The 117,830-nt window shown below is 53.5% G+C and overlaps 2 protein-coding genes and 1 non-coding gene across 9 annotated transcripts; 1 reads left to right on the forward strand and 2 right to left on the reverse strand.

Annotated features, from left to right (window-relative positions):
- The first annotated feature begins 576 nt into the window (after positions 1 to 576).
- Positions 577 to 93,194, forward strand: DIP2A (disco interacting protein 2 homolog A). 7 transcript variants are annotated; one of them, XM_072807279.1, is made up of 39 exons: positions 577 to 728; positions 23,878 to 23,949; positions 26,112 to 26,231; positions 27,454 to 27,573; positions 28,864 to 29,097; positions 32,792 to 32,923; positions 43,090 to 43,209; positions 44,486 to 44,683; positions 52,534 to 52,625; positions 55,568 to 55,678; positions 56,867 to 56,990; positions 57,338 to 57,447; positions 57,816 to 57,918; positions 59,128 to 59,192; positions 59,419 to 59,512; positions 60,365 to 60,484; positions 61,670 to 61,784; positions 63,073 to 63,212; positions 64,691 to 64,827; positions 65,130 to 65,210; positions 65,437 to 65,564; positions 68,258 to 68,372; positions 74,128 to 74,329; positions 75,124 to 75,233; positions 75,306 to 75,386; positions 77,317 to 77,440; positions 81,497 to 81,618; positions 81,749 to 81,860; positions 82,920 to 83,029; positions 83,496 to 83,626; positions 84,584 to 84,752; positions 85,292 to 85,462; positions 86,346 to 86,375; positions 87,021 to 87,082; positions 87,547 to 87,604; positions 88,697 to 88,771; positions 89,859 to 90,033; positions 90,613 to 90,736; positions 91,221 to 93,194. In XM_072807279.1, exons 1-39 carry the CDS (start codon positions 638 to 640, stop codon positions 91,471 to 91,473), a joined length of 4,731 nt encoding a protein of 1,576 aa, XP_072663380.1. In that variant the 5' UTR covers positions 577 to 637; the 3' UTR covers positions 91,474 to 93,194. The 7 variants fall into 7 exon arrangements, with proteins under 7 accessions (XP_072663380.1, XP_072663381.1, XP_072663383.1 ...); XM_072807280.1 differs by having other exon boundaries at positions 32,795 to 32,923; XM_072807282.1 differs by lacking the exon at positions 86,346 to 86,375.
- A 5,462-nt stretch (positions 93,195 to 98,656) lies between these two features.
- On the reverse strand, positions 98,657 to 102,963 carry S100B (S100 calcium binding protein B). The gene is made up of 3 exons (XM_072807287.1): positions 102,803 to 102,963; positions 101,197 to 101,335; positions 98,657 to 99,722 (listed from the first exon to the last, which is right to left on the reverse strand). Exons 1-3 carry the CDS (start codon positions 102,838 to 102,840, stop codon positions 99,582 to 99,584), a joined length of 318 nt encoding a protein of 105 aa, XP_072663388.1. The 5' UTR covers positions 102,841 to 102,963; the 3' UTR covers positions 98,657 to 99,581.
- An 8,454-nt stretch (positions 102,964 to 111,417) lies between these two features.
- On the reverse strand, positions 111,418 to 111,559 carry LOC140621853 (U4 spliceosomal RNA). Its single transcript, XR_012021577.1, has one exon. It is a non-coding gene; the product is annotated as a U4 spliceosomal RNA (small nuclear RNA).
- Between the last annotated feature and the right edge of the window lie 6,271 nt (positions 111,560 to 117,830).

The raw sequence follows: 117,830 nt of genomic DNA on the forward strand, positions 1-117,830 counted from the left end.
GCGGTGAGGCCGAGGTCAGGCCGAGGTCAGGCCGCGGTGAGGCCGAGGTCAGGCGGAGGTGAGGCCGAGGTCAGGCCGCGGGCGGGAGCGAGCTGACCCGGGAGGACCTGGGCGGGGTCCCCGCGGGGCGCCTGCTCCTGCCCGGCCTGGCCTCCGCCCGTCCCTGCGGCTCTCGCCGACGAATACATAAAATCTTAAAAACAGGAGAAATAAGCTGAAAGCCTGGGACCGAGGCCGCAGCCCCGCCGCGCGCCCGCCCGCCCGCCTCCCCAGCCGGCCCCGCCCCGCGGCCTCAGAGCCAATGGGCGCGAGCCTCGCTGTTGCTGGGCGGGCCGCCGCCCCGAGCCCCGCCCCCGGCCCGCGCACGCGCACTGCCCTCCCGCCCCGCCCCGCCCCGCCGCGCCCCGCCCCGCCCCGCCCCGCGCACGCGCGCTCCGCGTCGGGCCTGCCGGGCGCTCGGGGGCGCGCGGGGTGGCGGCGGGGCGGCCTCGTGCTCGCGCCCGTGCTCGCGGCCGCGCCCCACCCGCCGCCTCGGCTCCGCGGGGCCCTGCCGGGTCGGGCTGAGGGCCGCGAGGGGCCGCGCCCGGGGCCTCCGGCGCCATCCGGCCTGGTCGTCCGCGGGGCGCCGCCCGAGGCCATGGCCGCCCGCGGGTGTGCGCTGGAGGCGGTGCCGCTGCCCCCCGAGGTGCGGGAGAGCCTGGCCGAGCTGGAGCTGGAGCTGTCGGAGGGTGAGCGCGCGCCGACCCCGCCCCGACCCGGGACCCGGGGGCTGACCCGACCCTGACCCCGCCCCGCCCCGCCCCCGCCCCGGGGGCCTGACCCCGACCCCGACCCCGGGATCCTGATCTGACCTGACCCGACCCCTGGACCCGGACCCTGACCCCTGGACCTGGACCCGGACCCCAACCCAGGGTCCTGACCCAACCCTGACCCCAACCCCAGACCCATACCCAGAGTCCTGACCCCGACCCTGACCTGGACCAGGGACCCAGACCCGGGATCCCGACCTGACCCTGACCCCAACCCCAACCCCCACCCCAGGACCCAGGACCCCCGACCCTGACCCAACCCTCACTAGGGACCCGGACCCGGGATCCTGACCTGACCCTGACCCCGACCCCAGGCCCAGACCCAGGGTCCTGACCTCAGACCCGGACCCTAGACCCAGACTCAACCCCAACCCTAACCCCGGACCCCGACCACAGGATCCTGACCTGACCCCGAGATCCCAACCCCAAGACCCCAAACCCTGACCCCGGGTCCTGACCCCAGACCCGACCCTGACGCCAGACCCCAACCCTGGGATCCCGACCTCAACCCTGACCCCAGGACCCCGACCCCGGACCTCAACCCCGACCCAGACCCTGACCCTGGACCCCGACCCTCACCTGGGACCCCAGCCCTCCCCAGAGATCTGGACATGGCCCCCCCCAGCGCCAGTGCCCTGCGGGTCCGGGGTGGCTTGGCCTCCAGCTCGTGAGTCTGGGTGGGAAGGGGCGCCTCTGGGAGCTCCAAGCGGGGCCTGCTTCCTGGGGCGCGTCCCAGGGCCGGGCGCCCAGCACCCGGCACCTGCCTCTCGGCCGCGCGGTCTAAAGGAACACCTGCGGAGCCCTGAACGCTTAGAACGAGGTTGTTGCCCCATTTCCGGAATTTTAAAAAATTAAAAAAAAAGAAAAGCTGAATGAATGGTTGCTTGTTAAAGAGAGACGGGAGTGATTGCACTTCAGCGGCAGGCGGCTTCCTCTGGAATCCTCTCTCCCGGGCTTGCATCCTGATGTTCTGTTTGGATCCGCGCTCGGAGCGAGCTCTTGCCCCGCGTGGGGCAGCGGGGGCCTTTGAGGAAACGTGGCTCAATGTTTGAGTCTGGTCTTGAAACCAAAATGGATTTTCAGTTTTTAGATTCGATGGTTTCATAGCCCAGTTATTACCACGTTGGTGAGCGCGTGCATGGGCGCCCCGGTAATGTCCCCACGCTCAGGGCAGTGGGCGCACGGGTACCTGCTCTGAATTGAACATTGAAATTGTTTGGGTCTGTGGCACGTGTTCTTTAATAGAAGCGCGAGAAGGGGGTGGACTTGAGCATTCTTTGCGATGAGATGCTCTCGAGAACGGGCTTCGGGGGAGGGCCCCGGGCTGCAGGCTTCACACAGCAGGTACCTTCCGCAGAGTGCTCCTAATTTCTGCCCCTGTTTTTGTTATTCTCTCAATTTGTGGTTCATGGTTGTATGTTCGAGGGCTTTCTAGGAGCTGACAGATGAGATTGGACCCCTTCCTGAAAGAACCTTGTAATTCATGTTACTTCAGCGAAAAAAATCTCATCCGTGGACTCCGTGGGTGCCGTCCCCACTTCGGCCGAGTGCGCAGCCACCTCGATGAGTAAGGGGCGGCCGCGGGCGCTGGAAGGTGGCTTCAGCCTGGAGGGTGTGGACTGAGCGTTGACAGCGCAGGGTGCAGCGCGCCAGGGAGGCGGGAGCCCTGGCCTCGGTCCCAGCTTCTAGACTCGCCTGACACCTTTCTTTTGGCCCAAATAGGTCAGTGATTACGGGGCCCAGTCCTGCGCGGCCCTGCCCCCAGGTGTTCCCGCACCTTTGCGAGGAACCTTGTGATGTGGACGCAGGGCCTCCCCGGTGGGCGTGGAGATACCCCACGGTAGGGACGGCGGCTGGCAGCCGGTCCGCGCCCCCGGCCTCCCAAGCTTGGGTGAGGTCAACTGTGGAAGGTGCACAGCAGCCTGTGGGCATCCCATAGCCGTCGGAGAGATTGCGGCGGAGCACATGATCGTGCCCAGACCCCGGGAGGTGCCTTATTTGTATGATGAACGGGGTGTCGTTAGTGAAGCACAGTCCTTTTTTTTTTTTTTTTTTTTTTAAGATTTTATTTATGGGGGATCCCTGGGTGGCTCAGTGGTTTAGCGCCTGCCTTCGGCCCAGGGCCTGATCCTGGAGTCTCCGGATCGAGTCCCACGTCAGGCTCCCTGCATGGAGCCTGCTTCTCCCTCTGCCTGGGTCTCTGCTTCTCTCTCTCTGTATCTCTCATGAATAAATAAATACAATCTTTAAAAAAAAAAAAAGATTTTATTTATGTATTCCTGAGACACAGAGAGAGAGGCAGAGACCCAGGCAGAGGGAGAAGCGGGCTCCCTGCAGGGACCCTGACGTGGGACTCATCCCGGATTCCAGGGTCACGCCCCAGGTCAAAGGGAGATGCTCCACCCCCGAGCCCCCGAGCGCCCCATTGTGAAGCACAGTCCCACAGCAACCAAAATTCATTTTGTTGTCAACGTTTAAAACTTGGATCAAGTAGAAGTAGGAAGTGCGCCTCCCCTCCCCCATCACACAAGGGAGCGGTAGACCTCTGATCAGAATAAAGTCCTGTCGAGCAGGCTCAGGTTTGTCTGGAAGAGAATGGTGCGCACCGTCCAGGTGACGCGGAGCCGGGCAGGCTACGGGAGAGCGGAGCCCGCCAGACACGGCGCTGCCGCATGGAGGCTGGTGGGGGTAGAAACCTGGATAATCTGGAAAATCCTGCACAGCTTCCTTGGGCCTGTACACCAGTAGGGACTAGTTGAAAGTGTGGCCCTGCCTTTGTTCACTCCCGTGTGGCCTCGGTCTCGCACCCTCCCTGGGTTGTCGGCATTAGTCACTGTAATCGGGGTCAGCCCTCAGGGGCTTCGGGTCTCAGAACGCAAGGGTGCTTTCCTGTAGGGCCACTTGCTGGCTTTAGGGTATAGATTCCCAGGAGGGAAATAAGGCAGCACTGCGGTCTCCCCCTAACTTTCCAGGCTGTTGCACCCTTTTTGGGATCTCCTTCAAATTAAGATGAAGATGAAAGGTGGAGCTACAAACTCCTCACCCCTTAGACACCTCCCAGCCCCCCCCCACCTACCCTACACAAACACACACGTGGCTCCTCAAAACCTGTGAGGATGTCCATGGGTGAAAGTGACGCTATTAGAAGTGTAACTTTGACTTTAAAAAAGAATCAATTCCCAAACATTGGTGCTTTGCCTATTATAGTGTCAGATTACCTTCTAAATACCTCACAACTCATTTTGTACAGTATCTTGGGGTTATTTATGCTGAACTGCCTTAAAAACCTGGTTGGTGGGATGCCTGGGTGGCTCAGCGGTTGAGCGGCTACCTTGGGCTCACGGCGTGACCCTGGGGTCCCGGGATCGAGTCCCGCATCCAGATCCCTGCAGGGAGCCTGCTTGTCCCTCTGCCTGGGTCTCTGCCTTTCTGTGTGTGTCTCTCATGAATAAATGAATAAAATCTTAAAAAACAAAACAAAACCTGGATGGTGGTGTAAAGTGCTGCTTTGTCTGACTGGCCTGCGTGCTTTAGAAAGGAAATTCCTACACAGTCGACTACATTTGTTCCACTCCTGTTTCTTTATTCCCGTTAATAGGTCTGTTTCAAAGCTTTACCTTCAGTCTGTTTCTGGTTTTACGCGTTCTGTTAACAGGGCCTTAGCCTGGATGCGGGCAAACAAAAAGGGGAAAAGCTCTGTGGGTGTAGAGGAAGGGACTTCTTGACAAGCTCTTTTCCTCGTTAAATGTCTTTAATGTCTGTAATTTGTGATATGATTCTTAGTATTCAGAATGGGAGCCTGACCTTGCCTTTACACCATTGAGCACTGGTGGTGCTTCCTAAATACTTTGTGGCGTGTTAAAGTTCTCCCGGCCAGATTCTTTTCGTCCCTCAAAGCCCAGCCCAGGTGCCTTCTTAGTTTGAACCTTCCCTGATCATCTCCGACATGGCTACTTTCTTATCACACTTGCTCCCGCTTTTGGAATTCTTGGCACTTACTGTTTTTTGTATTTGTTATTTGCATATATCTCTGCGCTCTGCGACTGCCGAGTGCCCACTGGGTGCTGGCCGATGCTTTGGCTCTCCGGTCAGGGTTGGCTCTGTTTCTCCAGTGGTCCCCTTTGCACACTGTTTTATTAAAAAGTGATGCAGATACAGGGGCAGAGAAGTGACACAGTCCAAAGGAAATGTAGGGTAGAGTGAGTGCGTGTGAGTGCGAGTGAGCGAGTGTGAGTGCGTGTGCGTGTGAGTGTGGTGCCCTGCTCCCCTCCCAGGTGTTCTCTGGTGTCCGTTTCCTGACTGTCCTTCCAGAGAGATCTGCCAGGGGCTCCTAAATGGTGGTATAAAAGTATAAAAGACCCTTTCTGGGTGCCTGTGAAGGAAACCTTTTCATAATGACACTGAGATGTCATCTCTGCTTTCTGTGTTTGTACCGATGGTGCAGAAGCAGTGCGGGCACCTTTGCGCCAGTCGAGGCCAGGCCCCAGTGAGCAGCAAAAACAGGCGTCACTTTCACTTCAATGTATCCTCCCTTGATGAAGCAATAAAAATCAATTTTCTTAGGTCTCGACCCTTGAATGCCCATCTTTTTAATAGTCCCTGTGAGAAAATGGAAAGTGCCGCGCAGAGAGGGCAGGGCCTGTTGTGAGGAACAGCACTTGTGTATTTTGAGTGTGAAGAGGACAAGCCACTTCTGTTGCAGAATGCCGTGTTTACTTGAAAAATGGTTGTAGGACAAACCGTGTTTACCGAGACTTAGGTGTCTGGTGGACGTTTTCTGGAACATAAATGAGCGAAAACAACTGTCAGAATTTAGGGCCAATGATAATATTCGTGCTTTTGAACAAAAACTAAAATTTTATACGACTTATCTGAGCATGCCAGCTTCTTATTAAATACTTTTCTTGATGAGCTCAGTGACAATGTCAGTTTTTGAAATTATATGATGAAATATGTCAACATTAAGAAGATCTACATGATTCTGTGAACCATTATTTTAAAGATTTTATTTATTTATTCATGAGAGACAGAGAGAGAGGCAGAGACACAGGCAGAGGGAGAAGCAGGTTCCACGCAGGGAGCCCCACGTGAGACTTGATCCCGGGACCCCGGGGTCACGCCCTGAGCCAGAGGCAGACACTACTCAACCCCTGAGCCACCTGGGCACCCCGTGAACCAGTATTTTCTAAATATCAATGTATTGTATTACAAATTTGTGCACAGATTAAAGATCCAATCAAAATATAGACCATTAGGTTGTGATGTAACAGTACGAGAAGTTCCTCGAAGGTTTTAGACTCCACGTTGCAACTATTCTGTGAGAAACTACCACTGGCCTAGTTTTGATGGCGTGGCGTTGAGGAGGGCGCACAGCGATCCGTAAAGGCCCCTGAAGCCCTCCACCCTTGCCAGCACGTCTGTGTGAGGCTGCATTGGCCTTGCAGACTTCAGGCCGAGCTGCATGTCGCAACAGGTTGAGCGCTGAGGCCGGTCAGAGAATCTATCCAATCCAGTCAATCCAATCTTCCTGTTTCCTACGAAGCCAGGTATTAAAGGGACTTGTAGGGACACCCGGGGGCTTAGTGGGTTGAGCGTCTGCCTTCAGACCAGGTTGTGATCTCAGGGTCCTGCGATCGACGGGGAGCCTGCTTCTCCCTCTGTCTCATGCTCTCTCTGTCCTCAAAATCTTTAAAAAGAGAGAGAGAGACTTATAAAAGTAAACCAATACCTGCACTCACTGAATATTTTTGGCCTTGGAAATCTATTATTTTTTATTAAAAGTATATTAATGTAACATGGTTTGGTATAAACAAATTCAAGTTAATTATAAAATTTCACTATTTTAATTTCTAATATGGTAAATGTTGATTCATATAACACATACAAACATAAGCTCTTTGAGGTTTTCAGTAGTTTTTAAGTGTGTGAATGGGTCCTGAGTCCAGAACCTTTGAGAAGTGCTAGTCCATGCAACTCTTAACACAACTTTTAAGGAAATATTCAAATGCCCTTGTGTATTTCTTTATACTTTTTGTAACATTTTTTAGCTGTGTTGGTATAATAAGGATTTCTGTTTATATTTGTAAAGACAATCAGATATTTCCATTTATAAAATATGCTCTAAAGTCTCTGAAAATTATACTAATTGCTTCTATGTCCCACTTTACATGATTCAGGAGTATTCCGTTTAGAATTTCTTTTCTTTTCATAGAGAATCATCCTAGCACAATTGTCTCTTCACAAACTTTTTTTTTCCTTACAGAATTTTGCTCTATACATTTTTAAAAGAGTGTCAATACTGATCTCAGTTCTAATACCCTAAAACTTTGCACGTACTGTTCATTCCGTTCATTGCCAACTATTCTGCACTGCTGAATTCCTGCCTTTGTTTAAACTTCACTTTCTCTTTGGAGTTGGCCTTCCTCTGAGAAGCACCCCGTCCTCCGGTGCGGCGCCTGCTGCTCCGCAGCCCCGTGCTCCCCCTGGTAGCGCTGCTGTAGGGCTCATCACACGCTGTACTTCTCCGTTTGCTTGTCTTTGCTCGGCTACCTCAGAGGAGCACTTCAAGCGGCAGTTGGGATCTGTTCACTTTATGTCCTCAGCACCTGGCATGTTTTAGGCTTTTTTTTTTTTTAAAGGATTTTATTTATTCATTCATGAGAGACAGAGAGAGAGAGAGAGAGAGAGGCAGAGACATAGGCAGAGGGAGAAGCAGGCTCCATGCAGGGAGCCCAACGTGGGACTCGATCCAGGACCCCGGGGTCACGCCCTGAGCCGAAGGCAGACGCCCAACCACTGGGCCCCCCGGGCGCCCCTGAAAACACATTTTTATTTCATCTTTTCATGTGTTCTTTTACCTGACGTGATATGCAACATTTATTTAAAATAGAACTGAATTCACACAGTGTTTGGTCACTGTCCTGGGTTGTGGCTGAGGCAGGGCTGAGGCAGGGAGGCCTGAGTTCCTTATTCGGCTCTGCCAGTTCCCAGTAGAGCCTCTGAGCCTGATTGTCGCGTCGCATTTTGTTCGCAGTGAGCTTGCTTCTGCGTAAGACTGACGATCTCTGTGGATCCATCTTTATTAAAAAGCTCATCTGAGGTTTCCGATAGTGCACGTGTGTGTTCGAAGGGCTAGGAAATGACGCACCACACGGCGAGGAGACACCCGTGTCATCGGTGAAGGATCTGACACCCAAGAGGAGCTGCCTGTGCCGTTTGTTGGCCAGGGTCACTTGCGCTGGTGCAGCGGGGCCCTGCCCTCCGCGCAGGCGTGAACGGCCTCCGTCGTCAGATTCCCGGGGCTCGGAGGCCGCACCTCAGACGGTGGCGGGGCAGCTCACCAGGGCCTCCTTTCCAGCTTTGCTGCTCCTCAGCTTGTGCCCCTGGCTTGGCCCTGCCACTGTTTCCGGAAACATCGAAATCAGCATCGTTTTGAGATAACGGGTATAGAAATGAGGGGTTCTAGCCTCATGATTAGGTGCTCGTGGTGTTGTGGACTGACTTGTGTCCCCGCGATGCCCGCGGGACTGCATTAGAGGGGGTTAAGGTCACAGGAGGTCACGTGGTGCTTGGCCACTGGGGTCAGCGTCCCTGTCACGCGAGCCGCCGGGGGTGTGCGTGGGGGGTCCACGCAGCTGAGGACGGAGCCCCAGGCCTTCCTGCCCGCGGGACCGCGCCCACGTAGCTTCTGTGGTTCGAGGCCCATGTGCCCGAGCAGACGACACTGTGTCACGCCGCCCTTGAGCTGGGCCCGGCGGGGGGGGGGTGGGGGGGGTGAGGAGTTTGGGCCTCGGGCCTCGGCAAGTGAGGGGCGTGAGGGCCGAGCCAGGCCCGCCCTCGGGAGCGCAGGTCACCCCCGCCCGGCAGCCGCTCGTCCCACGCGTCCCTGAGGCGCTTGGAGCATGGCTAGCGGGCTTAGGAAATTGAAGTCAGTATAATTGACTTTTACTTAATTAAAATATAATTTTCAGTCTTAAAATTTTAAAATACTCCCACAAAATTAGAAATATAATAGAGATCTTGCCGCGTAAAGTCCTGTTGCCGTGACAGCTGGCGACGAGGAGACAGAGCTGGGGGCGCCCGTCCGCCGGCTCGGCAGGTCCCCGGGAGCCGCGAAGGACCGGAACCAGCGAGCCGCCGCGTGGCTGGGCGCGCATCCCGGGCATCGGGCGCCTCCACGCCGGGAGGAGCTGCCCTGAAAGAACCAGCCGGAAGCCCCCGTCACAATAGCAGAGCCGTATGGTGCCAGGAGTGTCCCGCTGAACCTAAGACGGGCCAGTTGTCCCGCGGAAATTCACGCAAGTTCCCGAGAACCCCCGGGGGACGGAGAGGGCCGGGCTGCGTCGTCGGCTGGGGAGGGACGCTGAATGTCACCTAGGCCTGTTGTCCCGAAATATGTGTAGATGTTGTCTGACCCTCGAGTTTTTTTAGAAATTGTATTTGCTTATTTGAGAGGGAGAACGCGTGTGGGGCTGAGGGGCGGGGGGCAGGGAGCCGCCTGACGATGACCTGGGGCTGCATCCCCGGACTGCGGCATCATGACCTGAGCCGGCGGCGGACGCTTTACCGACTGAGCCACCCAGGTGCCCCCGTGACCCTAGGATTTGTAAGAGACTAAACTGCCAAGAAGAGTTGAGACATTTTTCAAGTGGGAAGAAGAAGGTTAAGGCTCATTCCCCACCAGATAAGCAGGACTGATTTTAAACTGTGGCAGTAAATAAATAAACGTGGTGTATTGAGTTATGTGGGAACGGACAGAGCGACCGCTGGGACAAATCAGAAATGCTTCTCCGAGTCGGTGCCAGGACTCTGAGTACAGAAAGACGCTTTAACAGGTTGTGCCAGTGCAGCGACAGGCTGCAAGGGCATGTGGACGACCCGCGCGTGCGCCCTGCCCGAAGACCTGCCGTTAGAACAACGCCCCGAGGATACCCTGCACAGCTCCCCACCCTGCCCTTGGCCGGGGGGGACAACGGGGGCGATTGCGGTGTGGCACGTGTGTGCTTCCCAGAACCCAGGAGATCTTGAAAACAGATGGCCGGTTTTCTGTGTTTGAAAAAGGGCTGGAAAAAAAAAAAAAAGGGCCGGGGTGGTGGCTCTCCTGAGGCGCTCTGTTGGAAGCGGGTCTTCCTTACTGACAAATGGTGGGCACAGGCGAGCTGGTGCGGAGACGCCCCGAGGCGGAGGCGGCTCGGGTCCTCAGCCTCCTCTCTCTGGTCTGGAGCCGTGTTTTCTGGCGCATGCGGAGGCCGGGTTGGAGGAGCACAAAGGTGGACGCAGAGGAGCTACAGAGCGCGTTGCAGGGATGGGGGGCCGTGGAACGGAGAGAATGGTCTGAAAGAGAACCCATGGAACTCGGAAAGAACGTGTGCGCTTTCTACCTGTGGAGTGTGGGGCGTCCGGGGGCATTTGGAGATGTATGACTGGTACTTTCTAGAAAGGCTTGTGTAGGAGTAGAGATCGGGAGTCCTTGGGAGGAAATCATGAAGTCCTAGGACAAAATCATGGGGAACCAGACTCATGAAGGAAAGACAGAGAAAGGGCGCCACAGCAGGAGGAGTGTGGGCATCTGGGCAGGGGAGGCAGGAGAACGGGCTTCACCACAAGGTCGACGTGACCACCATCAGGTAAACATGAGTTCGTCTCCCAAATCTCATAGAAATGGTAGAAATTTTATTTATTACTTTTTAAACTTTATTTATTTAAGTAATCTCTGCCCCCAACAAGGGTTCAAAGTCAGGACCCGGGGATCAGCAAGCAGCCTTGGGCTCCTCTGACTCAGCCAGCCCGGTGCCCTGAAATAGTAAAAATTTTAAAAATTAAAAAGAAATTCATAGCAGTCTAGATTCTGGAAAGCCAGAAAGGTGGATAAGAAGAGCAAGCCCCGTCCTGCCTAGGTAGGGAAGATAGGAAATGAGGCAGAGTCATAACAAAAGGACGGTGTTCTTTGAACCAAGTCGGGGAGGGCTAGTGGTGAGAGGTGGTGGCGAGGAGGGGATGTAGTTTCCAGGGGTTCTGCGGGGCCCACATGCCACTCCCTTAGAAGGACGCACGTTGTCTGGGGGCGAGGGGCTCCGCCGGAGCAGAGTCTCCATTTGGCTCCTCAGGAGAGTTCGCCCGAATAGGAGGGTAGGAGATGCGCAGCTGAGAGGCTGGAACCGCACCCGAGTGGATGGTGTTTAGGTTCTCCTTCCAGTTGCAAGAGTATTCTGAGTTCTGATCATGAGTGTCCAATAAGAATCATACCCTAGTGGGCTTTATCTCACCAAGTAATGTTTAAAACCATTCTTGAATGACGTGTCTACTATTTTAATTTTTATTTATTTTAAAATCTTTCTTGAAAAAGCAGTCAGAGTGAGTCTTATTTTTTTAAAGATTTATTTGTTTATTCATGAGAGATACAGAGGGAGAGAAAGAGAGGCAGAGACAAGCAGAGGCAGAGACCAGGCTCCTCACAAGAGCCCCACATGAGACTCGATCCCAAATCCCGGGATCACGACCTGAGCAGACACTCAACCGCTGAGCCACCCAGGTGTCCCTATTTTAAAAAGTAATGTCTACACCCAACATGGGGCTGGAACGCACCACCCCAAGATCAGGAGCCCCACTCTCCCCTGGCTAAGCCAGCCAGGCACCCCTGGCTGCTATTTTTAAAAGGTGTGTTTTCTATTACATATGTATGTAATACAAAGTTGGTGGCCAAGAGCTGTATTTTTTAAAGCTTTTATTTATTTATCTATTTGAGAGAGAGAGTGAGATCACAATCCAAGCCAAAATCAGGAGTTGGATGCCCAACCGACTGAGCCACCCAGGTGTCCGCGACGGGCTGTATCTTTCTGGAAGAGCCTTGTTACCCTTCTCTGTGACATTGCTGTGTCTCCTTGTGTGTTCAGCGTCTTACTTCAGTGAAATGGGATAATTTAGACAAGCTCATGAGGACCCGGGAATGGAAGGCCGACATTTGCACTGACCGAGGACTCTGATCCTTGGGAAGTGCAGCCTGGCCAACTGCAAAATTCAACTTGAGAGTCTTTTAAGAGTCAAAGCTGTGGTGTGGATGATTACTTCTTGTTTAATCTTTTTTCTAATATTTGTAGTATTTCAAACATAACAGAAAAGTAGAGAGAATCATGGTATATGCACCCATGTACCTACCACCTGATTTTTCAAAAAATTAGGATTTTGGAAGGGTGGATTTTGTCATATTAGCTTCCCCCGTAGGCCACGTGGAGAAGGGTTCCCCAGGGGAGGCTTTGAGGCCTCGGTGCACACACAAGCCAGCATGGTAAGAACTCCAGAAAAGAGGAATGGAGAGCACCTTCCATCTGGGTCAGGCTCACAGGGTGGCTGCTGGTGGGAAGTAGAGGCCTCAGAGCAGGCTCAGTTTTGGACTAAGTGGACGCAGGTGGGTTGGGGCAGCTTTGGTATGAGTGTCCCGGTCAGCCGGCTCTGGCCACAGCTCCTCTGTCACCCTGTCTGTCGAGGTGCCGCTGCTAGACCAACACACAGTCAGGGTCATTCAGGTTATCGGTGCAGCCACAGCGTTGGGGTACACCTGGCTTTGTTGACCGAGACATGTTTGCCCTGCCACAGTGACTCAGGAAGTGCGGGTTCTCCCTCCTGAGAGCATAGCCATTCTGAAGACCACACGTGGTTCTTACTGGTCTCTCATTGTAATGCCCATACGGGAAGTCCCGCCAGAATCCTGTCGTGATCCCTCTGAGCCTGTGAACACTGCCATGTTTGGGAAAAGCAGTTTTGCAGATGTGATTGAGGATCTGGAGAGGGGTCGCCTGGGTTCTTTGGGTGGAACTTACGTGCCATCCAGCGTGTCTTTAGAAGACAGAGGCAGAGGGAGAGTGGACCCACACAAATGGAGGGGGTGGGGGACAGCACAGCCGACCTGGGAGTGATGTGGCCCCGGGTTGGGGGATGCTGGCAGAGTCCAGGAGCGGATTCGCCCCCGCAGGCCTCAGAGGTCACCCTGACTCTGGCTCCGTGAAACGGACTCTGGAGTTCCAGCCTCCAGAACTGTGAGTAAGGAAGTGTTCTTGTTTTAAGCCACCAAGTTTGTGGCAATTTGTTACAGCAGCTGCAGGATATGAGTCTGCTCACCTCAAGGCCTGCTGCATACATAGAGAAGATGTTTTCTTTTTTATTCTAATTACCTCTTTGTGAATTTTTAAAAATATATTTTATTATTTATTCATGAGAGACACAGAGAGGCAGAGACACAGGCAGAGGGAGAAGCAGCGTTCCCGCGGGGAGCCCGATGCGGGACTCAATTCTGGGACTCAGGGTCACGCCCTGGGCTGAAGGCAGATGCTCCACCGTTGAGCCCCCGGGTGCCCCTCTGTGTATTTTTCTTAGCTCTTCCCTCCCTTTTGGGTTAGACGATCTCCCTTGAAGTGCACTCACTCTCGCAGACCCTTTATTCCCCGTCTTCACTCTGCCATGACGACTTCCCAGGGGACATCCCATCTCCACTGTCGTGTTTTCATTTCTAATTCCCATTTCCCACTGGTTCCCACTGAACTGCCTGACATCCTCTCTCCATTCAGTCATGACAATAACCCTTTCCTTTTTTTTTTTTTTTAATTTTTATTTATTTATGATAGTCACAGAGAGAGAAAGAGAGACAGACAGAGACATAGGCAGAGGGAGAAGCAGGCTCCATGCACCGGGAGCCCAATGTGGGATTCGATCCTGGGTCTCCAGGATCGCGCCCTGGGCCAAAGGCAGGCGCCAAACCGCTGCGCCACCCAGAGATCCCACAATAACCCTTTCATTTAATTCTTTGAATGTATCCTCCTTTGACTCTTGAGACACATTTATAGTAGCTGCTCTACGGCCACCGTTTGCCCAGCCAAGTGTCCAGACCATCCCGAGTTTCATTACTGCCGATTGATTTGTTCCTTTAACTGCGCATTACATTGTCTATACCTTTTTGTTTAGTGGGTTTTTTAAAATTGTCTATTGAAATGAGTGATAATACATTCAGGAAGTCTGCATGTTCTCACTCACTGGCTACTGATGTTCGTCCTGGCAGAGAGTCCGTCACTGGGTGATCGTCTTGAAGGTGGCCAAGCCTGGCTTTACACTTTCTTCGGCTGGGTCTGTGGAGACTTCAGAGTGATTCCTAAGCTCCTTCTCTTGGTGGGACTCAGATGCCAAACTGTCTTCTCTGAAAGTGCTGTCCTGGGTTGGCTTTTTAGGGCAGGTCTGGAGCAGGCCTCACCGTAGGTATGGTTGCTGCTCCCTGGGTGTGGCTGTACGGGGTCTTAGCAGGTTGCTGGGGGGGTGCTGCATGCTCCATCCTTTTTTTTTTTTTTTTTTTAAGATTTTATTTATTCATGAGAGACTCAGAGACAGAAGCAGAGACACAGGCAGAGGGAGAAGCAGGCTCCATGCAGGGAGCCCGAAGCGGGACTTGATCCCGGGACCCTGGGATCATGCCCTGGGCCAAAGGGAGACGCTAAACCGCTGAGCTGCCCAGGGATCCCCATGTTTTTTCTTTTATGGTTAGTAATCTTCGTGTCCTATATAAGAGTTCTTTCCCTACCTCATGGTCATGGATATATTCTTTTATATTATTTTTAAAGAGATTTATTGATCTTTCACATTTAGATGCATAGTCCACCTGGAATTGAATTTTGTGAGAAAGAGTCATTTCGTTTCTGTTTCATGTGGATACCCTGTTGACCCAGCATATTTATGGAGAAGGCCATCTTTTCCCTACTGCTCTGGACTGATGCCTGGTCCCTTCCTCTCCTTGTCTCCCTTAGCATCTCACTCTGCTCTCTACTTAGCTTCACAGCACGTGTTCATGTCTGGTCAAGTCTGCCCCTTTCTGTTTCTCAAGTTTGAGTTGCTAATCTCGGCCCTTTGCATTTTTCCATGTGCATTTTAGCATCAGCTTGTCTATTTCTACACACATACACACAAAAACCCTCCAAGAGTTCTGATTATAATTACTCAGACTCTAAAGATCCATTTGGACAGAAATGATATCTTTACAGTGTTGAATATGCAGATTCACAAACATGCTGCATCCCTTCATTTCTTTAGTTCTTTTAAGCTTTACCTCAGTAGTACTTTTAGTTTATTTATTTATGAGACACAGAGAGAAAGCTAGAATGAGCGAAGAGGGGCAGAGGGAGAGGGACAAGCAGGCTCCTTGCTGAGCACAGAGCCCACGTGGTGCTCCTTCCCAGAACCCCAGGGTCGTGACCTGAGCTTAAGGCAGACACTTAACTGACCGACCTACCCAAGCACCTCTGTCTTTTTGTTTTGTTTTGTTTTTAAATCACAGTCCTACTTTTCTAATTCCTTGAACATATTGATCATGGTTATTTTAAAAGGTGGATTTCCTGTCTGTATTTTCCTGTTATCTGTTGGTTTTCATGGGTTATAGTCACAGCTTCCTGTTGCCTAGAGGCCAGACACTGTAGGTGTAGCAATGATTTGTGACTGTAGATGTTTCTGTGTGTAAAGGGTGGATGGACCGGGGGTGCATACAGTCCAAGATCACCTTAATCCATGTACAGAGAGAGTGCTTTGAAACTAGCTCTTGTCCCTGCGAGGGCTACTCTATTCCCAGTTCATGCCCGAGCTGCGATCCCTCTGGCTCTCCGATAACCTAGGCTGTCTATGGGCCGCCGCCGCCTCCTCCTCCTCCTCAGTGAGTGCTCCACCTCATGAGAGCATGGAAGCTCTGCCTAGCTCGGCTACTTAGTTGTTCCTTTTGGAATCATCAGACCCCCTCCAGTGGGAGTTCTTCACTTCTTTGTTAGTTTCTGGTATCCTCAAACAGATTTCAAAAACATTTCTTTCTTTTTTTTTTTTTTTTTAAGATTTTATTTATTTATTCATGAGACACAGAGAGAGGCAGATACCCAGGCAGAGGGAGAAGCAGGTTCCACGCAGGGAGCCCGACGTGGGACTCGATCCCGGGTCTCCAGGATCGCGCCCTGGGCTGAAGTCGGCTGAGCCACCTGGTGCTGCCCAGAATACACATTCTTCTCAAGCCCACCTGAAGCATTTGCCAAGAGAGACCACATTCTGGGCCGTAAAACATATCTTCACAAATTTAAAAGAATAGAAATCATACAATGTTTGCTCTCAAACCACAATAGAATTGAACTAGAAATCAATAACAAAGAGAACTCAAAATATGTAGATTAAACAGCATAATTCTAAATAAAACAGGTCCAAAGAGAAATCCTAAAATATTTTGAACTAAAAGAAAATAAAAGCACAACTTATTAAAATTTGTGGGATGCAGCAAAAGCAGTACTTGAAGGGAAACTTACAGCATTAAGAAGAAAGATCAAAAGTCAGTAACCTGAATGGACATTGGGGGCATTAGGCTGAGTGAAATAAGTCAGGCAGAGAAAGACAAATACCGTATGATCTCATTTATATGTGGAATCTAACATAACAAACAGAGCTCATAGATCTAGAGAACAGATTGGTGGTATTTGAAAGTTGCTAAGAGAGTAGATCTTAAAAGTTCTCATCACAAAAAAAAAATTGAACTGTGTGTGATGATGGCTAACTATACTTAATTGTGTTCATTTCACAGTACGTACAAATAACAAATCATATTGTACACCTGAAGCTAATATAATATTATACGTCAATTATATCTCAATTTAAAAGATCAATTACTTAAGGATTCTTCCTTAGGCTATAAAAGGAAGAACAAATTAAATAAAAACTAAGTAGAATAAAAGAAATAAGAATTAGAGCAGAAATCAATAGAAAAGCTGGGTCTTTGAAAATCAATAAAATTGATAGGTCTTTAGTCAAGCCGATTAAGGAAAAAAACAGAGGACACACATTAATATCAGAAATGAAAGAAATCATGCAGATCCTTTGGGCATTAAAAGGATAATAAAGGAATACTAGGAACAACTCTGCACACCGGAATTTGATAACCAAATGAAAAAGATCAACTCCTTGAAAGATAGAATCTGCCAAACTCACAAGAAGAAATAAACAATCTGAATAGGCCTATATTAATAAATTCAATCAATAATTAGCTACCTTTCAAACTAGAAATCAGACCCTAGGCCCAGATGGGTTCGTTGGGGAATTCTATCAAGCACTTAAGGAAGAGATAATACCAGGTCTCTATAGTCCCTTTCATAGACTAGGAGCAGAGGGAATGTGTCCTTCCATGAGGTCCCATTACACTGATACCAAAACCAGACAAAGATATTACAAAAAGACAAAACTACAGACCAGTATCTCTCATGAACATAGATGCAAAAATTCTCAAAATATTAGAAAATTTAGTCCAACAGTGTATAAAGAGAATTATAATTAAGGTGGGCACATGATGAGATGAGCACTGGATGTTATACTATATGTTGGCAAATTGAATTTGAATAAAAAAATTATATACTATGACTAAGCAGGATATATCCTAGGTCTTGCGAGGCTGGTTCAACATTTGAAAATCAATTCATGGAAAATCCATCACAGCAACAGGCAAAAGAAAGAAAATCACGTGATCATATTAAAGATGCAGAAAAAGCGGGATCCCTGGGTGGCGCAGCAGTTTGGCGCCTGCCTTTGGCCCAGGGCGTGATCCTGGAGACCCGGGATCGAATCCCACATCGGGCTCCCAGTGCATGGAGCCTGCTTCTCCCTCTGCCTATGTCTCTGCCTCTCTCTCCTTCTCTCTCTGTGACTGTCATAAATAAATAAAAATTAAAAAAAAAAGATGCAGAAAAAGCATTTGGCAAAATACCACACCCATTCACGATCAAAACTCTGAGTAAACTAAGACTAGAGTGGGACTTCCTCAACTTAATAAAGCAGACTATCTTATATAAGAAACCTACAACTGGGGACACCTGGGTGTCCCTGCCTTCAACTCAGGGCATTATCCTGGGGTCCTGGGATCACATCCCACATGGGGCTTCTTGTGGAGAGCTTGCTTCTTGCTCTGCCTGTGTCTCTGCCTCTCTCTCTCTCTGTGTCTCTCATGAATAAATAAAATCTTAAAATAAAATCTTAAAAAAAAAACTAACATCATACTTAATGGGTAGGAACTGAAAGCTTTCCCTGTAAGAAGATATAAGGCAAAGATGACCCCTCACCACTCATTTTCAACATTGTAGTGGAAAAGTATAGATTGGGAAGGAAGAAATAAAACTGTCTTTGTTTACAGATAACATGATTGTCTATATAGAAAATCCAAAAGAATTAACAAGTCCCCCCCCCCAAAAAAAAACCCTGAAACTAATACACAGTTATAGCAAGGTTGCATGGTACAAGGTTAATATTGCAAAGGTCAGTCACTTTGCTATATACCAGCACTGAACAAGTGGAATTTGAAATTAAAAACACAGTATCATTTACAGTAGCTCTTCTCAGATTAAATACTTAGGTATAAATAAAACAAAGTATGTACAAGATCTATATGAGGAAAACTACAAAATACTGAAGAAATCAAAGAACTAAATAAATGGAGAGATAGTCTATGTTCATGGATATGCAGACAATATTGGCAAGATGTCAGTTCTTCCCAAGTTGATCAAATAGATTCAGTGCAGTCCCAATCAAAATGTCAGCATTTTGTGGACATTGACAAACTGGTTCTAAAGTTTATAGGAAGGGGCAGAAGACCCAGAATAGAAACATAATTTTGAAGGAGGTAAAGTTGGAAGACTGACACTCTGTGAAATCAGGACTTACTGTAAAGCTGTAGTAATCAAGAGTGTGTTGTGGCGTCAACAGAAGGGACAAGTCAATGGAGCAGAATACAGAATCCAGAAGTAGACCCACATGAACATAGCCAGTTAGTCTTTGATGGAAGAGCAAAGCTTATCCAGTGGAACAAAGATGGTCTTTCCAACAAATGGTCCTGGAACAACTGGACATCCATAAGCAAAAAAATGAACCTAGGCATGGACCCCTCACAAAAAGTTAACTTAAAATGGATCTCATGCCTAAATGTAGACTATAAAACTAGAGGGTAGAGAGAAGCTAACATAGAAGAGCATGTAGATGAACTTAGTATGTGATGACTTTTTAGATACAACACCAAAGGCACAATCTGTGATATGAATAATTGATCAGATACATTCTGTTAAAAACTTGTGCTCTGGGGATCCCTGGGTGGCTCAGCGGTTTGGCACCTGCCTTTGGCCCAGGGCACGATCCTGGAGTCCCGGGATCGAGTCCCACGTCGGGCTCCCGGCATGGAGCCTGCTTCTCCCTCCTCCTGTGTCTCTGCCCCCCCCACTCTCTATCATGAATAAATAAATAAATAAATAAATAAATAAATAAATAAATAAATCTTTAAAAAAAAAAACAAAAAACGTGTGCTCTGGAAAAGACAATGTTAAGAGGAAGAGAAGACAGACCATTGGCTGGGAGAAAATATTTAAGGAAAAATACATCTGATAGAGAGGACTGTTATCCAAAATATACAAAGAACTCTTAAAACTCAACAACGAAGAAACAACCGGATTGAAAAACAGTCCAAAGACCTTAACAGACACCTCACCAGAGAAGACATATAGATGGCAAATAAGCATATAAAAAGATGCAGTACATCAGATGTTATTGGGGACATGAAACTTAAAACAACGATGACACCGCTGCAGACCTCTAGAGTGGCCACAATCCAGAATATGGACAAAAGCAAGTGCTGATGAGGATGTGGTGCAATAGGAGCGCTCATTCCCTGCTGGTGGGAACGCAGGATGGGGGAGCCACTTTGGAAGACAGTTTGGTGGTTTCTCACAGAATTACACATGCATATGACCCAGCGATCATATTCTTTGGTATTTACCCAAAGGAGTTGAAAACCTATGTCCGCACAAAAACCTGCACACGGTTGTTTACAGGAAATTTGGAAGCAACCAAGATGTCCTTCAATAGATGAACAGATACATCGGTTCATCCAGTAATGGAATATTCAACACTAAGAAGAAATGAACTGTCAAGCCTTGAAAAGACATGGAGGAAACTTAAGTTCATATCACTAAGTGAGGTCAATATGAAAAGGTTACTGTATGATCAAAGTATATGACATTTTGGAAAACTATGGAGACCGTAGAAAGATCAGTGGTTGCCAGGGATTGGGGAGTAAGGGAAGGATGAACAGCGCACAGATTTTTTAGGGCAGTGAAAATACTCTGTGTGCCATCATAATGATGGATATGTTATTAAACATTTGTCCAAACCCATAGAATGTGCAAAACGAAGAGTGAACCATAACTGTGGACTTGGGGTAATTACTGTGTGTCTGTATAGTTTATCAGTTGAAACAAATGTACCACTGTGGTGGAGGATGTCTTGGGGCAGAGGGCATATGGAAACTCTCCTATTTGTCCTTAATTTTCTATGAACCTAAAACTGGTCTTAAAAAAAAAAAAAAGCTTTAATTACGTTAAAAATATATATATGTATATAGCTTTAATTAAGTAAAATAAAACAAAACATAGAAGGGGGAAAAATATCCCCAGCTTCCTGGAAAATAAATCTGCATGCCCAGATGGTTTCACTGACAAATTATATCACTTAAAAAAGAAATAACACCAGTTTTATATAGTCTCTTCCGTGTATTTTTAACTTTTTATTTTGAAATAATTTTAGTTTCATTGGTTGCAGAAATAGTACATAGAATTCATTCAGTTTCCTGCAATAACATCTTATATAACCACATACATTATCAAACTATTTCCCATATATTCTTAATTACAGTTATTGTGCTAAAAAATGTAAAGAATTCAGAAGTGTGTGAGGTAAAAACTATTTCTCACACCTACCCAAGCTAAATAAATAAATCACTGTTAATAATTTGTTGAGCATCCATCCAGGCATTTTTGGCACACACAGAAATACATACACCTACCAGCCTGCGTAGTTCTGTTTATTGGTTGTTACCAGAATTCTACCATTCTTTATGTATATAGTTTCCAACTTGCTGCTTCTACCTACTAGTACAGCATGAATCATATAAGTAATACCCATCCCGCACCTTCCAAATAGTGGGGTGTGTTTGTCGTAATGCTGTATGGCAGCAGATTTACTCCTTCCTCTCCTTCCTCTCCCTTCTCCTCCTCCTCCTCCTCCTCCTCCTCTTCCTCCTTCTCCTCCTCCTCCTCCTCCTCCTGTTAGGAACTCTGGTGTCTGGGTTGCAACCTGGAGATGTTCCTTGCAATTTTGCATTTATAATCCGGAGTGACTTTGGTTTGCAGCAGTGGAGGTCACCGGGCGCCGGTGTTGTGGCCATGGCTGGAGGGCTGGTCAGCACAGCGAGCAGCAGCCCATGGATCCCAAGAGAAGGATGGGCCCTGGCATCTCCCCAAGCACCCCCACCCCCACCCCGCACCTGGGTGCCCGGCCAGGGACGAGCTCTGTCCTCAGTGGCTCCTCCCCCTGCCCCACGCGGGCTCCCCCAGTTGTATGCAGCCAGCTTGGGAGTTAGGCTCTGTTCTTTGTCTCCGGTGGTTACAGAACTTGGCTTCAGAGGGTTTGGATTGGGGCCCCCTTTTCTGCTAGCTTAGTGGTTCCGTGTCCGCACTCTCCTTGGAATTCCACCTTCGTCTTTATGCGGGTAGAAGTCTGCATGCGGTGCTGTGTCGGCTGAGTGTCTACGTTTGACACGAGAAATGTGGCAACTGGTTACACGTGAAAATGTGCAGCTTGGTTGTGTTCAGCTGGTTCAGTAGAAAGCGCGAGACCACTTTTGTGAGGTCACAGGCAGGAAGCAGGGAGTTAACGTTCATTTCTGAATGCCCTCTGGCACCCTCCCCGTGGAAATGTGCGTTTGGAATGAGAACCGAGGAAGGAGCCAGCTGAGGGCAATGAGCACTTAATTTTTAAATATCCTGGAAAATCAGTCCTCTGCTTTTAAATAGGGGTTTATCAGTTTTAATGTAGTGTAACAGTATTTAGTTTTCATTTAATTTTGTCTTAATCACACATTTTTGTATATTTCAAAAGAATCATTTTTTAGTAGATATTGCTTTAAAAAATACATGCGCTTTAAAGTCGTTCACAAGTTAAAAAATAATAAGCTCAATTATACAGTCCTATCCTGGCCCAGACTGGGGTCTGAGTGTCCGGGGAGCAGGTAGGCCAGGGACGGTGCACCCCGAGGGCCCGGCAGTCAGTGGCAGGTGAGGTATGCTCCTGCGTCGCGGAGCGGCTGACGTTACAGGTGGAGCGCTTGGCAGGAAAAATAGGCCGAGTGAGATTTGCAGTATGATGCTATTCGGGTGAAGTAAAAGCACACGGACACAAAGCAGTGTCCATTCTGCAGAACAAGCTCCAGTTAGATGACTGGCGTCCGGTAGGGGTGGTGAGGGAACAAGGTGGGAGCAGAGGGACGAGGACAGCCAGGGCGCCTGGGCTGCACGGAGGCCGGCGCCGAGGGAAGGCCACGGTGGGGGCCTTGTCCGCTCCCCCGCCCCAGCCTGTGGTCGGCCTGCCTGCCCTGACCTCACACCCATCTTTTGGAGGAATGTAGGACGGTCTCCCAGGAGGCGTCCAGGGGTCTGCCCCTGGATGTGAGGCCCTCGGGGGTGTCGGGCCGTGAGAGGCCCCGGGCCGTGCAGGGATGTGCTGGTGCAAAGGCGGGCCTTGGTGAATCCCCCGCAGCTGCCCCGACCCCTGACCCCTGAGCCCGCAGCCGGGCCCTGTGCTCGCCTGGGGCAGGGGCAGGGGCAGCAGGGCTCTCAGAACAGTGCGGCTTTGTCTTGCAGACGGGTAGCCCAGGCAGGCTACTCCTGGAAATCGTAAACATATATTTCAGGTCTAAATAAAGTCTCCAAAGCATGATGGGTTCACGCCGAGCGTGCCAAGTTCTCTCTAGGAAACAGAATGTGCTCGTACATTGAGAATTCTTTCCTTAAGACACCCTTCCTGCCTTGTTCCTGGGAACTTTAATTTATTTTTAGGCTGTTCTTCTTTATGATAATTTGTCGGAACAGCAGTCCCTGTTCCCGAGTCCTTGCCCGGGGACAGGCTTGGGCCTCCCACTCCTACTTCCACACAGGGAACCTATGGACCTGCCTGGGACTCACTTCGGGATCTTGATGAAATGCAGGCTCGGGCTCATTCTGCAGCGTGGCCTCAGAGTCTGCTTTTCTGTTTTTTTTTTTTTTTTTTTTTTTTTAATTTTTTTAAAAATTTATTTATGATAGTCACACGCAGAGAAAGAGAGGCAGAGACACAGGCAGAGAGAGAAGCAGGCTCCATGCACCGGGAGCCCGATGTGGGATTCGATCCCGGGTCTCCAGGATCGCGCCCTGGGCCAAAGGCAGGCGCTAAACCGCTGCGTCACCCAGGGATCCCTCTGGTTTTGTTTTTAACTTTAAACATGTTTATTAAAAAATTTTTTGAGTCTTCTTTTCTAACAGGCTCTTAGGGGATGAAGACCACAATTTTAAAAAATTAAAGTATTGGGATCCCTGGGTGGCGCAGCGGTTTGGCGCCTGCCTTTGGCCCAGGGCGCGATCCTGGAGACCCGGGATCGAATCCCACATCGGGCCCCCCGGTGCATGGAGCCTGCTTCTCCCTCTGCCTGTGTCTCTGCCTCTCTCTCTCTCTCTCTCTCTCTCTCTCTGTGACTATCATGAATAAATAAATAAAAATCTTTAAAAAAAAAAAAATTAAAGTATTATTTACATACAATAAAATTCACCCTTCCTGGGTTTTGATGAACACGTGGTCATGGGCCACCAGCACCACCAAAACAGAACGGCTTCATTACCCCCAAGAACTCCCTCGTTCCCCGTTGTAGTCACCCCCTCCCTCACCCCCATCTGCTCTGTCCCTATAGTGTCATCTTTTCCAGAATGTCATGTAAATGGAATAACTGTGTACGTAGCCCTTAGAGCCTGGCTGCTTTCACTTAGTGATACTCATGTAAGCTCCATCCAGGCTCCTGTATAGAACGAAAGTTTGTTCCCTTTTACTGCTGAATAGAGTTCCATTGTGTGGGTGCGTCACAGATATTAGTGTTTCCACTTTCTCCATTATGAATTACTTTTTCATTCAAAAACTTTGGAGGGAATATAATCATCTTTTGTCATTGTTTTAGGTGACATCACTCAAAAAGGATATGAAAAGAAACGGGCAAAGCTGCTTGCACGCTACATCCCACTTCTTCAAGGTAAGGTCGGCCACTCAGCTATTTCATAACAGCCATTTTTCTTACCAAACTTGGCCTAAAAATTGATATGTTTTGTATTTTATTAAGGAGGACTGGGCAATGTGTATAATATTAAATAATAAAAATCAAAGACCCAGGTTATAACTTACAGCTTGGAGTTGGCATAGATCTTATTTCAGATAGGATTTATCATATTTTTATGATTATACAATATAATGATTTTTTGTGATGATAGTAAGGAACATTTCCTTACGTAGGTTCAGAACAAATGCTGTAATGTTGTCAGTTCTTCCTACCTTAGGTTGATCTGTAGAGCTCACACACTTGTCATTTCAACAAAAATTTTTTTGGCGAAATTTAACAAGCTAATTCTAAAATTTATATAAGTCTAAAGGGCCAAGGGATTCAAAATGTGCTCAAAAAAGAAGAATGAGATGGGAAGATTGGAAAATCAGTATTGGGCTGTCGTCATGAAGACGGCATGGTTTGGAACACGGGCAGGCAGGTGGGTTAGCGGAGCAGCACCCAGAGCCCAGAGAGACACAGAAGGGCCCGCATGTGCAGATGTGGCTGCTGTTGGGGGCAGTGTTGCGGGACACGGTGCTGGCACAGCTCCCTGTCCGCGTGTAGGACACATCACTGGACACAACAACCAGTGTCCGATGGAGAAGGACTGAGAGGAAACGCAAAAGCTACAGCATCATAGAAGATTGTATAGGAAAATTGTCACCATCTCAAGATAGATGGGATTCCATGAGTCACTAAAGGGCCTGGGCTGTGACCTGAACTGAGAGAGCCCGGACCATGTTTAAAGTAATGTCATTTTATCCAGAGTCTCCGTAAAGAGATTAAGGACAAGTCACACAGTGGGAAGATCACTGTAACACAAATAAGTGAAAAGGAACTAGTATCCAGACCGTGTAAGGCAGCTCTGTCCCATTTATTAACTTCCGTGATAATGGAAATGTCATGTAGGGCCGTCCAGCGCTCAAAACAATGGCTAGTGTAACTGGGAGACTGAATTTTTAATTTAAGTGAAATTAATATAAACTTAAAAAGCCAGAAAGTCCCCCAACATGATTTTTTAAAAAGCCCAGTAGGAAACTGGGCTGAAGACTTGATCATGGTTTTGTAAGCGGCAAGCCTACCAGGCAAAAGCAGACAGAGATGGTTGAGCTCAGGGGGAATATGAGGGATGTGGATTAAAGCCATAAGCTGCCGGGTTGTTGGAGGAGGTTCAGACAGCAGGTATGGACAGCCGTAAGGCTGAGGCGGGGCCGCTCGCCTTCCCGTGTCCAGGCGCTCAGGCAAGCTGTTGGGTTTGCACCTGCGCTTTCTCTGGGCACAGGATGACAGCCGTCCTGCTTGCACCTGCGGGTTCCAGGTGCTGAGGGCCACGGAGCCCACAGGGTGCCCTGGCGGCCTCCGCGGGTCCCGGGGTGCAGTGGCTCCATGCCCGGCGGGGGCCGCACACAGCGCTAGGTGACCTGTCCTTGGGGAGCCCGGGCCGAGGGCCCGCTGGCCACCCTTCCAATGTGCCCCAGGCCTCGGACGGACGGAGCGGGGAAGGCTTGTCTCATGCGGGCGTCAGAGGGTAGCAGAGGAGGGTTCAGAGCCAGCACGGGGTCGGCCTCATGACTCCGGGGCCCGCGTGCTCGTGGCCGCATGCTCAGGGCTGTGTGCTCAGCCCCTGTCCTCCCTGCACCGACCCGCAGTGCTGCTGTCCCAGTGACTGCTCAGTGGGATGTCGTTGGGGGCAGTTGGCTGACCTCGTGGACAGTGCCAAGAAGAGTGACACAAGCCATTCCAGATTCAGGACGCATTTGTGATGCAGAAACACGTTTCTAAAGGGCCCTCCCCAGAACGTGCCCTAGTGGCCACGTCGCTGTGATGGTCACCCGTTGTACAGACAGCGGGCGGCGAGGCCAGGCAGGCCGGGCGCGGTCGGGAGAGGGCCGCGGAGGTGTTCATGGCAGCCCACGTCGATGCAGGGCCCTCCTGGGCTTCAGGGGCCGCCAGAGGCTGCGGGCGCTCTGCTGCTACCTGTGGGCAGCGAGCGTGGCGGAGCGACATGGGGCGATGTGTGCTGCTTTAACTGGAGTGTTCCATAATCACAAAAGCAAATTGTTTACGTAAGACAGTCCTACAAATTTGTGTCGTAGGAGTAGATCCGTCCCTACAAGCAGAGAACAGGGTTTCTGGCCCCGCGCAGACGTCAGCTGTGGCGCCTAAGCAGCAGAAGCCGCGGCCGGCCAACTCCCGAGACGAGCGCTTCCGCTCAGGTAGGGGCGCCCACTGGGGCCACGGGGGAAGTGGTTTCCACTGGAGGGATCATTTACCACATCTCTTTTTAAGAGAAAATCTGGCCTCCACACGGCCTCAGGATCCCTAACGTGACCCGTAGGGTTGGCGGTCTCTCCCCAGGAGATGCTCATAAAAATCCCTAGAGAAATCATCCTTTCTGCCGATTAGTATAATTCCTTTAAACTTTTTTGTTCATTTTTGGACCTCAAGCTTCGGGGTTGGTATTGGTAATTTTTGTATGTTGTGGAGTAGCTTTACTACGGCAGGTGTCTTTACTAGTTTTTCTTTTTCTCATTTTGGAGATTTCCTTCTAATCAGATTTCTGCCATTCTGTCAGTACTTTTATGAATATTTAAATCAGTCTGTGATATTTTATTTGAATTATCGGAATGGCCATCGAAAAGATTCATGTTTTCAGTTGTAGGCTACATGTCAGTAGCTTTTGGGCCCTCTGCTTCGTCTGCTTAACATTTCCACCCTGTGTGACATACATTTCCTTTCCATTTAAGCTCTTTTGGTAAGCTTTTTTAAATTTTTTAATTAAAAAGATTTTTTTAAGCTCTTATTTATTTATTCATGAGAGACAGAGAGAGGCAGAGACATAGGCAGAGGGAGAAGCAGGCTCCATGCAGGGAGCCCGACGTGGGACTCGATCCCGGGACCCTGAGCTGAAGGCAGACGCTCAGCCCCTGAGCCCCCAGGGGCCCCAGAGTTTCTATTTTCTGTGCCTCCTTAGTAGATACCCTCCAGGGGAGCAGGCTAAACAGTCTAACTGCACTGTTTGAAAGTCATTTGGAATACTTCAGGACAACTAGAGACACATTTAGGTTCATTTGTTTCATTTTAATTTGGGGGGTTTATTTTTTATCTAGTTTTGATTTATAACTATGAAAATATTTACATAGTCTAAATCTCCCAACAAAGGAACATTTAAAGAAATCTAGGGCCAATGTCATAGGCTATGCTTATTTTTTTAAATTTAAAATAAATAACAGATAGTATAGTATACGTTTCAGAGGTAGATTTAGTGACCCATCAGTTGCATCTAACACCCAGTGCTCATTACATCATGTGCCTCCTTTATGATAGGCCTTACTCATGTCTCTTTTACATTCAATAAAAACAAATAATATGAACTTAATTTTGTTACTTCGTAAGCAATCTTGTAGAAAGTGTATTTACTGCTGTGTTTTTACGTAGATGTTCACACGGAGGCGGTGCAAGCAGCTCTGGCCAAGTACAAGGAGAGGAAGATGCCTATGCCTTCCAAAAGACGTTCTGTTCTCGTACACTCGTCTGTGGAAACCTACACGCCTCCAGGTATTGATGGATGGCGTCAGGAGCAGCTGTGTGGTCCTTGCACGGCTCCGACCTCATAACCTTCCCTTCCCCGTCTGACCTGTAGTAAAGATTTGGAAAAACTAGAGATTAGAAATATTTGTGTACGTGCAGTGTACACAGTGTGGCTCTAACCCGAGTGGGTGCTTGCTTTCTTCCAGACTTTTGGGTACATTTTAATGCTTTTACTAAGATGCTATTTATTCTTTTTAGTAAAGAGAGGAACCCAAAGTCAATGCTTACTGGAATATTTAAGTTCTCTGATTTAAGAATCTTAAAATTATTCTCATCTTATTGATTATTTACTATATTGTTACCAGGCCTTAAATGGGAGCGGGTTATTTGGAGGATTTTAAAAATTTATTATTGTTTCGTTGTTATTACCATTAGAAATGAGAACTTTTACGTGGAGTATTGGTGATGTCTGGTGTCCTGCTGCTGCCTGTCTTGATTTTGAAGTCACGAAACTGGTGTCAGGAGTTTTTGGTTTGATGATGTAGTGAAAACCAAACACACTAGATTTAGAAGATAATTTGGGGGTTTTGGTAACACTTCCTTTCTAAAGGAAAAGAAAAAGTTTATATTGTTGAAAAAAACTTCTAGAAATAGCTGTCAAATTATTGTTCCCACTAAATATAACTACAGATACCACTCAATTTTTAAGAAAACTTTTTAATAATAAAATGCACAGTCATGGTGACTTGAAAAACCTCAGTGAACAGTTAATCTTACTGAGTGAAGCAGTTGTCTTCGGGGGTTATTCTTCCCCGGGCTCATTGCTGCCTCCCCTAAGAAGATGCAGGTGTGCAGGGGAGGCATGGGCGGGTGGGGCTGCCGCCCCTGACCACTGCGCTGCCTCGGGGGGCAGGCTGGGCCATGTGTCAAGGTCGTGTGGGGCGTTCACTCAGATGAGCACTCAGCACCTAGGGACTGCCGTGGTACTTGGGACCCCACCAAGGCATGTGCTGAAGCCACTTAGGGCTTGGGCTGCTTCCACTCCCAGCATGTGGGCTCCCCGACAGTCCTCCCGGGGAGGCTGGGCTCTGAAACTGCTTTCCCAGGTAGGGCTCCTTGGATCTTACAGCGGAGAACTTAGACCTTCTAGACCCAGGGCAGCCTTTGAGACGACCCCGTGGCCGGCTGGGCCGCAGCGGCGCAGGTGTGCACAGCTTGCCCCGGGCAGGCCTGGGAGACGCAGGTGCCGGTGTGGGAGCTCCACCCCCTCCCCGACTCATCCCTACATTATGCCTGTCATCATTATTTTAACCACAGACACGTCATCTGCCTCAGAAGATGAGGGCTCTTTACGGCGACCCGGGCGACTCACCTCCACTCCGCTCCAGAGCCATTCCAACATCGAGCCCTGGCTCGACCGGGTCATTCAGGGCTCGTCCACCTCATCCTCTGCATCCTCCACCTCATCTCACCCGGGAGGGAGACCCGCCGCCGCTCCCAGTGCCGCCGCCACCGCCACGCTCACAGGCCCCGCGGCCCACGCCCACATAGGTCAGTAACGAGCTGCCGTGGCCCCTCCAGGACAGGGGTGCCTCTGCGCCCTGTGCCCATCAAGACCCACCTCCTATTTTTCATCTGGAAATGTCTTTTTGGTAACAAGAGTAGCTCCTGCTGCGTCTGTGGTTTGGCAGTTCCAGGCATGGTGGGCCCTGGAGTGGCGGTGTTCCTTCATGTCAGGTCCCCTCCTGCTCTGGAGGCCTGGCTGGTGCAGGTGGCAGGTGTAGGGTGGACGGTCCCTCAGGCGTGGCCTTGGCTGCTCCTGATAGCCACCCACGGCCTGCTGCCTCGACGTCATCCCCACCTTTGCTCTTGGCTGCGTGTGCAGAGTTGGAGAGCCATCAGCCGTCCTGTCGCCCGGGCTGTCTGCTGGCCTGCAGTCGTGGGCTGACCTTTCTTCCTCCACGTACCAAGTCACACCACCCCTCAGCCCAAGGAGAGGCCAGGCAAAACTAAATCGCAGAGATGTGTTGATCTTTTCTAAATCGTCCAGTTCTCTAAATTACATTGATCTTAGAAAGGAAAAGTTGCAAACCTCTCATCATTTGAATGCTTTGCACTCAACAGCAAGAGTAGCATAGCATGTGTGAGCTGCGACGGGAGCTCGCGTGCGCTCTGCACTCGTGCCTGCACAGCAATGCATTTCTTGGGTGGTGCTGTCAGCGTGGCCGCAGACCCTCTGAACCCCCATGGTTCTAGACGTGGAGGGAAGACAAAAGTCAGGTTGTTCGTGACCTGCCTGAGATCACGCAGCTGTCCTAGCGGTGAAGCCAGGGCTGATGCAGTTTTCTTGGTTCCCACTCATTTCTTTGCTATTCTACTAAAACTGGAATGCGTACCAGCTGCACATCAGTGACAGGCTCCTGTTTTCAGGGAGGGGGGTCCCAGCAGGCCAGACACCCCCAGGCAGGGCGGGCTCGGGCTGAGCTGCTTTCATGTGAATGTTGGTCACTCGGCTGCACTGCTTTCATGTGAATGTTGGTCACTCGCATGAGTGCGTTGGGTGACGTCTCCGCATCCCCTATGGACACATCACGGATGCGCTTCGCTGTTTATGTGTTGAGTCAGTACAGGAACCCTGCACGCTTCTGTGGAGCCTGTGTCATCTACCATGACGTAGCCTCGCTGCCTCCAGCACGCAGAGAAGCTGTCGGTCTAGTCCTCCGGGTAGCAGGAGAGGCTGGGGCTTGAGCAGAGCCCACAGACGCTGTTCTGGCCGTCCTCCTGGGTGTCCTGGGGCGGCTCGCGGTCTCTGCCCCCCCGTCCTCAAGGACGGCTTCCAGGGAGAGCCTGAAAAACAGCTTTCACACGGATACATTTTTTTCCTCGTTTGTCACAGTGATTTGACTTATCGGAAATACACAGATGTCTCCAAAGTGAGAAAACAGTTGTTTCCGAATGTGCTGTTATCTTATTTCTGCTTCCTGAGACTCTTCTCGGTGAGATGGGGTAGGAACAAGACTGTGTTAGCCGCCCGTGGGCTCTTGCAGTCCCTGCTTCCCGTGGCTTAGAGAGGAAAGCGTATCCAGCGTGAGCGACTGGCTACAGCTTATAACTTAGCCTGACAGCGCTGGACTTTCTGGTGGCTGTGGGGCCTTTTAACGACGCACGCAGCCGCAAGGTGTGTGTCGCCCTGGCGGTGGAGGGTGACGAGGGACAGTTGTTACCGTGGTGCACGGAGGACCCCCAACTCTAGCAGGTGTGGCCGTACCCCTCTTTTCTCCCATCCCACTCGCTTGGCCTCCATATACATTGTGTGATCAAGTCTGGTAAATTCTAATAATCTTAACTGTGGATTGTGGGTTCCATATGCTAAATGTTCTCTGGGTATAGATGACTTGAGTTCCTGAATCTGAAAATGGTCACCTTCCTGCTCTGTGTTATAAAAAATCACCTTTTTAGTTTTTATCACTGGAGAATTCTTCAGTTTGGACTGAGGAAAGAAATCTAGAAAGGAGAAAATTATACTAGGTAAAAAAACCTTGAGGTTCAATATATTAGGTAAAGGTAATTTAAAAAAATATGTTGTTTTCGATTTTGGATTAAAGAAATCAAATCCATAAAACACTGGGACACAGATGTAAATACCTGTATTTAAAAGTAGTATTTCCAGGGTAGCCCGGGTGGCTGAGCAGTTTACTGCCACCTTTGGCCCAGGGCGTGATCCTGGAGACCCGGGATCGAGTCCCGCGTTGGGTTCCCTGCGTGGAGCCTGCTTCTCCCTCCGCCTGTGTCTCTGCCTCTCTCTCTCTCTCTGTTTCTCATGAATAAATAAAATCTTAAAAAAAAAAAAAAAATTAAATAAATAAATAAATAAAAGTAGTATTTCCAGTTAAAGCAGTTCATTTTTATTTTAAATATTGTTTATTTTTATTGTTTTTTTGAAGATTTTATTTATTTATTCATGAGAGACACAGAGAGAGGCAGAGGGAGAAGCAGGCTTCCTGCAGGGAGCCCAACGTGGGACTCGATCCCAGGACCCTGGGGTCACGCCCTGAGCCGGAAGCAGACGCTCAACCACTGAGCCACCCAGGTGTCCCTATTTATTTTTATATGGTGTTTTTAAAACTACTTTGTAGTTAAGATTACCATTTATGCATTTTTCATGAATACTGTTAAAATCACTTCCTCTTTTTGCTAGACTTGGAAGGTTGGGGAAATTTCTTTCTAAACTAAAAGAACCTCATGATAGGCATACTTTAAAATGCTAATTTCATCAATATCATGCTTTCTCAAGGGTTATGAAAACTCTGTCATTAAGTTAGATTTTTCCAGATGGTGTTTTCTGCTCTGTAAATAGTTGAGTTTGGGTTTTGCTTCCATATAATTTCATCTATCTACATATTTAAAAATTTTTTTTAGCTTGCACTTTGCCTGGGTTATGATGTAGTAGGTAAAGGATTGGAATTTAAAATCAGAAACAGCAGAATGGCATCTGGGGTGGCGGGAGCAGGGTCAGGACCAGGGGACTGCAGGTCTGTCCCGATGGCCCTGGTACAGATGCCCGCTCACACCCACACCTCTGCAGCTCAGAGGCGGCCGGCGTTCCAGATAGTTAACATGTGCCGTAGGATAAAGGTTAAACCCCAAAATGTGCGTTCAGACGGTGGAAGGAGTGGCTTTCAACATTTTCTGCATCTAACGCCATTGGTCTTTAACTGTGATGTTAATATCCTGTGTCGTTAGGACTTAACGGAGATCCCCCAGTAGTGACGTGTGTTGACCTGGCAGTGGGGATAATTTTTATCTGCCTAGGCTTGTTTTTGTGTATTTGTGACATCCAACATACTTTTTTGGGGAGAGAGGGATAGTTTACAGAAGCTTGCCCTTTTTTTCATAATACAATGAAAATGGTTCAGTGAACAATTGATTTAAAATGTGTCTGTGCTTCATTGAGATTTCTAACTGCAGCTCACTCGTGCCTGTCAACACACTGTCGTCGTTGGAGGTTCTGGCCGAGATCCCTTTGAGAACCAAAGAGCCCACTTGCACACGGGTATCCACAGACCGTGCCTGGGAGTTCAGAGTTCATAGGGTCTCAGTCAACCGGAAAAAGAGAATTAATTGGAGTACCACCTCCCTTGCTTAGAGCTCAGCGAGTGAGGCTTTAGTTGAATGGGGTTTATAGAGCGACTTAATCCTCTTCTGAATCAACCGCCACTCTCATTTGGGGTTTGTTTTTCCAAAGCAGATCTGCACTCTGCCCCTCCGGATGTCACCACGGGCCTCGTGGAGCTCTCCCACTGCGAACGTCCACAGCTGGCTTCTGTGAGGGGTGTCCCTCGGGGCTACAGCGGGAGCGTCCTGGAAACGGCCGGTGGTGAGCATGCCTCTCTTTGTCCTTTAGAAGCAGCAGAGCACAGCCTTTCTCTTCAGGTATTGACCATGAGCATCGTTTAGGTGCATTTGCATTAGCAGACCTGCGCCAGCCATGAGTTATCACGGTGCACGTGGGCTGAAGCCAGCGTGTGGGCTGGGCGTTATTACAGAGAGTGCCGAGGGGAGGAAGAGTCAAAAATCTCTGGAAGGGTCAGGGGGGGAACAAGGAGAGTAGGGAAGAGAAAGCCTCGACATTTAAATTGGATGCAAAAGCAGTTTGTAGCTATAGAATGGCAGGAAAAGGAGAAGCCGTGGCAGTCTTTGCTGCAGACTGTGCGTGGCCTCAGTGGGAGAGCGCTTTGCCCGTGACACCCGTCCCCACACTGTCCGCGCCCACAGCCCGAGCAGCGGGCACTGCAGCGAGAGCGTGGTTTCTCACCTGCAGGCTGGGAAGGCCAGCGTGACCTTCACAGTGTCCTCATTTAGACCATTTCCTTTTGAATCAGTTTCCAGCGTCTTTGATCAAAATCCTGTGAAGTTTTCTTTGCAGTGTTTCAGGTCTGAATTGGAGGAAAATCCAGAGGATCTTAGATCTGAGGTTTTAACATGTATTCTGATATTCCTAAGTGGTGGATCAAATTTTGTCCAGGTCCTTTAGCTCCTTGTCCAGACATAGTAGGAAAATACTGAGTCAACAAGAAGCAGGTTTTCCACTGGTTAGATTTTTTAAAATTTGATTATATAAAAAAAAACTTAAGAGCTCAGTTGAGGCATAACTGACATGTAATCAACTGCACATATTTAAAGTGTACAGTTTTACATGTTTTAAGACATGTACACCTGTGAAACCATCCCTGTGATGAAGATAGTGAACACATCCGTCTTTCCCCTCTGCTCCTCCCCCTGCACTCCCTCGCTCAAATGATGAATGAATGAATGAATGAATACATACATACATACATACATAAATGGTTAGGTGTCCAGTTCTTGTTTCAGCTCAGGTCATGGTCTCAGGGTTGTGGGATGGAGCCCTGCCTCAGGGCTGTACTCCGCAGGGAGTCTGCTTGAGATTCTCTCTCTCCCTCTGCCCCACCCCCCGCCCTCTCCCATCACCCCCATCCCTGTCTCACTCAAAAATAAATAAATCTTTCAAAGAAAGATAGTGAACACATCCAGCATTCCTAAAAGTTCCCTGGTGCACCTTGGTAATACCTCCCCTCTGCCCTTTCTGACTTCCCCCAGACTTCCTGCAGCCCTCATTTACTTCCTGACACTATGAATTAGTTTGCATTTTCTGGAATTTTGTATAAATAGAATCATGCAAGGGGAATCCCTGGGTGGCTCAGCGGTTTAGCGCCTGCCTTTGGCCCAGGGCGTGATCCTGGAGACCCAGGATTGAGTCCTGCATCAAGCTCCCTATATGGAGCCCACGTCTCCCTCTGCCTGTGCCTCTCCCTCTCTCTCCCCCTCTCTTTTTCCCTCTCTCTCTCCCTCTCTCTCTCTCCCCCTCCTTCTCCCTCTCTCTCTGTGTCTCTCATGAATAAATAAGTAAAATCTTAAAAAAAAAAATCATGCAGTATCTACTCTTAGATTGTCTGGCCTCAGCCCCTCTACATATGTACTTTGAGATTCACTCGTGGTCTTGGATGTAGTTTGTTCCTTTTGCCGGTAAGTTATATCTTGTTTTATGGATGTGGATGTGCTGTGCTGTAGTTCTCACCTGTTGAGGGGTACCTGGGTTGCCTCCAGGTTTGGGAGGCAAATACAACTAAAGCTGCCGTGAATACTCCTACAAGGTTTGGTGTAGAAGTATACTTTCATTTCTTTTGGGTCAATAGCTAGGAATAGAATGGCTGGATCACATAGTAGGTTTATGCTTAACTTTCTAAGAAATTACCAAACCGATTTCCAAAGTGGTTGTCCTATTTTACATTCCCAGGCTAGAGATGAGTGCTCACGTCCCCCCACACCCTTGCCTGCGGTTGGTGTGATCAGGCTTGTTAACGTCAACGTGGAGCTGGGTGTGTGGAGGTATCTCGCTGAGGTGTTAATTAGCGTCTCCCTAAAGACTCAGGATGGGGAGCACCTTTTTATATACTTATTTGCCATCTGTATGTCTTTTAAAGTCTGTTCAGATCTTTTGCTTTCTTTTTAATGTGCTCTTTTCTTATTAAGTTTTGAGAGTTTGTTATATATTCTGGATTCAAGTTCTTTATCAGGTGTATAATTTGGATTTTTCTCCCAGCCTGTGGCTTGTGTTTCTCTCATTCTCTTAACAGTGACTTTCAAAGAGCAGAAGTTACTGATTGTGATGAAGTCCAGTTTACTCATGTTTTCCTTTATGGTTCCTACTTCTGTGTCATATCTAAGATATATTTCCCTAACCCAAAATCATAAAGGTTTTCCATGTTTTCTCCTAGGATTTTGTAGTTTGTTTTATATGTAGATCCATTTCAAGTTAATTTTAGTGTAAGTACAGCGTATAGATGGGAGTTTGTTTTTTTTTTGCATGTGGATGTCGAGCTGTTCCAGCATCGTTTGCTCCAAGGCCCACTCTTTCCCCCACTGAATTTCTTTGGGATCTTCAATGAAACTTGGTAGACCATGTATGAGAAGGATCTGTTCCTGGCTCTTTGTGCTCCCCCATGGCTGTTTGTCCATCTTCGTGTCAGTACTACAGTGTCATGGTTACTGTGGTTTTACAGCAGATCTTGAAATTGTGTAATTTGTCTTCAAACTCTGCTTTTCATTTTGCAGTTTGCTTTGGCTCTTCCAGTTCCTTTGCATTTTAGTGTATTTTTTTATATTTTTATTTTTTAAAGATTTTTATCTATTTATTTATTCACAAGAGACAGAGAGAGAGAGAGAGAGGCAGAGACACAGGCAGAGGGAGAAGCAGGCTCCATGCAGGGAACCCGATGTGGGACTCGATCCCGGGTCTCCAGGATCAGGCCCTGGGCCAGAGGCAGACGCTCAATCACTGAGCCACCCAGGCTGCCCTAATGTATTTTTTTAAATCAGTTTGTTTCTATCAAAATTCCTACTGGATTCTTAAAATATTTTATATTTCAATTGATAAATACAGGGGATCCCTGGGTGGCTCAGTGGTTTAGTGCCTGCCTTTGGCCCAGGGTATGATCTTGGAGTCCTGGGATCGAGTCCCGCATCGGGCTCCTTGCATGGAGCCTCCATGCTTCTCCCTCTGCCTGTGTCTCTGTCTTTTTCCTCTCTCTTGTCTCTCATGAATAAATAAATAAAGTCTTTTAAAAAATTGAAAAATACAGTATATCCCTCCATGTATTTGGCTCTTACAAAAAATTTTTAGCATTGTTTTGTTAAAATTATTCCATAATAGGTTATGTTTTTGATATTATTCAATTACAATGTTATTATAAATATTAGAATTTTAAATTTTTTCCAGTTGCTTATTACTGGTCTGCAGAAATGCAATTGGTTTTTGTTTGTTGGCCTTTTATAAGTTTATTAACTTCTTTGGTAGATTCCTTAAGATTCTATATGTTTAGCCATATTGTCTAATATGGTTTTAATTTTCTTTCCAAATTGTCTTTAGGGACATTTATTTTTCTGGCCTTACTGCAATGTGTAGGACTTCCACTTGTGTCATTGAGAAGTGTTGAAAGTTGTTTCCAGCTGTAGGAGGAAAGCATCCACTTTTTCGTGTTTGAATTGTGATCTTAGCTGTGGGTTTTTCAAAGATGCTCATCATTAGGATATTATTTTCCTAATTTCCTGAAAATTTTTATCTTGGTTTTTGTTAAATGATTTTTTTTTTTAAGAGAGAGAGAGTGAGCATGCAAGGGTTGGGGAGGGGCAGAAGGAGCAAGAGAATCTTAGGCAGGCTCCAACATCTACCAGGGGACTCCATCTCACAACCGTGAGGTCATGATCTGAGTTGAAATCAAGAGTCAGGCACTTCACCAACCGAGCCACCCAGGCACCCCTGTTAAATGAATTTTTTTATCTAGTGAAGTCACATAGGGTTTTTCTTTTGTAGTTTGTTAATGTAGTAAATTTCATTGATTGATATTTGAGTGTTAAACCAAAGTTACGCTCTCAGGATAAACCCAACTTGGTTATCATGCGTAATTATTACACATAATTGTTTCTGTATTATGGATTTCATTTGCTAATACTTTCTGTTAAGGATTTTGTGCCTATGTTTAAGATACATAGTGGTCTGTAAGATTTTTTTTCTTGTAATATCTTTGTCTTGGTATCACAATAACACTCATCTCAAAACGAATTGAGAAATATTCCTTCCTCTTCTACTTTCTAATCAGAGAAAATAAATTTTCTGTTCTTGAGTCAGTTTTGTGTATTGGAGGAATTTGTTCATCTGTGCTCTCCAATTTAGGCAGAAGTTCATGATATTCCTTGATTTTCCTCTGATGTATTTGAATCAGTGGTGCTGTCCCCTCTTATATTTCTGGTATTTGTAATTAGTGTCCTCTCTCTTTTTATCTTGATAATCCTAGCTAGAAAGTTAATTGAATTTTATTTATCTTGGGCTAATAAATAGTGGTTTAGTGGTTGAGCTTCTGCCTTCAGCTCGGGGCATGATTCCAGGGTCCTGGGATCAAGTCCCTCATCAAGCTCCCTGCATGGAGCCTGCTTCTCCCTTTGCCTGTGTCTCTGCCCCTCTTCTCTGTGTCTCTCATGAATAAATAAAATCTTTTTAAAAATTAAAGAATTTATTTATCTCTGAAAGAACCAGTTTTGGTTTCTTTTTTTCTATTGTGTTTATCTCTGATCTTCTATTTATTCCTATCTTTTTTCTACTTATTTTGGATTTACTTTGTTTTTCCTTTTCTAATTTTTTGAGGTGGAATCTTAGATCATTGACTTTATTCCTTATTTATTCCTTAGTCCTTTATTCCTTCTTTCCGGATGAAAGTATTTAGGGGTACCTGGGTGGCTCAGTTGGTTAAGCATATGACTTGACTTCAGCTCAAGTCATGATTTGAGGATCATGGGATTGAGCCCTGCATCGAGTTCCATGCTAGATGTGGAACCTTCTTTTTTTTTTTTAATTTTTTTTAAAATTTTTATTTATTTATGATAGTCACACACAGAGAGAGAGAGAGAGAGAGGCAGAGACACAGGCAGAGGGAGAAGCAGGCTCCATGCACCAGGAGCCCGACGTGGGACTCGATCCCGGGTCTCCAGGATTGCGCCCTGGGCCAGAGGCAGGCGCCAAACCGCTGCGCCACCCAGGGATCCCTAGATGTGGAACCTTCTTAAGATTCTCTCTCTCCTCCTATCTCTTTCCCCCTCTCCCTCCCTCTTAAAAAGAAAAGTTGTTTAAAGCTATAAATACCCTTCTGAGAGCTGTTTTAACATCCCGCATGTTTTGATATGTTCTTTTCCTTTTTAATATTCAATTCTAGATATTTTCTCTCATGCTTTCCATTTTGACCCATGATCTATTTAGAAATGTGTTGTTTAATTTCAATAAATTTCCAAATAGTTCAGGTATATTTCTTTTAGTATATTATATAATTCAGCTCCTTCTAAATATATTCAAACTTTTTAATGACCGAACACATGATCTGTTTGGGGCATATAATGCTGTTGGGTAGTTTTCTGTGTAAATGAAAGTTATATTCAGTTGGTTGATACTTTAGTTTGAGTCTTCTCTCTCCTTACTGATTATCTACGTACTTTTTCTGTAACTTGCTGAGAGGGGTATTGAATTGCTAACTATAATTTTGGATTTTTCTTTTTGTTTAGATCTGTCAGTTTTTGTTTTGTGTATTTTGAAGTTCTATTATTAGGTGCATACATATTTAAAATTGTTCTGACTTGATGAATTGGCCACTTTATCATCATAAAATTATCTTTTGTGATGTTTCTTATCCTGAAGTCTTCTTTATCTGGTATTATTATGGCTGCCTTCAGCCATTTGATGAGTATAGTTACATGGCAAATTTTTTTTATCCGTTTACTTTTACCCTGCCTAGGTCTTTAAAATTAAAATGAGTTTCTTTTAATTAGATTTTATTCATTCTTACATGTTTCTTTAAGCAGACAATCGTTTACTTAGTTGGAGTGTTTGGACCATTTATACTGAATGCAGAACCAGATCTCACAACTCCAAGATTACCACCCCAGCTGAAACCAAGACTCAGATGTTCAACTGACTGAGCTACCCAGGCATCCCCTGCCATGGTCCATTTTAATTAGTGTTTTGGTTGGGTTTAAATCTATGATCCTGCACTATTTTCTCTCTTTCACCCATCTGCTAATTTTAGTCCTTTGTCTGCTTCCTTTTGGTTTCTCTTCTATTCTATATATACTTTTTTTTTTTAGTGGTTACTATACAATTTACTATATGCATCTTTACCTCATCACTGTATTCCTTTACATGATACTATATATACTATATGTGGCAAAGATGGTTTTTTAAAAAATGTTATTGGGACCATTGGAAAGTTTGTTGGGAAAAGTTAAACTTAGTTCCTTTTCCCATACCATTGAAAAGGCAAAACTCCAAAAGAAACAGACATCTGAATATAAGAAATGAATTGGTGAATTTTCTTTAACCTAGTTATAAGTAAAGCCTTTCTAAATTTAACTAAAAATCTACGTGCAATAAAAGTAATGTGAATTTAACTACATAAAACTAAAAAAATTCTTTAGATGGCAAAATAAAGAGAGTCACAAGAATTGACAAACTAGGAGAAACTATTCACAGCATTTGTGATAAAACTCTAATACTTCTAAAATGAAAGACTTTTTAAAAGATTTTATTTATTTATTAGAGAGAGAGTGAGAGAGAGAACACGAGCAGGGGCAGAGGGAGAGGGAGAAGCAGACTCCCTGCTGAGCAGGGAGCCTGACATAGGACTTGATCCCAGGACCCTGAGATCATTACCTGAGCTAAAGGCAGACACTTAACTGACTGAGCCACCCAGCCGCCTCTGAGTAGACTTTTAAGAATAGGAAAAGACCCAGAATCATATGGAGTGCCAATCAGCAAATTATGGTGTATGGACTGGCATCTTGCTTTTGTAAATAATGTCTTATTGGGATGAGCCTTGCCCATCCTTCCCATGTCATCTTTGCTGCTTTTGCCCCAGAATCACAGAGCAGAGTAGTTAAAACCGAGACTGTGCTCTCTGCCCAGAGCATTTCCTATCTTGCCCTTTAAGAAAAGTTTGCCAACTCTTAGTGTAGGAAAAGGGGCAAAAAATAGGAACATCTGGTTTATAAGAGTGTATAAAAGTAGCTCTTGAGCATCATGTTCAGCCTTTTTCATAATTAGAGAAATAACACACTGTTGCTGGGAATGCAAAATAGTTAAACCTCTTTGGAAGAGAAATTGGTAAAATATATAGAGGTACTTCTCTTTGGACCCAGCTGTGCCAAGGTAGGAATTTACTCTGAACATACATTTCCAAAACGAAGGAAATCCATTTGCATGAAGTAGTTCTTTGCAGCACTATGTATAATTGCAAAATATTAGAGACTCCCTAGCTCTCTAAACTTCACAAATTGGTTGACTAAACCTAGTATTTTTGCATTATGGAGTATAATGCAGCTGTCAAAAATAATGAGAAAGCTCTTTATGACTTGGAGTAAGGTGTTTTTCCAGGATGTTAAGTGGAAAAACAAAAAGTGAAAGAGCAGTTCTAGAATGCCACCTTTTGTGTGAGAGAAAAGGGGACGTGACGAAGCATTTCTGTGCACAGAAGGACCTGGGAGGGGACCAGAAAGCAGTGAGACCAGAAAGCACCTCTCCAGAGGTGGTGGGAGGAGATGAAGAGGGCGTGCTGTTTCTTTGAGCTTGTCTTTATATAGCTTTGACTTTTAGAAGCTTGTTAACGTAATAACAAAATTCAGAGCATAAACTTGAAGGATGGGAAACTGAAAACAAGTGGAAGTAAGCATGGTTGTTGTGTTCGTGAAGCACTGTAGCCACGTTTAGGGGCGATGGGGAGAAGGGTAGGGTAGGTAGGTGACGAACACAGTCCTGGGCGGGACACCACAGTCTTCGACGAGGTGGAGTGTGAACAGCGAAGAAGCTTGAGCTCAGAAGGGGTAAAGCCACTTGGAAATTCTTTTATATACACGATAGTGCTGAGCAGAGGCGTTGATGTTGTTGGGAGTCAGTGCAAACGTGAGTGGGAAGGGGAGGAGGAAACCTGGGGGAGGACTGGGATGGGAAGCACGGTGTGGACTCCTGGCTCCTAAGATCCTGCTGTGCACTGTGCGCTGGCCTGTAGGTGTGTGTGCCCGCGGCCCCTGCCTGTTACACACCTAGTCTGCGTTTTTAGCTCCGATTCCAACAGTAGCAAAGGCACTGCAGGCTCACTGGGCACACCTGGTGGCCAGAGCTTGGTCTCCGACATCCCCCCCGCCCCCCCCAGGAGGCCCCGGGCTCCTTAGAGAAAGAGTTCATGCCGGGCTGGGGCGGGACAGCCTGAACGGCTCCGAAACGTCCTAGGACAGAGTGGACGGCAGTGTAGGCAAACGATGGGGGCGTGTCACAGATCAGCTTGCATGGGATCCCACCGGCTAAATATGGGACAATTTGTCAAAATAGTTAAGACCCCAGAGGCACGGGGGCTCTGTGGGTGAGGCGTCTGCCTTCGGCTCGGGCCGCGCTCTCGGGGTCCTGGGAGCGAGCCTGTGTGCGCCGTCGGCCTCTCCCTGTGCCTCTGCCCCACCCCCTGCTCCTGCTCTGTCTCAAATAGAAATAAATAAAATCTTTAAAAAATAGTTAAGAACCATAAGAAAAGAAAAAAATCTTTTCTAAAAAGATTTATTTATTTATTTGAGACAGAGACTGAGAGTGGGGGAGGGGCCGAGGGAGAGAAAGTCTAAAGCCGGGTCCCCACTGAGAGCGGGGCGCGACCCGGGCTCAGTCCCACCCCGGATCCCGACCTGGCCCCAGTGCTCTGCAGGACTGAGCAGCCCTGAGCATCGGTAGACGGACAGACGGACGGACAACAGAATGCTGAGGGTCGACGACCGCACGGCTTCTGACACGAATGACCCCGTGGTGCTAAAAGCAGGGCAAGGCTTCTATGAGGATCAGGGTGCTTGGGCGGCCCGAGGTGCCTCCTCGCTCCCGCGTTAGTTCAGGGGGCGCGGGGCACCGTGCGGTGCGGAACCGGGCGGCGCTGTGGGTGAGGAACGGCCCGGAGCGCGGCCCGAGTGGAGTCCTGGGAAAACCTCAGGCAAACGAAGAGGAGGAGTGTTCTGCTTCATTAGACAAAAAAAAAAGAACTATTCTTTCAGAATGTCGGCGTCATAAAGGACGAAGAAGTGTGTCAGGCCCCGGAGGCTGGACAGTGCTTGCCTGGGGGCGGGTGCCACAGGCCGTGGGCGCCCCCTGCACAGCGGCCCTGCTCCCGGCCCCGCTCCCTCCCACCCGGCCGAGCCGCGCTGTGGGCCCGCCGGCTGCTCTGGGCCCCGGGCCTCTGACCTCGTCCTGCTGCTTCCCCCGGGGACGGCGAGCTGAGGGCGGACGCCGTCTGTCCGTCTGTCTGCTGCATGACGTCTCCCACAGCATTGCGACTTCATCGTTAGGACGCCAAAGAGCATTTAGTTTATGTGGCTTGAATGTCTGAGTATTTACTATGTTAGAAGGTAAAACTAAAGATTTAAAAAATATTTATTAATCCATTTAAAAATAGCAACAAGAAATGCATCACATCTTCACCTAAATAGCACATATTTAGGAAAGAATTGCTAAAACAAAGATTTGTCTTGTTTTCCACTGTTGCCCTTCTGCGGCGGAGCTGGCGTCATGGAAGCCCTGTGCCTCGTCCCTGCCCCTCCTGTTGTGGCTCACGTTGTGGGGGAGGCTCACGTGCCCTGGGAGGAGGGCGGGAAGGCCAGTGATGCCGCCAGGTGGCCATGATCGCCCGGAAGGGGCTCTGGACCACCCTGAAAATCACTAGTTTAAAAAAACAAAATTCAAACAAAAAACAAAAAACAACAACATTCTAGTTCCCAGAAGGCCTTCGGTGAATATTTGTTGAATGAATTAGTGATTCCAAAACGGCTGCCTGACAGGGCGAGTGCTGGCTTGGGTGTAGGAGTTCCGGCACGTTCGTGCGGCTGGTCCAGGACCCCGTCTGCGTCCTGTCTCCGGAGGGTCAGCGGGCTCTGGCCTCAGCGCTCCTCTTCCCGTGGCAGGTGTCCCTGTGAGCAGCAGAGTGTCCTCCAAAATCCAGCAGCTTCTCAACACCCTGAAGAGGCCCAAGCGCCCTCCGCTGAAGGAGTTCTTTGTGGATGATTTTGAGGAGCTGTTGGAAGGTGAGAGATCTCGGGCGGGCTCTCGGGTCTGTGTAGACGAGGCGGCTGTCGCGTCCAGGGTTGGGGGCAAATGTGTGTCGTGTGTGGTCACCTCGGGACATTACAGCACAATGAAGTGATCCCCCGTCTGTTTCCCGCCCCCGGGGTCGCGGCGTGTCCCGCGTGACTGCTGGCCTCACTGTGAACGGGGCGGAAGCACGATGCTCGATGCCGTAGTTCAGGGACTTCACACTCCCTGTGCCTCTGGTCCAGGCCTTAGTGCTTTACAAGAATACTCCTAAGGTTTCGTTTTACATACATTATTTCAGCTTTTTTTTTTTTTAAAGTCCCAATGTGGAGCTTGAACTCACGACCCTGAGATTGAGAGTCAAATGCTCCACCAACTGAGCCAGCCAGGCACCCCCATTATTTCAATTTTTATTTAAGCTTTAAATCTGAAATACAGTCTTACATGGTGTTAAGGTATATTTTTAGCATAGTTTTGGCCCTGGTTCATAAACTCAGTCTCTCACTTATGAATGAGATATACACTTTTAGGGAAAAAGAATGTAGGTTTATTTTTAAAAGAAAATTACCAGGAGGTAGAAGGAAGCATGAACCTGTGGAAGAGGCACAGAAATAGAGCCCAGTGCAAGGCTGGAGCGCGCCGTGTCCGCCCACCGCCCCTGCGTCTCTGGGGCAGTCTTGCTGCCCTCCCCCCCCCCACCCCCACCCCCCCGGCCTCGCTGGTGGTTAGCTGCAACCTGGAGGGCGTTGTCATCCCCTTGATCATCGGGTAATGCCCTTCACGTTCAGGGCTCAGCGGTGTGAATGCTCCCTGGGGAGGCTTTCTTACACTCGGGCCGATGCTGTTACACAGCCATTGGAAATATAATGGATTTTACTTTATTTTCTTCTTTCACCGCGGTGAGCGTTGTTTTGTGTGCCCAACCAGAAATGATGCTCCTCCTCACTTCCATCTTTCATCAGCGGGACTCATCCACTCCTTAGCTGTCAGCACTGGCCGTAACCCCAGAACGCTCCAGAATGCTGGAGCAGCACTGCTGCCCTTCTGGGGACTGTCCCGTGTGGGTACGGTCACCGTGTCTGTTACCATCCGTGATGGATCTCCACCTGTCCTTTGGTCAGTTGGTCCGTGACTGTGACATTGATAAGGGAATCTAAACAAGTTATTGTGACCTTTTTATAGTTGGCAATTTTTAAGAGAACACTTAAAAACAGAATGTATGCATGGTACTATGAAATGCTGATTTTTAAATTTCAATTTTGCTTGTAGTGCAGCAGCCAGATCCAAATCAGCCAAAGCCGGAGGGAAGCCAGATGGTGGTGCTGAAAGGGGAGCCTCTGGCCGTGGGGATTCCCTGGCCACCGTCCCTGCTGGCCGCCTTGCAGCGGTGGGGTACGACGCAGCCCAAAGCCCCCTGTCTGACCGCCTTAGACACAGCTGGGAAGGCCGTCTACACCCTCACCTATGGCAAGTGTCACCAGAAGGCATTTGGGCTCTGGTTTAGCTGTAACATGTTACCTGTCATGTCATACAACACGGCCGTACAGCTTCATGAGCATGATGGAGCGGATCCTGAGAAGCCAACACAACTGCCCACAAACCAGAACATTGCCTCAGTCCAGGTGCCCCCCCGCCCCCACCCACTGCCCCTTCCTCCAGCAGAGGGGACTACTCACCCACTGCTGGTGACCAGCCCCTGCCCTGAGGTCAAGGGTCACAGCTACATATGCATCTCTGAGCACGGGAGTTTAGTTTTGTCTAATTTTGAACTTTGTATAGATGGAATCCTACAGTATGTGTTTTTGTATTTAGCATCTTTGGTTCCACATTATATTTTTATGTAACACGAGTCATAAGCATCTGGCTTGATGCATTTTCATGGAGTGTGACTATACTCCTGTTGCTGGCACTCAGCTCCCAAGTGTTCCCCAGGCTCTTGGTCCCTACCACCACGCACATCCTCGCTGACGGTCAAACTGTCCTGATGCCTGTGAACACCTCTGGGTTTCACTGTCGCTAAGTTTTATGTGAGTGGGATCATGTGAAAGCCGTTCTGTGTCTGCATGCTTGTGCACCATTGTTTCTGAGGCTCAGACATGATGCCGTGTGAAGCTCATTGATGGAGGTGACTTTATTGTACGAATATGCTGAAAATTATTTGTGTCCTCGACCGTGAGTGTAATTTCCACTGAGGCTATTGTGTATAGTGCTGTTATGAACATTTGTAGGTGAGTCTGCTGCTGAGCGTACACTGTAGGCATTGGTGCTGGGCGCACGTGGATGTGCACAGGTCGCCGTGCTCGGCTGTAGGACATCCCAACACGGTGTTCACAGAGGCTGCCGCCACCTCCACGCCTGCCGGCAGCGTGCGCAGACTTCCAGCTGTGCCACACCCATGCCAACACTTGATATTGCCTGTTTACTTCCTTTAGCCTTTCCTATAGGCGTGTTGTGGTGTCGAGTTATGGTGCTAATTTACTTGCATGTCTCTCATAGCTAATGATGCTTTTTTGTGTGTTTATTGGCTATTTGAATATCCTCTTTTATGCACTATACAGATTTTTAGCTCATTTTTCTATTTGGTTGCTAATGCTTTCTGACTTCTTTCCATGTTCCAGGAACACATCCTTTGTCAGATATATTTCGCAGGTATCTTCTTCCACCCTGTGCCCTGTCTTTTAACACTTTTATCTGTGGCTTTAGATAAATGAGAAGTCTTCATCTAAGTAGTCTAATTTATCTACTTTTTCCCTTTATTTTAGCACTTCTTTGTTCTGTTTGCCAAACCCAAGGTCACAAAAGATATTCTCCTACTTTTTCATCTAACTTGTTTTACATAAAAAAAAAACTTGTTTTACTTTTCATATTTAGGTGTCATAATTCATCTTTAGTTTGTGTGGTGTGACATTGGAATCCTTTTCTTTCCTTACGAATGTCTAACTGGCCTGGTGCCATGGGCTGAACAGTCAGAGCTTGCCCCTAGGTCCTGCCAAGCTGCTTTGTCACAGATCAGGTGACAGTACGTGCTGTGCCCTCTGTGCCCCCTGAACTGCCGCAGCTTTAGGGGTCCTGTTGTCTGGCATAGACGCCCTTCAGCTGTGTGAATGTGCCTCACTCCTCTGGACTATTCTTGACTCTGCATTTCCGAGCCATTTTTAGAATCCGTTTGTCAATTTCCAGAAAGCTTCCTGCTGGGGCACTGCCTGACACTGCATTGATTCTGTAGTTCAATTTGAAGAGAATTGATACCATTACAATTACGGAATCTTCCAGTTCGTGACTGTGGAACAGTCATGACTGTGGAAATTTAATGTATTTCCCCTTATTTTAAGGACTCCTTTAATTTCTCTCATTAACGTTTTATACTTCTGAGTACAGAACTCTAGAGCATCTTTTGTTAGATTCATTCCTGTTGTAGTGGAATGGTTAAAAACATTTTTCTGCTCATTTATTGCTTGTATATAGAAGTGCAATTGATTTTTTTAAATGGTGATTTTAAAAAATATTTATTTATTTGAGAGAGAAAGAATGAGAGCACGAGCAGGGGGAGCGGGAGAGGGGGAAGCAGACTCCCCACTGAGCAGGTAGCCCGACGTGGGACTCAATCTCAGGACCCTGAGTTTGTGACCTGAGCCAAAGGCAGACACTTAACCAACTGAACCACCCAGGTGTCCCCAGATGGTGATTTTGTATCTAATAGTCTCATTAAATTAACTTACTGATTCTTTTTGTATTTATTAATGAGTAGTTTGTCCACATATCTTTTGGATATCCTGTGTTCAAAATCATGTCATCTATGAACAAAGATGGTTATCTTGGCCTTTCCAGTACTCACCCCTTTTATCTTCTCCTTGCCTCACTGCAAGAGCTAGAACCGTCAGTACAGTGTTGGGTAGCGAGCATTCTTGCCTCCTCCTCTGTCTTTGGTGGAAAGCTTTGGGTCATGAAGTACGATGTTTGGTGTAGTTTTGTGGTAGAAAAATTCCTTGTCAGATTAATGAAGCTCCCTTCTATTCCTAGTTTACTAGAAGTTTTTTTTTTTTTTAATCATGAATGGTTGGGCAGCCCGGGTGGCTCAACGGTTTAGCGCCGCCTTCAGTCCAGGGCCGGATCCTGGAGACCCGGGATCGAGTCCCGCGTCGGGCTCCCTGCATGGAGCCTGCTTCTCCCTCTGCCTGTGTCTCTGCCTCTCTCTCTCTGTCTCTGTCTCTCATGAATAAATAAATAAAATCTTTAAAAAAAATAAATCACGAATGGCATTGAATTTTATCAAACCCTTTTTTTTGCTCTGTCAAGATGATCATGTTTCTCTCTCCTCCCCACTTAATTTGATGAATTAAATTGATTAATTCTCAGGTGTTAAAGCAGCCCTTGCATTCCTAGAATAAAGCCCAGTTAGCCATGATATCTCTTCAACAGATGTCTGAATTTGATTTAGCCAATATGTTGTTTAGGATCTTTGCATCTGTATTCATTAGAGACGGGTCTGTAATTCTTTACAAAAGGAGCTCCCTACCCACTGTGAGGAGTGTGGTTTGCTCACTGCCTCCACCGGTTGATTTCAGCTGTCTTATGTACCCTTAATGTTCTTTTTTATATTTTGTATTTTTTTCTGTATATTTGGTTGACCCTTGAACAATGCAGGGGGTTAGGAGTACTGACCCCTGCACACTTGAAAACCCAAGTGTAAGTTTTAACTCCCCAAAACCTTAACTGTTACTGGTCTGCTGTCAACCAGAAGGCGAACTGAGAACAGTTGGTTGACATTTATATGTTTTTATTATGTGCTGTATTCATACAGTAAAGTAAGGTAGAGAAAAGAGAATGTTATTGAGAAAATCAGAAGGAAGAAAAAAAATAACACTTATAGTACTGTATTTATAAAAAAAAATCCACAGGTAGGTGGCCCTGTGTTGTTCAAGACTCATCTGTACTTTAGTATGGAGACATTTAAATTTTCCCTTTTTTTTTTTAAGATTTTATTTACTCATGAGAGACACAGAGAGAGGCAGAGACACAGGCAGAGGGAGAAGCAGGATCATGGCCTGAGCCAAAGGCAGATGCTTAACCACTGGGCCACCCAAGTGTCCCTAAATTTTCCTTTATTCAAATTCTCTAATCCCGTCTTCTGAAATTTTTATTTTATTATGAAATTCCTGATGAGTTCTTAATTTTGATATTGTCCTTTTAGTTTAAAATTTTCACTTCTGTATTCTAAATTCTTTATCATTCCATGCATTGTCTTCGTCTTTTCCTTTATTTCCTAGCATCCATGTATTCCTTACCACAACTGGAAGTTTCTCTCCACCTGCTCCAGGGTCAGGTCACCTCTCGGCCTGTTGATCTCATCTGTACTTTCTCTTGGTTTTAGTTTGGATAATTTATCTTTGGGGTGCCTAGGACCTTTCTGATTGAGTGTTGGACATTGTGTATAAAAAATTATGGAGGCTCCAGAGATGTCCCCTTCTATGAGAGAACATCCTCCTTCCCTCCATTTGGCAGGTAGCATGGTGGCCGGTCACTACAGTCCCGTCACGGCTGGCGCAGCCCTCTCTGAGCACCTGTCTGTCCTCCTCTGGGGTTCCCCAGCCGTGGCTTCTGTCTTGTGCGCTATGTTAAGGACTCCACTTTGCTTCTCAGAGATTTTCCTCGTGGGCGTTCGGCACCCAGTTGCTCATGGCCCCAGGACTCCGTAGACTTCCTAGAGGGAGGCTGGCTGTGCAATCATGGCTCCCAGCCTCTGCCAGAAGTTCTGCTGTTTTCTTTGTGCCTCGGTGCCAGTGTTCCATGAAATACTCTGTCTCTCGTGGGTGCCAGGGCCCTCCCTAATAACCGCCGGCTGTGCACGATCAGCTCACCTCCCCAAGGGTTTTCCCTCTGCAGCCTTAACTCCCCTGGTTGTCTTTGTAGATGATTTCTGTATTTTATCCAGTTTTTAAGTTGTTTTGGGTGGGAGCCTGGTCTGCCACCAGTACTCTGTCGCATTAGGAAGCAGAGTCTTTTACCATTACGCTTTTATGATTCATGTTACTGTGTATAGTTGTAGCTCATTTATATCTAAGAATGTACATGTTGGAATTGACATATTGGTTATAATGTTGGTATCCACTTTTGGCTATTACAGACAGTGCTGCTAGGAACATTCTGGGGTACGTGTTTTTGTGGGGTATGTACTTTGAAGTGGAAGTGTTGGGTCTGGGATTATGCACATCTTCGCATTTAGGCCCACCTGTTCCCCATCATTGTCAGGCTTATCGTAGCTACTCTGGTGAGATTATGGCAATGGTACTTCATTTTGGTGTTAATTTGCATTTTCTTGATGACAAAGTAGATTGAGAGCTTTTCCTGTTTTGTTTTTTTTAAATCATTTGGGTTGATTGAGAGGTTTTCCTGTTTTGTTTTTTTAAAATCATTTGGATTTTCTCTTTTGTTAAGTGCTATTGAATCTTCTGCACATTTTTTTAATATAAGGTTATTTGGGAATTTTTAGTGTGTTCTGGATGCCAGTCCTTGTCAGTGACATGTGCTACGAGTGTCTGCCACCGTGTCCCTTCACCTTTTACTCCTGACTGGTACCTTAGTGAGCAGAAGCTCTGCCCAACCTCACCTTTTCTTTTTTTAAGATTCTATTTATTTATTCATGAGAGACACAGAGAGAGAGAGAAAGAGAGAGGCAGAGACACAGGCAGAGGGAGAAGCATGGAGGCTCCATGCAGGGAGCCCGATGCGGGACTCGATCCTGGGACCCCAGGATCACACCCTGGGCCAAAGGCAGGCGCTGAACCGCTGAGCCCCCCAGGCATCCTTCAACCTCACCTTTTTGCTCATGGTGAGCTCTTTGGTGGCGGTGCTCCTCCGCCAAGATCATAAAGCCGTTCTGTTATCTTGTAACAGCTTTGCTGTTTGCCGTGCACATCTAGATCCACCCAGTCTGCTGGGAATGAGTTTTGTGTACAGGGTAGAGGATGGGTCCCAGGGTCCGTTTATCAGGCTGGGTAACCATCTTCCCCATTCTCGTTCCCACCGGGCTGCCCCTCCTCTCCAGGGCGCCTGGTCAGAGATGGAATTGTCTGCATGTGGAGGGTCTCTTGGGGTCTTTATTTTATCCACTGTGTTATATACTATCCTTATGCCAGCACCGACTTCCTAAATTACTGTGGCTTTCTGAGAAGTCTTGACATCCACGGAGAAGTCTCCCATCTCGCTTCCTTCTGCAAGAGTGTCTCGGCTCTTCTTGTATCTCATGTTTCCGTGTCTGTTTTAGGGTCGGCTTGTCCAGTGCACGGACATTCCTGCTGAGATTCCTGTTATCACTGCTCTCAGCAGTTTGTAAATGAGCACTCCTGCATTGCATGGACCTAATATGTCCCCCTGTCATTCAGATCTTCTGCACTTCAGCTCGATGCTGTTTTATACTTTCTTGTTGTGAGACTGCATATCTTCCATAACACTCACTCTTAGGTATTTGGCATGTTTGTTTTAATCTTAATGTGAGTATTGTCATTAAAATTTTTTTCTTAATGTTTATTGCTGGTATACAGAAGTCAGATAGTCTTTGTATACTGTTGTTACGTCTGGCAGCCTTGCTGGTTTCAGTTATGAGAACCATGATGTACGTAGTCCCGTCATCTGCAAGTCATGACAGTTTAGTTTCCAGCTGTGTGCCTCCTCTCTCCACCCCTCCCCTTCCTGCATTGGCTAAGACTTTCCATAAAAAAAGGCAGATGTTCTTGGCTTTCAATATGTGACCTCGGGGAAAGCTTTCAATATGTGACCATTAATTATGATATTTTCTATAGGACTTTTAAAGATGGGCTTTATCGCTTGAAAGAAATTTCCTTTCATTCTGAATCTAAGAAGGATTTTTAAAAACTCATTTAAAATCCTGATTGATTGTAAATTGTTTTTACCTTTTTTCATCTTTGTTAGTGTGACAAATTATGTTGATTTTTGTTAAAACTTTTCGCATTCTTCTTTTTTAAAGATTTATTTATTCATTTTAGAGACAGAGAGTATGTGAGAGTGGGGCAAGGGGCAGAGGAAGCGAGGGAGAGAGTCTCCAGGAGATTCCTCCCTGAGCACAGAGCCAGATGCAGGGCTCTGTTTTATGACCCCTGGATCATGACCTGAGCCAAAACCAAGAGTCGGACACTCAACCAACTGAGCCACGCGGATGCCCCAAAGCTTTTTGCTTTCTTGAGAGAACCTGTTTTGATCATGATGCATTATTCTCCTTATATACAGCTGGATTCAGTTTGAAAAACTGGGTGTATTACAGTTATCAACATCTTGAATTGACCTTTGAATATAGGCAGAGGCAACGGTGTTTTGAGTACTTTTTTTTTTCTCACCTATTTCTCTGGTCCTGCAGTTCACGTATTTCATAATGTTGCACCCAAGTTTAGTTTTATTTATGATGAAGTCTGAGCACTTATTCAGAGGGTGCGGCTGCTCAAACTGCATGTGGTTATTCCCCGGGAATTTGGAAGGGGCTAAGTCATGACTCTCGGGTCACTTGTCTGGTACTGCAAAGGGTGAGTGTTGAGGCTGCTTTGGGTGTTGAGCATGGCCTCAGGTTTCTCTGTCGTCCATCTTCCTTACCTTCCCGTTGTTTCATCTTCCATCTTCCTCAGTGGAGCTCTGCTTTGTTGAGCATTCGCTGCTGGGCTCTCCTCCGTGAGGCTGTGTGCCGGGGGGAAGTGTGCCCAGTGGAACCTGCTGGGGCTCGTGGCTGGGTCCTGGAGGGCCAGATGCACCACGCCAGCAGCCAGCGGCTCTGGGCAGCCTACTGGCCCCTCCTGGATGGTCTTCCCTTGAGTCAAGACTGGAGATGGGGATACGACCCACCCTGTGAATTATAAAGGTTAAATGAAGCCACTCCTATAAGGGATGTAGTTGAGAGATATTGAATGACATGAAAATACATTCAAAATGCAATGTTGGCTGAAAAAGGCAGAGTGAAGTATGGTCCCATTTCTTGAAAATTGCACATATGTGTATATATGCTTGTGTGTGTGTGTGTGTACATACATAACCGAGAGAATGCTGACTTTTCTGTTAGCTTTTCTATGTTCTAAATTTTCTATAATAAATTCCTATTCTATATTTGTATTAAGGAAAATATATTTGTAAGTTATTTTTAAGAGAAAACTATGATGTTCATTACAGCATTGTGCAAAATAGTTATCAGTTGGAAATTACCTGAATTTCCAGTAATAGAGTGTTGGTACATTATGGGGTATTATGATTGCTACATTAAAATGTTAATTATTAGTTTCTTAAATTTTACATTGCTTAGTATTTTTATTTTATTTTAGGCAAACTATGGAGTCGGAGTTTAAAACTAGCTTATACTCTACTTAATAAACTGACTAGTAAGAATGAACCACTACTTAACCCTGGAGACAGAGTAAGTAACTAGAATATAACTTCCTGGAGTGAGCAAAAACAGACTCTAAAAATATGTCTCATTGGAATCAGTATTCCATCCGTCGGTTAGACTTGCAGCATTAATACAAGGGATTTAAAGTCAGCAAAGAAGAAATATTAAATATGGAAAAGGTTGACTATGATGTACGTAAGATAATGGTTCTTTTCATGCTTCTTCGTTGCCCATCCAGTGGCTCTGCAACATGTTTCCTCTTGGACTTCATATCTACTGCTTTTAATAAAAATATTGAAGTTAATAAATCTTAGGTCCCCAAAGCTGACGTTTGATGAGAAAATGTTGCCCTTACTAGAAAATTCATGTCTTCCTCTCGTCCATGTGGCCAGGCAGCCTTCCTTCCTCGCGGTGGGGGTAGAGCATGGAGGAGGCTCGAGGCTTCTTTGTTCCTTGTATTGACCACGCTGCCCAGCGTTGTTGGCAGTCGCCACACAGGGCTACAGAAATTAACCAAAATTAAGTAAAATGAAGAGTGTAGCTCCTCAGTCACCCCAGCCCCACAGGAAGTTCCGCTGGTGAGCATGGCCGTGGGCAGACTGAAGGCAGGTGTTCCTGAACGTCCAGGATGGAGCACAGGACCGTCGCAGTGAAACCCCTAGTGAGAGAGGCTGCCTGTGGTCAGATGGCCTCACAGGGACTCTCTTCAGATAGAGCCAGTCACCAAGGACATTTGAAGAATGCGAAGGAAAACAACCAACGGGGAAAGGAAAGGAAAAGAAGAAAGGGGGAACATAGGGGGAAGGAGGGAGGAGGAGGAAACAAATGTGAGAGAAAGTCATATACAGAAAATAAAGTTTTAAAAACTTAGTCTTAATATCCCTGGAGAACTAAGGGAAGACATTGCTCCATAAATCAAGAAAAAGATGCCTGTGGGGAAGACCAAGAGCTAGAAAGTGGGGAGGACAGTGCAAAGCCGAGCCCTCGTCCAGGAGGTCCAGCACCAGCTGGTAGGAGTTCCGGACGGGAGGGGTGCAGAGCAGAGGATTCTGAGTGGTGGCCACTGCCCCTCAGCATCCCGGAGCTGGAGAGAGTCTGCCTCAAAGGGACGGGGCCCGCAGGGGACGCAGTGGGCCCACAGCGACGTCCTTGGCACTAACCGAGCAGGACCGGGGGGCGAAAGGGAGCCTGGGAGCCTCCGGGGTGGGGGCAGGAGCGAGCTGCAGCGCAGGGCAGCCGAGGGTCGGAGGGCTGTGCGCTGGGCAGCCGGGAGACTGGTTGGTCACTTAGAACACACTTCCCAAAGGTACCGGGCACATCAGGCGGAGCGTGTTAGGACAGCTTGGCCAGCGGCTACGCAGGAGGCAAAGCATGTCAGGGTGGTGGTACCATTACCGGCGGCAGATGGGTACTTGGCTGTAAGAACATGCACAGTCCGAGAACGGTCCTTGATACGTTGTGCTTTAGAGCGAACCTGTGAGAATTCCTGATTCATGTTGTGCTTTAAAATGACTCACAGAATCACTCGTTTATTTTTCTTGGCAAAGATTCCTGCAAGGACAGAGACTTCCAGATACCGTTCTTGTCGCATGAGGGAATCCACATCTTAGGTTAATATGAAAGATCAGCAGGATCCCAGTGAATGAGCTGATTATCAGGTGTGCTGGAGAGTTCATCGTCCTGTGATGAACAGTCTATAAATGTGAACACACACAGCTCTTTGTAACAAAATCTCTAAGAGTGTTCTTATACCAAACATCTAGTCTCGAAGTCGTGGGTCACAGTTCTCGTACAACCACTGTTAACATCAGCTGTTAAAAGAGAGCTTTGCCCTTTCCAACACAGCAGCTTGTTAGAAACTGGATTTCCAGGCCTCCGGGAGGGAGTTTAGGTGTAGCTTAAATTTTGTCTTATCAAGTAGTTGTTAGTAGCCGTTGTTTGGGCTTCTCCAGGGCCCAGTGTTAACCATCCTGACTTAGCATTCATGCTTTCAATTACACTGATTACAATATTTGGGGCTTATAAAACGTTGTTCCGTAAATAGCTTTTAATTTTACCCAATGTAAGAAATGACACCTGGGAGGATGGGGGAAGAGAAAGAGACGGACTGGAGGGGGCTGGGTGTTCATCTACAATCACAGGAAATAAAATTGACACTGCGACATTTTCAAAAAATGAAAATATAGCAGTGTAAGTATAGTATTTAAAAATAAGAGAGTAAATGGCAAAAGGAAGATGTGAGATACTTTTAGAGGGGTCCCTCGGGCAGTGGGGAAGGGTGGAACAGGGGTTTTGTATGGGGTACTTTTTTCATCTTAAATTCTGTGTTTTTAAAATGTCTTTAATAAAAGCGAAAGTGTGAGATGAATAAAATGGAGCGCATAACTTAAACGGTGGCAGCCTGGGGACCAGCCTGGGGGCCACCGAGGGGCTCCCCGGGAGGAGCGGTTGTGGGGGTCTCAGCGGAGGTGTCCGGTGCCCGCCCCCCACTTCCCTGTCGTGAGTGAGGATCTGTTGGATTAAAACTTTGGTCTCAGGATCGTATCTTCTGGAAGATATTTTGGGTATAATTTGATTCCGTGCCCACGCTTGTTGGTGCACGTTTCTCTCCTGGCCTGACAGATGGGGGAGCTGTGCGCCGCTGGGGAGCCTCAGCTGCAGCTGCCAGACGGGGAGCGCCCGGAGCCAGTTCTCCATCCCGCCAGCCGTGCTGGACTGCCTTCAGGCACAGACACTTGAAATTATTGGGTCGCTTGTAGAATAAAGACCGCAGCCTTAAAAAAAACTATTTAAGACGAGGAAATTTAAGGACCAAGAATTAACCTCCAAATGACATTTTCTGAACTCAATTTGAAAAGCTGTTAGATCGTCTAAAATGTCCAAATCCCTCTACTCAGTAAAGATTGTGAACGTTGCGATGACTGCATCATCCGCGAGGGGTTTCATGGTTTTCCTTTGTACTGTTGCAGGTGGCCCTGGTGTTTCCAAACAGTGACCCCGTGATGTTCATGGTGGCATTTTATGGGTGTCTGCTGGCAGAGCTGGTTCCTGTCCCCATAGAGGTGCCGTTAACGAGAAAGGTAGCTCGCTCGCTTGCTCGGGGCCGCGGGGTTCCCTTCCAAAGCCGACACACAGACTCGTCGTCGGGTCTCATTTTGCCTTCCTGGCGGACAGGAGCGGCCCTGAGAGAGGAGGGGCTGCCGGCAGGCCAGGGCGTCGGGGGCGTGCCGTGCTGTGCCGTGGCCGGCAGCTCCTCTGCCTCGCGTGTCTCGTTGGCGTGGGTCTCCCGCAGCTCTACAGAGAGCTGTTCCGTCACCTCTGAGAACGTCTCAGCGCACGTGGTGGCCCTTTGTCCTTGAGTAATAGAATTTATCATTTGAAAAGATTTTGTTAAACTGTCTCTCAAAACCACAGCTTATCAATAATGATTTTTGTTTCTTGGGGATGAATAAATGGCACCGGGATGGACTGTAGCTCACTTCTCGGTGACAGTTCTGAACGTGCAGTTCTGAACGTTGCCTTTCTATCCACCTGCTGTTCTTATTACTGACAAAGGACGAGTGCAGGTGTTTCAGGTATAAATGTCAGTAATCTGATGATTGAAAAAAATTATTATTTTAGGAGTAGACAAGGCATGTACTTTAGAGGATTAGAGTTTGTATCCTATCAGGTGGTTAAAGTGAGCGTTATCAGCAACAAATACTCAAGAATCCCCAAAGTGAAGTTGGAAATAAACCAGTAAATCTGAAAGGATAATACACGATGAGCAAATATTTGACTATAGAGATTCTCAAGAAAAAAGCAAGAGATTTGTCCAACTTGCAAGAAAAAAGTGACAAACGTTACTGGGGAGCACGTATGAAAGAGGCATTGACTGAAAGGAAATGTGCGTTCCGTGGGAAATAAGTAATCGTGTCAAAGGTCGGGCCCCTCCACGTTAATCTGTAAATTCTAAACATGATTTAAGTGGAAATTTCCATGCCATTACTTTTGGAGTTTCTTAAAATGCTGCTAAATGTCATTTGCAAGAAAACACTGAGAAATTGGCCCATCATCCAGAACTTTATATCTCATTACAAAAATATACCATTTCAATTTAAAAATGATTATATTTTATTTTCATGAAAATGCAGTCTATCCGCATGTGGGATTCAGTCGTAGAAGCTTAGGAGGGCGAATGATGACGAGGCTCGCCCTCCTGGGTGTGCGGGGGTCCGGGAGGGGGGGTGCCTGACGGCCCCACGAGCGCCTCCCTGTGTTTTCTGTAGGACGCTGGCAGCCAGCAGGTTGGCTTTCTGCTGGGCAGCTGCGGCGTCACCCTGGCCCTGACCACGGACGCTTGTCAGAAGGGCCTGCCCAAGGCACAGACCGGAGAGGTGGCGACTTTCAAAGGTAGGCCCCCGAGCGCAGGGGAGTCGGCCCGTGATGCCCAGGCACCCGCTCAGGGCAGGTGGACCTTGCAGGGGTGAGGGGTCTCCAGCAGGAGTGAGGTCCTCCTCCAGGGGCTGCCCATCTGGCTGCCCTGCACGTCCCCGGGTTCAGAGTGTAGACCCGTGCCGTGCAGTTTGGTCGTCACTGTCAGAGGCACCGACTGAATTAATAGAAGCTGATACAGAGTGAGCGGCACAGAGACGTTCGCCCCCTGGGTGTGCAGGAGCCAGTGACCCTGTGGTGGGTGGCTCAGCTCGGAGGCCGCTGACCAGTCTCCTGGGCCGGGTGCCCTGTCTGCGCCCTCCCAGGATGGCCCCCGCTCGCCTGGCTAGTGATCGACGGGAAGCATCTGACCAAGCCCCCCAAAGATTGGCACCCGCAGGCACAGGACGCAGGGGCCGGGACGGCCTACATCGAGGTAATGACTTCCTCTCGCTGGGGCGCAGCCCTTGTTTCTCTGAAGGCTTCAAACTGCCACTTACTTTGATCCCAGGCTTAAACGGACCTTCTGTTGTATCTTCACCCCAGAAACAGAAAGGTCGTGGGGGAGCTCAGTCAGACGTGGTTCACTCCTCTGATGGTGCCCTGCTGGCTGCCGGGGGTGGGTGGCAGCGGTTACGGGGGAGCCTGCACGCACAGCTCGAGCAGACCCGGGGAGCCCCCGACTCCTCTGGGTGTAACGCGTGCTCCGCTCCGCCGGGGCGCTTAGTGAGGGCTGGCGGCTGCCCTCTGTCTTCCGTGACCTCCAGAAATCACATAGTGGATTCTTTCCTTGAAATCTTTTAGTATAAAACCAGCAAAGAAGGCAGCACTGTGGGGGTCACGGTGTCCCATGCATCGCTGCTGGCACAGTGCCGGGCTCTGACGCAGGCTTGCGGCTACTCAGAAGGTAAGGGCGTGGGGCGGCTCCTCCAGCTGCACACAGGCCCCCGGGGACCCCGGGGTGGGGGCGGCGGGGCTCAGGGCGCCCTTTGCTTGTGCTGGATGCGTGGCTTTTAGGTCACGGGAGCCCCACTCAGGGTCATTTCTGGTAAATTCATGTGTGTGTTGATTTTTATGGAGCATGAAATTCATACACTAGCACTTATTTATGCCTGGTGGGTGGTGCAGTCTGTGCTGTAGCTGAGACACCGTGTATTTTGCATTTAAATAAAAGGAAAACTATCCTAGGGGACCCACTTTCATATCACTGTTGTCTGTGACTGTGGTTTTGACTAAACTGTTGTGCATGCAAGTACACAAACGGAATCTGAAAGGTCATAGATTTTCCGCTGGTAACATGTAGGTGGCTGTCCCCTCTGTACACTGTTCAATATCATATTTAACTTAGAGAATTATTATTTTAAAAACAAAAAAAAATGGATACATGGTCATTTCCCTGCTATAATGATATTAGAATCCAGTAAAACTAGAAAGTAAGCTGGATGGTGTATTTGTGTGAAAGTCAGGAGGAGATCTGGAGGACGATTTTAGGTATACTCAAGGGCGTGAAATGATTTTTTGAAAATCAGATCTATTAAATCAAGTCACATGGTTTCCTCCTCTTGCCACGTGTGCGTCCTGCGTCACTGGGCCTCCCTGGCAGAGGGAGCGAGCGAGCAGAGATGCGGGCTGAGAGCGCAGCAGCCGTGTGTTCACGTCGGAGTCTATCCTGTGGGTGCTCCTGGGTTGCTGTGCTTTGGGGGGGCTGGAGCCAGGTCCTGCAGAGCACAGGCTCACACCCGCCCCCCATCCTGGAGGAGAGCAGGGGGGAGGAGCAGCTTCCTTGACGAGGCCCCACGGCGCGCCCCAGCCGCGAGCCTCCAGCCTCCAGTGGCTGCTCGGGGACACTCAGGGGCCTTCTCATGTTTTCAGATTAGTGATCAGCGCGGCTCTGTCTTCATCCAAAATTGTATGACCTGCCTCTGAGAGTTTCTGCTAATTTGAATAGAAAACCAAGACAATCGATTAACTGGTGCATGGTGTTTGGAAATGCTGTGAATGTTTCCTAGAGCTCTTCGTGTCGATCAGTCGTGTATTCATCTCAGAGTATCTTTGAAAATGCACATGACTTGTGAAGAGGGTCACAAGCGGTTTAACCATCTTTGTCCACTTTCAGCTGAGACATTAACAAATGTGCTGGATTTCAAAAGGGATGCTGGTCTGTGGCATGGAGTGTTAACAGTGAGTGTTGTATGTTAAATGACCTAATTGTTGGAATTGAGGGATCCTAAGGCTTCGTATCAATAGATGACACCAAACCCCAATTTAGGTGACGTAATTAATCCTTACCTGGAGTGTCATCATGAGAAGGGCGCTGGTGTTATCTTTGCCTTCTCTGGCGCGGTGTGGCCCCTGCTGTCTGCACCCGAGCGGGCCTGTCCCTTGAGCACTTCCGTTTCTTCCACAGAGCGTCATGAACAGGATGCACGTCATCAGCATCCCCTACGCACTGATGAAGGTCAACCCGCTGTCCTGGATTCAGAAAGTGTGTTCGTACAAAGGTAACAGGAAACAGCACCGTCGTTTGACTCATCCTTCATCAGGTGTCCGCCGATGTGCAGACCTGTGCTGAGGAGCCCCGACTGCCCGCGCGCCTGCCCACGTGCCCTGCGACCGGTCGTGGACGCTGCCTGACGCGCACACGCGGCCCGGGCATCCTCTGTGGAGGGCGGCACCGTGGCAGCTCTCTTCTGCAAGGGCCACAGGCTGCTGATCTTATTCTCTTGAAATGTTCTTTACAGTTACGTCAGTACTCCCAGTTCTTAGCGTGGAGATGGTTTTAATCTGAAGCTCTGGCTGGTTAAGCCACCAGTAGCAGAGCTGTTGATTCCAAGGACAGTGTAGACGGGCCATGGGGCTGCCTCGGCCGGCTACGGTGCCATTACCGCGCGCGGACGGTGGGCTGCTGCCTCTCGGACGCGGCCTTGGGTGCTGGCTGGCTCCGTTGACTCTGTCTTACGGAGGGCAGCTGGAGCAGGTGCGCCCGCTGATTTGGGCACTGCCAGGACCGGGGGCCAGGGCTGTGTGCTCACATGCTGGCGTCCTCCCAGTGCCCGGCTGCGTGAGTCGGCCCTCGGAGGGGCGGGAGGGGCAGGGGAGCTGCTGTTGGGCAGGACAGAGCTTCCCCAGGAAGTTCTGGTTGGAAGCAGGCCTGAGTTTTCTGTGTCGGAATCAGAACTCGGAGCTGGTTCTTAAGTACAGCAGGTGCGGGCGCCTTGAGTGCCAGGCCGAGGCTGCCGAGCGCGTGTGGCTGGGGCACACGCCTGCACATCTGCCCTTGGTGCGCCGGCTGGTGGGAGGCGCGGGGTGCCGCTGGCCGTGACACCGGGCGCATCTGTGCTCCCTCTCTGCAGCCCGGGCTGCGCTGGTGAAGTCCCGCGACATGCACTGGTCTCTCCTAGCTCAGCGGGGTCAGAGGGACGTCAGCCTCAGCTCCCTGCGCATGCTGATCGTGGCCGACGGCGCTAACCCCTGTGAGTAAGCCCAGCTGAGCACGGCGAGGCCGTGGCAGCGTCCTGCAGGCCTGACGTGGGAGGGACAAGGTGGGAGCAGAACGTGCTGAGACAGCGCTGCGTGTCCCGTGCCCGCACGTGTGCTGCACTGGGCCGTGGCACGCACCCTCTCCCGGGAGCTCACAGAGCTCGTGCGTGTCTGTCAGGCACTGAACTTACACGCAGACTTAACACTATGGACAGAAGATACCCTGAGAAACGGCCAGGTTGGAGACACGGGCTGGGAGCCTGTCCCAGCCTCCGTCCTTGGCCCCTGTGGCTTCAGAGACCCGCTCGACCTCCTGGGGGGTCTCCCTGGTGTGCCGCTGTGCACCCTGGGCTGTGTGCACGGGGTCTGAGCGTGGCTGCACGTTGGCGGCTGGCTGAAGCCTGCCACAGGTGTCTCTGGGGAGACTCAGTGACCTTTGCAGGGGCTTCTGTGCAGCACAAAGGCCTTGACTGGGTAGGAGGCTTTAACAGCTGTGAGCCACTGTTTTTTCTTTGAAGCCGCCTGCACCTGGTCCCCTGTCCGGGAGGCCCTAACAGCCCTGCCCCTACGTCCCCCACCCCTAGGAGGGCACCCTGCCATCCTCCACCCACCCCTGGCCCAGCAGGGCCCTGCCTCCTGCTTCCAAGACACCCCCACGTGGCCCCCGCTCTGCCCGCCACCAGCACCTCCTCACCTGGCCCGCCTCACTCCCCGCGGGAAGCCCTCCCCAGGCCTGAGAGCCTGCCAGTCCGTGTGCCCTCCAGGCCCCTTGGCCCCGAGTGAGCTGGGCTGTCCTGCGTGTCCCCTGCCACCGCCGGTGCCCAGCTTGAGCTTTCCCCTGGCCTCGCTGCGGCAGGGTGCTTGGGGTCTGGGGGAGCCGCAGGGGGCAGCCTGGGGACAGCGGGGGGCAGGTGGGGTGACCATGTGCCCCTGGGCCTTGCGATGAGTGAGTTGACCCCGTAAGTGCTCCTCAGGCGGCTCCCGCTCAGCGGCCCCGTGAGGAGCTGGGGCGAGGGCAGGGCGCAGGGCTTCCACGTAGGCCTTCCCTGAGAATTGCCGGCTCTTAAGTGCTGGTGGTTTCAAAGCGCATCATGTTTTCCATGGCAACAGCCCTCCTCCAAGACTCCCGCGTGCCCCCGCCGGCCCTGCACTTACCCACGACTCTCTGTCCGACGCAGGGTCCATATCCTCCTGTGACGCGTTCCTCAATGTCTTCCAGTCCAGAGGCCTGAGGCCAGAGGTCATTTGTCCCTGCGCCACTTCTCCTGAGGCGCTGACAGTTGCCATCCGCAGGTAAGGTGGTCGTCGTCCTTGACAGCTGGACCCCTGGGCCCAGACCCGGTCAGTCTGTGTCTTGAGCAGCAGAGTTCCCCGAGCAGCGCTCCATCGGGCCGCTTCCCCAGGCGGGTGAGCGTGGTTATGGGGCAGCCCATATGGGTTATCCCCGTGCCCCGCGTCCCGTGCTGGCCGCCTGTCCCACGCCAGCCTGGATTCATGCCACACGTGGGGGCAAGCGGCTCCCGGGGCCGTGCCCCTGGTTCTCGCCGTCCACGGGCTTGTTCGCCCTGAGTGCTCCTCTTCCTCCCTGACCTTCGTGAGCAGAGCCGGGCCGCCCGGAGCTCCTCCCGGCCCCGAGGGACCCCTGGCACCCGCCGCGCCTGCAGGCCCTGGTTGGTGCTCTGTGCCTGCTGGGCCAACCGTCCTGGAGAAGCATCTTGGCCTCGAGGGTGCCGCCAGGCGCTTCCTCCCTCTCCAGGCCGCCTTCCCCTTCCCACCACCGCTCGCCTGCCCTGGGGCTCTTGTCCACAGTGGCCTCGCCCTGTGCCCCCGGCTGAGTCTCTGCATGAATTTTCTACCCTCCACTCAGCTGTTAGAAAATTAGCGCAGGTTGTCGTCTTGTGTTACAGTAGCGTGTTCGTGGGCAGCCTGTGCTTTCATATGTGCAACTATTCAATAATCCTAAGGTTTTATTAGCAAGAAAAGTAACATCTTGATCCTTCGTGAACCGTGAGGTATTTCTCATTCCTTTGCTCAACAGTCTGCTTTTTCTTACTGGAGAAAATACTGACCTCTGTTTCTCAGTGTCCCAGCTCCGGCCGTGTGACCCGTCTCCGCCCCCCCGCCTGCTGGCAGCAGCCACTGTATTTCTGCTGCATTCCGCATCGGGTTTAGGAAGGGCTCCCGGGGCAGGGCCGGCTTGCGGCTAGATGGCGTCTGGACTAGACGAGTGGGCGGCCCCAGATTCCCTCGAGCGTGTCATTCCGCGCACCGGGCTGCCCAGGGCCCCCGGCAGCTGGAGGCTCAGTCACCTCTATGACCAGGGAAGTCACCTGGTGTCACTTAGACTGTTGCCACAGGCCCCCCAGATGCAGGAAGGGACTCCAGCCTGCCTCCGGGTGGGAGGAGCATGCAGGTCCCCCGGCAGAGTGGCACGTGGGGCGGACATGCCGCAGCATCCTTGGTCGTGCGGCCAGTGTCCTCGCAGGGTGAGGCTGCAGAGCAGGGGCTTTGGTGCAGCGTCGTTCTGCAGGCAAGGCGGGCATGGCTGTCCCCTGTCAGCTACTCTGCTTTTGTCTTCCAGGCCGCCGGACCTGGGAGGACCTCCACCCAGGAAAGCTGTCCTCTCCATGAACGGTCTCAGTTTTGGTGTGATCAGAGTTGATACTGAAGAAAAGTTGTCGGTTCTTACCGTTCAGGACGTTGGCCAGGTGCTCCCTGGAGGTGAGAGAGGCAGCTGGAGCGTGTCCGGCCCTGCAGCTGGTCGAGGTACCAGGTGTCATAAATGCTCCAGGCTTCGTACGAGTGCTCTGCAAGCGCTCAAGCACAAAGCTTCTTAACAGTGCTTTTCTATGTAAATTGAGGATTTAATTTAATTTTTTTTTTCAGTTTTTTGCCTGCCTTTGTATTAAATTTAAGGTTGAGCAAAATTACAAGGGTACGTTCATGCCCTCTGACCCTGATTGGTGGTTCTCCAGGGTCTGGGAAATGGAGCGCTGACTGCACGCAGGCAAGGCTTCATGCTGTGGGCACGGAGGCGTTCACACCTCGCAGTGCACGGGTGTTTGCAGCCTGATGGTGGGGTCTGTCCTCAGGCTACGGCATATGTGTCACGTCAGCAGCATGAGCCTGGAGGCTCCAAGAAGTTCCTGTGGGTTCCAGGAGAGGCCTGCAAGGACCCTCCTGCCCCCGGAGCCACATGGGCCATGCCACTGGGAGGGGGTGATGGAGCAGCCTGCCTGCAGCTCTGTGTGCAGTGTCCCAGAGGGAAACTGAGACCTGAGCCTAGCCCAGGAGGCCCAGTGACAGTTGTGACTGGGGGATATTCTGATCACGCTCCTCTCAGGGTGCCCCTCCCTGTGGTGACCACAGCTTCCAGCATCTTCCTTGCCATGCGGGCCCTCCTGAGATTCGTGGACAGCTGTCTTGACCCACCCTATGCATGTGTTTCAGGGCGTTCCCCTAGACCTCAGTGTGTGTGCAAGTGCTCCGCCGGGTGTGGTGTGTGTGCATGTGTGCGAGTGTGAGTGTGCACCCCGCTCTCACGGCATCTGTGAGCTGTGACCGCTGCAGAGCCGCCTGGTGTGTCCTGTGTGCGTGTGCCCCAGGGTCTGTGTCCCCTGGCATGTAGCCCAGGGGTGGTGGCTCTGTGCCGTGGGCCGTGCGTGTCTGCCGTGCGCCCAGGGCTCCGTCATGGGGACGTGCACACGCGCAGCCCCTCCACCTGAACGTGTGCCCCTCGTGTGGTGTCTGCCTGTGGCCTGTGGTGTGCGTGAGCGCCCCTCCTGTCCGCTTGCTTACCGCCTCTGGAGGTGGGAGTGTGTCTGAGAAAACTCGAGAGTCCGGGGGAGGCAGTGCCAGGTGAGCACAGGCTCCCTGAGTCTGACGGGTGCTTCTGGCCCACGCCCGCTCCTGGAGGCTGAGCGTGGACCCCCGGGCAGGGCCGTCCAGCAGGGCTGCCCCTTGACCCCGGCGCTGCGGGTGTGGGGCTGCGGCGTGCTCTGGTCACGCACCACACGGAAGCAGAGACCCACCCGTGGCCACAGCGTGGGCCCCGCGTGTCCTGCGACTCGGAGGAGCGTGTCGCATGTGTGGCGCATCATTTCCGAAGCTGCAGGTGTAGCAGCAGGTGATCTTTGTGAGTCACCCGTGTGACTATATCTCTCATTTATGATTTTGAGGGTTTTTTTTTCTCTCTTTAGCGGACGTTTGTGTTGTGAAGGTAGAAGGTGCCCCTTATCTCTGTAAGACCGACGAAGTTGGAGAAATATGTGTCCATTCCAGCGCCACGGGCACGGCGTACTACGGGCTGCTCGGCATCACTAAGAGTGTCTTTGAGGTCCGCACCTTCCCGACCGTGGTGTTGAGGTTGCGCTCCGTGAGCGTCCCCGCGGCGTGGGCCTGTGCCCTTGTCCGCAGCCTGCTGGGCGTAGTGTCAGCCCGGGAGCTCTGGGCGGTGGGGAGGAGTCCGGGGAGCGCCCGGGGCTGGGGGGTGGCAGGAGATCGCAGGCCGCCCGGGCACAGGGCCCGAGAGACGCCAGCTGTGGGGTGGCCTGTTCCCCACCAGGGATCCCTGACTCTCCTGGCCGGTGGTTAATTGTCCACACGCCGCCGCCTAACTGTCCCCTCCCTGCTCTGCAGACCGTCCCGCTCACGGCAGGAGGGGCGCCCGTGTCTGAGCGGCCTTTCACCAGGACGGGGCTGCTGGGCTTCGTCGGGCCGGTGAGTCTGTTCTGCTGCCAGGACCCGGGCCTCCCAACAGGCGACCCCCAGCCCAGGGAGGGGCCCGGTGCCCTCCACGTCTCGCCTACATGAGGCGGCACCCACGACACAGGGCTGGCGGCCCGAACACCCCCGGGTGCCCTCTGACCCTGATTCCCATCAGTGGTCATGCGTGTGCTGTGCGTGCCGTCGGCGCCCGAGTCCTGACCCGTGTCCTTGCTTCCAGGACGACCTGGTGTTTGTCGTGGGCAAGCTGGACGGGCTGATGGTGGTTGGAGTTCGTCGACACAACGCTGACGACGTCGTGGCCACCGCGCTGGCCGTGGAGCCCATGAAGTTTGTCTACAGAGGCAGGTGATGCGCTGCGGGCCCCTGTGCTGTGGCTCTAGGTCCCTTCTCTGTCGAAGTTCGAGCATCTGTCTGCGGTAGAAGGAAAGCCGGGTGATTGGAATACACACAGCCTTAAAAATCCCTGTTCATCAGGAAATCTCCACGGAGGAAAGAACGATATTTGCAGCCAGGAGCCCCTTAGTGTCCTCACTGCCCACGGGCCGCAGGTTCTCTGAGGACGGGGCCCAAGCAGCACTCGCGTCGGCTCCTAGACGCTCAGACATGCAGACAGAAACAGCCAAGGGCCATTTCTCTGGAACCGCCGAAGGTCCATGCTCTTTCCCGCTGAGGTTCAGTGAGACGTACGCAGGGGCCGCGTCGCTGCAGGGTGGGCATCGGCCCCGTGTTTCTGAATGTGTTAGGCTGGCACCTCCCGTCGTGGCCTCAACCCTGGGGGGCTGGGGGTGCGGGGGAGCCGCGGCTGGCCCTGTCCTCGCTGGCCTGCTCGGCTGGCTGCGTGTGTCACCATCTTCTCGGGCCTGTGCCCCTGTTGCTCAGGCCAGGGCCCCAGAGCCTGGCCCGACACCGCCTGTGAACCTTCCCAAGGAAGCCACAGGGAATGCGCACCCTGGGGGTCGGCAGGGTGTGGGGCGCTGGCACGGGGAGGCAGCAGGGCGGGCCTGGCGGTGCCGGGGGAGCTGCCAACGCGTGACCTGGGAGGCGTCCACGGGGCAGTGCCTCTGGGTGGGCTGGGGCCCAGGGCCTGACAGGGCCGAGGGGAAGCCCAGCCCGAGCGGCCACGCCCTGAGCGGCGGCGCCGGGTGAGTGACGTGGGCTGTGAGGGATGGTCCCTGCCGCTTCCAGCGCCACAGCCACCCCAACGTAGGGCGCGGGCGCCCAGGCGGCCCATCCAGGGAAGTGTCACTCTTGACTTCAGAGTCAGCTCTGCGGTGACCTCAGGGCTGTGAGACTGAGCCCCGCGTTGGGCTCTGCCTCCGCCTCCCCTGTTGGTGCTCCTCGCTTGCTAAAGATACAGAAAGAACTAGAGCCAGAGCCGGTAGAGCGTGTGCCGCAGCGAGCGGGGGCCTCGCTGGGAGGGAGGTGTCCTGGGAGGAGGATGTGGTAACTAAGCCCAGGCGGCAAGGCTTCTGTTATGAAGCACACACAATAGGTGGAAGAAATGGGAGAGGCCAGCTGGAGGGCAGACGAGGGAACTATCCAGAAGTAAAAAAAGAGTTTCAAAGGAAAAAATCAAGAGAGGTGGGGAAAGAGGAAGGGCTGTCATTGGAACAGCAGCCCTGGGCGCACAGCATCCTGGGAGGAGGGAGGGGACCCTGGGAGGAGGGCGTCCTGGGTGCGGGAGGGTGTCCTGGGTGCGGGAGGGCGTCCTAGGTGCAGGGAGGGTGTCCTGGGAGGAGGGCGTCCTGGGTGCAGGGAGGGCGTCCTGGGAGGAGGGCGTCCTGGGTGCGGGAGGGCGTCCTGGGTGCAGGAAGGGCGTCCTGGGTGTGAGAGGGCATCCTAGGTGCAGGGCGGGTGTCCTGGGAGGAGGATGTCCTGGGTGTGGGAGGGCGTCCTGGGAGGAGGGCGTCCTAGGTGCAGGGAGGGTGTCCTGGTAGGAGGGTGTCGTGGGTGCGGGAGGGCGTCCTGGGTGCAGGAAGGGTGTCCTGGGAGGAGGGCGTCCTGGGTGCGGGAGGGCGTCCTGGGTGCGGGAGGGCGTCCTAGGTGCAGGGAGGGTGTCCTGGGAGGAGGGCGTCGTGGGTGCGGGAGGGCGTCCTGGGTGCAGGAACAGTGTCCTGGGAGGAGGGCGTCCTGGGTGCAGGAAGGGCGTCCTGGGTGTGGGAGGGCGTCCTAGGTGCAGGGAGGGTGTCCTGGGAGGAGGGCGTCGTGGGTGCGGGAGGGCGTCCTGGGTGCAGGAAGGGCGTCCTGGGTGCGGGAGGGCGTCCTAGGTGCAGGGAGGGTGTCCTGGGAGGAGGGCATCCTGGATGCAGGGAGGGCGTCTTGGGTGCGGGAGGGCTTTCTGGGTGCGGGAGGGTGTCCTGGGAGGGGGGTGTGCAGAGGAGAGGGGGCCGCATCCGAGACGCGGGACTGGGGCGGTCCGAGGAGCTGTCTGTCCGAGTCTGTCCGCCAACCCGGGCTCGAGGGGGCCCTGAGACTCCCCGGCTGAGGCTCGGGAAGGTGGCAGAGCAGCGATGCTGTTAAGTTCTCAAAGAGAGTCTTTAACTTAGATGCCATGTTCATCCGGTTGCCCCCTAATTGTGTGGTTGTAACACGAATGTCCTTGGGTGGAGGAGTGTCTGATAGGGGAAGAGAGGTGACCAAGGGCAAGTGTGAGAGGCCCGCGCCGCAAGTGCGGGGCAGGGAGAGCGTGAGACCCCCGGAGCACAGTAAGCAGGGGGAGGAGGGGGCAGTGGACCAGGGACACGGCGGCAGTACCTCTGGACAGACGGTTGCGCCCACGGCGTGCCGCACGCATTAACATCCTGATTAGGGAGTTTTCTTTGAAGATCTGTGCCCGGTGGTTTACTTTGCTCCAGAGTCGTCCGTGCGCAGTGACTGGAGCTTGTGGCAGCTGCGTTGCCGGAGCCCCGGGGGGTCAGCCTGCCAGCTCTCCACGGGCAGCGCAAGCACGGCCGCGCCCTGCGTGTCCAGGGAGGGGGCGTCTGTGGCCCGTTGGCCGACCTTTGCTGGGTGGTCATTTCTGTCCTGTCTTCCCCCAGGATTGCCGTGTTCTCCGTGACGGTGTTGCACGACGACCGGATCGTGCTCGTGGCGGAGCAGCGGCCCGACGCCTCCGAGGAGGACAGCTTCCAGTGGATGAGCCGCGTGCTGCAGGTGGGTACGGGCGGCCCGCTGCTCCGGCGGGGGTTCAGCGGAGTCTGTGCGTGTGGGTGTCGGCTCCCCTCCTCCCGAGCCCTGCCGGCCCGGCTCGTGCCTCGCTCACGTGGCCGCGGGGTTGACGTACTGAGCGGCACCGCCGTCCTCCGCCCCGTGCTGCCCACACACGGTGGGCACTAAAGAATTTGGGCTTGCCGTCTTGCAACTAATGCCATGTGACGGTTGGTGCCCTAGGACAGCAGGCCCAGAGCTCCCGTCAGCGGGGACGGTGTAAGTGGGACTGTGGCTTGGACTCGCGGGGACTGTGGGCACCCAGCAGCGCGGGCGTCCAGCGCGCCCTCACAACAGTGCCCAGCAGAGCAGGTGAAAGGCACCGTGCAGGACGTTAACACGCGCCGTTCGCTTGCTGGCCCTCTACCCCCTGCTCAGGGCGGGGCCACCTCCCCCGTGCTGCACGGGCACTCATGTCGTCAAACACTGAGTGAGAGTCCAACATAGTATTTTAGGGGGAAGGGAGTGAAAGGCACACGCCGTAAGGTGCACCAACCCACAGGTACTGTTCGGGGAGCGGTTTTCAGCTGACTTGATGGCATGTGACTCACCTGTGCCATGAGCCCGCCTGTAAGCGGCAGTTAGGGTGACCCGGTGCCCCCCCCCCAGCCCAGGGAGCCCCTGGCCGGCTGTGTCTGCTCGGATGGGCGCCGCGGCCCATCTCCCTTTCTGCCACGGACGCTCTGTGCAAAGCCAGCCACGCTCCTGGGCCCCTGCCTGGCTTCTTGCCCTCGGCATGGTTTGGGGCCTCCTCTGGGCAGCCGTGTATGGATCTCTGGGTGACATTCACTGCTCACGGGGTTTGAGAAGTCCCCTGCTGTCCCGCCACCTGCAGGCCAGTCGTGTGGGGTGGCCGGAAGCCGTGGACTCTGGGCCCCAACAGCCTCACCAATATTCAGAAACAGCATCGTAATGACCCCGTGTTCCCGTCAGGCTGTTCAGCACGTACCAACCCAGGTCCTGGCTGTGTCCCCGCCTGGCCGCCCCCTTCTCCCTTCGGAGTGTTTGGAAGCAAATGCCAGACATCACATTTTATTTGTATGGATTTTAGTATTTCTTTACTTTTTAAAAAAGATTTTATTTATTTATTCAAGAGAGACACAGAGAGAGGCAGAGACACAGGCAGAGGGAGAAGCAGGGTCCCTGGGGGGAGCCTGACGTGGGACTCGATCCCAGGACCCCGGGGTCACACCCTGGGCTGAAGGTAGGCGCCCAACCACTGAGCCACCAGGCATCCCTATTATTTCTTTAAACAAAGAATGTCATTATCACATCTCTAAGAATTAATAATTTCTTTTACTTATTTTTTAGAAATTGAGGCATAATTACGATAGAACAGTAATTTCGGGTGCACAACACAATGATTTGATGTTTATGTACACTGTGAAGTGATCACCACAGTGAATCTAGTTGACATTCATCACTACATAATCACAAATTTCTTTCTTGTGATGAGAACTTTGAAGATTCACTATGTTAGCATTTTTCAAATGTACAAGTCAGTATTCTTTAAAAGATTTTATTTACTTATTAGAGCGAGCGTGAGCAGGGAGGAGCAGCAGGCAGAGGGAGAGGGAGAAGCACACTCCACTGAGCAGGGAGCCCGACGGAGGACTCGATCCCAGGACCCTGGGGTCATGATGTGGGCCGAAGGCAGACGCTTCAGCGACTGGGCCCCCCAGACACCCCACGACACGGCGTTTCTAACCGCCATCAGCGTGCTGTCGTGACACCCTGGGGCTCCTCCGCTCTGCACCTGGAACTCCGCACCCTCTGACCCTCCCACCCGCCCTGTCCCCCTCTGTAGCTGCTAGTCTGTCGTCTGCATCTGTGAGCTCAGGTTCAAGATTCCACGTGCGAGGGCACGTGGTGTGTGTTTCCCTCTGACCGACTGACTTTGCTCCTCGTTCCACCCTCGAGGCCCATCCGCATTGTCACAGATGACAAGATCTCGTCGTGCTTTACAGCCGAGTGACGTCCTCTGTGCACACACATCCTGTCTGTCCAGCGTCAGTCCGCGGGCACTGGGGCTGCTTCCCTACCTTAGCCCTTGTAAGCAAATAACACAGGCGTGCATTTATCTTTTTGAATTAGTGTCTTTGGGTTTTTTTTTTTGTTTTTTTTTTTTTTTGTTTTTTTGGTAAATACCGAGCCGTGCGATTGCCGGGTCATATGGCAGCTCTGCGTTCAACTCTCCACGGTGGCCGCCCCACCTGCGTTCCCCCCAGCAGTGCAGGAGGACTCCTTACTCCTTACTTATTCCCCACATCCTCACCTGTTGTTTCTTGGGCTGTTGATTGCAGCCACTCTGACGGGTGTGGGGTGATACCTCACTTTTTAAGATTTGCATTTTCCTGTTGATTAATGATGCCTTTTCCTGTACCTGTTGGGCACATGTATGTCTTCTTTGAAAAAATGCCTATTTAGATCCTCTGCCCATTTTTTTTAAAGATTTTATTTATTTCCTCATAAGAGACAGAGAGAGAGGCAGAGACAGGCAGGGAGAGAAGCAAGCTCCATGCAGGGAGCCCGATGCGGGACTCGATCCCAGGACCCCGGGGTCACGCCCTGGGCTGACGGCAGACGCCCAACCGCTGAGCCACCCGGGCGTCCCGAGGCACCCCGGCATCCCCTCTGCCCATTTTTTAATTGGATTGTTTGTTTTTGCCATTGAGTTGTGTTAGTTCTTTTTATATTTTGGATATTAACCCCTTATCAGATATATGATTTGCAAGCATCTTCTTCCATTTAGGGGTGTCTTTTCATTTTGTTGATGACTTCCTCTGCTGTGCAGAAGCTTTTTTGTTTGATATAGTCCCACTTATTCATGTTTGCTTTCATTGCTTTTGTTTTGGTGTCAGATCTATAAAGTCATCATCAAGACCTGTGTCAGGGAGCTTATGACTTATGTTTTCTTCTAGGAGTTTTGTGGTTTCAGGTCTTATGCTCAAGTCTTTAACCAATTTTGATTTTATTTTTGTGGATGATGTGAGAAAAAGTGGTCCGGTGTCATTCTGCATGTGGCTGTCCAGTTTTCCCAGAACCGTTTACTGAAGACCGTCCTTTCCTTATTGCATATTCTCACCTCCTTTGTCATAAATTAATTGACCATATGTGCTTGGGTTTATTTCTGGGCTCTCTATTCTATTCCTTTGATCTGTATTCTGTTTTTATGCTAATACTGTATTGTTTTGGTTACTGCAGCTTTGTAATATCATTCAAACTCAGGAAGTGTGATGCCTCCAGCTTTGTTGTTCTCGGATTTGCTTTGACTGTTCAGACTCTCTTTTGATTCCATAGAAATTTTAGAATGGTCTGTTATATGAAAAAAATGCCATTGGAATCAGGGATTGCCCTGAATCTGTAGATTACTTTGGGTAGAATGGACATTTTAACAATATTAATTCTTGCAATCCATGAGCATGGGGAGTGTCTTTGTATTTTTTTGTGTCTTCAGTTTCTTTCATCAATGTCATAGTTTGTCGTATAGGTTTTTCCCCTCCTTGGTTGAATTTATCTTATTTTTCTTGGTGCAATTATAAATGGAATTGTTTCCTTAATTTCTCCTTCTGATGGTTCATTCATTAGCATACAGAGACACAGCATGTGTTCCCTGCAACTTTACTGAATGCGTTTACCAGTTCTAACAGGTTTTGGTGGAGCCTTAAGGGTTTCCTTATATAAGATCATGTCTTCTGTAAATAGTGACGATTTTATTTCTTCCTTTTCAAGTCAGATGCCTTTTGCTTCTTTTTCTTGCCTTATTGCTGTGGCTGGAATTTCGAGTTCCATGTTGAATGACGGTGGTGAGAGTGCACCCCTGTCTTATTCCTGACGTTAGGGGAAAAGTTCTCAGCTTCTTAGCATTGAGAATGGTGTTGATTGTGGGTTTGTCAAATATGAACTTTCTTTTTTTTTTTTTTATGAACTTTCTTATATTGAGGTATGTTTGCCCATCCCTGCCGTGTTCAGAATTTTTATCGTAATAGTAATTTCTTATAACTAAATATAGTTTGTGTTTAGACTTCTCTGATTATCTAATGTTTGTTAGATTCAGGATCAAAATGAGGTTAAAAAAAAAATTGTACCTGGTGGGGACAAGGTCTTTAAGGCTTTCTCGGTCTGTAGATTCTTCCTCTGCTGTGGTTTTTCTTGCAGTTAGTTCATGGATACAAACAGGTTGTTTGTGCAGAGTGTTTCTTTAACCTGAATTCCGAAGAGGGTGCCTCTGTGGTGTCCTTTCATGCAGACCTCTGGCCCCGCAGTCCTCCTGCACACTGGCTGGATCTGGAGGTTTAATTAGACTCAGGTTCAGTTTTCTGGCAAAAATTCTTCCTGGAAGGTGGCACATGATGTCTGGCTGCCTCTGCTGCTAGGACTTCACAGTGGAGCCACCTTGATGTGAAGGCTCACCAGAGCACCCTAGAATCTGTCCTCTTGAGAGCTCTGTGTCCTCCTCGGTCACCCGGGGACCTGGAGGCAGGATCGATTGCATAGTAGTGAGGTGGTTTCTCAGAATCCTCTTAAAGTGACCACTGGATTTTATTTGTTCCACTCAGAACTAATGGATGCAAGCATACTGGATGTGATTCAGTCCATTCTAGTTTTTTTTTTCCTCCCAGTGGTCAATGGGAGCCCCTCTACGTTGGCTCTTGAGTCCTTTTGACATATTCTTGGAATTCTTTGAGGCCACAGCAGAGACATGGAGGCTCAGACGCTTGGGGCAAGGCAGGTGTTTCACATCCTAGACCTGTCGTGGCCGGGACCCTAAGGACCCTGCCACTTCCTAGGGGATGTGGAATTGGGGACCACCTTCTGGGCAGTGGGTGTTTTGGCTTATTCACTGTTTCTGGGCCTTCTTCAGTGGACAGAGGAGGAAATGATGTCTGTTCGTAAGAGCACCTACATCATGAATTTATGCTGCTAGCCCCAGCTCAAATTCGAGACCACAGAATTTTTACTTAACCCATTGATCTTCTTTGTCCCATAATGAAAAATTGCAGACATCACCAGCTCGCAACAGAATCACTCATCTGCCTCAGGCCACGCTACACACTCTAGTCGCAAATTAATGGTCTCTACACTCTCTCTGAAATGTGAGATTTCCAAGAGCAGCTTAACATGTTTTTGCGATTCCTTTTGCCCATAGGGCATATGTCATCGGGGTGGACTAAAGAAATTTTGGTGTTTAAAGCACTTTAAATAAATGCTCTCTCTGGGGTGTTGCTACCTCCCTAATTCCAATTCAGCTGAGTTTCATCTGTTTTATTTTACTTTCAGTTGTTAGGGCGTGCTTTCTAAAATGTCAAGTTTTTTGTATGTAAAACATATACCAGGCTCCAAAGTCCAATATGAAGCCAAGATGTATTCAGGGAAGTCTGGTCTCTGCCCTCACGGCTTTGCTGGCTTATCTGATTTCCTTTAGTTAATATGAGCTTCACATTTATGTGTGTGTGCACGTAGACGCAGTACGTGCGTGCTCAATGATGGGAAGTGTACACACGTCTCCCCATGTTTTCCATCTCATAGGATGTCTCAGAGATCACTGCCTCTTTGGTCTGTGGATCTGAACGTTCTCACCAGTGCAGTGTCCAGCCTTCTCGCCTCGACCAGCTGTGAGCGGGTCAGCGTTGCTCACATGCAGGTGGCTGTGCAACAGGTCGGGTCTCACCGCCTCCTGTGTCTCGTTGTTCCCTTCCAGGCCATCGACAGCATCCACCAGGTGGGCGTGTACTGTCTGGCCCTGGTTCCTGCCAACACCTTGCCCAAGGCTCCTCTTGGAGGGATTCACATTTCTGAAACCAAGCAGCGTTTCCTGGAGGGGATGCTGCACCCATGTAATGTGCTCATGTGTCCTCACACCTGTGTTACCAACCTTCCCAAACCTCGCCAGAAACAACCAGGTGAATCGTTTGTAACAACACTCGTCTATTGGCAGCAGCCACACTCATGGTTAAATGGTGCGGCCCCCTGGGGGCCTGCATCTCTCGGGCTGGGGTTAAGAGCTGGGCCATCCAGGCGGTCACCACCTCCTGCCTCCCGGGAACCCAGCCACAGATGAGAAAACTTGACCATGTCACCCGTGCGGTGGTTTTCACCTGCCTGTTGGAACGCACCTCAGTGACTAAGTGCAAGTGTGGCACTGAGGCTCAGGGGGTGAGAGGGTGGCTCCCTGGGAATAGCCATGAGGTCCCAGAGCCGCCGTGGAGCTCGGGGGTCGGAGGAGCTGCAGCGGTGCATGGGCCAGCCAGCCCCCCAGCTGCTGACGCCTGAGGACCTCAACAAAAGGTCACCCTCCCTTCCCTCATTTCACACATGTAAAGACTAATTCCAGAGCCTGCTTTGACTGTTACTTTGGTTCTTTGGGTCATTTAAATTTTTAGTAAATGCGCATTTTTCTTTTACCGATTATTAAACGCATAAAACGTCATTGAATAAAATATACTTACTTGGGAACATTTAATATGTTTTGTATGTGAACTGCAGTAAAACAACGCGGTTTACTGAGTGTGTGGCTGTGGCTGAGGCCCAGGCGTACCCGCAGGTGTATGCTGGACGGAGAATGTCTCAGCGTGGCATTGCTTATGTCTGAGGGAGACCCTCCAGCTGCTTTCCTGAGTGAGGGGCCTCATCCAGAGACGGGTTCCGGCCGCCAGCTGCTCACGCAGAACCCCCCGCCCCCCACAATGTTTTCCAGAGGTGGGGCCGGCCTCCATGATCGTGGGGAACCTGGTTGCCGGGAAGAGGATCGCACAGGCCTCGGGCCGGGAGCTGGCTCATCTGGAGGACAGCGATCAGGCCAGGAAGGTAACGGCGGTGCCCGGGAGCGCGAGGTGGGCGCCGGGGTCAGGCCGCGGACTGAGGGGCCTCTCTGCGCAGTTCCTGTTCCTGCCCGACGTGCTGCAGTGGCGGGCGCACACCACTCCTGACCACCCGCTGTTCCTGCTGCTCAACGCCAAGGTGAGGCCAACCTGCTGCCCATCCTGGCTGTTCCCCGCGCTCTGTGCCCGAGCCCCCACCCCGAGGACCACTGCCCCCCGCTGTCCTCCGCCTGGGGAACCCGGCTGTCCCTGAATGTAGGCAGCGGCGTTTCATCAATCCAGTGCTTAGGAAAATTCTCAGGAACAGTGTGCTCATAAGGAAATGTTTATTTCCAGTGAGCTAAAAGGAAATGTTTATTTTGTGAAAATTAGGAATTTAGACTTTTTGGTTTCTAGCTTTAACATGACAGATGCTGCTTACTGCCCTGATCCTAGTATAGATTCCATGATTTTGGCTGCGTTGTGATGTGAGGACACTGTACCAGGAGCCCTTAGGATAGAAAGGAGGTGCTGTAACCCTCACATCCAACTGTTGGGCCAGCAGACGAAATACAGGACTGTGACATTAAATAACAGTAAAGGTGCCGCCTCACTCAGATGCGTCACACTGGCCGTGAGAACGTTTGCACCTGGACACAGGTGAGGGCGGGCTGCTGTGGGCCTAGGACATGCTGGTCTAGCTTTTGTTGCCGCTCATTCCTGCCCACTATTTCATCATTCAAAAAATGTTTATTGATACCTCTCTGGTGCTGGGTGTCAAGTCAGGGGACCCCGCCCTCAGGATGCTTGAAGTCAGTCTTCCCTGCTGGAAAACTGGTCCGGAAGAGAGACCGTGTCCTCTGCTCACTGTGTCTGCAGATCTAGAACGGTGTTCAGTAAACGCTTACTTTGTGGTTGGTTGAGCTCTAAAGTGCAGAGACAGCCGATAACGAACAAGCGGCCAGGATACAGTGAGCTCATGGTGGGACCAGGGAATCAGAACAGCAGGGGTGGGGGGCCGGGGGCTCCGAGGCAGGCCCCACCAGGTGCTGGTTGCTGCCCCGAGGCTGCGGCGGGAAGCCCTGCATGGGACGCAGCCCCAGGAGGGACACGCTTCTTGGTTCTGAGCGGCTCGTGGGAGTGGGGCGGGGGCAGCGGCGTGGGGGAGTGGTCTGAGCACCTGAGCTGGCCTGTGCTCCTCAAGGCAGGGGGCCCAGGACCCCGCACGGGTGCTCACCAGCCGCGAATGGAGAGGTCGGCTGGCTATAGAGCCCAGAGCGGGTGTGGGGGGAGCCCCCGGACGACTGGCTCTGGCCTTTTCCCGACTTCCCCCAAAGTCATGCGTGAAACTGCATTTCTTTTGGTTTGTCAGCCTTCTTGGAGTTTGAATTGACCTTAGGGCCCTAAGGACTTGCCTGGCCTCATAGTGCAGAAGGGAGGGCTCTGGGGCGTGTCCTGTCCTCTGGGGCCTGTTCCGGGGTCTGTTCCAGGGCCTGCTCCGGGGCAGTATGTTTAGACCAAGCTGCACTTTTAATTTCCTTAAGAAGAGCTCTGAGGCCTCCCCGACCTGGTTAGCAGAGGGAAGGAGGCATTTGCTGGCAGCTGGTCTGTTTTTTAAATTTTATTAATTAATTTATTAAAAAATGGGATCCCTGGGTGGCGCAGCGGTTTAGCGCCTGCCTTTTGCCCCGGGCACAATCCTGGAGACCCGGGATCGAGTCCCGCGTCGGGCTCCCGGTGCATGGAGCCTGCTTCTCCCTCTACCTGTGTCTCTGCCTCTCTCTCTCTCTCTGTGACTATCATAAATAAATAAAAACTTTTTAAAAAATTAATTTATTAAAAAATATTTTTAACAAAGAGAGAGGGTGAGCGAGTTGGGGGAAGGGCAGAGGCAGAGGTAGGGAGCAGCCCAAGCAGGCATCACACCCAATGTGGGGCCCCACCGGGGCTCCATCTCACGACCCCAAGGCCATGACCTGAGCCGAAACCAGGAGTTGGACCCTTACTGGATGAGCCCCCCAGGCGCCCTCAGACGGTGCTGGAAGGGCCGTGTCTGCCGTCACGGTGCTGAGTCGGGCCTGCTTCCCTAGGGCACCGTCACCAGCACTGCAACCTGTGTCCAGCTGCACAAAAGGGCAGAAAGGGTCGCCGCCGCTCTGATGGAGAAGGCAAGACTGAACGTTGGGGACCATGTGGCTTTGGTCTATCCCCCAGGTAAGCACACGGGGCCTCCCTTGGCGCTGTGCTCACGGGACACTTGCTGTTATAAAGCAGACACCCTCGAACCTCCAGCCAGGTCAGAAAGTAGGTCCTGGTGGGCGCCCCGGACGTCCCTTGGCGTTCCCCGTCCTGAGCACCGGCTCCTCCGCTGTCCCAGGAGCCGCCGCCGTGCCCAACCTCTGTCGCCGCCGCGTCTTCCAGGTCCCAGGGTTTGCTCACCCTGCACCCCTGCCCATCAGGCTAATCTGCCAGTCTTCCTGAAATCTGATGCGTGTTTGGAGTCTCTTTTGATCCACAGGCTCTTCCTTTCCCCTCTGTTCACAATTTACCACCGAAGACCTAGTTTGATGCTGCAGAGGCCCCACAGGCCAGATGCTTCCGAGCAGCACGCTCAGGTGTGGGCCAGCGTCATCTTGTCGGCAGCTGGGTCCTGGTCCCGGGTCAGACTCCGGTTCCGTGCCTTGCCGGCCCTGCGTGGTGTGGGAGTACTTCATCAGGGACCCGTGTTGGCTTGGGTGGCCTCAGCCACTGAGCGACGCCTCACAGCTCGTTCGTTCGTTCTCGGAGGTCGCCAGCAGTGATACTGTAGGCCTGGTGTTCCTGGCCGGGCGGTCACCTGCGGGAACCTCCCTCTACCCTGCGCTCGGTGCGCTGCATCCCTGCTGAAACTGTCCTTCCCAGCCCGCGTGCTCCCGTCATGCTCCGGACGTGACCGGTCGGCAGATCTGGAAACGCACACGCCATTGTGCACTCGTGGACTGAGACCGATCTGCCGGGTGTCCGTCCTCTGCCGTTCGTTTCTTCACCAAAGCTCAGGTCACCCCGCGTTCGGCCAGTGAGAGCCCCTTCTGGCTTCACAGCGACACCAGCCCCTGGGGGCTTCCTGCCGTGTGCTGGCCGCGGTTCCCGTCCCTCCGCACCCTGGGCGCCAGCCGTCCCCCAGAGCCCCGTGTCCCCGGAACAAAGTCCGGGCGTGGGGGTGCTCGTGGCTCCCGGGTTGACCGCTGTCGGCCTTTCCATGAGCAGAGCTAGAATCAGAAATCCCACAACTGCGTCTGGGAGGCGCTACCTCGCAAGGCCGGGGTCAGGACGGTGGGACTCTGACGCGACCCCTTCTGCCTCGTTCCTCCCGTTTCCGTACAGGCTCCCGCTGCTTTGGGGCAGGCAGATGAGAGATGCTCGAATATTGCAAATCAGGGCTTAACGCCCTCGCAGGCAGCGTGCCCAGAACGACCGCGTGGATGCCGTGGCCCCTGCGTGAGCCTCGGCAGCGGGTGATCGCTTCCGCTGTGTCCCTGCCCCTTGCGTCTCTGTTGCCAGAGGGACGGCCTTGGCTTCCCTCCCGTGGTTTCCGTGTTTGTGGGGGGTGGACCCAGCGCTCCGTGGCCCAGGCCTCTGTCCCCACCACACAGGCTGCTGACGCTCCTCGGAGCCCTGCTGCCAACGGTGTCTCCCGAGGTCCTGTCCGTTGGTAACTGGTGGCGCGTGAATGTTCAAGAGCAAAGCCCAGGGGGTATGGCCGGGAGGGCCGGGGCTCTGTCCCCTGACCCCTGAGCGGCCCCTGCGCTGTGGCCGCGGGAAGGAGCTGGGATGCCGCACGGAGGACGGAGCGGCACCAGGAGGTCATCCCAGGAAGACACGGGGTTGGGGGAAGGTCGCTGCCCTTCTGGGGACCCCGGGGTGCCCGCTAGGGGACTCCCAAGCCACGCGGACTGCCCATTCCTGGGAGAGGCCTGCGGGGGTCATTCCGTCTCACGGGAGCCTCACGCTCCGTCCTCCTGGGGGCGCAGGGCCTCTGCACACCCCGGGAGCCGTCTTCTCCGCCCTGAGCCGTGGGCTGGGGCCCAGCAGGCTTCCCATGTCACCTCAGCGTCCAGCACACTATGGGGTTGCACCCAGCATGGCCCCTGCTCCCGTCCTCCCCGGTCGGCCATGGGGCTCTCCTCTTCATCTCGGGAAGTTCCTCCTCATGGCCCCCCTTCCTCCCTCTTCCCTGCACCTGGAGCTCTTCTGACCCGAGGTTTGATCCATCCTCCTGACCTCGGGCCCTCCCGGGTCCTCCCGGGTGTTGGCTCTGCGGCGGCGACATCCTTCCTGCCTGAGCCCCGGGCTGCCTGTCCAGGCTGGAGGTCGGAGGTCAGGCGTGCGTGTGCCGGCGCCCCCACTTCTCCATGCCGGGGCCCTTCCTCGGGGGCCGCAGGTGTAGACAGCTCGTCCCCGGGATCTGGGCCCAGGGGGCAGACTGGTCTCTTGGCGCGGACCCCGGAGCTCCCACTGGCGGTGCCGCGCTGTCTCCTCCGTCCGCTCCCTGCTGTGGGTTTGCGCCACTGTTGGGGTTCGGAGCCGACGACCAACAAGGTCTTCGGTGCAAGCAGGTGGCTTTGTCAGAGTGCAGGGATGGGACCGCGGGCAGGTGGAGCTGCTGGGGGGGACGTGAGGGCAGCTGGCCCAGCCGGGGCGGTGGGGTGAGGGAAGGGGCTGCCCCGGAGGACGCTCAGGACGCCCGAGGCCCTGCCGCTTGTTCTCCCTTTAGCGAAGCATCGACGTCACAAGTCTCCCGGGGGAACATCTCTCCCTGCCCCGGGCAGCCATGTGGCCGCAGGCCATGAGGGGGTTCACCTCCACCTGCGTTTCCTTCGGCCTCTGTCCCCACGTCCCCCCACACCTGGGCTGTGGGGCCGCCTTCCCCCGGGGTGACTGCCGTCCCCACTCCTCAAGCACACCTGCACCCCCGGGTCCTAGGCACGTGCCGGGTGTGTGCCCCTGGGGCTGGGCGTGGCTGAAGACACGCAGCACGTGGAGGGGCGCGGGGGGCCTGACGTCACGGGGGGGCCTGATGCCCCGGGGCCTGGGAAGGCTCCAGTGCGGGGACGAGGAGGGAGGGGGTAGCAGAGGGGGGCCACGGGGGGCGCTGAGAATCCACAGGCCGATGCTCTTCTGCGCTTGGGGCTGAGCCGCTCGGAGCACAAAAGACCCTGCCTGCTGGAGGCCCCCTGCCCAGGCTGCCCGGGCTTCCCCGGCCGCAGGGGCCACAGGGGCCCGGGGGGGTGTCTCCCAGGGGCGACTTTCTCCCGAGCTGAGGGATTGACACCCTCCCCCCCGAAGCTGCAGAAGGGGGATGCTGGTGGGATCAGGGGGGATCGTGCCCCCGCCCTGCACCTGCAAGTACGCGCGTTCAGGGGTCAGCGTGAGCTCTGTGAGCTCGAGGAGGCGGGCTGCTGGCCACGTGTCCGTCGTGTGCGCCGCGGGGCTGCTCCGCCTCAGTGTGTCCGACTAACCCTGCTGGCCCTGGGGGGCTTGGGGCCCCGCGACACCACCGGCCAGGTCAAATGTGCCCTTGACTGTGACCCTGGCACTGAGGATGGAGGCATCGCAGGCTGGACCGGCTTCAAGATGGTCTCATCCCCCCTCAGTGTTAATACGGGGAACCTGAGACGTTTAGACATTTGGAGAACATTTTGGTGGTCGTGTTACGGTGAGCGGCTGACAGCAAGGTGGGCGGCCGGCCTGGAGGAGATGTGCAGGGAGCACACACCGCCTGTGTGCCCCCAGTTCCCCCAGGGGCAGGCCCCCCGCCCCATCCTCCCATCTCCCTCTGGGATGGGGTCCCCCTGCTGCGCCCCACCTTCTCCTGGGGCTGGACTCCTCGCCGCACGCCCCACCGTCTCCCTGGCTGGACCCCCACCCCGCGCCCCACCTTCTCCGGGGGGTGACTCCCTGCCTCGTGCCTTACGTGGGCCCCGGACGTGTGTTCTTACCACGTCCTTACATAGACGTCGTCTGTTCCAAAGAGGTCACTGACCACGCCCCTTACACGAGGCCGTGTCTGCTTGCGCGGGCAGCGGGGGTGCAGGTCCTGGCGAGGGCAGAAGCCCGGCCTGCGTGAGCCCCTCAGCTTCTGCGTGTTGACACTGCGTTCGTTTGGGGAAGCCGTGGCTTTATCCAGGTAGCACTGGACTCAGAGCCTCTCCTCTGTGCTGCCGTCCCACGGGACCGGGTGCCGCCCGCCACGCCCACTGCGCACTGACCCTCTGCCGCATGTCTCCCCAGGGGTGGACCTCATTGCCGCCTTCTACGGCTGTCTGTACTGTGGCTGCGTGCCTGTCACGGTGCGGCCCCCACACCCCCAGAACCTCGCCACCACGCTGCCTACCGTCAAGATGATCGTGGAGGTACCTGTGCACCCTGGGCCGGCAGGCGGGCCTGCCCCGGGGGACGGGGCCCTGAGTGGGTCCAGCGGTGGTCTGGCCGTCTCTCCCGGGCCCCACAACACGCTCACGCCTTCGACCCCATGCTCTGCAGGTCAGCAAGTCCGCCTGCGTCCTCACGACACAGGCCATCATGCGGCTGCTCAAGTCCAAAGATGCAGGGGCCGCTGTGGACGTCAGGACCTGGCCAACCATTGTGGATACAGGTACGGGCCCTTGAGGCATCAGGGTGTGTGCCGGCCCCCGGGACACAGCGCCTCCCCTCCCCTTGTTGTGCAGGTGGTACTGTCGCCACCGAACAAGAAAAGTTAGGTGAGAGCGGCTGACAGATGAAGGGCCACCTGCCCCTGGGCCGCCCGCAGCTCACCTCTGGGTGTCCCTCATGGCTGGGCGCCCGCACCGCAGGGACAGAGTCCTTGCTGCAGCCCGTGTGCCTCACGCTGTCCTCGTGCCTGTACAGCACTTGGTGGTGGGGGCACAGGTCCCCCAGCACACCTGTGCTTTGTCCCCATCATGGCAAGTGCTGCTGCTCCCCGGGAAGTGCCTGTGGGCCAACCACCCCTCCCTAGCAGCACCCCGCGGGCTTCGTCGGTGACTCGAGGTGCACAGCCAGTGGGCAGGCGGGCGCCCTCCTTCCCCATCACCCCTGTGGGCGTCTACCCTTGACGCCAGGGCAAGAGGTCAGGGATCGTGTCTGTGGCCACCTGCTCGATACCCGTGTCCAGGCTGGGGGGCTGGTCCAGGGCAGGCGGGGTGGGCCCCAGGGTGGGCTCCAGAGAGCCCCGCGGCTTCACCAGCATGCTGCGACCTAGGCTCCAGCCCCTGCCTCTCTGTGTCTGGCTCCGGGTCCTCAGGAGGGACGGGGCCAGTCCACAAGGCTCTTGCCGTGGTCGCAGTTCTTGCTCATCCTGGCTCCGCCACAGGCTCTGTGACCGTTGGCGCGTCCCTGCCCCTCTGAGCTGCCCCGCTGTAACGGAAGTGGCTTCCCATGCGGCTCCCGCGACTTGTCTTTCCCCTGGGTCCACCTCACCCACTGTCCCAGCTGCTACACGTTCGCAGCAGTCATGGGGCTCTGCTCCCCGTGGCAGTCCCCGAGGGTTAAAGTGAGCTTCCCCGTGTGTGCACGTAGCCTGCTGCCTCCAGGCTTCCCTCCTGCTCCCCGCTCGCTCCCCCCCGGACCCCCGGGACTCCCCAGGTACAGAACCGTATTCTTTCTCCCGTGAGAGCCCAAGTAGCCTTAGCATTACTGGTGTCTGGTTCAACAGATGACATACCAAAAAAGAAGGTGGCGAGCATTTTCAGGCCACCGTCTCCAGACGTGCTCGCCTACTTGGACTTCAGCGTGTCAACCACGGGGATTTTAGCAGGCGTGAAGGTGGGTCCTGCGCTCGCGTGCCGTTCGCTTTTGCCTCGGGTGACGTGGGCAGAAGGGGTTGGTGCAGGTTTGTGCGGGCCTCCTCTGACCCGCAGCTTGCAGCAAGGGTGTCGTTCCTCGAAGTGTGGCGAACACCAGGAAAGCCCCCCCGTCAGGTTACCTGAGAGCATGTTCCGATGTGTTATGGTAACAACTAAACTTTCAGATTTACCACTGGCTTTGGGAGCAGGTGGTTTGATGAGTCTGTCTCCTTACCAGGAGCCAAGAGCTCCAGTAAGTTTTTCTGTTACTCTGAAACCTCATTTAGAAGGTTTTCGGGGTGCCCTTTCCTGTGCATTATTAGGTTGGTATGGGGATTTGAGCCAGCCATCCTTTGAGGAAGTAACTGACTGGCGACGTGGCCGATAGGTCCTGCTGTCGCCTTTCTTCCCTCTCATCACTGACACCTTCCCTTTTACTTCTTAAGATGTCGCACGCAGCCACAAGTGCCTTGTGCCGCTCCATAAAGCTGCAGTGTGAGCTGTACCCCTCGAGGCAGATCGCCATCTGCCTTGACCCCTACTGTGGCCTCGGCTTCGCCCTGTGGTGTCTGTGCAGGTGAGTGCTGCAAGTGGTACGCAGGTAGGGTGCAGGTCACCGCTGCAGCTGGTGAGTGTTCAGGTGGCGAGCAGGTCAGTGCCGCAGGGGGCCAGCAGGTCAGTGCCACAGGGGGCCTGCAGGTCAGTGCTTAGGTGGCAAGCAGCTGAGTGCTGCAGGTAGCCGGTAGAACAGTGTTTGGGTGGCCCGCAGGTGAGTGCTGCAGGGGGCCTGCAAATGAGTGCTGCAGGGGGTGCACAGGTGAGTGCTCAGGTGGCAAGCAGGTGAGTGCACAGGTGGCCAGCAGGTGAGCGCTGCAGGTGGCATGCAGGTCAGTGCTCAGGTGGTGCACAGTTGAGTGCCGCAGGGGGCGTGCAGGTGAGTGCTGCAGGGAGTGCGCAGGTCAGTGTTCAGGTGGCACGCAGGTGAGTGCCGCAGGGGGCCAGCAGGTCAGTGCTGTAGGTGATGAGCAGCTAAGTCCTGCAGGTGGCGAGCAGCTGAGTGCTCAGGTGGTGTGCAGGTGCCCCTGCTCTGTGCCCACCTGCAGCCAGGAATCGCCTGTGTCATTCTTTGGAACCTTCTGGTTCACTGCTGATGCCTCCGCAGTCTGAGATGCACATGTGATGGTTGGTTTAGGGTGAGAAGGATCAGAGCCTGAGTTTGAAACTGAAGGAAAATGCACTTTTCAGTGAGTGTAAACGGCTTCCGTTACTAGTAACGGAGGAGGTGACTTAATTCCATCCAATTTTAGGAGGTAGGGACCCATTTAGGACGTCGAAAGCCAGCGTGTCCGTGTCCAGCCAGCAGGCCCTGCCCCGGGGTCCTTCTGAAGGGCTTGGGGGAGAGACCACTGCCCATGTCATGTCACACTCCCCCCAACACAGAATTTTCTAGTGAAACTCCCACGTGATGCTGGAGAAGGAGGCGGTGGGTGTGGCACCCGGGGCTGCCCGGCACTGATCCTCCCTTGCCCCCCAGCGTCTACTCAGGACACCAGTCTGTCCTGGTCCCTCCGCTGGAGCTGGAGAGCAACGTGTCCCTGTGGCTGTCCGCGGTCAGCCAGTACAAGGCCCGGGTCACCTTCTGCTCCTACTCGGTGATGGAAATGTGCACCAGGGGCCTGGGAACGCAGACGGGTGTCCTCAGGGTGAGTGTGCGGCCCTGCACCTGCCCCGGGCCCAGCCCTGCCCCTGCTCCTGCCCCTGCACCTGCCCCAGCCCTGCCCCTGCTCCTGCCCCTGCATCTGCTCCTGCCCTGCATCTGCCCCAGCCCCTGCATCTGCCCCAGCCCTGGCCCCAGCCCTGCCCTGCTCCTGCTCCTGCTCCTGCTCCTGCCCCTGCCCCTGCCCCTGCCCCTGTCCCTGCCCCTGTTCCTGCCCCTGCTCCTGCTCCTGCCCCTGCCCCTGCTCCTGCTCCTGCATCTGCCCCAGCCCTGCCCTGCCCCTGCCCCTGCCCCTGCTCCTGCCCCTGCATCTGCCCCAGCCCTGCCCTGCCCTGCCCCTGCTCCTGCCCCTGCCCTGCCCCTGCTCCTGCCCCTGCTCCTGCCCCTGCCCTGCCCCTGCTCCTGCCCCTGCTCCTGCCCTGCCCCTGCCCTGCCCCTGCCCCTGCCCTGCCCCTGCCCCTGCCCCTGCTGGGGTCCAAGGCCACCTCAGAGGGCTCAGGGCCACCCCGCCCACCGCTCCCACAGATGAAGGGGGTGAACCTGTCCTGCGTGCGCACCTGCATGGTCGTGGCCGAGGAGCGGCCCAGGATCGCGCTCACGCAGTCCTTCTCCAAGCTGTTCAAGGACCTGGGCCTGCCGGCGCGCGCCGTGAGCACCACATTCGGGTGCAGGGTCAACGTGGCCATCTGCCTCCAGGTGAGGCCTGCTGCACCCCTCGGTGCCCTCCCTGTGTGCGCTGTCCTGCCTTCCGGTCCCCGGTCCCTGCTTGTCCTCTCAGCCTTTCATGTTCACCTCCGTGTGGCCGTGGGGTCTGTGAGCTTAGGGACTTCACTGTGAAAGCTACTGTGGTCGCCTAGAGGCGCAAAGGCTCAGCGGCAGTGACTCCTACCCCCCTGGAGACACCTCTGAGGTGGTTACAACACGTAGCTAACTTTTTAAAGCAAGATAAACTTCGGAAGACACCTGCAAATTTTAAATTGAAACGTTAATTAACAAGGTTTGTGTAGCCCCAAATATCACTTTTGAAACATTACGGTGTTTTGCTTATTAAAAGGAAACACAAAGTTTTAGGAATGGAAGTGCTGGGGTGAGACAGCGACTGGCTGTTCTCTGCATTTGGCAGCGGTATCTCCATCTCACTTCTTCCTAAAAACGCGCTGAATGCCTTCCTCACGGGCGTCCCGGGCCGCGCATCCCCGCGCAGGGCCATCTCGCAGGCGGGGACCCCCTGCCTCCTGGCAGCTCCCGGCGTCCTGTGTCCCGCGAGCCCCGGGCCCTCCTGGTGTGGGAGGGGTGTGAGCAGGTGTCGCTGTCGATGCCTCGTTAGCGGCCCCAGGGGAGGCTCTCCCCGCCCCCCACCCTCCGCCCCCCCTGCCCCCGTGAAGGTGTCCGACTGTCGGTCGGCCGTGGGGCGCTGGTAGGGTCGCCTCGAGCTCCGTGGGCCGTTGTCGTTTGCGCTCTGAGATGCAGTGACGTGTTTTGCTTTCTCCCACGTGCGTCCCTCACGCGGCCTGTTGCTCTGTCGGTCTCCGCGCTGTCCTCCCCGTGCCCCGCTGCCGGCCCTCCTGGCCCCTGGCAGCCCAACAGGCTGGGGAAGCTGGCTGAGCAGGTACGACCTCGACCCCCGGTGCCGCCGTGCTCCCCGTGAGTTCGCGCAGCCTGGCCGTGAGCCCCGACGCGCCCGTGCCTCTCCTGCCGTCTGACCGGCTCACGGCCGTGTAACGAACGTATCACAAAGCTCCTTTGAAACCAAATTTACGAGCAGCCCTGTTTTCAGCAGAAGTACCAGTCGTGGCCTTGCCTCCGGACACAGGGCAGCGTTTGGTCTCAAAGGAGACGCTTGTTTGGATTCCGGGGCAGACGTGGGTCGCGCTCTCTGGGACCCTGAGAGGGTGACGTTGCGCGGGGCCCGCTCAGTCCCACATTCCTAGTGTACAAGTGGAACGCAGTGCTCTCGGCGGGCTCGGTGCTGAGCAGGGAGGTGCCGTGGGGGTGGATCCCGGGAGCACCCCGCGGGGCCCGGTACCGTCCCCGGCCACGGAGCCAGCCTGCCCTGCCGGCGGCGTGATGCCCCCCAACCTTCGGTGGTGTCTGTACCATCATGCGGAGAGCGGGGAGCTGTTAGCACTGGCCTCTAGGACCTCGCGTTACCGGACACTGCTGCCGGCAGAGCGCTGCCTCCCGGGGTGACCCCTGGGGCCCGGGGAGCCATCCCACGGCGGTACCCGTGTAGACACAGACGCTATTCTTACAGGGCACGGCCGGCCCGGACCCCACCACCGTGTACGTGGACATGAGGGCGCTGCGCCACGACAGGTGAGGGCCCACCCCGACCTCCCAGCTCGCGGGGCCGCCGGCCTCCTGCTCCCTCCCGTGTGCCTGCGCCTGTCACTCCCACACCTGGGGGTGATGACAGTCACTGAACGCTGGACTCATGGCCTCCTACTGGATGGAAGCCAGTAAACCAACCGATGGCAAGCGTGTTTCACATGGTACCATTTCAGGACGGCCTTAGTGTTCCCTCAGTTAGTGCCCTGGGGCCAGGGCGCACCTGTGGGCGGGGCCCCTCCTGCCCCGAAGCTCCATCTGGGCTCTGGACCCTTGTAGGTCATGCTCAGCTGGAGGCTTCCCGGGGCGGGGCCGGCTGGACAGGAGGTGAGCCCCGTGCAGCCGGCAGTCATGGCGAGGCGGGATCCAGGCCTGAAGGCGTAGCCTCAGCCACAGGCTGGCCGTCGCAGTGACGGTCGGTTTCTGATTTCCTTTCCCTTGTTGGTTCTCAGGGTCCGTCTGGTAGAACGGGGATCTCCGCACAGCCTGCCGTTGACGGAGTCCGGAAAGGTAGAGGAGGCCGGTGCCCACACCCCGTCCTCTCGTGTTAGCCCCTGGCGGGTGCTGAGAATCAAAAACGTCCCATCCCATTGGACACAGGCCTGCGCTGGGCTGCTGCACGGGGCACGTCTCCCCCTCGCTGTGAACACAAGGACATCTTTGAGCGCAACCCCGAGAGGGGCAGCCCCAGAGGAGCTCCCCCTGAGGCTTGAGCCGTCGGGGCCCCTGGGGCCGGGCCCAGGGCCTCCGGGGTGTGGAGCACAGGCGTCTTCAACCAGGGGAAGAAATCCCTGCGGGGCTTTATTGGCCGTGTCACAAGGTGTGGGGACAGCTGGGCAGCCGGGCGCAGGGCACGGTGGGGGCAGGGCAGGGCCTGCCCCTGCACAACCCCAGAGGCAAGAAATGGAGGTTGGCACAGCCCAGGCAGCCCGGAAGGGCCACCCTGACTGCTCTCACCCCCGTGGTCACGGCTGCCTCTCGGGAGGCAGGGAACTGCCCAGAGGGGGACAGGGCAGCGGGGCAGCAACAGGACAAGCCCATGTGCCTGCGTGGGGTGTGGGTGAGGAGGGCAGGCACCGTGGGGCACCAGAGTGTGGGCAGGGTCAGTCTCCTGAGGAGGAACAGCCACAGAGATGTGGGGGGCTTAGCTGGTGCAAAGGTCCTGGGGTGGGAGTGTGGGCGAGCCGCGCTGGGGCAGAGGCGGAAGGATGACCGTGGGCACCAGCCGGCATCCCCTCGGCCCCGCAGCCCTTCCTCCCACCACCAGGGTCCCCGCCGCCACCTGTGTCACATGTGGGGAGGCACCTGGGACGGGCTGTCGGGTGGCGGGCCTGCGCCAGGGCCCCTGGTGCCTGGGGGCACGGAGCTGGGCTGACGGCAGGTGCGTGCGCGGCCCCCACGCGGGTGGGCCCTACGGGGCAGACCCCGGGTGCGACAGGTGCTTCTCGACATCTGAGATCCGGCCTGTTCTTGGGAAATGAGAGAATCTTGCTAAGATTCACAATTAATTTTTATCTATTAAAAAGTCTCCTATTTCTGTGAAAATTGAGAATCTGATGTAGGTTGTGCTCCAGCCCCCGATCGCTCCCGTTCTCTTTCCAGATCCTCCCCGGGGTGAAGGTCATTATTGCGCACACTGAGACCAAAGGGCCCCTTGGGGACTCACACCTGGGCGAGGTAAGGGGGGCTCCACAGCCCCCGCAGCTGCCCTGTCTGCCCTTAGGGCCCTTCAGGGTGAGGGTACACGGGAGCGGGGAGCCGGTGGGGGGCCTCTGTGTCCTCAGGATGCAGGCTTCACGGGAGTTGCTGTGTCCACATGCCGTGCCATGCGTGTGAGCGGGTCTCGAGTGACGCAGGGTGTGTGGGGCTGTCCCTGGGCCGGGGGCTCCGTGGTGCAGACGTCACTCCGTGGACGTTCCGGGGAGCCTGTGTCCTGGCCCTGGTGGGCACGGCAGTGCCTGGGGCTCGCGGGTACAGATGCTGCCTGTTTGTCCCCGCGTCCTGCTGGGAAGCTGCCCGGCCCCAGGGCTGGCCGTAGTCCGCGTGCCCCTCGCTGGCCAGCTCTTCGGGCATCGCCGCCTCCTTCAGGTGCTGTCGGGGATCGAGGGCCAGGCGCCCAGCATGGGGAGCGACTGGGGGTGTGTCCCTGTGGCCCAGGGCCCCCCGGGCGGCTGATGGCTGTGGGGGTGCGTGCAGACCTGGCGTGTCTGTGAGGCTCCTGCCCCCCACCCGCCCCTGTGGGGACGCGCAGATGGGCAGCTCTCCCTTGGTGCCGGCCGGGGTCTGACATGAGGGCAGGGAACCCGTGAGCCCGTCCACACTGCGGAGCCCACGCGTCCACTGGGGCCGAGGGGAGGAAAGCTTCACATAAAGGAAGCACGAGTTGTTTGTTGGCTTTGTGTGCCTGCAATTTTCCCTTCATTCACAGAAAAGAGGTCCTGAAACCACTCCCTTGCCCCCTGCGTGGCTTGGTGCTCTTTTTTTTTTTATTTTTTATTTTTATTTTACTGATTTATTCATGAGAGACACAGAGAGAGGCAGAGACCCAGGCAGAGGGAGAGGCAGGCTCCATGCAGGGAGCCCATTGTGGGACTCAATCCCGGGACCCCGGGGTCACGCCCGGGGCCGAGGGCACACGCTCCAGCGCTGAGTCCCCCGGGGCCCCTGCTCAGCGTTTCCCTCAGCGCCTGGGGTAGTGGATGCCTCCGGGCTGGTGTGCTCCGCGTTGGGGACGCGCCCACGTTCTTGCCCTCGGCCCCACCAGATCTGGGTGAGCAGCCCCCACAACGCCACCGGGTACTACACGGTCTACGGGGAGGAGGCGCTCCACGCCGACCACTTTAGCGCCCGGCTGAGTTTCGGAGACACGCAGACCATCTGGGCAAGGACTGGGTACCTGGGTTTCCTTCGAAGGACGGAGCTCACCGATGCCAGTGGAGGTGAGGGTGCCGCCTGTGGGGTCTGGCCACACCCCAGGGAGGCCTGCGCCTGCCGTGCCTGCTGCGGCTCTCCAGGACCTGGCTGCCGCGCCCTTTGCCGTGAGCTTGTGTCGTTAGGTGTGTCGTGAGGTGAGGGATGTGCCCTGATAGCAGCTTTCCTGCAAGTTGCCGTTTTGCAGCCGGGCCGTCCCTCGCTGGCCTTGGACCCTCTGCCTCTGCTGAGGGGCCAGGGTGCTGGCAACAAGGCCGCGAGGCCCTCCCCAGGCCTGACCCTGAAGGCTGCGGGGTCCCTTAGGCTGCAGCAGGTTGGCCAGGTCGTCAGAACCGGCTGTACCTCCAGATGTGGCTTTGCTTCCAGACATGATACAGATGTCAGGAGTGTATTCAGACATTGACGGGCGCCCCCTGAGGTGGGGCTGCTGCGGGGGGGCAGTCAAGTGGGCTGGAGGCCCGGACACACCTGAGGCCACCTGAGGGCGTGCTCCTCCATCACACAGAGCAGGACGCGGGGCTCGAAGGATGTGCGGGAGGCGCCCGCCCTTCATTGGGTGCCCTTCCGAGCGTGGGCTGTGTTCACAGAGCGACACGACGCACTGTACGTGGTCGGGTCCCTGGATGAGACGCTGGAGCTGAGGGGCATGCGATACCACCCCATCGACATCGAGACGTCCGTGGTCCGAGCGCACAGGAGCATCGCTGAGTGGTGAGAGCCCCGCCCCACCCCACGCCGCGTGCCTTGCTCTGGGCCCAGCTCTGGCCTGCGGGCCCCTGCTGCCAGCCGCGGACCCCAGGTCCCTCGCAGGTTCACCTCCTAATCCATTTCAACCAAGAATCCAGCTCCCCAGACGTGGGGTCGCTCAGTTATCCCGAAGTGCTTCTGCTTTTACTGTGAGTTCCTTAACCTAAGCAGACATGGCCCCTGTGTCTTCACTTGCTTGGAAGCTGGAGTTGGGACAGGCACAGCTTTCAGCACCTCGGTTCTTGTTAAGGACTGTAGGGTACGGATCCCTAGAGGACGCGTTCCCCCAACCCCTAAATTGCTCATGATGTCACGCGGCAGTGTGAGGTCAGCAGACGTCCTGCAGGGCTTCTTACTGCTCCGTGTCCGGCGCCATTCCCGCCTATTTCCCCGTCTGCCCCAGAAGCCTGTGCCCGCCCCTGGGGTGACATCTGTCTCCTCCCCGCAGCGCTGTGTTCACCTGGACCAACCTGCTGGTGGTGGTGGTGGAGCTGGACGGGCTCGAGCAGGATGCGCTCGACCTGGTGGCCCTGGTGACAAACGTGGTGCTGGAGGAGCATCACCTGGTCGTGGGCGTGGTGGTGATCGTGGACCCCGGCGTGATCCCCATCAACTCACGGGGCGAGAAGCAGCGCATGCACCTGCGGGACGGCTTCCTGGCCGACCAGCTGGACCCCATCTACGTCGCCTACAACATGTGAGCGCCGCTCGCCTGCCCCACGCTCCTGAGCCGGGCAGGGAGCAGGCCTCCGGGGTGGGAGCACCGCCCTGTGTGCAGCCGCCGGGAGAGGACGCCCATCTTCCCGGAGCCGTGCCCCTCCTCCTCTACTTTTACAGATCCGTCTCAAGGTTCCCCAATTCTCATTTTAGAAACTGCTTCCTGGACAGAGGGAAGAAACTTTTTTTTAATTTGGAGGACGTTTACGAGAACAGGAACGTCAGGGTGCCTGAAGGGAGACTCAGGGCCCAGCGTGGGTGTGGCAAGGAACTGCAAGTGCTCTACTGTGTTGCGAGTTTGCACTTTTTTTAGGCCAAAAATATAGTTCTCGATTTTAAAAAGTCATTTATTTATTCCCAGTTCATATATAGAATTTATGCTAGAAAGCACGTGAGGCCCCTGGACCCCGTGCTTCGCTTCTGCTTCATAGGGAGGAGCCGAGCAACTTGGGGGCGGGTGCTGGCCCGGCCTCCCCGCCCTGGGTCCCGAGTCGCCAACTGTGCTCACAGGGCGCTTCCTTTGCTGGTTTCGTTTTGAAACACGTGTGCCCGAGTGTCCACACTTGTCACTGATACTTGAGAGGTGCCGTTGGGGGCTGTCAAGTTTGACGCTTGCTTTTGGGCAAATAAACCAGCAGTTAAGTCTTAAACCGCTGTCCTAGGTTTGTGACTTCATGCTGTTTAGTTAATGTGCTTGTTTTCCCAACACCACAGTCTGGGTTCCTCTAAATACATGGAATTACGTTGAGCTGTGATTTTTATTCCCATTCAACAGACTTGTGAGTACTGGTGACAGCACCTGAGGCCTTCAGGTCCTTAGTGCTGTTTGCTGAGCACCCTGCATGCAGTCGAGGGGCCGTGGAGAGAGCCTCGCCCCGCCCCCCTCCTGGCCTTCACAGTTTGACTTGTGTGCCTATAAAACTTGGCCAAACCGCATTCAGTTATTTTATTCAAACTTGATGAAACTGACTGATCTAATATTAGAGTAAACCTGAGTCAAAGAAGAGAATGTAAAATCCTTTAGCTACTTATACGAATTTGAAGTGAAGCTCAAATCTAAGAGATTATTTTTATATAGCTATTACAGAGTATGTTATAAAGTTGTGGGGTTTGGGGGACTGAGGGTGGGAAAGTTTATGAATTATGCATGCTTCCTAGGAACAACCAGGCGTTTCTGGAATTAGCCTGGAGCAGTGCCTAACAAAACTGTTACTAATTCTCTACCGCTCTAAGTTCGCCGCCACCTGGGACTGGCTCGCTGGGCCAGCTCTCACGTCCTGCTCTTCCGTGGCCGCGGGCAGTGCGTGCACATTAGTTCTGTTCGCCTGCAGTGTTGAGCTGCGTGTAATAGACGACATACTGGAGTTCTAATGGCCTCGTGTAATTATGTACATAATCTGTATAACTTATTGTTCCACATACAGAGGTTCTGGCAGTGGACTAACGGACGTTCCTTATAGTAGAATGGCCAGCGGGGAAACACTACCTAACCCTAATCCGAATGTCGTAGTTTTATAGCAAACAAATATTGTAAAAGTTTTGTATTGAAAGGTCAGTGGCAGCAAGACAGAGCGTCTTGTAAATTAAGATTTGAAGAAGAGCATTAAACTGTCCTAAAATTACTTTCTGGGAATTCTGTATATCACACTAAAATTTTTTTATATCATTATGTTAATAAAAGATATTGACTGTTTGTAATTCTGCATTTTGAAGTATGTGAAAATGTTTTTTAAATTACCCAAGATGGGATGTATTTTATTTTACATTCTTTTAATCTGAATATAAAAGCATTTATGTTTACAGCATAAAATCTGCAAAGCACACGAAAGAAGAAAATTAAGATCTCTTGTTACTCTACCCCTGAGTAATAGCAGCATTAGTATTTGATAAAAATCCTCTCGGGGATTAATTTTTTCTTTTTAAAAACTTTCACAAAATTAGAATCCTATGCTTTTATATCAGTTTTTGTACTTAATAAATTCCCGACTTTTAATCTTTTACACATATTCTTCTGCATGTTTTAACAGCTGTGCCACGTGGGCGCGTGGCACCAGGCCGCTGCCGGGTGCTATGCGGTCGCGGTGCTGAGTACCTGCCACTGCCGGGTGCTGAGCACCCGCACATCTGCAATGACAGTCGCTGCCTCGGACACAGTTCGTGCAGGGACAGTGACCAGGTCAGAGTTCATCCCAGTTTGAAAGGCCTTGGTGGGGCGGCCTCCTGCCAGCAGCCCAGCAGCCCTGGCAATGGACACTTGCCCAAGATCAAAACAAGTCCTTGCCAGACTAATGGCCAAATAAGTGTCATGTCGTGGTAAGTATGTTTTTGTGTGTCATGTGTTTATTTCCCATTTGATTCATTCCATTCGGATCTGGCAATTCTTACTGTCCTCAAAGGTGTTTTCGGTTGATTTGTAGGAGCCATTTTACATTCAGAATCGTAACATCCGCGTAGTCCACACTGCGTCTAGTAGGTCATTTGTATCTTGATTCTGTTTGTTTTGATTCAGGTTGGTTTCTAAATGTTCTTATTTTACGCAAACTGTGATTACCTGTGCTTAATTTTAGATTATGAAGGTAGCTGATGTGTTTCCAAGTGATCTACTGGGATGGTCAGCATAACCATGATCCCTTCCTCTACTCAGCCTCCTGTGGAATGGAGCCTCCATCTGGGGTGAGATGCCACTGAGGACGCAGGGGCCGATCCCCCTCCGCCAGCTCGTAAGATGCAGGGTCCACACCAGGAGCGGCAAGCTGAGGAGACCCGAGGTGCGTCCCGACTCCACGGGTCACCGAGCTCTGCCGGTGGGTGTCACTCAGAGGTTGCCCATTGCTCGCAGAGCAGAACCCTCGCCCGTTGGGAGAAGCAGGCTCTAGAAACAGGTAACTCCTTGTCTCTTCCCAGAGGAGCTGACTGCGTTTGCCCAGGAGCATGCAGAAGTTCAATCACAGGGGGACTTTCAAAAACAGCAGGAGTTGTGAAAAGGCCCCTGGAAAGAGACTCAGAGATTCAGTGAAGGTACAGGCCAAATTGTAGGCCAGCAGATGTGCAGGAGAACCAGGGAGAGGGACTCTGAGGAAGAGCCCTCCTGGGGTTAGAACAAATCTCAAACACGGACCCCGGGGGCCGTTTCCTCAGTGAACCCCAGGTTAGGCTCCGGAGCTCTGCGTACCCCCACCCACCACCAGCTTTGTTGAGGACAGTAGAGCCATCGGCTGGCTTTGCTTGAGCTCAGCAGCTGGGTGTGGTCAGTGAAGGAGACTGGAGCCCTGCCCAGATCACTGGTGCCCAGGACAACTGTGGGCGTACGCACAGCTGCACCTCCCGAGGCACAGGGATGACACCAGAGGAGGGGGACAGATGTCACTGAAGTGAGTCAGCCAGCCGCTCCACGAGAGGACCACCGGCTGGGGAGGGGGGTGGGGGGTGGAGGAAGGGCCGAGGACCCAGAGTCCCTATGGGGTATGGTCTGGAGCGTCTAGATTCCTCCCCACAAAATTGTGAAGCGTGTAAAGAAACAGAGAAGCATGATCTATATGCCAGGAAAGGAAGTCAACAGACACTTCCTATCACATCAGCTAGGTGTTCGGTTTAACGAAGACTTGAAAGTAGCCATTTATAATACGTCCCAGAACTAAAGGAAGCTATAATTAAAGAAGTAAAGGGGGGTATGATGACAATGTCACATCAAAGAATATCAGTAGGTCAAAATAAAATATAAAATATGACGTATAATGTTTTTAAAAAGATCTTATTTATTCACGAGAGACACAGAGAGAAAGAGGCAGAGACACAGGCAGAGGGAGAAGCAGGCTCCCTGCGGGGAGCCCGATGGGGGACTCGATCCCGGGACCCTGGGGTCACGCCCTGGGCCAAAGGCAGGCGCTAAACCGCTGAGCTCCCAGGGGCCCTAATGTATGACGTTTAGATAACAGGTTTATACAGTCCACACATATCATTTATATAATGTATGTCATATAAAGTTACACAGATATATACACATATATATCCAAAATATACAATATATTGACATACATAAAAAATCAATTGGAAATTGCTGGAGTTGGTAAAGTACAAGAACTGAAGTGAAACACTCAGTGGAGGGGCTCACCAGAGTTTCTGGACCAGCAGAATTAGCAAACTTGAAGACAGATCGGTAAAGATTACGTGATCCTGAGAACAGGGAGGGAGGAGAGAAAGATGAACAGAGCCTCAGCAACGTGGGGCCCGGTAAGCGCACCAGACATGGGTAACGGGAATACCGGGAGAGGGGAGAGGGAAGAGCAGAAAAAAGTTTGAAGAATTAATGGCTGAATACAACCCCAAATATATGGAAAAGTACTAACCTATCCATTAGGGAGCTGAAGAGACTTCAGTTTGGTGAACGCAGAGATTCACAGGCAGATGCAGCTGATCTTGAACAGCATGTGTCTGACCTGCCACGGACTCACTTGTAAGTCAATTTTTTCTTGGTAAAAACCATACAATCCTGTAAATGTATTTTCTTTATGATTTTGCCAACATTTTCTTTTCTCTAGCTTTATTGTAAGAACACAGTAAGGCATCCGGTCAACACGCCCTGGGCCGAAGGTGGTGCTAAACCGCTGAGCCACCCGGGCTGCCCAATGTGTAATATTTTTGCCAATAACAGCACAGAAGAGAGTAAAGCTGTAGCCGGGCTACTTTGCAGATGGTAAAGTAGTAACCATAACCATGGGTGGTTGGGTTCATAGCATCCACAGGTGTAATATGCCCAACAGCCATTCTGTGAAAGGAAGGAAATGGGATAGGTCTGTAGGGGTCAGGTGTGTATGTCTCGCTGGAATTAAGCTCATAAAAATCTGAAGCTGATTCTGGGAAGTCGTGTGTATAGAAAGCCCTAGAGCAACCACCCAACAAACAGCTCAAAAAATATCACTCAAGAAATCTATGTGCTTCGTTAGAAAATATTCACTTAGGGGTCCCTGGGTGGCTCAGCCAGTGAAGGTCAGACTCTTCATCTCAGCTCCGGCCTTGATCACAGGATGGTGACTTCAAGCCCTGAGTTGGGCTCCACACTGGGCACAAAACCAGTGAAGACACGGAAAATAAAATAAAATATTCACTTAATGCCAAAGGAAGTGATAAAGGAGGATTCACAGAGGCATAAAACATGAAATGTGAATGGGTGAGGGGCGCCTGGGTCGCCCAGTCAGTTGAGCGTCAGACGCTTGGCTTTAGCTCAGGTCATGATCTCAGGGTCGTGAGATGGAGCCTCCCCCTGCATGAGGCTCTGCCCTCGCATGGAATCTGCTTGAAATTCTCTCTCCGTGTCCCCGCCCCTCCCCCTGCTTGTGCTCTCCCTCTTTCTCTGTCTCTCTCTCTGTCAAACAAAATCTTAAGAAAGAAAGAAATCTCCAATCAATAACCCAGTTTTCTACCTAAAGACACTGCAAAAAGAAGAGCAAACAGCCTAAAAAGCAGGAAAAAGAAAGAAAATAATAAAGGTACAAATTAATAAGCAAACAATAGAGAAAGTCAATGAAAAAACTGGTTTCTTCAAAACTGACAAAACTTTAGGTTGACCAAGATAAAAGACACAAATTACTAGAATCAGAATAAAAGAGGACCTTGCCACCAACCTTACAGAAAATAAGCAGTAATCTAAAGGAATACGTCAAACTAGACGAGCGCACAGATTCCTAGACAAAAGTTACAAAACCTGATGCAAGAAGAAAAATCTGAACAGACCAATAACAAGTAAAGATAATGCGTAAGTAGTTAAAAAACTACCCACCGAGGTGGCTTCACCGCTGGAATCTAGCAAACATTTAAAGACAAATTAATGCTGGTTGTTCACAAAACTTTCCTAGAAATGGGAGAGGCCACTGTCCCCGGCTACCGTTACACAGGCTGGGAAACGAGGGATCCGTGTCTCTTACAAACATGGTCACAAAAACCCTCAAAAAAAGTAGCAAATAAAATCCATCAACACGCAAAACGATACAAAGGAATCCTAGACCATGACCCGGGGGATTTGTCCCGGGAATACAAAGTGTATTTTGTGAGAACACCCGATCAGTCGAATGAGAATCAAAACCACACGATCAGTGAAGTAGAAGAGCAGTTTACAAAATGCCAGACTCCCAGGATAAAGGGCAGCGACGGCCCCCGCTCGCCCCCTGCTTGGTGGTGAAAGACGACGTCTGCCCCTCGGATCAGGACGGTGGGTCCGGGGATCACACGCTGTGAGGCCCCCGGGAGAGGAGGTGGGGGCCTGTGGTGTAGACACCCTCCAGCAGCCTTCCCTGCGAGGAAGCTGCAGGCGGGAGCCCGGCTGCCAGGAGCCCAGGACGGGAAGGCCCGTGGGGGCCTGGAGCGTTGGGATGCTGGGTACCCCCACCCCGTCCGCTCCGGACGCCCACCCTACAGGGAAGGCAGGCACGATTCTAGAAGGATCTAGGCCGACGGAGCTGTTCCCCTAACTTCTCAGAGGGGAAGGATCAGCTGAGTTCTTGAAGCAGCCTTGCCGTCGGCCCGGGCCTGGGAGGCCAGGCGGCCATGGAACGTGGTCCTGGCGGGTGTTTGTGTGCAGGGGGCACCCTCCCTGCGTGCACGCCTGGCCTCGTGGGGCAGGATTCGGGGCGTTTCTACTGTGAGGGCTCCTCCAGGGACCTGCTCCTTAGCAAGGGGCCCTGGCGGCGGAGGCCCTGGGGCGTCAGGCTCCAGCCCTGCAGGGCCCGCCCGGGCTGCCACACACCCGCTGCACCCTGCTCGGCATCCCAGCTGCCCTGTCCCCCGTCCTCTGCGGCAGGAAGGCCTGCGGATCGCCCGGCAGGGACTGCGGTGTAGACACAGATCCAGGGGTGCAGGATGGGCCGTCCCTGCACATGGTCCCTGCGCGCTGGCTTCCGCCACCATTGTCTCCGAGTCCCCCCGCCCCCCCTGCCCCCCAGCGCTGCGTCCAGGGTGGGAGCCTCGGCCAGGGTGTGTCCCACCCGGTGCTGGCCTGCCCTCCGGCCCTCCTGCCCCCACCCCGCCGCATCTACTCCCTGCCGCCCCGGCACATCCCAGGGTCCCGGGCCCTGTGCACCCGCCTGGCTCTGGGGGGCCTCCTGTGCCTGCGCCTTACTGCTTCCCCCGCTTTGCAGCAGTTTCCCTCCAGCCTCCTGTTCAAGGCCACGGGGACCCGTTACAATGCTCTCTTTATTCGATGCAAATACAAGCGATCAATTGGCTTATGGGTTTCCAGGTCTGTGCACGTAAAGAAGCAGCAGGGAAAGGGGCAGAAAAGGTTAATCTGAACTTTCCCGGAAGTGACTTAATACTTGAACGTTTGGATTCGTGGGTACCCATGTGTGACGTCGAGCTTCCCACGTACTCGGGCTCCACCAACCGCTGCGGGGCAGACCCTGTCTCGGCACAAGCAAGTGAGGAACGACACCTGCGCTTCCCAGACAGGAGGGGAGGCCAGAGGGGCTGTTTGCAGAACACCTGTGTGCGGAGGGGCGTGGACGCCCTGCTGGGAGCCGCGCTCCTGCCTCGGCACCAACGTGTGACCCGGGGCACAGGAGCCCCGCTGAAGGTGGTTAGAATGTGGTGTCGGCCCTGACAGCCGGGAGACCCGCCCCCCCTGCCCCCGCCCAGTGCTGTAGCCCTGTTTGCTGAGCTCCCATGGCTCAGCGGGGACCCGGGGACAGAGCGTGCCCTGGCCGTCTGGCGGCAGGCGTGTCAGGCCACCTCCCGACCCTGGGTTTCCTTCGCACGGATGACAAACCCATTTTAGGAAAAGGCAGGCTTCTCACAGGATACGGGGCGAAGCTGCGTCTCTAACTTGGTACTTTGGACAAGGACCCACGTGCGTCCAGAGCCATCCTTTGGGTCCCGGCAGCTGCGTTGTTGGGGGGGGGGTGCGCGGCCCTGACCGCGGGCGGAGCACACACCCTCCTGAGGATCGTGACCGCGTCGCACGGACCGTCAGCGGAGGATGGGGGCCCCGAGGTCAGCCCCGGGAAAGGGGGTCGGCGTCTCCTCGACAAAGCACGTCAAGCTTCCTAATCAGCTACACGGCGCCAGGGGCTCGGCCCCGCTCCGCTTCCTGCGCGGCTGCGCCTCACTCGTGCTCGAAGAACTCGTGGCAGGCGGTGGTGACCATAGCCACGAAGGCCACGAACTCCTGGAAGTCGCACTCGCCGTCTCCGTCACTGTCCAGTGTCTCCATGACCTTGTCCACGACCTCCTGCTCCTTGATCTCCTACGAGAGAGGACAAATTGCGCCGCCGCTTATGATGAGCCGAGGCCCGCAGCGCGTCCCTGACCCTCGGCCACCGCAGCGACGTGTCCGCAGCAGAGAGAATGTTCACGGGGCGGCAGAGGGGCCGGGGCCCCAGCGTCTCCCCCACTGGACGCTCCCAGAAAGGCACCGTGGGACATGTGGGGTATGTGCCCCCGCCGCCCGCCGTCGCCGGGCTCACATCCAGGGGGCCGCGGAGGATGGCGTCATGGACAGAAGCACGGACTTCTGCTTCTCCCCGAGCTCCTCACTGCGTGTGGAAGTCCTTCCCGCAGGTTTCGGGGTTTTTTTGTTTTTGTTTTTGTTTTTGTTTTTTTTATGATAGGCACACAGTGAGAGAGAGAGAGAGAGGCAGAGACACAGGCAGAGGGAGAAGCAGGCTCCATGCACCGGGAGCCCGACGTGGGATTCGATCCTGGGTCTCCAGGATCGCGCCCTGGGCCAAAGGCAGGCGCTAAACCGCTGCGCCACCCAGGGATCCCCAGGTTTCGGGTTTTGAAAGTGTTTTCTCTGCAATGACCCCCGGCCGCGCTCACCGTGAACTATTTTATAAACTGGTTCCCACGTGCTAAGCTTTTAAAGCTGTAATTTTAAATCAATGATTTGCTGATAAAATCAATAATTACTAATCATTTTAAAACCAATAATTAATATTTTTAAAAATCAATGATTAACAGTTATTGAAAATTACTTGTTGAGCTTCCAGTGTATGTTGGGCACTTGACAAACACTGTCTCCTTTCATCCCGAGAACAATCCTGTTCACAGAGGAACCAGGGGGTTTGGGTTGTTAGGTCAGGAGGTGGGAGGGATGGGCTGAGGGGCGTGCACCTCGACCCCTGCCTGAGAGGAGCGTCCCGGGTCCCCCAGGAGTCGCCCCCGCTGTGAAGCCTGCAGGTGCTTCCCCTGCCTTGGGGAGGCGGGTCCCAGCGAGGGCGAGTCCGTGTGGGGCTGTGGTGCTGCCTCGCTGTAGGGGGGGTCTGGGGGGACGGAGAGGGGCTGGGGGGCCTGGGAGGACAGGAGAATGGGGAGATGGGGACTGGGGGCACTGGGGGGATGAGGGCACTGGGGGGCCTGGGGATCGGGGGGCGGTTCCCGAGCGTGAGCAGGGCCAGACCCCAGCGCTCCGGCAGCGTCTCCGGAACCAGGTCGTGGTCAGACCTTCACGCACCGGCTCATGGCGTGGCCGTTTCCCGCGTGTGGGGTCCGACGGGTGACCTTCGGGGCGGCCAGGGCAGGCAGGTGCCCTGGGACTGCAGTTCATGGCCTCGAGGGCTCGGGCCTGGGGTGCGGGGGACACGCGGGGTCGCGGCCGGTCTCCCCAAGCCTGAGCGTGGAGCCAGTGGCCCCCTGAGGGCCCCAAGGCCGAGCTGGCGCCACCCCACTGTGCTGGGCCCCCGGAGGCGCCGCTCCCGCCCCCCGGCCCGGGGCCTCACCTCCAGGAAGTGGGCGAGCTCGCTGCCGATGAGCTCCTTGACGTCGGCCTTCCTCAGCCTGCGCCCACCGCCCGCCCGCGCCGAGTACTGCTGGAACACGTCGAGCAGGGCCAGCGCCGCCTTCTCCAGCTGCGACATCCTGGCGCCGGAGACAAGTGGCTCAGCGCTCCTCGCTCCTCGGGGCCGCCCTCCACCCCCTGGCCCCCTGGCCCACCACCCCCCCGTGGGCTCCGAGGCCAAGGCCCCAAGTGAGGTGTGTGGAGCAGGCCGAGGGGGGGCATCCGCCACGTCGGGGGCGGGGTACGGGGCACCCCAAGCTGAGCCGCGGCCCTGGCCCCGCCGTCACCCCCACATGAAGGAACGGCCCTCCTTCCAAAGACCCTGAGGAACTTGCAGCCCTTGAAGGAACGTGTGACTCCAGCTCCGCAAGCAAAGGGCCTCCGAGGCTGCGCTTCCCTCGCTCGGGGACCATGGCCACGGCGCAGCCTCGCCCTGAACTGGAAACTTGGGGCACAAAGGCCACATGCGCCGCCTCGGGAGCACGGGGAGGTCATGGAGGAGCCCCCGGGGGGTCGGGACCCGGAGAGCCCTCGGGGGCTGTGGATCGTCCCGACTGTCCCCCCTCGGCGGTGACGGGCAATCGCTACCTTTGCTCCGTCAGAGCTGAAAACCATACAAAACCACATCTGATTTTTGAAAAATCGTTCCCGTGTCGCATAATCTAAGAAATAAGTTGGAGAAGAGATGTAAAACTCTATCTGATTTCTCAAAGGACAAAGCACCGAGGGCCCTCGCCCGCACCCAGGTAACCCGTGGCCCCTGGTCCCGGTCCCCAGCGGTCGGAGTGGCCTCGCGCCGGTTCAGCAGCTGAGGTGGGCTAGAATCCTTGACGCTTCAAGGTTCCTTCTCACCTCCTTGCACCCCGGCTTTCAGTGAGTGGTTTTGGTTTTTGCAAACAGAACAAAAAACCCGAGAAGCTTTTGCATCATTCTGATTCTGTTCTCGCGGAGCCTGACTAGTGGGGTTTTTTAAAAGGAAACGGATAAGACCTACATTCCACATGCCTGGAAGCTCCGTGTAGGGGGCGTTCTTCATAAGCACACGGAAATTAATTTAAAAATGTTCCCTTTCACACTCTGCCCTGGGTTATAGCCTTTTAACAGAACTGGAGCTCAAGCCCGGCGTTCCTGCGTGGCCTCACGTGGGAAGCCAGGGGCCTGTGCGCTTCCACCCCGGCCGCAGGGATGCGTCCCACCCGACGTGGGAAGGGACCGGCCCCCCGGGAGACCCAACACCGAGGACAGTCCGCCCGCCAGACCCACGCTCCGACCCGCTGGAACCTCCTGGTGTAGACCCGCGGGCCGCTGCGGGAGGACGCCCGGCAGGTGCGTGTGGTCGGGACGCGCTCGCCCTCGAGATCGGCGGCCCGGGGTTCGAGCTCTGCCCCTGGAGGCTCACGACGCAGTGCTGGCTGTCCCCGCGGAGCCCGGCCCAGGTCCCTGGCTCAGGGAGAACCGAGGGCTACGCCTGGGGGTCCACACACTGAGGGGCTGCTGGCCACCCAAAGGGCAGTCCTGCCCGTGCTCCCTGCCCCCCACGTCCTCACGTCAGCGGCTCCACAGCTGCCGTCGTCCCTGCGTCCATCTGTTCAGCTGCGGCGTCCAGAGTGGCCGGCGGTGGGGGCGCCGTCTTATCCCATCTGGGCGCTGGGGCGCGGCCGCTGTGGGCCCGGGCAGCCAATGGGGGTGAGGGGGCAGCAGGGGGGCGGTGGGGGGGCCGGGCCTGCACACAGGCAGCATTGAGCCGCGGCCGCCCGCGGACTGGCAGGGGAGCCAGGCCTGCGTTCGGGCCAAGGGGGAGAAAGGCCTGCGGGGCAGGAAGTAGGGAGTCAGCTTTTTGTGCTGTTTTTTTAATTATACATGAATATTGATGTTCCTCTAAGGCTGGGGGTGGGGGTGGGGGGATGCCCGGGGGGGGGGGTGCCCAGCAACGGTTCCAGCAAATAAATGTGCAGCCAAGACCGCAGAGCTTCCAAGAACAGGCTGCTCAGGAGGACGGAGGCTGCTGCCCAGCTGGGCGGACCCCTGGGGCTCTGCCGGCCGCCTGCCACCCCCCCCCCGGCCCCCGCAGGCCACCCCCCGCCCCCTGCAGCACCCCCCCTCCCGCCCCGTCCTCCCCTTAGTGCCCTGAGCTCACCCTCCGCTCCAGGGTCCCTGCTCCACGGAGCCTCCACCTGCAGCACAGAAAGATCCTCACCCGACGTGGTCAGACTTGCCAGGTGCCCCCCACTCCCGGGCCCACGGGGTGAGGTCCCAGGGGGCAGATGGGGCCCTGGGCGTGTGTCCAGCCTGGTCGCGGACACCGGGGTCGCCCCTCGACGGCCTCGGGCGGCCAGGCCCACGCTGTACCCCACGCCTCCTCCCTCCTCTGCGGTGCCGTCCCTGAGCTGTTTGCAGCAGGCGCCCTGAGACCCCAGGCGGCCCAGCTACCCCGCGGTCAGCACGCAGGACACTGGGCCACGGGACGCCTGCCCAGCTGGCCCGGACGCCCGCCCCACGAGGTGGGACCTGGGCCTGTGCCCCCCGCTGCTCCCCCTGCCCCGCCGCAGCCTCGGAGCCCAGGGCCCGCCACGCGGGCTCAGAGGACGGGAGCGGCCGCTTCGTCCAGAGCCATGGGCAGGTCCCGGCCGCCAGGGACACGCGGGTTAGCAGCCGGGACGACGCTGCTGAAGCGCCTCCTCCGCCCTGTGCTTGTGAGCCCAGCGCCCTCTCCGCCGCCCACTGCGCTCCCACCTGGGGCTGCACCCACCTCTCGGCCTCCCCACTTGGCCCACGGGACCGCCACGCTCCTGTGGGAGCCACGTGTGTGGCCACGTGCGTGGCCGCGCGGCCTCCTGACGTCCAGCAGGTGGGGCCAGGCCCGCGAGGCTCCCCGGTCCACAGAGGTCCATGGGTTGGGGTGCGGGCGCCGTGCTCAGGGGCCCTCGCCGGCAGGAGGGTGCAGGTCGGGAGCCCCCGCGGCAGGTGTGGAAGTGCAGCCTGAGCCCCGAGTCCCCAGACCTGCGTGGGCCGTGCCCCGAGTGCTGTGGGAAAGGGCCTCCTAGGCCCCGGCCCCGCACACCAGGCCCCCCACCCTCAGGACCCACAGCCACTGCCTGACACGACCACGCAGAGGAAACCTCCCTCTGAGATTAGTGGATCCAACTCCGAGGGACGTGAATTCCCAGGGCTGCTAAGTGGCAGTGGCCACTTAGTGGCCCCACAGCCACTAGTCCAAGGAGGGCTTCATGCTGTTCGGGGACAGAGTCCGGAGCAACTTGCGTGGGTCCGCGGGGCAGGGACGCTCCCCGAATGTGGAGGAGGCTCGTCCCAGCTGCTGGCACCTGCCCTCGGCTCTGCGACGCCAGGCTGGGGCCCGCTGTGCCCGGAGAAGCTGGGGGGACGTCCCGGGAACTTTCCCTTCTTATCACGACAGTGGACTGAGCAGCCCGGCTCCCCGGGGAGAAGGTTGCGTCTAATGCCATTGGGAGGCAAAGGTGGCGACGCCACAGACCACGTGCGGCGGGCAAGGATGGCAGAGAACGGGGCCACTGCGCTGCGGGCAGCATCTTCTGGGGCACCTCCGGCCCTCGAGGCGTCTCCCTGGGAGAAGGTCAGCACAGCCCCGGCTCGGGGACCAGCTGCCCATCTGACGCCTTGTTCTCAAAACCAGTGGTTTTTTTGTTTTTTTTAAATAATGACTTTATTTTTTAATTTAAATTCAGGTAATTTACATATAGTGTGTCTTACAGAGGTAGAGGTCAGGGACTCACCAGTTGTCTGTAACACGCAGTGCTCGTGACATCCCGTGCCGCCTCCATGCCTGTCTCCCCGTGACCGCGTGCCCCTCCCTCCAGCGGCCCTCAGTGTGAGGTCTGAGTAATTTTGGGGTAGAGTCCTTCGGGTTTTCCATATAAAGTATCGTCATCTATGAACACAGAGAGTTTGACTTCTTCTTTGCCCATTCAAATGCCTTTTATTTCTTTTTGTTGTCTGACTGCTGAGGCCAAGACTTCTAGGACTGTGTGCATATCAGTGGTGAGAGTGGAGTGGACATCCCTGTCGTGTTCCTGATCTTAGGGGAAAGGCTCCACTGTTTCCCCATCGAGGATGATATTTGCTGTGGGCTTTTTGTGGATGGCCTTTAAGATGCTGAGGAATGTTCCCTCTATCCCTACATTATGGAGAGTTTTAATTAAGAAAGAGTGCTGTATTTTGTCAAATGCCTTCTCTGTGTCAATTGAGAGGATCCTATGGTTCTTGTCCTTCCTTTTATTAATGTGAAGTATCAGCTGATTGATGTGCAAATGTTGAAGCACCCTTGCAGGCCAGGAATAAATCCCACTTAGTCAGGATTTTAATATCTGATCCTTTTAATGTACTGTTGAATCCTATTGGCTACTACCTTGGTGAGAATTTTGGGTTCCATGTTCCTCAAAGATATTGATCTTTAATTCTCCTTTGTGGTGGGTCTTTATCTGCTTTTGAGATCAAGGAAATGCTGGCCTCATAGAATGAGTCTGGAAGTTTTCCTTCCATTTCTATTTTTTAAAACAGCTTCAGAAGAATAGATATTATTTCTTCTTTAAATATTTAGTATAATTCCCCTGGGAAACCATCTGGCCTTGACTCTTGTTTTTTGGAAGATTTTTGATTAGTGCTTCAATTTCCTTGCTGGTTATGGGTCTGCTCAGATTTTCTCTTTCTTCCTGTTTCCGTTTTGGTAGTTTATAAGTTTCCAGGAATGCATTCGTTTCTTCCAGATTGCCTAATTTGTTGGCATATAGTTGTTCACAATATGTTTTAAAAATTGTTTGTATTTCCTTGGTGTTGGTCACGATCTCTTCTCTCTCATTCATGGTTTTATTAATTTGGGTCCTTTCTCTTTTCTTTTCGGTTTGGCTAGGGGTTCAATCTTATTAATTCTTTCAAAGAATCAGCTTCTAGTTTTGTCAATCTGTTCCACTGTTCTTCTGGTTTCTATTTCACTGATTTCTGCTCTAATCTTTATCATTTCTCTTCTCCTGTTTGATTTGGGCTTTATTTGCTGTTCTTTCTCCAGCTCCTTTAGGTGTATGGTTATCTTGTGTGCTTGAGATTTTTCTAACTTTTTGAGAAAGACATATTGTAATGTACTTCCCTCTTAGGACCACCTTTGCTGAATCTCAAAGATTTTGAACCGTTGTGTTTTCATTTTCATTTATTTCCATGAATTTTTAAAATTTTTCTTAATTTCCTGGTTGACCCATTCATTCTTTAGTAGGATGCTCTTTTTTTTCATACTTATTTATTTTATTTTATTTATTTATTCATGAGAGACACAGAGAGAGAGGCAGAGACACAGGCAGAGGGAGAAGCAGGCTCCATCAGGGAGCCTGATGTGGGACTCGATCCCGGGTCTCCAGGATCCGGCCCTGGGCCAAAGGCAGTGCCAAACCACTGAGCCACCCGGGCTGCCCTAGGATGCTCTTTAACCTCCAAATGTTTGCATTCCTTCCAACTTTCCTCTTGCGATTGAGTTCAAGTTTTAAAGTGTTGTGGTCTGAGAATATGCAGGGAATAATCCCAATCTTATTGTACCAGTTGAGACCTGATTTGTAACCCAGTATATGATCTATTCTGGAGAATGTTCCACGTGTTGACTATTCTCATTTTGAGACAGCTTCCGGTTTGCTACTGGGCCTTCATGGAGACTGAAAACCTAACCCTGGGACATCTGGAGATCACACGATTCAAGTATTGTCTGATGCACGTTAGTCGTAACTTTGGGTGTGTGTGTAACAGCAGCACGTTATCCCATGGAAATGCCTGGGACACGTGAGCAGGGGGCCCAGGCTCCTTGGACACCAACTCCTATTGCATTGCCTCCTTTCTCTGTGTCCGTGGCCTCCAGGGTCCCTGTCCGTGTCCGTGACCCCTGGGGTCCCTGTCCGTGTCTGTGGTCTCCGTCGCAGGGGTCCCGCTGAACTGGAACCTGACCGCCACCAGACCAGTGTGGGCTCCGTATTCCGTCGGTGGAACCGTCAGGGAAATAAAGGGCTAGTCCAGTGGCTTGAGTGATTGGTCCCGATGGCCCAGGGGAAGGTGGGTCACTGCACAGCAGAGGTGAGGAGGACCCTGGAGCCCGGGCCACAGCCGTCATACTTCCGTGACCAGCCGCAGGGATTAATGGAAACTGTAGCAACCAAAAACATAAAAAAATACAAATAAAGCAGGACTTGAGGACTCAGGCCCTTCAGGAATGAAGATTTGGGTCATTCTACCAGGATAAGGGACCCGGGCACTGTCCCCTGAGGACCAGGAGATGCGGACTGGGTGGCTGAAGGAGGAAGCCGGGAGTGGCAGTGGTGACCCCGTGAGCGAGGCCTGTGTAAGCTCGTTATGTGCGTGTGCTTATCAACACCCGTGCTCTAACCATTTTTTTCTTTCTCCTTCCCAGTTTTTATTTTATAAACCAGTTGTTGGAGGTAAGCATTTTGTTACTTTTTAGGTGACTGAATTTTCAGTAGAACCGAACCATGACTGATCTGGGGAGAACTAAATTAGCCGGCGATGGGTTCGAGGGTGGCTGAGGCCGGGAACCCTCTCGTTTGGGGAGGAACTACCTCCCTGGCGACAGAGACGGTGGTCTTTTTAGGTAGAAATTCGGTGGTTGCCAGGGGGTTCAGCTGTGGGTGGGACGGTGCTGAGGGATGCTGGGTGGCCAGATGGGCAGACCCACCCATGACAGCCTGCGGCCTCTTGGGCCTGACTCTGCTTCAGCCCCTGTGCTGCACCCGCAGCCCCTCCTGACAGTGGGCCAGGTGCTGGGCTTTGCAGCGAGGGTGTTAGCAGGGGCTCCCCCTCCGGCATCTGGGGGGGCGGCCTTCACTGTCCCTGACGGCATCTGCTGGTGCTGCCGCCTGTCCAGTGGGGGCAGCCCTGGGTGCGCTGGCCTGGCTCTCTGACACGGACACTGCACAACTTGCATTCACGTCAGCTTGCCACCCCTCTGCCTGCCCGCCTGCCCTGCTCAGCCTGCTTGTGCCCCGGAGGTCTCAGCACCTTCTGAGTGCTGAGTGCAGAGTGTAGAGTGCTGAGGACTAAATACAGAGTGCAAAGTGCTAAGTACAGAGTGCACAGTGTTGAGTGCTGGGGGCTAAGTACAGAGTGCTGAGTGCTGAGTGCAGAGACCACTGCAGGGCTCGGGCTCACACCCAGCAGGCAGCCCGACATTCTCTGCACCTGCCCAGCAGCCTGGGTTCACCTGTGCTCCCTGAGCTGCGTCGAGGACTGGGAGGGGCGGTGACTTTCCAGCTCGTGCACAGATGTGGCTCGGGGCCCGAGGTTGTGGGTCAGGGACCACTGAGCGGCGTCAGCGGCCAGAGCCTCGCGGCTGCTGTCCATGCCCAGGCCCGCGCGGCCACAGCGGGGATGGGTGGGCCCGGCTGAGGGGCGCCCTCGCAGGGCTCGTGCTCGGAGGCACCGAGTGCGGGGACTCGCTGCCTTCCCACCAAGGGCTTGTGAGCACCCTGCGTCGCCCGTCCTGGAGGTGACGGGCCCGAGAGGGAGCCAGGCCTGGCATTGCCGGCGCGGCAGTGGGTGCCCCCGCCCCCCGTGGGCCGCCCGACCCAGCCTGGCCGCCCGCATCTCGGGGCCTCTTTTACTGTCACGATTCCTTATGTCCCTCGGACCCAGACCGAGCGCTAGGTGACGAGAGAACCCAAATGTCCATTTAGCTCTTTACTGCTCTGCCATGAGGCCCCAGTGATTTAAAGTGAGGAAAATCCAAGGACGCTCTGTGGAGGGGCGCCCACGGTGGTTGGTTAGGCCCCGGCTCCTATTTCGGCTCCGGCTGTGACCTCAGGGTCATGGGCGTCGCCGGGGCCCCCACCTCTGCCCCCCGAGTACACCTATACATCCTACAGAACCACGGGGCCCTCGGGGAGGGTGACCGCGGTGCAGGAGGGGCAGAGGGGGTGGCGGCCCCGAGCCCGGAGCCCACGGTCCTACTGTGGATATGCGACACACACCCCCCACTGACTGACGTGCTTCGCCCCACATTTTCCTGCAAGAACATTTCTGACGTCACACGTGTGGATTCTTCGTGACATCAGCCGGTCCCTCCGACAGCGGCTGTGACGTGTCCTGGGGCCTCCGCAGGCCCCGCGGGTCAGCCTCGGCCCACAGACACCCGACCCCAGATGCGCCGCGCCCATGTCCATGGGCGCCCTCCGTGGGCTCGGTCGGTCACTTGCTGGGACGGTTCGAAGGGTGCGGGATGGTCGCCGTGGCCAGGCCTTCTGTGCGGCCACCCCTGGGCCACTGAACCCCATCCTTCGCCACCCACGGCTCCGCTCACCCCAAGGCTCCCCGAGCGCTGCTGGCCACACGGTTGGTGGCGGGGTGACGTCCTTCATGCCCAGTGCTTCCTGCGGGAGGCCGCGTCCTGGGGCCTCCTCGCCCTCTCCCGGGGCCCCATGGCTCCGCCCCGAGCTGCACCCCAGCCCTGCACTGCCCGTCCCGGTGTCACGCGGCTGCAGGTGGAACAGGCCACCGCACTGTCGGTAGGTGCAGAATTGGTGGCCGGGGGGCGACAGGGGCTCCGGTGTCTGGTCCACGGCCCCTCTAGACGCACAGGTGCGTGGATGGGGCGTGGAGGGGCGCGGGCCTGGGGCACCCCACAGGTGCACGGAGCGCCCCACCACCCCGCCCGCATGGGTCCTGGGCTGAGCCCCGTGGAGGGAAGGCCACGGGCGGGACATTGTTCTCCGGTGGAAGGGCAGTGCCATCCGCCACCAAGCTGCTCACGGGGCCCTGACAGTGACCGCGTCCACGGGGAGAAAGGGGCGCCTGTGTCCGGAGGGACGTGGGAGAGGGGACAAAGACTTTGTTGTGGCGAGTGCGAGTCTCAAGACAGTGAGAATGAATCGCCCTCCCTGTTCTGAAGAACGCAACCGGGGGTGGGGGGGGCGATCCCGGAGCCGGGTTCGAATCCTGCCATCGTGGAGGCCGCACTTCACCTGTGTGAGCCTCAGTGAAGGGGGAGGCGGTTGTGCCCGAGGGGATTGCACAGATACGGGTTCACACGTGTGCGCCATGCAGAGGCCGTCGGTGCCCGGGGACCGGGCCGCCACAAAGTCCCCGCCGTCCTCCGTGGAAGGCTCCCGGCGCTGCCTGCTGAGCCCGTGGGTCGGGGACTCGGAACAGGAGGTCGCCGGCCAACAGGTGCTGCCAGGCCCGGAGGCCCAGGCGGGTTCTGGCGGCGTCCCTGCGTCCCTGCGTCCCCGGGCATCACATTTTATTGTTTTTACCCCACATCGGATTCCGTGAACCCATTTGGTTTCTAAGCGGTCGCCGCAGCATCGGTGTTCCTCTGGCCCCTCTGCCCGCCCGGGGTTTGCCATGGGGCTGCGGCACCGGGAGACCCAGCGAACAACAGGCCTTTGTTCTTGTTTCTGTTTTTCAACGTTCTTTGTCACTGTGGAGCAGGCCTGGAGGCTGCAGCACAGCGGGCGTGCCCCCGCGAGGCCCGGCCTTGCTCGCGCGTGCGGGGCGGGTCACGCGGAGGCCCCGAGCTGCCCGGCGGAGCAGCGGCCAGACCCCAGCCCAGAACTGACCGCCCGCCCCTTGCGCAGGACTCCACGACAGCCTCGTATGTGATCGCACTGTTTATGGATTTTAGGGGCTCTTGGAATTTTGGACATTTGCCATAAACTCGTGTCAGGTTTAAAGTTCAAAAAAATCACTGTATCAGCCTATTTGTTTTTTGCTCAATGGGGACACTTTTTAGCCTCACTGCTCTACGTGCATCACACATTCCTGGGCCTTGTGTCGCTGTGGCCGGAGCAACGCAGCAGTGGCAGCAGTGGCCACCGCGAGCCGCCGAGCAACAAGCTTCTCCGTGAGGATGTGTGCGCCGCGGGCCGCAGGTGCCGCCGGGCTCCCGAGCCAACCCGGGAACACTCCGGAAGGTGAAGGACAGGGATGTGGGACTCCAGAAGCCCAGTTCCTGGCAGTTTCCTACTGCGGGACAACACGGGTTTTTGTTTTCCAGAAACAAACTTTAAGTTGAAGATGCTGTAAAGAGTCACTGCTACATTCACAGTTTTCATAGGCCTGAAATACACCCCCGTGTAGACTTATTATCTAATAGCTCCGACGGGGGCTGATATAAACGAATGTAAAGGGCACTCAGATGAACTCATAGGAAAGGTAGACAACACTTGGATTAAAACCTAACGTGGTAGGTATTGAATAAATGATATGATTCCGTGTGTATCAATTAGCAATAATCGCGCCTCGGATAAACCTCATTGGCTACGATACTGCCACTGCGCAAAGCTGATTCCGTGTATATGAACATTAAATTTGTTATGCACCTAAAACGACCTCTTGGCCTTTAAATGTGACTTAGGTAATATGTTTGTATCCGTAGCTTAACTGATGAATTCTTTTTTTTTTGTTTGTTTGTTTTTTGTTTTTTTTTTGTTTTTTTTTTTTAACTGATGAATTCTTAATATGCTGAAACTTTTTTAAGGATTGCAAGAGGAAGGCTGTTGCGGGAAGGTCTGGGTCCAGCGCGGGGGTCCCTCCACCTGCAGGGCCCCCCGGACGCACGCTGGTTGCCTCCCACCTCCCTCCAACTAGGACCGTGGGACGCAGAGGCGGAGAGGACAGTGCGCATAGCACAGCTTCTAAAACGCAAAACTAGGTGCCCAGGAGTGGAAGGGGGTTCGCGGGTGCTGGGTCCCCCTGGCCCCCGCCCCCACCCGGCGCATTGCCCTTCTCGCTACCTGGAAACCAGGAGAAGGAGGAGAAGCCCCAACACATGTTGGGTCAAGAGGGTCCTGCAGCCAGCAGAGGCCCCTGGGACTCACGGAGGCTCCCGCTGGGACAGACGCCCCCGTGGAGTGACAACCGCACCCCCCACGGTGAGTTCTCCCCCTGGGCAGGTCCCTCAGCAGGTCCCGGACACAAGCGTGCTCTGGTGGCCCAGGAGCTGCTTAAGAGGGTGGGCCCTGGGCTCCTCAGGTGACGGTCTGGAAGGCGCAGCCCCGGGGCTTGCCCCGGACACGGGGGGTGCGTGGGCAGAGACCCACCAGGGACCAGGCTGTACCCGCCTGCCGACGACACCTCCAGACCGGGGAGGAGCCTTCTCAGCCTTGTCAGCTTTCTGCATCCTCAGAAGAAACTGGGGCTCAGTGGAGGCAGAGACTGCACAGGTCAGGTCACCGCTCAGTGGCAAAGCCTGGGTCTGACCCCAGGTCTGTCGTCAGGGTCCAAGCTCTGACGGGGTTGCAACGCCGCCTTCACGCAGGACCGCATGTGGAAATGCCTGCTCTTCAGACAAGCAAGAGAGACACATTTTCTCTGCAATATTTAGGAGGCAGGTATTTCTTTTTGCAAATTCAGTATCTTTTGGTTTTTTTTTAAGTAAGTCTTTGGGGAAGAAATGAGTATATTTGATTCTTCCATCTTTATTTTCCCGAGCATTTTAAAAAGCAATGCCATAGGAAGAGTTTCGTAGGCAAACCCGAATTACCAAACTTGTGTGTTTCCTTGTAAATAAAAACCAATCAGAAATCCATCATTTAGAAAGTACTGGGTGTTTCTACCCACAACAGCCAAAGGCTTTATGAAGAAGTGGCTAGACCTGCATCGCCCGTGAACGAGACCCTCCTGGATCACGCATGTGGGAAAGACGCTTCCTCAGGGGCCAGGGCATCCCGTTTGCTGTTGCTGGAAAGCAAACTGCCCCAAAGCTTGGGGGCTCAGGGAACCCCTGTTTACCAGATCCTACCCGTTTGGTAGCTCAGGACTTGGGCTGCGCCTGGAGCTACTCTTTGCCCCACGTGGTGTCCGTTGAGGTCGTCGCTGGCCTTTGGCTGGCCCCCGAGCTGGGCCGGGTGGCCTCGCTCACACGTCTGGGGCCTTGGAGACGAGTGCAAGGCCGGGCTGAGTCCACACTGGCGCCGAACGTGGTCTCCCCAGGGCGGTTCCAGCGCGGTCAGCTTCCCACACGGGGCTGCCTTTCTCCAGGGGGGCATCGAGGGCCGGGTGGACGTTGCGTGGACTCTTGACCTGGTCGGACGTCGTGTGGGTGACTCAGCACCTTCCGTTGGTTACGGGCGGGAGGAAGGCAGCCCAGAACCACGGGGAGGGGTTTAGACCTGACCTCGCGGGGAGAGGGGACCGGAGAAGACCACGTGGGAAGGGAGAGCTCGCGCCGGCCCCCCTGTGCCTGCACATGCACCGCCCGGGACCACCAAGGCCTCCCCCACCGTGCGGGTAGCGCCAGGGTGTCCACCCGCGAGGGGCCGCAGGCGAGCCTCCTTGAGGGTGACTGACGTCTCAGGAGGAGCCGCGAGGTCGGAATCCGCGCCCTTCCTGGGGGGCGGGGGGGCGTCTCTGCTATTCAAAGTGGGGAACGGGGAGCAGGGTGGGCGCTGCCGAAGCAGTTCTGAAGCCCACCTGCGCCCGCGTCCCCAGGGCCTCGGGCAGGCCTGGGAGTGTCCTCCGAGGCAGGGACCTTGGCTCCATCCTTCCCTTTCCCTTCCCATAAGGAGCCACCCTGCTTGCCCCTGAGTGGTCGCTTAGTGTGTGGCCCCCGGCCTCGCCCCACCGTGTGCTGTGGGTGCTGACCCCGGGGTCCCCGGCCCCCCGAACCCCTTGCTCTCCAGCCGCGAGACTGCCGTGGCCCACGGCCACAGAGCCCGATGGCTGCGGGGCGAGGCGGGTGCGCAGGGCCCACGGAGGCCACAGTCCCCCCGTGTGGGCCTGAGCCCCAGAGGCGGGTGTCCCCAGCCTTGGCGGCCCAGCCGTGGGGACCTGCCTTCACCCTGAGGCTCCTCTTGCTGAGTCTCCTGCCGGGAGAGGCCGCGGCCCTGGACATCAGGCGGGACGCCTGTCCCCTGGGCTGCCCCCGAGGCCGCCCGCGCCCCTGCCCCCGACTCGCTGTGCCTGGCAAGCTGCCCTCGGCTCCTCGCCGGGACCTGCAGCGGCCCCTCGGAGCCCTGCCCACCCTCACGCCGTGGGCTCCGCGGCCGCCCCGCAGCTCCCCCCGGCCGAGCCCGAGCCCGATCATGATCCTTGACCCCGACCCCGACCCGGCCCCTGAGCCCTCAGCCCGAGCCTGACCCTGAGCCCTGACCCTACCTCAATCCTGAGCCCTAAGCCCCGAGCCCTGACCCCAGCCTTGACCTTGAGCCCCAACCCCCACCCTGACCCTTAGCCCTGACCCCAGAGCCCTGACCCCGGCCCTGACCCTGAGCTCAACCCCAATCCAGACCCTGACCCCCGACCCTGACCCACGAGCCCCAAGCCCCGACCCCATCCCGACTGCACCCTGAGCCCTGACCCCTCCCTGACCCCCACCCTGACCCCGAGCCCCACCCGAGCCCATGCCACAGCAGCCATGGCAGTGCCTGCGGCAGGTGCTCACCCCGCCCAGCTGGAGCGCTCTGCCTTGGGTGCGGGGCGTGGGGCCCCGGCTGGCAGTAGGAACACCCCAGGCGGGGTGACAGGCGGGCTCGCTGCGCCTCCTCGGTGGCCTGTGCGGCTGCCGAGACACGATCTGAGCCGGGCTCCGCAGCGCTAGTCGGCCGCCCCCCCCCTCCCCGGGCCATGCCGCCCCCCCGTGACTGCTCCCCGGGCTCCGGGCAAGCACAGCGAGCCCACCTGCTCCGGCTCCGAGCACGGGGGCCCCGGGCCTGTGTCTCCCTGGGGAGGGTGTCAACTCCCAGCCACTTGGGCGGCTGCACAGCCCGCAGCCGGGGCGTCCACACGCGGTGGAGGGCACACGCCTCAGCGAGGGCGTCGTGGAGGTTCCGTTCAGTTGAGCGACACTCCACATTGTGCGAGTTGCGTGTAGCACACCGATGCTATCCTTTAGGGATACGGAACATTCCAGCATCCCAGAAGCCCCTTCTGCCCCCGCCCTTCGCTAGGCGCCCTCCTCGTACTCGGCCCTCGATGGAGAGACGCATTTTTCCGAGACGGTGCACGCCTGTGAGACGGTCACTGAACTACGGGATAGGCGCCTGCTTAATTTACTCGGAGCTTCCGCACAGCTTTCTGACACACTTACACCAGTTTGCACGCCCCCAGTGAGAGAGGAGAACTAACCGCCCAACGTACTCACCAGCACCAAGCATGTTTGGTCCTTGAGAGCTCATCCATTCTGACGAGTGTGTGCGGACATCTCCTCGTGGCCTTTTTTTTTTTTTTTAAGATTTAATTCATTTATTCATGAGACACAGAGAGAGGCAGAGACACAAGCAGAGGGAGAGGCCGGCTCCCTGCAGGGAGCCCGATGCGGGACTCGATCGGGACCCTGGGGTCACGCCCTGAGCCCAAGGCAGACGCTCCACCCGGGCGTCCCTCCCCGTGGTTTTCATTGCATCCCCTGATGCGTCAATTATGTTTGCTGCACACCGAGGTGTCCCAGCATTTAGTGTTCTAGAACGACAATCGTTTATTTAGCTCATGAATCTGTGCATTGGCTGTTTGGAATTTGTTCATTTGGGCAATTCTGTTTTCTTTCTTTAGAAAGAGAGGCAGAGAAGGGGAGGGTGGAGCAGAGGGAGACAGAGAGAGAGAATCCTAAGCAGGCTGCACACCCAGCACGGAGCCTGACATGGGGCTCAACCCCATGACCCTGAGATCATGACCTGAGCTGAGGTCACGAGTCAGGTGCTCAAGCGACGGGCCGCCCAGGGCCCCCAGCTGGATGGTCCTAACGCTGGCCTCACCTGGCCTCACCTGGCCTCACCTGGCCTCACCTGGCCTCACTCAGCTGTAGTCGTGATTGGCCATCTAGGTGGTTCTGCTGATGGAGGACGGAGGAGGCTGGTTGAGTGCACGTGGGACTCCGTCCAGAGGGTGAGCATGGAGGCTGAATGACCTCTCGACCCCTGAACTTGGAAACGAAACAAGATCACTCTTGCTACTTCCGCAGGTCCGTCACCAGGCCAGGCCACGGTTCAGAGGCCCAGCCCTTCTGGAAGAAGCTGCAGAGCATAATGGCCATTGGGGGAATCTCCCACAAAATACTTCGACTCCTCAAACACTAGGCATTGCTCACCGTGTCTCATTCAAGCCCGAAGCCCAGGATCTCATGATCTGCAGGTTCGGCTCTTGTCGCAGAGGTCTGTGCAGCGGGACAAGTCACCTGTGCCTCCCTGCGCACACACCCAGCATGTGCTAGGGAGACGGGGGTGACCCAGCGGACGCTCCACCCGACAGGCGTGGACTACGAAGCACGGATGCATTGCTGGCTCGCCGCGGCCTGAAGCCCGCGGGGTGGTGGTCCCATTCCCTGTCCAGGGCAGTGCATCCACTTTGATTGGAGCCTGGTTCTGCTCCTTGCAAGGGGCCCACGGATGCAGCGTCCTCCTGGGAGGACACCCAGTGTCCCCCTGGGAGGGGCCCCCAGCCCACTGGTCTCTTCCCCAGAAGGAGCGGCCCATGTTTGCTGCTCAGTGGCCTCAGCACGACAGTTGCCCACAGGAACGGGGTCCCCAGACAGCTCTTACTGCATTTTGAGCTATCTCAGTCCCTTTTGCTCCAAGCCGGTGCTGTTTGTGCCGACATGAATTTCCCGAGAAGGGTCCACTCTGTGCGTGCGCTGCCATCTGTATATCCCTCCTCCTGTTGACTGGCACTTGCCACGTTTTTGCTGTTGTAAATAAAGTTGCTACAAACATTCTTGGATGAGGCATTTTTTTGATGTATGTTTTCATTTCTCTTGGACAAAGCTCTCCTCCTGGGCCGCAGGGTGCCTGTGTGTAAGCCGTCAACACTCGTAAGTCGGAGCTCCAACCCCCAGTGAGACTATTCGGAGCCCGGCCTACGTGGGCCGTAATTAAGGCTGATGAGCTCATAAGCGTGGGGCCCCAATCCTATAGAACTGGCGAACTTTATGAGAAGAGGAAGGGAGGCTAAACTCCGTCCCGTGAGGACGCGGAGAACGTAGCCATCCACTGGCCGGGCGGAGAGCTCTCCCCAGAACCTGAAGTCGCCGGCACCTTGATCCTGGTTAGCTGTTTCCGGAGCTCTCACAGGGAAACGTCTGCTGTTGAGGCCAACTAGTCGCGCTATTTCGTCCCGGCAGCCAGAGCACAGTTCTATAGTCTGCTAACCTTTTTAAGAAGGGGCCCAACAGGGCATCCGGGTGGCTCAATGGTTTAGTGCTGCCTTGGGTCCAGGCCGTGACCCCGGGGTCCTGGGATCGAGTCCCACGTCAGGCTTCCGGCATGGAGCCTGCTTCTCCCTCTGCCTGTCTCTCTCTCTCTCTCTCTCTCTCTCTGTGTGTGTGTCTCATGAATAAATAAATAAAATCTTAAAAAAAAAAAGAAGGGGCCAAACATTTTTCCATACTGGCTGTACTATTTTATACTTCCTCAGCAATGCATGGTAATTCTGGTTGCCACGTTCATGCCAACATTTGGGTGTGAGTGTTTTTAATTTTAGCTGTTCTGTTTAAAAGTTTCGCACTGGGGTTTTAATTTTCATTTCTCCAAGGATTAACAATGTTTATTACCCACAATTCTTGGAGGGCACGTGCCCAGGGCTGCACAGTGAGGCCGTGGGGTGGGGGCAGGGAGGAGAGGACAG

The sequence above is a fragment of the Canis lupus genome, chromosome 30 (assembly GCF_048164855.1).
Source record: "Canis lupus baileyi chromosome 30, mCanLup2.hap1, whole genome shotgun sequence".
Classification (NCBI taxonomy): domain Eukaryota; kingdom Metazoa; phylum Chordata; class Mammalia; order Carnivora; family Canidae; genus Canis; species Canis lupus.

What these genes read in the sequence shown, in the direction of transcription:
- S100B (XM_072807287.1), bottom strand. Translation starts at nt 102,840, where the DNA reads ATGGACGCAGGGACGACGGCAGCTGTGGAGCCGCTGAC. An exon ending in GCAGCTGTGGAGCCGCTGAC is followed by an intron (nt 101,336 to 102,802) that starts GTGAGGACGTGG and finishes CTCCGGCGCCAG; the next exon opens with GATGTCGCAGCTGGAGAAGG. An exon ending in AGCTCGCCCACTTCCTGGAG is followed by an intron (nt 99,723 to 101,196) that starts GTGAGGCCCCGG and finishes CCTCTCTCGTAG; the next exon opens with GAGATCAAGGAGCAGGAGGT.
- DIP2A (XM_072807279.1), top strand. Translation starts at nt 638, where the DNA reads ATGGCCGCCCGCGGGTGTGCGCTGGAGGCGGTGCCGCTGCCCCCCGAG. An exon ending in GGATGAGCCGCGTGCTGCAG is followed by an intron (nt 68,373 to 74,127) that starts GTGGGTACGGGC and finishes GTTCCCTTCCAG; the next exon opens with GCCATCGACAGCATCCACCA. An exon ending in GGGACTCACACCTGGGCGAG is followed by an intron (nt 88,772 to 89,858) that starts GTAAGGGGGGCT and finishes CGGCCCCACCAG; the next exon opens with ATCTGGGTGAGCAGCCCCCA.